The sequence below is a fragment of the Colius striatus genome, chromosome 2, assembly GCF_028858725.1.
Source record: "Colius striatus isolate bColStr4 chromosome 2, bColStr4.1.hap1, whole genome shotgun sequence".
In the NCBI taxonomy this organism is placed as follows: Eukaryota; Metazoa; Chordata; class Aves; order Coliiformes; family Coliidae; genus Colius; species Colius striatus.
In genome coordinates, this window is record NC_084760.1 from 54,813,695 (window position 1) to 54,957,873 (window position 144,179).

The 144,179-nt window shown below is 37.0% G+C and overlaps 1 protein-coding gene across 3 annotated transcripts; it reads right to left on the reverse strand.

Moving 5' to 3' along the window:
• Nucleotides 1-12,363: 12,363 nt before the first annotated feature.
• TBC1D32 (TBC1 domain family member 32) lies at nt 12,364-94,579 on the reverse strand. 3 transcript variants are annotated; one of them, XM_061989769.1, is made up of 34 exons: nt 94,520-94,579; nt 91,621-91,775; nt 87,967-88,128; nt 86,027-86,204; nt 85,302-85,373; nt 84,002-84,127; nt 82,763-82,841; nt 82,520-82,620; nt 82,371-82,432; nt 81,745-81,880; nt 81,049-81,108; nt 79,783-79,882; nt 79,362-79,499; nt 77,921-78,013; nt 77,557-77,699; nt 74,518-74,645; nt 73,208-73,409; nt 69,053-69,135; nt 67,280-67,418; nt 66,515-66,602; nt 64,952-65,070; nt 64,305-64,421; nt 60,946-61,034; nt 49,008-49,121; nt 47,693-47,801; nt 46,773-46,866; nt 37,967-38,092; nt 30,053-30,136; nt 22,005-22,074; nt 21,100-21,215; nt 19,675-19,829; nt 17,733-17,873; nt 15,750-15,938; nt 12,364-13,007 (listed from the first exon to the last, which is right to left on the reverse strand). In XM_061989769.1, the coding sequence occupies exons 2-34, from the start codon at nt 91,773-91,775 to the stop codon at nt 12,888-12,890; spliced, it is 3,888 nt and encodes a 1,295-aa protein (XP_061845753.1). In that variant the 5' UTR covers nt 94,520-94,579; the 3' UTR covers nt 12,364-12,887. The 3 variants fall into 3 exon arrangements, with proteins under 3 accessions (XP_061845753.1, XP_061845755.1, XP_061845754.1); XM_061989771.1 differs by lacking the exon at nt 84,002-84,127; XM_061989770.1 differs by lacking the exon at nt 37,967-38,092.
• Between the last annotated feature and the right edge of the window lie 49,600 nt (nt 94,580-144,179).

The window sequence follows — 144,179 nt, forward strand, 5'->3', positions numbered from 1 at the left end:
GACTTTTTCATATGCATAAACCATGAGACACTTACTGTAATTCAAGGAATTCTTCATACCTTCCTGCCCCGCATCCTGAATGTTTTGAAACTGCAATAGAAACTGCTAGTACAAATACTTAGGAGGAGACACTTTCTGAAGGTCTTGCAGGAGCTAAGGTGGAGAGAGACCAAGTATTATTCTCCATGCTGTACAATCATGGATCTGCAGCACAGAGAACCTGTGGTTTGCACACACTGCACACAAGGAGGGATGTGGAGACAGGAACAAAACCAAACTCTTTGTTTAGAGTGTTCACTGAAAAAAGATCTTTGAAGACTTTATATATGCGGCTTCCTATGTTGCTCATATTTTTAAGTAACTAACAGAGACTATATTTAGAGCATTCATTTTGGGACAAGCTTCCAGACAGATTTGTATCAGGAGCTGTAACAACTTTTAAGTGGTAGCAGGCCTAATGCAAGGATCCTGTGGCTGCAGTCAGGGAAGTTGATTAGGCTTTTAGTCTGGGTAAACCTGTCTGATCCACAACAAACTTTGGGAGATCTCCAAACCACTGTGGGTGGACTGTATTGGCATCAACTTGGAATTTGCAAGTAATGGTTCAGGTGTCCCTTTACAGTTACTGCCTCAAGTGCATCCTTTCTGCTTGAAGATTACAAACCCTTTAAAAAGAACTCCTCATCTGATAGTCATTGTGTAATTTTGCTATTGTTTTTTTTTTTTTAAAGTGTGAGTGGACCTTAGGGACAGACTGTTGGCAACTGTGATAGATTGTAGGGAAAAAGGACAATTTGCTCAGCAAGTTGATGTAAAAGCTGTATGCCAAAGGAAATCTACTGTGAGTCTCAGCCAGTATTTTCCCAAAAGGAAAGAATTGCTGTGCTGTAGGTGCCACGTTTCTTTTCTTGGTTAGAATAAGAGAATATCTTTGACTTTCTCTGGTTTATTACCTATTCATATCTTCCAAAAGGCTCATTTGGAAGATTAGATTCTGACTTTTACCTCCTCTGCTTTTTAAAGTCAAACTAGCTGCTTACCATCCAGACCATGCTATACCATGAAATATGTTAAGGTATTTCTTGAAATCTTTCAAACTTCTCCAGTAGCTGAAATTTATAGTAGGAATACATTAATGTGAGGAGAAAGCAAACTATTCTTACATTGGAATTTTGACAGTTTCATCTTTTCTACTATAACAAATTACAATTTAATTGTGCAGGACTACAGTGGTTTTGCCTGGGCCAGGTTTTTTGGTAGTGGGGGGGCTGTAGGAGTGGCTTGCTTAAACAAAGAGCTGCCAGAAGCTTCCCCTGTAGCTGATGGGGTTAATTCCAGTCAATTCTAAGATGGATCAGACTCCTGACCCAGGCCTGGCCAACTAGTGACTGAGGTAACACCTCTGTGATTAACGGATTTGAGAAGGAGAAGAAATTGCTGCACAGTTGCTAAACTGCAGCAGCAACAGGGAGTGAGAATGTAAAAACATCTCCACAGATGCCACGGTCAGTGGAGAAGGAGGGGGAGGAGATGCTTAGGCCCTGAAAGAAAGACTCTTCTGTGACCTGTGGTGCAGCCCATGGTGAGCCAGCTGTGCCACTTGCAGCCCATAGAGCCCACTGGGGAGCAGAGATCCACTTGCAGCCTGTGGTGGACCCCACACCGGAGCAGGTGGATGCCTGAAGGAGGCTGTGACTCTCTGGGAAGCCCACACTGGAGCAAGTTCCAGGCAAGACCTGGTAGCCCATGGGAAGAGAGAAGCTCACACCAAAGCAGGTTTGCTCTCAGGACTTATGATCCTGTGAGGGACTCAGGCTGGAGCAGTCGGTACCTGAAGGACCATTCTCCTGGTGGATGACCCACACTGGGGCAGGGTGTGAGGAGCTGCCCCCGTGGGAGGCCCCATGCTGGAGCAGTTCATGAGGGACTGTCTCCCAGACGAAAAGCAACCAGCACTAAGAATAGCCATAGTAGTAGTCTGCTGCAGTGTTGCAGAACTACAGAACAGTAGTTGTTAAGTGCTACGCTGACATTCTCCCACTCATGTAATTCAAGGTGTTGTGGATGCTTCAAGTCTACTACATGTTGAAGGTGCGGGTAATTATTCAGGATACAAAATTAGTTTCTGTAAGGGAGAAAGCTTGTGGGCTTCAACTTGGTTGGCTGAAAACTCACTATACTTAATTTTCATGTAGGTTAGGTTAGATATGTCTACAGGCCACGGTATCCCCTCACCTCCAGAATCTGTACAAAATGACTTTCCTATCAGTATGCCTGAATGACTCCAAAGTGATTTAGACAGATGATCTAAGTGGGTTTGTGAGTCTATAATTTTGTCAAGGAGTTCCTTGAAAAATTTGCATTTGTTTCAAACCTTGATTTCTTACTTTCTAGAAGAAGACTTTTCTTTGTTGATTCAGAGTTGGATAAAAATAACATTATAACTAAACACCACCTTGAATCAAAATGGGGAATATGTTCTTTTGGACTTGAAAGCTTTACCTAGAACATCCATGCCACAAATTGTGACAATATACAGCATTGTTCACAAAGTGGGTTTTACAAATCAAGAAAAGGATGATCTGAAAGAAAATACTTGTGATTTGTCTTCTAAGCGAATATTGTGCTGCAGGAAGTAGTCTTGATAACTCCAGAAAATGTACCTTATTTACATTATCGAGAATCTGGAGAGAAAAATTCACATAGAATGCAAATATGATGAAATGGGCATAATTTTTAGTACTTTGCTCAAAATTTCGTCTTCTGCTCTAGAGGATAGCTGACTAACGGATTTTATTTATTAGGCTAATTCCACTTTCAATTGATGTTCATTTTATTGACATAGTGAGATGCTAAACCTCATGGGTTTATTAGGAATATTGCTTGCTTTCAGCAGTGACCTTACCTGCAACCATGGTGCCAAGGAATGCTGCAGTGTAAAGGGATTGTTGTGTTGACTAATGAATGTTTGTATTGATTTAAATCGACATTTTGAAAGTTGAGTCCATTTTAAAAGCAGCTAATTCCCACATCATGGATGAATCTGATAGTATGACAGGCTTTGAGTAAGAGCAAAGGAAATATCAAGAGCAGATGAAATCTTTTGAGGGAGTAAACATTGATTTCTTTCAAATGGTTAATTTCCATTGGAGTTTTTATTTTTGTTGTGTTTGTTTCTTTAAAAACCTACCACAAAAGAAAAGCCTGTTTTCCCCATTCATCATTCCAAGTGAATTTCATGTATTGTCCTTGTCTCATTCTATTTCTGAGTAGGAAACTGACCTGATGAAATATTAGTCAAGTGTTAGCTCTCAATTTAACCCCATCTAAACTAATTTTTCAAACTATATTGATACCTACCTCCCTACATACCACTGCTTGTGTATGTTACGCTTCAAGACCTTTCTTTCCTCTTTATTGGTTTTGTGATAAAACAGAATCAAACAGCATTATGCTCTGGAGCTGTGGGGCTTTTTTTAATTTACTGATGGTTTGGTAGCAGAGAACAGGAAGGTGTTTTTTCCCTGATACTCTGCTGAGTATACAAAATATTTTTTATGCAAAATAGGTCCTTGCTAGGTGAGGTAATAAAACTGGTACCTCAGTCATGATCTGAAATTAAAAGGCTTGTTCTGCTTTAGCTTAGATTTTGAATAAAAGTAAAATATGAAAGGATATAGTCTATCTGGAAATAACATTTTAAATTTTCAGAAAGTAGGTTGAATAATCTAGCTTTGGAGAAGAGTCATCTGTCTGTCTGCTTGTGTGAGCGGTAAATAAAATACCAGAAGGGGTGTCATTAATATCCTCCACCAATTTGCAGAAACAATACAAACATTGCAGCTCTCCAAATTACTTCCTTACAGGCAATAAATGCTAGTTACTTCTGACACAAATATAATGCTATGTTTCAAACAAGTTTTGATTTTCTATCTCCTCAGACTACTTAAAATCTTCAGTTCTAATCCAATGAGGTATATAGGCATACATTTAAGTATATATATATAGGTATATATAGTCCAATGACGTATGTAAGTATACATAGGTATCTATTTGAAAGGGAAAATCTATGCTGTCATTACCATCTATTCTTAAAATCTTTATACACATTTTCTGCTGTTCTAGTGAAGATTTTTACAACTCTAACTCCATGCATTGGTTCTGTTTATTTGGTTTCCTTAGGTTATGATTCACCTAAGGTGCATCAAAGACAACTGGATGGTATCACATCTCATTAATACTAGCTATAATTCTATTTTCTGAAAATCATATTTTAGGGACAGAAAAGTCAGATATCACAGAGTTAACCCACTGTGTAACTTGGTCTGTGGAACTCGGAACAAATTATTTAGAACAGCATGTGTTCTAGAATAGCGTATCAGAAATAAACCCAGATCATGATTGATTATCTTAAAAGTAACTTTACTGTACTGGATACTTTCATGGTTCAAGCTGAGCTGGCAACAAAGCTCCACACAGCTATTCACTCACTCACCCTTCCCACATCTCTCATAGGATGGGGAGGGGAATTGGAAAAGAAAATCAAAAGTTGTGGGTTAATATAAGAAGAAGTATAATAACTAAACTAAAATATATTAACAATAGGAAGAATAAATTATAATAATAGTAATTAAGAGAAACAAAACCCAAGAAGATAAGTGTTACTCAATGCAGTTGCTCACCAGTTGCTGACCAATGCCTGAGAAGTGATCAGTGCCTCCTGGCCAACCCCTCCTCCCAGTTTCTATACTGGTCATGATGTTCTACGATATGGAATAGTGCCTTGGCTAGTTGAGGGTGAGCAGTTATGGCTGTATTCCCTCTCAGCTTCTTGTGCAAACATGAGCCACTCCCCAGACCACCCCTAGACCACTCACTGCTGGGGCAGGCTGAGAAACAGAAACAGGCTTGATGCTGTGCAAGCACTGCTCAGCAATTACAAAAACATCCTGGTGTTGTCAACATTCTCTTGAGTGTATACCCAAAATGTAGCCACATAGCTGGTAACAGGAAGAAAATTATCCCAGTTGAAACCAGGACAGATAGTTATCTTCATTGTAAAATGACAGTCTTTTCCAGTCTGTTTCTACAGCTGCTTCTTACTAGATCTCACACATTCCTGTTGCTGATGTGCTTTTCTTGTTTGTAGGGTGCAGAGTGAGAAGACATTTGGCTACATGAAAAAGATGTTATCAAAATTCTCCACAGAACCAATCACAGATAGTGAGCAAATCATATTCTAACAATCCATATTGTTATATTCTCTTGAAAGGACTGATTAGACAGTCCTTCACAGGTCCTTAACTCTACGAGTTATTTACTAAAATGCTTATTATATATTTTTATATTATATGTTTTTCCTCAGCCTTCTGATTTTTACACATGCTTCCTGGAAGTGTTGAGAATAGAACATTATTTCTTTAAAATCCCTAATGTTATAAACTGGAGAAAACAGTCTCTTTGTTTACAAGTTAGGATTTTTTTTCTTAGCCATAACTTATAAATTTTGCTATTGTAACAGTATGTGATTCTTTTGGACAGCAAATTGTTCTGCTAATAGATGGGCTCAGCACAAAAGACACTGGTACGAAGTCAAAAGGAAACAAGTGGATTTTTACTTATGTCTATAGCACTAAGATAACAAGCAAAATAATGCAGCAAATTTAGCAAAGCAGTAGGGAGAATAAGTAAGGCAATGCACTTAACTAGTACTACATAAAGCGATAGTAATTAAGAGGAATACATCACCAATTGCCTTAATTATCATCATCCAGACCCGCAGTCACTGGGGAGCTCTGGATGCAGTGAGAAGCTCTCCCAGCAATTGGGAAGTCCTAAGCCGTGCATCCACTCATTGGTGAGGTCTCCAAAGTCACTGCAAGAGTGTCCAGCTTTTTATATTATTGAATAAACAAGTTACATAACTTCTAGTTAGACCGTCTCATTTCTCACTCCATTGAAATACCACCAAGAGCTTGTCCAAGGCCCAGGGAGGAACCAAAGGGGTTCATGTGTTTGGCTTTGACCACGTATTTTCATACAAGGCCAGACACTTGGTTTCCTGGCCTTGACAGCCTGCCTCTGAACAAATCAAGGAATACATTCTCACAGCATCTACACTAAGAATTATATTCTATCTACGCTACATCTCTCACTAATAATTACACAGATTTCACTAATAATCAGACACTAACTTTTTCTAATGTTTGGTTGGGAGGTTCATTTAGAGGTCAACTTTAGTTTGAGGGCTGTTGCTTAGGCCTCAGCATTTCACAAACTTATTTGTCTTACTCACTGTCCTTTCGTAACCAAGTCCTTCATGTTGCAAACATGATGCTTGGTCCATTTTGAAAGACATGACCTGGCAGCTGGCTGTATTAACATGCACGAGTTCTAATTAGCCTGCTTCACCAACTTATCAGATCAATCTACATGACTTATTTACCTCAGTCTTTATTTACCTCTCCACTAGGTTTCGGGTCATCTGGAAACATTCTGAGACAGCGTGTTGTTGTTTTCCCCACACCATTGGTTTTGCAGTTTCTGCGAGTGCAATACCTGTTACCTGTCCTTGCCTTGGTGTGTGGATAAATCTGGTAAGCCTGCCCATTTCCTTGGGAAATGCAGTCTACAGTAATTACTTTCAGTGGTCGGTTTTCAGTAACATTTGCCAATAACATACCTGTTTTCTCAAATGTTGACAGACTCCCACTTTCTTTCCCTGGGAAGTTGCTGCTGTAACCCACTGATGGAGGGACCTGCTGAGAATTGAGCATTGCTCTTAATAGGGACAGAGAACATACATCCTGAAACTCTATTGCCAACTCCATTCATCTTTTCATCTTTGAAGCATCATCCCTGCATCAAACAACTGAATCAAATACATGTTCACTACTACTGCCTGGGACAATAACAAAAGATGATTGTCATGCCAGAGGTGATGAGTTGGAAAGGCTTTTGCAACAAAGCATTGTATCACTACTGTGTATTATATGACACCAAAGCTTTGCCTGTGGTTTGGCATATTGTAACTTCCTTCTGAATGTCAACTCAGTGCTTCCTCACTTTTTCTGTATTTTGACCTCTTGCCTTTGATGAGAACATTTTCTACTGAAATTCATCCCTTGGACCTTTTAATGTTGCACAAACTTTTGAAATCCATGGAATGTTGCTATGGATTACCTAGAAGTTAATTTAATACAACACAAAACAGTTTAGAGAAGCTGAGTATTTATCTGCTGACCTAGAGATTGTCTAGGTTGGACATCTTAACCAGTGGAAAACAGAGTTCCGAGTGTAATTAATTAGCTTTGATTTATCTTTTTTGCTACCAGATCTAATTATTTGAACCTTCTAGTTGCTTCCATCGCCAGTATTTCTCTTGAAGCATTAACACTATATACAGTAATGGAGAAACGGATTCCACCTGCAGAACAGTCATTTTTACAACTACTAAACGTGTTTTACACAGGTACTCAAAGTTTTCAGAAGTAAAATAATTTGGCAAAAGTTATTACTGTAGATTACCGGTTTTATCCGTAATGGCTCAGTCATGCTGCACAGGCTGCAGAAGGAGGTGGCCTAGAAGTGGCTTGTCTTTTAGGGATAACACAGATGTTTCTATCCAGCACAGTACCCAAGATGATGGTTAGGGGGATGTGGGAGACAGGCAGAGGCAGTAGTGTTCGGTTCCCTCCAGTAAGAGACTGGGTCAGGACTGCTGACAGGCTGTTTGGAGGGTCATGTCTTCCTACAACAGGCTCCTCAAGTTGAGGTTTTTTTTTCTGGGTATTTTTGTTTGTTTTTTCCCATTATGTAGTTTTAAATCATGTTTAGTTCCACATTTTAAGTACAAGAAAGGAAACACTTCTTATCCTTCAGTGCTCAGACAGTTACTGGGGATTGGCAAGGAGATCATTGAAAATAAAAGAGAGAAAACGCCTGAGAGAGGTATATAAAATAATGCAGAAACCAAGGAAGAAGAAGATGGAAGAGGCAACCAGAAAAATGTAGATGTTGAGACAGAAAATGTGTACATCTCAGTGGATGTTAGTTTCTTGAAAGAGAATAGCTAGCTGAGTAAAGAGAGAAATATAAATATTTCATTCAGCAAAACTGAATAGAGAAGTCTTCATATCAAAGGTAATACAGCACCTGAGCGAGTCTGTGGGTATCTGTTGCTACAGTAGTCATTTGGTTTTGGAATGTCGTCGGTCCAAGGAAGGTGTCATTCATTTTCCTGACTATCATCACTTTAAGCTCTACTTCAACCTACTTGTAACACGTGTCAACATCCTATTTCTGTCATAGCACACAATGGAATTTCATATTATTATAATGTATTAAGATTTAGCATTTACATATAATTTTTATGCACTATATGTTTTACAAAGAGTCTCTAATTAATCTTCTCAACACCTACATGGCCTCTATGAAATTGCAGTTGTTTTGCACGTGGGGAAACTGCAGCTGACTGAATTGCTGGAGACAATGAAAAAAGTGCTTTTGTAAGTAGCAGTACTAGCTACTCGGGCTATTTGCTTTGTATTTGTACTTGACTAATCTTCCCGATTATTGTGTACTGTATCTCTTTGCATTGATTTGATGCATTAGTGATGAAAGCCATTAAGGGTCATCTCTGTAGTGCCTCTCTTCTGTGTTGAGGGCTGAAGAATACAAAGTGTCAGCTATTTAGATGGCAACAGCCCCTGGGTTACTCAAATGATAATTTTCCTGCCAAATATCTGCTGCTGATAGAGAAACTGATGACTTAATAATTGGTGGCTTAATCAACGATGGGCTCCTTAAAAATGCATAGAATTTGCAGAAACAAATATGCGTTAATGTTCCAGTGTTATTCACCATCTGGATGTTTGTCACTTCATTGAGACATATGCCCAAAAAGCTATTTATATACATATATTAAAAAAAAGAGAGACTCCTATTAAGGTTAAAAGAACAGATTTTTATGGAAGTCTTTGCATTCTTTGACCCTGGTGTCAGGCAAATAAAATACTTGGTTCCATCAGACGTTGTTATAATTCTTTCCTCATACTTGCCAGCCCGTTTTATTTAAGTAGGTGAGCCAACACAGTTCACAAAAGTCCAAAGATATTTAAAACATTTTTTTTTATAGACAGGGAAAAAAGCTAAATCCATGAACTTATGAAATGCACAGTCATGAAAACAGAAATTAGAGGCAAAACCTTTGTCAGTGTTCCCTCTTAGCTTGCATATAATTACAGAAATTTCACTGCAGGTTCAAATGTATTTTATAATTTGAATATCTGTATGTGCTCACACATTCATTTTATCTACTGAAGTTGTTTTTCAAGAACTTCACATTAATGTTTGGTTTGTCTGACAGTAATGTGGCAATGATATTGGCTTCGTCTAAATTCAACATTTGTGGTTTCTGTTGGACTTATAAAACATTTGTTACATCACAAATCCTAATAAAAATATTTTTAGATTCCAGACATTCTGTTAAGAAATTTTATTGCAGGTGTTGATAAAACATGAAGTTTTCCTTACTTCTCTGATCAAATAAAGAACTACTTAGTGCTTAACTTTTACTATGTAACATCATCTAATAATGTTGGCTACACAACTAGAATGCATTTGGGGAGTTTATACTGCATAGTTACTAAACTAGCTACAGTGGGGATTTGACCAATTATGCTGGCTAATTACACTTCACAGTATAAAGATTTCTTCCTATAAGAATACAGATGATAAGTTAACTGTTTGCTAGAGAAGCTGAATCTTGTTTCACTTGATAAAGAAGCAATGTAATCGGAAACTGGTACTAAGGGTCTGATATTACAAGGTACTTCATCAACTTCCTATGCAAAATAATTACCAAGACCAAAACATCTCTTTAAAGGTAACTGCAGGAACAGGGCATTTCATTCCAAATTGAAGCAGTGTAATTATTACTTTGGTTGAAATGAAACTGAAATTCTAAGAAAGGACAGATCTAATAAAAAGATATATTCAGTATTTGCCTTTTAGAAACTCTGGCTCATTGAAGGCGGAAGCACACGTTTCAAGAAACTTCAGAATTACTGATCCAATTTTACTCAGGGGAATGTGTATCTCAGGGTGAGAACTGGCTTACCGACCAAGACTAAGCCAGAAATAATCTTGTTATCAAACAAGTGGTTAGGAACTTGACACTGATGACACTAGAGAATCTCTTACACCTTCGAACCATAACTGAGAATTTGTTGTCTTCTATGGGGCAGAACTTTTACTTCATCCAATTGCAAAACCTATTCAGAAGCTCTCAGTGAAGATGACTTTAGAGTGACACTACGGTTCCAACACAGGATGTTAAGACCTTAAATGAAAGTTAAGGCAGTTTCGTGGAAAGACTTTGTAAACCCCAGTGCTAAGTAAGTTTTGATGAAGGCTGAACTAGATGACAGCATGTCTGTGTTACCTGAATTTTTGAAAGTTTGGTTGTTTTTTTTTTTCAAATAACAGTTTGAAAAATGCATTAATGAACGGCACGTGTAGGGGAAAGAAGGGGAGGTGTCTTCTAAACAAAATCTCCCCTAAAGCCATTACTTCCTTTCTTTTGTTAAGTCAACTCTCACCCAAGATTTGCCTACTGACTGCAACACTTCTGAAAACAGACCACTTCCCATCTCTAAGACAGGAAGAGAAAATAAGTCATTGCCTAAGCAATGCTGGTAAGCCAACACTCAGTGCATGAGCAGGATTCCTTAGTGGGTTTCTTCACAGAGCCCTAAAGGAGCAAAGCACCAGCTTTAGAACCTCTCCAGGGGTTCCTTGAGCCATTCAATGTAAAACTATCATGCACCATAAAATTCTTAATAGATAATCTAGAAAAAGACAACGTCTGTGAAATAATTACAAAAAGGCAAACCCAGCCTTCAGACCAAAGCCTGAAATCATCAGTCAAAACTACCTGTATGGAAGAATAAGTATTGTAACATGTTAGTACTGTTACTCTGAGGGGAAAGCTGTGGGCCAGCAGGCAACAAATGCCAGTTCGGCACCTAGTGCAGTACAAATGAAAACAGGCAAGTGTGACTCACTTCATGGATGGGTGCTACTCCTCTGAAATGCTCCCAAAAGTTTTGCTCCAAGCTAGTCTTTAAGTAGGCTGAGCTAATCTCACTGTCTGAACTCTTTCAACATTCCCAATACTGAAAACAACTCATGAGACAGAGCTTCAAACCATTAAGTTCTACTGGTGAGGCAGCATGAACGAAACAGATGAAAGTCCACATTACTATTATGCCTCTTGTGGCGGAGAATGAAAAAAAGCAGAAGTTGTCAGAAATGGCAATAACTGGGAATTAAATTATCTTTAAGCACAGACGAAAAGCAGAGGAGGTCGTAAACCACAGAATTGAGGGGAAAAAACCCAAACTTCTTGAGAAAAGAACACGCAATCTACAAATACTATGGGGGGGGTACATGAGTGAGATAGGAAGGGAAGCTTGGTGATGGGTAGATCATACCCAACAGACCACACTTTTTCTCCTCTCTCAAGACATTAGTATAATAAATGTGAGAATAATTTTTAATAACTGCTCTAATTCTAGATTTTTTTTCCACGTGACTATGCATTTCTGCAGTTAGTAAGTTGTCACCTTAAACCTCTACTTTTAATTGAACCTCACGTGAGTGTCGTAAGGTTACATTTCTGCTTGGTACTTCTTTTTATAAATTTTGATGTACATCTGACTGACTGTATGAAAAATACTAAACAGCCAGAGGAACATCCTTTGATTACTTGCAAATAGTGAAGGAAGCCCTCTTGCTTGTCAATAACTGCAATTTTGAACAAAGACATTTATGAATTCTTGACAAACCAACTGTAGTATTCATTTTAGGAACACATCATCTGAGCATTTATAGACTCAACTATTAATTGGTGCACAAATATATACTGGTTTCTTAAATAATGTTCAATGATATATACAATGTGGAAAAGAAAACCACCAGAATGTTTCCTCAGCTGCCATTACCCAAAAGCTATCCTTACAGCAAATGGGATCCCATCTTTAGGATGGGAACCTCAAGAAAACCATGTTTCTTTTTAATGAAGTTGAACTGTTACCTACACTGCCCTGGTGGCAGGAAATATCTACCAATCTTAACTTTTGCTTTTCATTGATGATGAAAGGCAAGCACAAATGAAGCTTCTCATTAGTTTTTTGTTTCTGAACAAAACCGGAGTCTTTAGAAATGATCGTTTTCCAGAGACATGACAAGCAAGTCGCTCAAGTACTTCTCTTTCACTTACACAGACAGCCTACATTAAAAATAGATGACTTAAGACATTAAATGATTCTTTAAAAAAAAAAAAAAAACAAACCCCAAGAGTATCAGTCTTTTATTTATTGCACGTATTTGAACGCCTCATTTTCTCATCTTTATCCACAAAGCCGGAACAGCTGTGTACAGGAAATTTGTTTTCCATTTGTTGACTTTTCATGCATATGAATACACATTAGCAGTTGATTCAGAGAATCACTTTGTCAGACCCTAGCAAAATATAAAGGGTTTAGGACTGTGCCACAAGAAGGTGACAAAATGCAATGAGCTGGGAACAGGTTAAAGTTTTTATAAGGGAGTTCTAAGGAAGATACCTCAGCATCCTACAGGTGGGTTCTCAAGCTGCCTCCTGCTAAATGAAAATGAGGCTGCACATGCAGAAAAACGTGGTATTTTAGGTCATCAAACTTAGATTAAGTTCTTCTGTAAAAAATATATTTTGAAAACTCTCCTTATTTATTTTACAGTATGTATATTTACAGTCTGACTTCTTTTAGGTGAGATTAATAGATCAATAAATCATCCTTTTAAAGGATGCAACCAAAACTGAAAAAAGTGCTTGCTTGCTTCTTCTATGTGTTCTGCACTCTTATGCTCCTCATGTCTTTCAGCAGCATTGGTCTATAGATCGCCTCCAGGCTTTCCATGTATTCCAAATAATCACTCACTCGAAATCCATAGAGTGGTTCTTCCTGCACAAATACACAGAGAAAACATTTATTAGCTAGGAAAAAAAGATACGCAATTCAAATTTAATAAATTCCAGCCTTCTAAAGATAGCTCTTTTAGTTCTGTTTGTCACAGTCGGGGAGTTTAAAATACACACACTTTGTTACATTTCATGTAGAAATACAGAATTGGTAGTATCTGCTTCCTGACAGTTCTTTCTAATTAAGTCTTGGTAACAGTTTTCTTCAGTGGGTACTGTTCATCTCCTTTTTGAAGGACATCATATAATTATTTTTAAGGAAAACAAAGTAAGCTTTAAGAAGGCAAAGCCAGCTCCTAAAATATACTTTTAAAACATTTCTATACCAGCACATACCATGATATAAGTTTGTTAATGTGGCTTTTATATCTAACTAGATTTTCAATAAAAATATAGATACTTATTTTTAAAATAAATTATAAAGTAAGATGTTTATGAAGTGCTTAAATACAAAACAAATAGACACCTCTGCGTCACCACAAATGATTCATTCTTACTAATTCCAAAACACAGAACTTGTCCTCAGGAAAAACAAATGAGCAGGTCATGTTCCTTCTCATGGCTACTACATCAGAGGGAGGAAACGACACAGAATGTAGGACCCCAAAGAATAGTCTAGTTAAAATGGGTGAATTTGTTGCTACTTTGAACTGGAACAACCTGTGTGTCCACTGTCTACTATGCAGTATTATGGTTGTTGGTAGCATGTGCTGCAAAAATGGAGCCAGACAGTCCTTGGGGACACATGTTGTATCTGCTGGTGTATTGACTATGCATCTCTGCTAAGTAGAATTCTCCTGTGAGCATCTACTCAGGCTTGGAAGGCTGCACTTTGGCATCTGAATAAGAATTTTAGATGGCCTCTGTATTTCTTCTCTCCTACTCACAAGGGAAAGTAAAGGCATGATTTTTAACTTCTAAGCTGCTAGTCATACACTGTGTTGACTACAAGTGGAAAAGGATATTGACTCCAACAGAGAAATGCAGTAGATATCTCATTCTTTCTCTCTTTTACTGTTAAAATTGTCAGATTCTATATTGATTATTAAAGCATAGGCCAGCAACTTAGTTGTCAGTAACATGGCTCATGTTCATAGAAAATGAAGTGAAGAGTAGCAAAATTACTCCTAGAAGAGAAAGACATACTGGCCTGTGTGCAATTACAAGTCATAAACCATGAAGCCCCAGTTCCTCTACTTTATTCAAATTAAATCAATGAAACCAAGATACTCAAAGAGCTTTACTGAGTAAACACTATTATGTAAACAGTTACACTTCTCCATGCACGTGTAGATATAAAACTACACATCTTCAATCCACAAAAAGATTAATAAAAGTCCAAACAATAAATTTAATATTCAGTTAATCACTCATCTCAGCCACCAGAAAGAATCAGAAAAAGGGAAAAAATATTCACAGATGATTTGTTACTTTTAGTTTCTGGAAATGTAAATTGTGGAGTAACAGCAGATGATCCCTTTGATAAGTGGTCATCTAGATTTTATCACTACAAGGACACATTGAAAGGGTGATTGTTGTACTTGTTTTAAGTGCTAGGCATAATAAATGTCATCTGAATTGAAAGCAAAGTTGTCTCCAACTTCTTTTTTTCATGTGTAAATGAAAGTATATTTATAATTTAAGAAAATTTTTAATTTAATAGCTACTTGGAACTGCTTATTAGACAATAGCAACAAAAGCCTATTGCTGTCAAGTCATCAACTTTTCATTACAGATATAGAGCATGTTAAAAGCTTAAAACCAGAAAGTACTATTAGATCTTGGAAGGACAATAAGCAACAGGACTTGTTCGTAGAGCAAATGACCACTGCTAGTATAAACTTTAAGATGTGAAATTACATTAAAAAAAAGGTAAAATGAATTCTCAAAGGTAGCTGTGTTGAGTTTTTTCTTTAACTTGGATTATGTTCTCAGAACAATTTATACCTCCACTTTTAAGAGAATTGTTCCACTACAGTAATCCAAATTTCTGAATGTTGTGCTGAGAAATAGGCTAAAACTTGAAAATGAATTTAGTTATTTCAATAAAAAGGCATAAGACTAACACTTTTGTAAGTATTAAATCCAAGTAACATCACATCAAGCCCATAATGTAGCTGAAATTGAATGGATAATAAATACAATGACAAAATAATGTTTTGACAGAATAATTTTAACTGAGAGAAAAAAAAAAGACCAGAGAAAAAAGTAAAAATGGCTCTGTGAAGTAGAGTGAACCATTTATTATCTATTTATGACTGCATCCATAGCCAAGCAGTACCCTGTAAAAAGAATCCAATAAACAAATGTAATTTATAATACAGTAAATAATATGAAATTGTGAGGTTGGTTGGATAGTGACTGGCATCTGCTAAAAATAATAGCTCATTGAGCTTTATGTCATGTCTCTTTAAGCTTCGGTAGAAGACCACTGTGTAAACTCACCCTTTTGGAGAACATCTAGATTATTGAGACAGGAATCACACCGAGCGCACTGAATCAAATGCACTCATGACTTAATGTGGCTATTTGCTTAGGAAAGCTGTTCTCCAGAAAATACTATTCCACTATTTTCTGCTAGGAAGTAAATAAAATTAAATCATTTTTTCACTCACTTAAAATCAATAACTGAAATTCAGTAAGGGCTTCAGATTAACATACACATTCAGTATTGAGCACTTTGCTTCCCTTCAGCCACTGAACAATGAAAAAAAGAAACCCTTACTTTAAGGAAAACCTGGAGATCTTGGGCTTCAGTGTGCTTCAGGATATCTTGCTGAAGGTGTCTGAACACAGAAATACACAAATATATTTGATAATCGGGACCGAGGAAAATACACAGAGCAATGTAGTGACAGATCTCACTCCAGTCCATGTAATTCCAGAAACACTGAGTTATCCACAGCAGACAAATCTAGATGAGAATGAAATAATGTATAATTAATGTAGACATAACTGATCAGCTTTATATCATAACTTTTCTATATCACAGGTTCTTTTTCCTATAACATTATCTATGAAAATAAAAGAGAGAAAGTGCAAAAGAAGCCAAGAAACACCATTTCTTAAATCACTGCTTCTGAACAGGCTTCCAGTGAGTTCTGCTAAAAGCAACACCCTGCATCTGTGCACCTCACTTATCTGAGAATATTCTGTAAGCTCCTGAGGTTGAGACATAAATCTGAAAGTCCAATGAATGCAAAGATGATTATTTTAAAAGAATTTTTAAAAATATTTCACCTAAAGAGTGCGGAGGGTGATTAAGGTGCATTAAATGTGGACTTTTCTTTAAAGTCCTTTACTTTATAAATGAATGTTACGCTCTTCTCTAAGACATCTTTTTATTTAACGAAGTAGTTATGGAACACACATAGTGACTCCTTTTTGCAGTTCTAAATCACAATGTATTAAGATGTGTACAGCACATTTTGTTCAGTTCTAGATCACTAATCTTCTGCTAATCAGTCCTTAAAGTGTTTAAATACATGCAGCAGCAGAAGTACCAAGCTTCTAATTAGATGACAGCAGCCATACTCCGGCATTAAATCTGTTTCCAGGTATTTATTGATGCACACAAGCACTTAAATACATCACAATTGTTTTCACAGTTCAGGGTTTGTTTTTAATCCTGCAGGAGAACTGCAAAATCACACAGAAGATTCAGTGGCATTTCAGTAACACTGTAAATTTAAAAAAAATAAAATCCCCAAACAAAAACCCTTGTCAGCAGTTTAGAAGAATAACTAGTCTATTACAAATTGAGTGCAAACAATATAAAAACCATAGAGTATAACTTACACAAGAATAGTCAAGGAAGAAGTGATCATCTCTGTGTCGTTTTCCATCCCAAAATCGGAACCTTATTATAAGCGTCTCATTCCTATCCTGAGATAAAGTCCCTCATTCATCAACCTCCTCCCCTTAAAGACCAAATCCTGAACTATCTTAAGCAATATCTGCACCACACTGGCATCTTCCACCATTAAGAAATCTCTCAAGTGGCAAATCTTGTGGCAAAAAGGAATTCCAAAGGCATAAGATGAAAATGATTTGTCTGGCCTTGGAACAGCAGTAAGCTGGTGAGAGGGCCTTTGCACTGGCAATCTAATTCATTACTGCATGAAGCTCTTTACGCCTCATCATGACTGTAGTCTTCACAAGTAATGCTCCTTCTATAGCACCCCATAGTACCAAAGAATTGTACTAAGTCAAATGAAAGCTAATATTATGCATAAATATTCTTATATTCTTCTTCAGTAACATCTCTTTAATACAAAAGAACTGTGTGTTACCAGATGCAACAGTTATGGTAGCCCAGATGGAATTAATTTTGCTCTAATATTATCTGAAACGCTGTCCAAAATGACTCATTTCCCTGCTATGGAAAATGTAGGAAATTTCAAGTAATAAGACTTTTATTTTTAATTTTAAATCTGAAGGTTTAGGTTGTATTATCTTTATCAACTTTTCTGCATCAAGATGTAATGGAAGGTCATCAACACACTATCATTATTCTACCAAAGTCAGTTGCTTTTTTTCTTCAGATGCTCTAAGTCACTGTGCATTCAATATTACCTCCTATCACCAGTTTCGTAAGCACCATAAAATATGCTGTATAGGAAAACCACAGTAGTTCCTGAACATCCCTGATTCTGTAGATTTAAGTTAAAAAAAAATGATGATACTTTGATATGCTTTCCTCAGTTACCTGGGACGGAGTGAAACCAGACATGTGGAAGGCTGAAAAGACAAGTGGCAACTCAGCTTTCAGCAACATTTCAATGTGGTGAGCACTGCAAAAATAGATGGGATGGATGCCAGATTCCACTGTGGTAACAGGCAGTTGCATCTGATTAACAATAAAAACAACAACATTAACAACAGTAAAACAGAGGAAAAGGATTATAGACTACAAAAATGTGTTATTTTAAAATACCTCAGTGAATATAATGTATAAAGATATCCACATTTAGTTGTAAGACGTGTCATCCCAGTTATTTTAAAGACAGGAAACAGAATAAATAAAATGCTGTAATACCATCAGGATAAACATGTAGATAAATTAAGGAAAATTAAAAGTCAGAAACTAATAATAAATAATTCCTGGCTATTAATTAATGATAGTATTGATTTTTATAGCTACTAATTAATTAATTATTAATTAAATACATCCTGGCTATTCTATTGCATTAACAATCTAGTTCTTTATTGCATGTACAGTTTAATTGTCAAAGCAGAGATGGGAAAATTGGGCTTTTTTAAAACAAAAGAACAGGAGGAAAAAAGTCTACTTTCAATTCTTTTCTTCCTCATTTACTGGTGGATAGAGTGAACCTTCAATATTTGAAGTTGTTTTCTGAATGCATGTTTCTTTGCAGTATGTGTGGCTGCTATGAGTGAAATTCTTTTTTGTGCAGCAATTGGAACAGAGGTTTTATCAGTACTGGAAACTCTGAATGTCAGTGTCTGGTTTCCACGTAATGAATCTTTGGCTTCATGCTGAAAGGTCAAAGTACATTTTTTGGAATTTTCCTCTTTACTGAGGTAGGCAGCATCACAGTCCAATGGCTGGATAATTCCTCATTCATATTCTGACATTTTACTGTAGTTTACATTGAAGTAGTTATGCAAATAGGTCAATTACTGAATTTTCTCTTTGTGTTTTCAAGATATATTATCATACATCTTGAATAAATAAATCATTTAGGTATTGAGAATGAATGTTAGCCCTGAAGCAACCTGCCTGCAATGCTGCTGAATATGACACTGAAGTGTTCAGCACAGATGGTGTTCAGCACAACCATACTCACACAATGGAGCAAAATGTCACTGTACTGGAACAACCCCAGGGCTGGACTCAATGCTCTGAGTGACTAATATGGTCACTTCTGGTGACTGAGTTATATTAATACAGAAGCTTGTATGCAGAAAGAGGTACAGAATCTAAATCATGCTTCTTGTATCTCAGAGTTCTCTAGTAAAGGCTACAGTTGTTTTATGGTTTACGTTCAAAACATTAAAGGCAACGTGACAATGTGTAAAGTCAAACCTGAAGGATTTCACTTTTAAAATAGATGGAGTCACCCTAATGGACTAGATGATCTCTAAAGCTCCCTTCCAACCCCTACCATTCTATGATTTTATGATTCTATGGAAATGATGTTTCCTATACTACAAACTTGATCCAAAATACTAATAATTTAAAACAGTCAAGCATTCGGTATTTGGGCAGTAATAATGCTTAACATTTACTAAATATGTTTTAGTGTATTTGGTACATTTTCAAACTGAGAATTTCACTAAAAAAACTGAAACACTGTACTAATTGAAAAAATGTTATTCAATAATATCACAGCCTTCACACATAATTTAATGTAACTAATGAAGTTTATTTTACTGACAGCTCTAAAACTCAATAACATTGCCTTTGCTATCAGTCCAATTGCTATTTCACTACTTTTAAACAACCCTTTGAGCAAATGTCAAATCTATTTTTTCTAAAGGAATTTTTCAGGGTCATGTATTCAGTCAGAGGGCTTCAATGAAAACTTAATGTATTAAAAACCACTCAAACCTAAGGAAGTTGTTAAAATCTCCTTCAGAATCTCTCAAAGTCTCCTTTCAGAAAGAAAGAGCTTTTAAATTCTCACAGATAAATGCAGTCTTGGTAGCCAAAGGAACGCCGAAACCAGAAGACGTGAAAATCGCTGAAGAAATGTCAGTGTCCTCTCTCCTTCCCCTGACATTATGAGGAACATAGAAGAGGCAAACCAGTCATAGCCAGCACAGGGCTCCCGCAAGCAGCCTGTGTGAGAAGGTTAAGGAACTCAGCAGAACTCTCCTCCTCACTGCCCTGCAGGAACTGCAGCCCTCGTCCTCCCCAGGCCCATCCACACAGAGGTAAGAGCTGCTTTGTGAGAGATGGGATAAGGAAGATAGAGCTGCACAGAAGGCAGCTTCTCGGGGCATGGCTGCCTCTCAGATTGAATCAAGAGAAATCATTTAAGCTATTGTCCCTATACACCAAGTCAAGCCCAATCAACAAACGTATACAAAAAGTAAGTAAATGCAAAAGGCCCCATACAAAAATAAGTGTGCTTAATATGCAAGAAATGAGAATTGTGGAAAACAGGAGTCAAGAATATGGGGAAAAAAACTACAAAGTTAAAAAAAAAAAGCTTTAAAAAAAGATATTTAGCATATTTTGACTAAAATACCAGAAGTGTATTTTAATAGGGATAAGCAAGTCTAATATCTGAAGAATATAGCAAAGTACAGGCTGGAGATTGACCTGCTGGAGAGCAGCTCTGCAGAAACAGACCTGGAAGTCCTGGTTGACAATAAACTATGAGCCAGCAATGTGCCCTCATGGCCAAGAAGGCCAATGGCATCCTGGGATGCATCAAGAAGAGTGTAGCCAGCAGGTCAAGGGTGGTTCTGCTCCCCTCTACTCTGCCCTGGTGAGGTCTCATTTGGAGTCCTGTGTCCAGGGACAGAGATCTTCTGGGGAGAATCCAGTGCAGCTCCACCAAGATGATCAGGGGACTGGAGCATCTTCGTTATGAAGAAAGACTGCGGGAACTGGGACTGTTCAGCCTTGAGGAGACTGAGGGGGAATCTCATTAATTACTTACAAGTATTTAAAAGGTGTATGTAAAGAGGACGGGGTGGCACTTTTCTCTATTGTATCTAGTAACAGGACAAGGGGTAATGAGAAGAAGCTGGAAAATAAAAAGTTCCATTTCAACATAAGAAAAAAATATTTCACTGTGAGGGTGATGGGGCCCTGGCACAGGCTGCCCAGGGAGGGTGTGGAGTCTCCTTCCTTGGAGGTCTTCAAGACCTGCCTGGACGCGTTCCTGTGTAATCTGATCTAGGTGGGCCTGCTTCAGCAGAGGGGTTGGACTCTAAAGGTCCCTTCCAACCCCTACCATTCTATGATTCGATGATAGGGCTATTTGGTTTATTTTTTACAAAAAGTTTCACAGCAGATCTAAGAGTCAGAAGTCAAAACACTGAGTTCAAATTCCATAGGTATTTTATGCACTATAATTTATGCCTTCAAGAAAGGATACAAAGTGAGGATTCCACAGTCCTTTGCTGTTGTTTCAGAAATTTCTCACAACTCATTAGCACAACACGCAGCCCATTTTCAGCATCTTCTTTTAGCAAGTTTAGATATTTTCCGTATCTAGTACAAAAAGTTAAAATCTAAACTGTTTAAAGGTAAATAATTTTTTTAATTCCTATATAATAGGAGTGAGAAAGATAAGCTGTCATAGTGTTGTTCATCACAGACACTATATGTTGTAGACATAAACGACTTAATAAAATCTATTATGCTTTAGCTAGTAAGGACACACACCAAATATCGCTACTCACAGTTACAGCTCCTCACCTACATTCCTTTTCATTCAGTTTTAGAGACTGCAATAGGAAAGACCAAGAACTCTAATACACGTGACTTGTTTTCTTTACACACATTACCTAGAACTCCACCTTAGGATATTGCATGTGTAATTATTAACAGAATTCAAATATTAATGCTAAAGATAACAATTTGTGGAAGTACAAACACATTAGCTTTTCCTTCATCACAGCTCCACAAATTACCAGCCAAATAAAATGTTTAAATGGCATATAACTAAGCTTAGCTAAACTGAACTATTTAAAGAAGTAATGTGAAGGAAAAAAGGACACATAACTCAAGATAATGAAATTCTACAGTAAATCTTACTAACAAGTTATAATTGGCCTTTACAACAATAAAGGATAATAACCTATATAATCTGTAAAGATAATTTAATTATGCATTAACATCTTTTTCATTTTCAAAGATAGAATTCATTTTCTTAAATATGATCTTTAGATTTAAATAGCATAAAGCACTGAGATGATGGATTAAGTATTACTAAAGTCATTCCAGGAAAATCAAACAAATTCTAGAAATACACTAGGGAAATATTTTAACACCATATACCTGACTGTCATTTCAACGCCAAGCTGCTGCACGGATGAAAGGTTTTCATTTTTCACATCTGCATCTAAGGCTAAAACGAAAGAAAAAATATAATAATAAAATATCATGATAAATATTATTTTAACTGAATACTAATGTAAAGCTTTTATATACTAATACCAATTCTGGAGTACTCTTTCTTATTTGAAATGAGTTTAGTGGCGTTTGCAAAGGAAGGATCAAGAACCTGCATTCTTCAGATTTATTTTTAAATTAAAATAATCTTCTTTATAAGGAAATGTTCACTGTTAGCATGGTTATCAAGCAGCTTTACAGCACCATGTAAACAAAACCCATCTTTTTCAGAGCCATTTCTTAGAAGAGATTTATCCTTTCTGGAGAAGAAATCAGACAAAGCAGCATTTTCTGAACTACAGTGGCCTTTAAGTCTATTAGCTGTAAAATAAACTTTACTAATGAAAAATCTATTTTAATATGAATCACAGAAAACTTTATAACCAATAGATTTTTAAAATCATGTATTTCTATGCACTGTTCTTTCAACACAGTAATATATAGTCCTTTTTCTGCATTTGTTAATTTAAAAATCCAAGTTAGACAAACCAATAATTAATCTGTTGCAAGATTTTCTCAAAATTTGAAATTCTAAATTAGTCTAAAGATGAAGCATTGTTTCTCTCATGTCCATATACCATCTGAGACAACTACATTTCAGAAAAAAAAAATGACAATTTTGAGTTACAAAGCTGAGGGCTTAAAACCTTTAATATACTTCTTTCAAAATTGCTTTCTAAGTTTTAAAATCATAGAATGGTAGGGGTTGGAAGGGACCTTTAGAGATCATCTAGTCCAGCCTCCCTACAGAAGCAGGTCAACCTAGATCAGGTCGCATAGGAACGTGTCCAGGTGGGTCCTGAAGACCTCCAAGGAAGGAGACTCCACACCCTCCCTGGGCAGCCTGTGTCAGGGCTCCCTCACCCTCACAGTAAAATATTTTTTTCTTATGTTGAAATGGAACTTTTTATGTTCCAGCTTCTTCCCATTACTCCTTGTTCTGTTACTAGATACAATAGAAAAAAAGAGATGTCCTAACCTTCTAAAAACCCAAAGAGATGATTGAAACAGTTCCTATATTTTTGCATTTCCTATTCCAAGTCACCTCTTTACTCAGGCTGCAGTTACCACACTAAGATAATTCATCTTCAGGTTCCTGAGTGCAACTGTGAAGGCAAGAGGAATACTTCCAGAAAGCAGGGGGAATTTGAATGAGAAGGCTACGACTACTGGATAATTTAGACCTGCCATGACCATATTTCATGACAGGAGAGAGCCAAGCATTAGAACAACCTATAAACCACAATGAAGCCCTCTGTCTCCATTTTGCGGTGGATCCTCCTGTGGGTAGCAATGTAGGAACTGATAGCCCATTCCAGCAAGGATGTAAGAAGGAACAGCTGTATCTCAACCCACAATCTGAGCCCAGTTTCCTCTCTATAACAGCTTACAGCAAGTACTGAAAGCTTATTTCACAGGACACAAATTATTTCATTGATTCTCACTGCCTTTTCTTCTCTGCTGTAATAATTTCTTAGTTGCTGAGAAGGCTTTTCTCCTAATCAGTTTTCCTTTCAACACTTAATGTGAAATATCATAAAATTAATATACGAGTTTGGATGGAATAATAACACTATATTACACAATACCTCATCAAGCCAAAAGCTTGCTTTTGTGCACCACTGTGTTTGATATAATCAATGCTCCATACACTAAGCAGTCAACTTGCTGCCAATCCGTAATTCACAATGGGAACACCCAAACTCTGGTTCTTCGTCCTGGGTCAAAAGTTTTGATTTTCCATTCTGTTTACCAATTGTTAGACTGTGAAGATTAGGCTTTATAAAACTCTAAGGTCATTTAGAATACAGAAAGGACCATTTCCCACTGATTAAAAACTGGATCTAGAAACCTTAAATGCTTCATTACACATAGAAAATTCTTATTAACAATAAGCGGAATACTGAAATAGTGCATATTGCAAACCATGGATAAGCAGTTGACTAATAAGCTCACAGGAGTATGTTGTGATTGTACTATTGTAATGATGCTCATATCTCTCATTTAATACACTTGAGATGTATTTATCAATACATCTGATATAACTGTCTTGAAACACGAGGGTTTTCATAACAAAAGGCATCAACAGATCAGTTTTCTAAATAAGAATGCTGTTTATCCTCAAACAAAGGACAGAGCACCTCCCTGAACACTGAAGTAGGTAACATGATACAGCACTGTGGTTATTACTAAATGGAATGTACAACATGCTTTGGCAGCTTTGTTTTTATTTCGCTAATAAAGCAAAAAAATTCTAAGTCAAACAGGTATTTTATACTCCTTTCTTTAAAATGTAAAACACTGTAAAATAAAAATTAAGCCAAAATTAAACTAGTGACTTGAATGATACCAGAATCCTTTAGGAGTTGATTTCCAGTTTTTTAAGCGTATTGCAGTCTCATTCTAAAAATGCATTTTAAAACCCACAGCAGTATGAAAGATTTTTAAGTGTAAATGGCATATTTTTTAACCATTTTTAGCCGTGAAACTGCACTTTCTATTATCATCGTGTTATACAGACTTCAGATAAGCTAATCATAACACATATTTGTATGCCTGCTCTCAAATCTTTTTAACAATCCACTATTTAACACAATGTTCATTCAAAAGAGAAAACACATACTTAGAAACACTGGGGATTGTAAACTATTGTCAGTGATGTTTATACAAACAAACAAATCCTCATGAAGAATCGCAGAATATGATCTTTTCCTACAGTAAAGAACAAATTCTTTTTATGACTTGCTGATCTTCATCTTCTTTCTAATCTTTCTACCTCTAAATCAAATTTACTGTTCCACAGAGAACCAAAAAGAGAGAATTAGGACCTCTGCTACTTGGGTAGAGGGATCAGTAAGCATGAAGAGCAAGTTAAAAAAAAAAACAAAGAGGGTGACTTGTCTGACCTGGTTCAGTTAGCCTAAATCTGGTGTTCCTAGCTAAGGAATGTCTCACTGTCATTGCCTATCTCATCTTCATCTTCAAAGAGAAGCGATCTTGTGCATCCTGGATAGTTCCAGATGCCAAATATATGATCCTGGGGAGAAGTAGAGATTAACTACTGTTTACAAGCCCTTTCCTTATTTATTTATTTATTGAAGAACAAAATCCAGTGATGGAAAGTAATTTAAAAATTTTAATCTTCTATCAATAGGAAAAGATGGGCTGACTGTCTTCCACGGTTTTTATCTTCCAGGTCTTCCTTCAAAACTCTGAGCAATCATACATGTCAAAAGGAGTTAGGAGGAATGGGAAGAACAGGATGAAGGGCAGACAGGGAGTAACTCTTTAAGCAATCTTGGTGTTTCCTTTTTTCAGAGTCGTGACTGATCATTCGTACTAATTGATCATTCGTACTATCTCTGACCATGCCCATTTCAAGCACCTCAATGGGCAGCACTATTGTGTAGCATTCAGGAGCACAAAAACAGACATCCCACAAGGCAGGATTTGCAAAGGCAATTACATATTATTATTATTAAACTCAATCTATACCTACAAACACTTCAGAGTTAACTAGCACACACAGTCTAGTAGTATTCTTCCTGTTCAGACTAGATTTCAATCAGTTTTACAATTCATATGAAATATTGCTTTCTTATTCATTTTCCTGTCTTACCAATGAAGATGCTTTTATTTGTTTAAGTCAGAAAACAGGCTACATTGCATTCATAGCGAAATGACAGGATGCCAAGATGAAAGAGCTTTATGGCATATTTCACATAAAATGATCATCAGGTAAGAATTCATTTATTTTCCTGTTTATCTGCAGTTATCCCAAAGAAACTACTGGTTTCCCTCTCTTGTTAAGTGAAGGAAACAACTAAAGCAGTTGCTCACATAACAGAGTCAGTTTTTCACTTCCTGATGCCAAGGTCAAATGTTTTTACAGCTACCTTTACAAAATGTTGATGAATGTTGGATTTTAACTTCAGTGATGGTAAGAAAGATTCATTTTCTTTGTATGGATGGAAAATAGTTTTGATTCAAAGGAACCATGTAAGCAAAACCACTGCAAATAGTTCAAATTTCCACGAGGCCAGAGCTACCTGCGTTAATTCCTGCAGGTGCTTCAAAAATCTTCAAAGTATGTTGTTAGGTTTGCTATCAGATCTCTAGACCTTGGCTTTGTCCATATAAACTGAAATTGTGGAACTCTCAAAATATTTTTTTTCCTTTTTGTCCTAACAAACAAAAAGCATTATTTTTTTACTTACTGTTCAATAAGTACGTGAAAATTGACACTGTCAGTGGGCAGGTGTCTAAGCAGTCAGTACTGTAAAATCCTTTTTTGTCAGTAGCTCCCTTCACTCTTTCTGATGTCCTTAATGAAAATTTTATATTTTAAAATATTATTTGGAGTGGGAGCAGAGCTGATGTTGGATGTTTATCATTATATTATCTTCTGATGTTTTGCTTTCATTTTTTTGAAGGTGTCATCTCCTCCACCAGGCTCCTCATCTAGAGCAGTTCTGACAGTCTGAATCTTACATTCTGTGTTAGAATTATGTGTGAAGAGATCTCATTTCAAAGAAAAGTATTATTGTGGCTGGAGCTGAACCATGAAATGTAAATAAGATACAGGAATAATTGCTGGATTATGTTGTTGGCTTCTCATCAGAGCTGGATAATCTCATGTGAAATTGAAAGTATCTGTTATGTCATAAGTACGCTTATAACAATGTAAGATCCAATTATTAACATCTAGAACTTCTTCTTTATGTATTGATCACCACAAATACCTAAGCTATTTTTGAGAGCAACATCATTAAGAATGAGATAATTTTTCAGTTAAGTTACATATAAACTGGCAAATGGTAAAATGCTTTTTGCTAACAGCATTTTTAACATGAGCGCCCATCTTTAAAGAAGTGCAATCACCAAATGATGTAGGAAGATGGGAAGAATGCCCTTCTTATTCCTTCTCTTCCAGCCTAACTTGGAGTTGCTTCCTGTATTCTCATTTGCCACTCCTGATTTGCTCTATACTGATAGCATCCCATTGGTGTTATTAAAATTTCTCAGTTCATTACCCAATCCACCCAACCATTAGAAGATTAAGAGCTCATTAGGTTTTTTTCAGATGGAGAACTTAGCCTCATCTAGAGAATGACACCATGACATCCGAGTTTTATGGCTAAGACTTGAAATCCCTAAGCTGTTATCCTTTCGGCAGTAAACAGTGGAGGTGTTTCAAAGTCTGGTGGAAATAAAGAACTCAACTGCAATATGTTCTACTCAACCAGAGCTACTAAAAAAAACAGATGATCCTGAAAGTTCATAGCATTTCCAGATTTGGTCAGTCTGCAATCCACGGTGGAGATCAATTAAAAATCACAGAATCACGGACTAGTTTGTATTGGAAAGGACCTTAAAGATCATCTAGTCCCAGTGCCCTTGTCATGGACAGAGACACAGGGACACTGGACTAGGTTGTTCAAAGCCCTATTGAATCTGGCCCTGAACACTTCCAGAGATGGGGTATCCACAGCCTCCTCACCACATTCACAGGGAAGAACTTCCGCCTGATATCTATTTTAAATCTACACTCTTTCAGTTTAAAGCCATTATCCCCTGTCCTATAAATGTTGTTTTGGTTTTGAGGGGTTTTTGAAGAAGAGGAATAAAAATAGAGCAAACTAGAAAGTATCAGTTCTGGGAAAGTGACAGAGAGAGTTCATTAACATTTAACATACATATTGTGTGCTGTTTTACTCCTCTGAACCCATAACCCAGCAGAATCATGGCTGCTAGCAGAAAGTAAACTTCAAGTAAGATTTGTGTTACTGTTTATAATTAAACACTGCAACTTCATAGTGTTTTATCAGATATTTTTCCTTCTCTCTTATCTTAAAATGTCAACAACATAAACTAATTCCATTTTTCTGTATTTGCAAATTTTATAATAGACTGAAATCCTGAGGGATTTCACAGCAGATGGACGACTGTGTTATTTTAATTACAACTACCTACAGGTTTAGAAAGCTGTCATTTTTTAAGATAATCGATTTCTCATTTCAAGAAACATAATAAATACTGAATATCCATGCATTGTATTGAGCCTACTTTCACGAAAATTGGGGCTTCTCTTCATTAAAATTAAACAAGTATTAGAAACTGTTTTTCAGTTCCTCAGACCCAAATTTATTCAAGAGGCTGGTGGACACACACAATTGCCAAAATATATAAAAAATTATATATATATTGTTCTCCAAAGAAATGTGAGATAGACATTGCTCAAGACAGAAAAGAAAACTACACTTGGGCCTTTCATATCATTGGAGAATGAGTGATACTTTGAACTGTGACCTAAAAAGAGACATACACAGAGGAGCAAGAGAGGAAGCCTAGGTTTCATATAAATCATTTAAGTCATGTAGACATTTTGTGAGCTTTTAAAGGGAACCACTGAAAACATCATTTGAATTGGGAAGTACCAGAAATATGTAAATGACAAATCTTATGAGTCCACAGAAAGATTTTTGATCCTCATTATGCCTCTGGAGAAGTTGAAAATTAAATGACAAACTAATGCAGGACAACAAAAAACCCTCTAAGGATCTTTTAAGGAAAAGTAAAACAGTGACAGAAATAACCGTCACTTCAGCAGCTCTCTTCATTAAGAGAGACTCTCAAATAAAATTAAGAGTATTCTGTTAGCATGCTTTCAGAAGGCAAAGGCCACTAGATAAAAGAAAGCAAGCCTCTAAATTACTAAAGGGGTTTTATGCCTTGAAACTTCAAAGGCAAGTTTCAAGTCTCCAAGGACACTATATTTGCATCCTATGGATGTAGGATAAAATATCAGTATAAATAACACCATCTCCAAAGCAGGCTTGGTTCTCCAGAGTTAGTGGCAGAATAAGACTGAATTAAAATCTATGAGAAAAGTCCTGGACAGACAGTAAAGAATGAAAGTGCATTTTCCAGCAGATATTAACAATGCTTCTAAGTCTTCCCATTTTGCAAGTGTTTCAAAGCACTAAATGTATTATTTTACACTCAGGATAAATTAACTTTATCATTCATCTTTTATTCTTGGTTGTAAGCACAACATCTGTACAAAACAAACACTCAAATTTCTCTGCCAACAATATCAGTTCTTTAATCCATATTCTTTAATGCAATATAAATTGCATACCTTTGGCTTGATTATATATTATGGGGTTTTCAAAAGGTGAGTCAGATTGCTTACATCATGTTCAATGTTTATGCCATGAGCTTTATAAATCATTTAGTCATAGAATGGTAGGGGTTGGAAGAGACCTTTAGAGATCATCTAGTCCAACCCCTCTGCAGAAGCAGATCCATCTAGATCAGGTTGCATAGGAACACGCCCAGGCGGGTCTCGAAGACCTCCAAGGAAGGAGACTCCACACCCTCCCTGGGCAGCCTGTGCCAGGGCTCCCTCACCCTTACAGTAAAATAGTTTTTTCTTATGTTTAAATGGAACTTTTTGGGTTCCAGCTTCATTCCATTACTCCTTGTCCTGTTGCTAGATACCATTAAAAAAGGGATGCCCCAAACTCCTGACATCCACCACTTATATGCTTATAGATATGAGATCCCCCCTTAGTCTTCTCTAGACTAAATAGCCCCAGTTCCCAGTCTTTCCTCATAAGGAAGATGCTACAGGTGTAACAGGTAACAGGTGTCAAACAACTACTTTGAATCATGCCTTCATTTGTTCTGCACCTCCACCTCTCCATTACACATACTGAAAAGTGAAAGCCCATCCCTAATAATTATCTGTACTGTTTACTCAAGCACATCATCTTTTGCTCCAAAGTGAGCTATGTCCCACCAGCTAAGTAATGAATTTCTGTGTTGTTAAAGAACATTCTAAACGACCTCAAAAGTGCTACAGATACATTTAAAAGGAAATTAATTTAAATATCAAGAAGCTGCATGGTAGTAAATTTTTAGACACTGACCTTTAAAGTTTACTGCGCTGAAATAACAATCAGATCGGTTTTCAGAAAGATGTGACACGAACTTTTCAATTAATTCTGCCAAAACTGCAAAAAATAAAAGCCTATTAAAACATTAGAGGCAACAAACAAAATATGGAACTACATTACCTAACAAAATGATAGTGTGTGAGAAGCTAATGCTACTTGAATTCCTGTATGTTTATTCATGATTTTACAGGAGAACAATTCAAAGCATGTGTTGTGCTTTCACATTCCTATCACCATTTCTAACTTAAATTTTAAATAGCTTTACTGAGAATATATTCCATCTAAACGAAAAGAGAATCCCATATTATCTTTAGATCCTCCAAGGATTACTTTAGAATTTGTTAAACACTTTCAATATGAAATGAAAATTAACTATAATTAAACTACACACTCTTATCATCTTTGTGTTTGTAGACAGGAAAGGAAAAAAAAGGAAACAAACTAAACCAATTCACACAACATAAAAAAAAACACACCACCCCAAAATTATGCTAAGGAAAGTAAATTAAATTTTAAGCGCTGTTTCAAAAAAAAAAATCATGATATAAAATCATCTATGCCATCACCATACAAAAAATATTCCCTTTCAGTGAAGCAACAGAGCATTTCCTTTGAGAAATTCTGTACTTTATGATGATCATGATGGTCTTATTCAGTTCTTGCCATAGAACTTGAGGTCTGCAGATACTGCACAGTCAGATAGTGTTGACATCTCGCCACTATGAAGAAAATAGTACCTCTCATCTTAACAGGATGTTAGCCAGGAAGTTAGCGAGAACTCTCCATGACAATCATTAGTAAAATCTGTTCCCGATTCCCCAGTTCTGCAAGTTCAAGGCTACTGCAACTAAGCACACCTTATGGATTTAAACACAGGATACAAGGGAGCATTTACACATACGGCATGGAGGAAGCCCCTGCTGAGATGAACCATAACAAGAATTTAAGATTGCAACAACGATCATTTTTTATAAGCAAATACTATCCCATGCTGCTGCTGTCATGATAAACAGAACTTAAAGAAGAGAGAGATAACAGTCTTTTCAGGCTAATGTAAAACAAGGAGGTATATTTTGAGAGTAAAGAGTGCTGCTACCCATGAGGATTTCCAGTTTTAAGATGGCATATTACTGTTTCCTTGGCAGCACCTCAATGTAACAGCACTGAAGCTTCAGCACATAGTCACCTATTCCTGCCCACTGTTGGTGTTGCTGGTTTTAGACTGAATAATTCCGCTAAACCATTTTCATGGGTAGCTATACAAACAACAGTTGTAGCAGCAAAAGTAAGGCCAAACAACTTGTGGTGGAGGTGGCCATGAAGAAAGCAGAAAATACTTGAACTAGACTTGCTGACAGGAAAACTAACATAGGAGACTACAGCTTACACTATTTCAAATGTGAGGAGGAAGAGGAAGATGATGGAACCCACATCCACAGTCTGAGGCATGTTGTGTCAGAAAAATAATGAAAATATACCATAAAGACAATGAACTTGTCTTTCAACCATTTTAAGCTAACATACTGACATTAAATCACAAATATTTTTTTTCTTGCTTAATTGCCAAAAATATTTACAGAAATCAATATACCCTGAATGAGTACAGAAAAAGTTTTTAAAAGGTTGAGTTTTGCTAAGACTAGTTGATAGACAGAGCGAAGGGCAAAAGAAGTTTCACTACAATAGCTAAGCACAGATTTATGGTCAGAGTAGCCAATTCCAACAGTAACAAAATTAATTTTGCATTGCAAACGACTACTAAATCAAAACAAAAAAAATGTGTATTTTATAGTCTTATGCATTTTATGGAGAGAAGAAACTGCTACTTAAGCATAACAGAGTTATTTTTAATCATGGTAAATAAACCACATGGGGTTATCAAAAAACCAATTTCTTTTAAAGAAGAATAGCAGTTTATTTGTTTTGTGAGAATGAACATTCTCACTAATCTTCTCTAATATGCCTAGCGGAATTTGGTCCACAAACATTATAACAAATCTTTGTGTAAAATAAGAAAAGGTGCCTAGATCTAGGGCTGTAGATAGCAAAAACAAAACCAAAAAATTTTTTAAACAGCTAGATGTTTCCTGTTTGACTATTAGTATTGTCATTACTGAAATACACCATACTATAGTAACAAACACAAACTATGTTAAAAAGACAAAACTACTACATAATTCAGAAACTTTCAAATCAAGTCAGAACATAGTACATTTCTTCCCTTTTTGTTGGAAGGCATCCACATGCTTGACCTAGCAGATGAATATTCTGATGAAAGCTCAGTGCTTGAGCTAATGTGTGAAGTGACAGCTCAACTGCTAAGCAATTTTTTGAAACTCAAGCACTAAATTGATTTCCACCATTTGAAAGTATTTATCTAAGTGCCTGTCAGAATCTCTGAAACGCTTTTAATCAAGTTTGAGAGAGGAAGACACACAAGAATTTATCAAAACAAATGTGGTTAATACCTAAATAGAGGGTTTTCACAGGACATTGTCTGTTCAAAGAAAATATCCATGTGAGATGACAAGTAGTTATTTTAATTTTTGTCTTTTAACACTAAATCATTTAACTGACATGTGCTCACTCCCTGAAAATCATTATAAATGTGGAAACTAGCTCAATGATTTTTCATTTAACTCGAAAACTAGACAAAATAGATTGTACTATACAATGAACTTTCCTAAGTCAGTATTGTAAAAGCTGACTACATTCTGACTACATTCTACATTCTGATGCAGAAGCTATGTTCAGAGGCACAAATTAGTGTTGTGGCCTGCCATCTGATGGAAAATGTTGATTTCCTTAAATTATGGTAGCTTGTCTATGTTTACACTGAAGTTTTTTAAAAGATTGGCAATTACCTCATGCAAATTTAATCCACACATCCAAAACAGAGAATTTAAATTCGGAAGTATGTAATCATATACAAAATCAAGGGGTTTTTAATTCCCTAAATGACTGCAGTGTGGCATAAAACACCTGAATTCCAGCAGGATGGTTGTTTTATTTCACAGAATCACAGAATTTCCTTTAAATTTTCTTTAAATAATGCCAGTGTTGTCATCATGAGGGACAGACTAGAAACATTTAATATCATAGAATCACAGAATGGTAGAGCTTGGAAGGGACTTCTAGAGATAATCTAGTCCAATCCCTCTGCTAAAGCAGGTCCACCTAGATCAGGTCACATAGGAACGCATTGCAACATGTCCAGGTGGGTCTTGAGGACCTCCAAGGAAGGAGACTCCATAATCTCCCTTGGCTGCCTGTGCCAGTGCTCTGTCACCCTCACAGGAAAGAAGTTTTTCCTTAAGTGGAACTTTTCATGTTCCAGCTTTTGTCCATTACCCCTAGTCCTATCACTGGTTTGGAGGACAGAAGAAAGAAGTTTTGATCTGCAATTGTTCTTCCTGTGAAACATGAAAAACCCACTATTCCACTCTAACTCTGACACAAGCTTCCTTGAAAAATCATAAAACGGTAAACATCTTTTTTATATTATTCTAAAAACCTCTTTTGCAAATGCAATATTTTCAAATTGTCATATTAAGAAGGACAGCAGACCACAGGCAGAATCTAGATCTAATTGTGTGATCTTCGAGGCAGAAGAATTGATCCATATTTTGAAAGACCAAACTGAGCTTAGCAAATCAATGTTCTTACAAAGAACAGACTTCTCTGAGGATTAATTCAGAATGCAAATCTAATGCAGTTCCTCTGATTTGTCTACAGAGTTCTCTCTCACATTATCAAAAAAGCGAGCATGTGAAAGACCATTATGCAAGAATAAAGTTAGTAAAATCTTCTTTAACAGGAATTAATGAAGACTGAAGTTAAATAATTTTCTTTTTAAAAAAAAAATATGAACAATATGCTAGTATAACCATAGAATCAAAAAATCATAGAACAGTTTCGGTCAGAAGGGACCTTTAAAGGTAATCTATTTCATTCCCCCCTTCAATGAGTATGGTCATCTTCAACTAGATCAGGCTGCTCAGAGTCCTGCTGAACTTGACCTGAATGTTTCCAGGGATGAGGCATCTACCACCTCTCTGGTAAATCTGTTACAGTTTTTTACCACCCTCATTGTAAAAAATTTCTTTCTTACCTCTAGTATAAATCTACACACGCTTACTTTAAAACCATTACCCCTCATTCTAACACAATAGTCCCTGCAAAAACTTGCCCTCATCTTTACTATATGCCCCCTTTAAGTATTGAAAGGCTGCTATAAGGTGTCCCTGGAGCCTTTTCTTCAGGCTGAAAAACCCAACTCTCTCAGCCTGTCTTCATAAGAGAGGTGCTCCAGCCCTCTGATCACTTTTGTGTTCCTCCTCTGGACTCATTAGAACAGGTCCATGTCTTTCCTGGGCTGCTGGATGCAGCTGTATGCAGCACTGCAGGTGGGGCCTCAGGAGAGCAGAGTAGAGGAGCAGAATCATCTCCCTCAACCTGCTGGCCACTATGCTTTTGATGCAACCCAGATACTGTTGTCTTTCTGTCTGCAAGAGCACTTTTCTGGCCCATGTCCAGCTTTTCATCCATCAGTACCCTTAAGTCCTTCCTAGTAGGGCTGCTCTCAAACATTATCCCACAGCCTGTATTGACACCAGGGTTTAAAGTCTCCTAAGAGGGAACAGGGTTAATGCTGTTGAATCTGCCCAGACAAGAGGTCATCTACTGATACAATACTAACTGGGAACCAATCAAAACAGAGCTACTGGGGTTGAAACCAAGAAAATGCCTTCAGCCATACTTGAAGGACAAGAAGAGGAAGACAACTGAAAACAGCACAGATTAAGAGTCAAACCGAGACAATGGTTCACAAAAAATACATTCCAGTTGTGAACAATTTGAACGTGTAATATACTAAGCCTAGATTGGCTTAGATCCCAGTACACAAAAAGCTGTTACCTAGAAGTAATAAAGATGCTTGAGGGAGGCTGCAAGTACTGCAAAGAGTAGTCCAAAAAAAACCAAGACTTAACTTGATCAAGGGCTCTATCCATGGTTCTCACCTGATCTAAGTAACTCAGAGAAATATTCAAAGCCATTCAACAACAAGCAGCTATATCCAAATCTGCAGTATCTTTATAGAAGGAATGACTGGAAGAATGCTTTGGCTTAGTTTATCGTGCTTAGAAAAAACAGAATGTAAAAGCTAGTTGTCTACAGTATGATTTGCTTTTAGATGACCAAGAAAATTCCCACACTTTCAGTCCTGTCACATTAAAAAATAGGTTTTTAATCTCCTTTTAGTAATACAATAAAGCTGCTCAAAAGTTGACCTTGATGTCTGACCATAGAAATGACTTAAAATTGACAGAAACTAGTTCTGCTTTAGCAGAGAAAATGCCAGTCTAGGGATGGAGACAGACATTCCTTAACAATACTGTGGTACCACAGCATTTTGCACAAAACATTGACCGAGTTGATGTGACAGTAATCAATGTCAGAAAAGTGAATTAGAGATACTGACACTACATGGTCTGCTCAAGAATTTTTTAATGGAGTTCAGGCAGGTTCTGTAGATTCAGCATATGGTAATCCTGATACTAGATCACAAAATATTTTAAAAATATATATATGCTACACTACGGTAATTGAATCCAGTGTCATCTTTGCTGACTAATCTCTGGTTCAACTGCTCTTCATGTTAATGCCTCCCTTAGAAAGGGTCCAGTATAGGATGTTTAGGTATGCATCTTTATCCGGTAATTCATGGAGTTTGCTCCATCGCCTGAAATTTGGGAGAGCTTCACATGCTGCAAAAGATCCATAGCAGCACAAATGTCTCAAAGTTTCAATGAACATGGTGGTGTCTCAAACCACACACCTAGAAGATATTTTTCTGCTTCTCAAGTGTCTCCAAGCAGATACTCAACATTTAAACAGCTTCACATCCACTTTAAATTATTGGTACGTACTTTCAGTATATAACATTATTGTTCTTTTTTAGGGTGTTTTTACTCCTTTACTTAGTGAATCGTTATGCTATTCTATTTCCATTTTCATATCTTCCTTTTTTGTGTGGCTTGTATAAGCACTTGCAGAAGTCCCTGTGAGGCTTAAAAACAATCCCACAGATTGCTGACTTCTACTCCCAGTTTCATCTCAGATGGAAACTGTTATCCAGAAACAAGCATAATTTTTTGCTTTGGGTTAACAAATCCTAATGACTCTTTAATTCTTCAATCTAGCTTCTGATACCTGCAACAAAGTTATAGGAAACAACCTACACAGGTTTTGAGGCTGCTTATGGATAGCTACAAAGCACAAGAGGAACGACTTTCTGTTTTTTGTAAAAACACATTTTACAACAAATAGTTCCTTTTAGATGCAGGAAGGCAGGCTAACAATTTTCAACAATAACTTCATATAATCCAAGATTTAGGGCTAGGACAAAGGCTCAACTTGATCTTAAAGGTTTCTTCCAGCCAAAACAATTCTATGAATTCTAAGAAGAGATCAGTCTAGAAAATATGCTGCTTTCATATAAAATTGATTTAACAAAGATTAAATTATTTTTTCTCCACAATAAATAACATCAAAAAAACCTGCTCACTGAACTGCTAGACCAGTATCACACAAGAAAAGTAAACACATCATTTTTCTAGAAAAATCTAGGGGCTTTTTAACTGCTACTCTTTGATTTATTTTTCTTAATACTAGCAGAAGCTCATATAAAATACATGCAGTACTTTCTGAATGTTTATGAATCTCCGTTAACCTGTTTCACAAAGCTGACTGAATACATGCATTTGTGGACATCTACAATGTAATGTATATTTTAAGTGCATATATGCATTATATATACATATGTTCTTTCAAATGGAAGGTAAACACTCTGAATAATTCACAGACATTACTAGTTCTAAGATTATAGATTCAAGTTTTTTTTCAAACAAGCAAAAAGAACAAAAAGCTCAGAATTTAGAAACATTATTGTCTTTAAGCATATCATACAAATGAAAAATTTCTTATTAAATATTGTAATATTAAATCAGTTCCTGTATACATGACTTCCTCAAGGTTTCTGAAACTGCTGTTTAACTTTTAAACTTTTATGTAATTTACCATAAAACTCAGGTCTCATGCAAAACATAAATTTTGGGTTTGACGCTGTATAGAAGGTGCTTCATCTGTTTTCACTGTTAATTATATTAATTGCTTACCAAAAGAATTTAAAGGAAAACATTTGGCATCTGTAAAGAAAATGCTAGACTATGTACTGACCATCTGGTTATAATCAGAGTTGTTACAGAAGTGGAAGTCAGTAATTTCTGAAAGCACTTCGCTTCTTTATTGCTACAATAAAGTAAGTTTATATAATATTACAAGTTAATGTCTGATTTCTGATGATCTATGTCATATGAGTGATCATTAGTTTTGTTTTGGCTGGTTTGTGGTTTTAACTCATCTATACCAATGCTCCTGTATACTGCAGTCTTCATGAAAACTTTAAAAAAAAATAAAATTAATGAATGAGTGGGTTCTTTGATGTTTAGTATGGCTTAATTCTAAATTCTCATACTGAAATTGCTTATCAATTTAATTTCTCAACTGGTCTTAAAGTCATTCACTGATCTCTGGGAAATGCCTGTTTTCTCTCAGGCTCTCTTTTTCAGTTTCTCAATGTCTCAATAACAGATCCTTTGGACATCTGAACCAAAGACTTTTACTTGATCCCTTCTGGGTCAACTGAAAAAGCCAACATAGGAGGATGATGGCCATCAAATCCCACTGAAACAGTTTTCATAATCAATACAAAAATTATTGACTAATTGTATAGGTAACTTAACGTTCAATGAAATTTTAAAGAATGGTTGTTTACTAGTGGCCTTCTGTTTGCTTGATTTGTTAAACTCAGCAAGTCATACTCACTTTTTCCACTGATGAGATTTGGTCTGGCTTTCATGACTTTGCAGAACTGTTTTCTACAAATTTCTGACCACTCAGTTTGCTTCTCTGGGCTTTTTAAGACTAAGAAGAGTTTGTCAAGATCTTTATCTAGAAGAAATGAACAAAGAGTGTTATTCAGTAATGATAATGTTGTCTCTTATTCTTTCTGGCTTTTTTTCCTTCTTTTATAATTACTATGTGAGTAATATGAAGCTATTTGTTACAGAGTACCACAGAAGATGCAGTCAAAAAATAGAAACTAATTCAACAAACAGGAAAATCACATGCACCTAAGACCCCTATCATTGCCATGTGGTTTTGTTAGACCTTAGGAAGAAAACAATAAATAAATATCCCTTATCCTGTCATTTCCCGTCAAGGTGAGGGAGCAGTGGAACAGGCTGCCTAGGGAGGTTGTGGAGTCTCCTCCCTTGGAGGTCTTTAAGACCCACCTTGACACGTTCCTGTGCAATTTGATCTAGGTGGACCTGCTTCTGCAGGGGGGTTGGACTGGATGATCTCTAAAAGTCCCTTCCAACTCCTATCATTCTGTGATTCTGTGATATTAAATGATTCTGTGACAATTAAACTGGAGAAGCAGTCCTGACCCCAATGATATTCTGCTTTATACAGAACAGAAATATTCATTGTTTACTGCTGCGTTTTCAACATCCAAGACATTACTGAAGCATATTTTATAACGCACCTAAAGTTAATACTCCTCTGTCGTGAAATAACTCTACAAGAAGGACACTGAGGTGCTGGAGAGGACACAGTCCGGCTACCAAGCTAGTAAAAGGATTTGGAGCACGTCTCATATAAGGAACAGCCGTGGGATCTGGGCCTGTTTAAGCCTGGAGATAAAAAGGCTCAGTGGAGACCATATTGCTCTTTACAACTACTTGAAAGGATGACGTAGCGAGGAGGGGGTCAGTTTGTTCAAGCAATAGAACAAGAAGAAACGGCCTCAAGTTGCACCAGGGGACGTTCAGGCTGGATATTAGGAGGAATTTCTTTACTGAAAGGATTGTCAGGTATTGGAATGGGCTGCCCAGGGAAGTGGTGGAGTCCCTGTCCCTGGAGGTATTTAAGAGACCGTTGGATGTTGCATTTAGTGAAATGGTCTAGTGGTTGACAGGGCTGGGACAAAGGCTGGACTCGATGATCTTAAAGGTCTCTTCCAGCTGAAATTATTCTATGATAAGAATTGGAAAAACATTTTAAATAAAGTATTTCCATGTAATTTCACCACTCTTGAGAACAAAAATAGAAGACAGACACAGATCCTCCACCAAATATCATTGCTTTATATAATAAAATCATGAGGTTGCAGCGCTATTTTTTAGATCATGAAATGAAGCATGATAAGACAGCAACATAACTGTGTTCCATAGACAATTCCTTCTTCTTTCTGTGAGCAAGTTTTGCTTCAGATATTTGGAAAGATATTACGGCACGCCTGTTTATGCTTTCTGGTTGCTAGGCACACCTGTTGAGTAAATTTTGTGAAAACACATTAGACTATCCATGCTATGAGAATCCTTGGTAATCTCCAGAGTTTCCCAACTTTATAGCACAAGGAGTTAAAACTGGGTCAGAAGGTTAGATTAAAAGTATAGCTTTAGAGCCACTTGAAATACCACCTTGCAAGTTTTGTGTTAGTGTTTACAGAAACTTAGAATTTTAAATGGAGTTTTCTGAAGATTCTACGTGCACCCAATATGCTCCACTCAGGACACATACTCTTTATTGGTGCTCTCAGAGGCTGCAACAATATAATTCAGGCATTTTGCATGTTCTGAATGCTTGACTTTTTACCTGAGCACTATTAAAACACAGCCTTTTGGTACAGTTGTTATATATAAGGTGCAAATTATCAGATAACATTTTTCATGTTCAACTTGCTTATAAAATGAATCTTTACAAAAAGATCTTTATGAAAGATTCCTTTTAAATACAGAGAATGAATTTCAAAGATCGTTTCTTAATGTTACTCCTGCCTTGTTATTAAAGACACAGTCTTTCTTTATAATAAGGAGACATGCCTTCAAAATTAAAATTGCCACTGATGCAATGACAAAAGGACAATAAGTATGTTTTCTTCTCCCTTGCCTAAAAGTGATTCTTTTCCCTTCTATTTTCTACTAAGTTAGAGGAAATTACATGTATTTTACCATTTTTCTACAATAGAACACCACAGGCTGAGCCCATATATTTCACAACTGGTTGGGTCTTACAGAGGTTTAAGAACAGAAAAACCAAAATTAAAATGTTAAGCTGGCTTTCATCAATATCATGTCTGTACTAAAATTTTTTCTTTAAATCAAATGTCTTCTGCAACTAAAGTGTCTATCTTGGAATTCAAACTGAATAATGAATATTAGCAAGCTATCATGATGCATGATGACACAGCACACGGAACAGTATATGCAAGGTAGCAATTAAAATAATGGATACATATGCTTTGACAAACCAAAGAGTTAATAATTTCTTCCCATTTGTTAAAACATGCCAACACATTGTGAAGGCTTGACTATTCAAATTCTATTTTTCTGAAAGCAGAAAGAATTTCAAGTTCAAATGCCAAGTCATTTTATAAAGTAATTTTATGTAAGATAAAACTGATCAAACTGTTTCCTAACAGAAAATACTGATCCCTACAAAATGGAATCAGACTGCCTCTCCCTAGGCAACTTGGATCCCAGAGTACCTGCTGCTATGAATACTTTTCTCTTCAACTTAAGGGGAAAAGTAAAGGTGGCATCTGTAATAAGGTAAATGCACACACACTCACTCCAGCTGTGCACAATCCCTTTGTTGTGAGACCATGCAGTTCTCATCATTATGAAAGGTGATGAAGGTTCTTCATACATTGCAAGCTCTCCTTTGTTCTGTTTCTACATTTTGAACCCTATAGCAACGAATTCTGTCATGAAAAGTGACTTCTGATTAATGACTCAATTGCTTCAGCCAGTCAATGGCTATTTATAATATTTGCTGTTACTTTCACTTCTTTAGTGTTATTTAGTTTTTCAGTTTTCCAATAAAACTTATTTCCACAAACAAAATAATATTTTCAAATTATCTTATTCTTTTAAGATTACTAGAATGTTTTCAATAGAATTAGAATATTGCATATAATTAAGCTGGTGGTTAATAATTACTCTAATCAGTAAACTGTCTCCCTGACACTGGGGCTATTACACAATACATAGTACTTTGAAATACACTTATGACAGTAACTTAATTATTATCATTAATAATTATTCCAAATTAACTAATTTTAAATTCCTTTGTTATCATCAAACAACTTAAGTTCTCAGTATCTTTCCAAATAACATGCACTGATGCTTAGAACAGCTCACATAATATTGAAAATTTATTGCAAAGATGATTTTATTCTTATAGTATTATCAGATGGATTTTTAGCTCTTTCTCTGCCCTTTTCTGTTATTTCTACAACACTGTTATTTCTGAACCACTGTATTTGCCTTGAAGTTCTTCTAGGTGGTCCTGCTCTGGCAGGGGGGTTGGACTAGATGATCTTTCGAGGTCCCTTCCAACCCTTAAGACTCTGCAATTCTGGGATTCCTCTGGGAATGTAGTATTTAATAAAAAAGGACCTCAAGCAAGTTCAAATATGTACCAAACATAACTAATACAGATGTGTTCTGTCATCAGAACAATGACAAGCAAGCAACCTACTGAAAAGAAGAATTCGTTTTTATATCACCAGTGGATTTTAATCCCAGTCAAGAAGGATACAAGACTTATGATCCTCAGGCAGTGCACAGGAATGTTTAAACTCAAATGACTGAGAAACAAGCTCAAGATCCATGCAACCAAGATACTATGGCATAACCATGCATTATGTACTGTAACTACTATCATATTGTGGCAACTTACACCATCTTATTTTCCTTTAGCTAAACTACTTGCTTCTCTTAGTAGCTTGTCATTAATCACTGAATATCAGTTCTTCCAGAAGACCATCACAATTCAAAAAAAGAAACAAACTAAACCCCCAAAAACAACACTGGAACCTTTTGGGGGGACCGAATGAAAACTACCTCCAAACAAATGTCCCCTCACTTTCAGAAGTTAGTAGGCAACTATAATTTGTCCAAAAGTATTATTACATAGCTGGACTTGAACTACCATCAAGTCCTGGGCTATGCATATTGCTTGTTACTGAGAGTGGGCTTTAACACTATCGCTAGAGGTGCTCTAATGCCAATGTCAGAAAAGAGCAGTCCTGCTCTTTATTCTCTTTTCTGTTATGTCACTAAATTGGTTCATTAGTTTTCCTAAATTAATGACTTGAATTTTATTTTTTCTTTTGTGGAAGAAATTCCAGAAGTAGTGAATGAGTTGAAGGACAAAGTGTCTCAGAATAGAGGGGGAGGAAAAAAAATAAATAGAAAAGAAAATGAGGAAACCAGACCTAATAGTTTGACTGAAGAGAAACTTATGTCAATTTAATTCATCTGCTGCAGTCCTACTTTCTTCCTCGTATGTGGTTATGTTTTCCCATCCCATCACCTTCCTTTCCGCTACCAATAGTTGCTCTGTGTAGCCTTGTCAAAAAAAACCCCACAACCAAAAATTCCACATTTCCTAGTTTATGAAGCTATGCAACTGCACTACAAATAACCTACAGTTACATGTATGTATGAAATCTGAACCACTCCACCATAACTTTCTGCAAGTTTAAACTGAACTCATGCCTTAAAAGATGCTGCTTTATAATTCTTCAAATAACTCCTTGGCTAGCTTTTGTGTCTAAAGTGAGTAAGAACTAGGAAAATTCATAAATGTTTTAGAAAACATTTATAGAAAAACATTTATAGAAATGCCACAAGCCCTTCCTCATCTGATTGTGTTTTGTGATTGAAGTGGCGTTTTGTGACTAAGAAACTAAGGTCTGTAAATCCACGTGTATCTTATTCAAAATCTAAATACAGAGATAATTAATAATCTCACTACATTGTATTTCACTCCTACATGAAAACAAATCCATATAATGGTATATATTTTGTGAAAGACCATGTACATAGACTTGTCCACTTCTCTGTCATTAACTGAGGGGACTTCTTAAAGAGTGAATGACAACAGGTTTATACATGAATACTGAGACAGGTTTATTAAGAGGAGGACAAGTAAAGAAGTGTGGGTGATGAAGACATTTAAGTGAAATTTTAAGGGATACCAGGAAAGCTAATATAGCTTGTTCTCTGACCGAGAAAGACTTCTAAAAATCATACAAAAGAGAGACTGTTAATTTCAGGTAGATATAAAAAAAAAAACCCCAACATGGATGATTAAACACAAAGCCCAATAGAACAAAACAGAAACATGGCAGCATGTTCCCGTTTGAGTTAAAAGTATAAAGGAAAGAACTCAGAGAACAGTGTCTGAGATAAAGCATCAAAAGATTTTAAGAACATTACGACACAAAACTTTAGGTAGCAATTATAGACTATAAGAGTCAGGGAAAGAGTAAAACTAAATAATGATGGGATGTCTATGCATATGGAAATGCTAAGCAGTGAATGCATCATTACAGGACAGTTACTGACACAATTCTTCAGTCATACCACCAACTGTCACAGCTACAGAGCTATGAGAAGAAAAAGAAGACAGATCTCCCATGCAAACAGAAAAGTGAATATTACAGTTTGATACACTTCTAAAAAGTTTATCTTTTAATAACATAGTGTAGATAATATCAAAAGTAAAAAAATAATTAATAGTCTTATCCTAAATAACAAAGAACTGTAACACTCTTTGAAAAACACTTAATGGTTCTGCCTCAAATTATCTTACTGAAATAATAATTGAACAATTTAGACCAAAAAAACCCCATCAGGTTATCTTGCTGCAGGGTAAACAAACAGGTGGAAATGGCATAATTAATTTCCACACATAAATAACAATCGGCATAAATCATTTGAAGCTTCACTATAAATTATCTTTGACAGAAGTGAATCATTAATATACTGCTATCAAATAGTTTTCCAACTGTAAATACTGGCTGAAATAATGCATCTTACTACACAATCAAGGATGTTTAGTTTTCCATATATCCTTTTCTACAGATACATATATCATACAGCCAAATGCCTAACATCTGCAAATCAAGACAGATACTTGTAAAGAGTGAAAGATTTTACCCAAATACAAATATGTTTTTGGGTGAGTCTACCCATTCAAAGTGTCATCATGAAATGGAGGATTTACTCCTCTGCTCCATTATAGTTACTAATTTTACTAGCATAAATGATGAGAGCTTCATTTTCCATCCAGTGAGGCAACATATCCAGCTGCCAGTGTCTTTAAGCACTACATCAGCACAGAATAAAAGCAGAAGTGCTAAAAGAAAGTTCTCTAAGATGAAGTCTTCAGGCCTTGCTGCTGGGCAATACATGTTCCAGACTGCATATTTAGCCCTGCTCTGCTTTTTCCTACAACTAATTCCCCCCAAAACCGAACAACCAAAAAAGTAGCACTGCTGCATGCTTGCAGTGTCCTTCAACAGAATTTAAAGGGAAGAAAAAACCTATTTCTTGCATGTTCTGCATAGAAAACTCTGTGGGAATTAGTAATTTTCAGTGATCACCCTTCATATGCTACTTCTAAGATTTCTCTGTGGTTTCCATTACATTAGTTTCAGTCACAGGCTACATGAGATCTAGGGCTGTGGAAATGAAGCTTCCTGTTCCCTGACCTGAGTGGTACATAATCTTTTCACTGAGCAACAGCCACACTCATTCCAAAATATTCAATGAGTAATTTAAGCATGGACTCAGAAAGGCAACTTCCATTAGTTAACACACACCCCTGGGAAACAAAGGTTCTGTTATTGCATCTGTCCTTCAACTCCATCTGAAGGAAGGTCACATCCATAACTCTTTTTCCTCCTTCCCCCCAGTCAAGTTCAATATCTGTTCTACAGACTTAAAAAAAAATCATCTCATGTTGTGGTTTTACAGCTGACATCACAATTACACAATGGACAAGGGACCAATTTTTGAAGGAGAAAGAAAAGGCAAGCTTCTCTTCAGGTGTCCAGGTCACTTGGTTAATAAAAGAGCAGGTAAATTAGAGGTCAGGACAGACCAAATAAAATCTACAGTTCCAGTCTTTTCAGCCAAGTAAACTATATATTCTTTAACAGTACTAAGAATCTAGTAGTCTTTATCATTTACATAAAAGAAACACTCCAAAAAGAGGATGGGAATGATGCTGCACCACTTACACAATGGAACACTGCAGCATGAAATGTGAACATAGACAGCTTCAGACAATTGCAGCAACATTATGCATTTTCAAGTCATGCATTTCCACTCATACAAGTGTTTGCATGGCTGCAGAACTCTTGCCATTCAGTGGAAGTCTGTGTAAACCCTGTCCAGTTCCTTGCACTGAAGAAGAATTAAAATGTACCAAGTATTTGTCTAAACTGATCTTAAAACCTCTGAGTGAGTTGTGTAAATAACACGCAAATACGGTCCTAGTTTTAGCCGGGGCAGAAATAATTATTCTTCCTAGTAGCTGGTACAGGGATGTGTTTTGGATTTAGTGTAAAAATAATGTTGATAACACACTGATGTTTTAGTTGTTGCTAGCAGTGCTTATTCCAAGTCAAGAACTTTTCAGTTTCCCATGCTCTGCCAGCGAGGCTGTGCGTGAGAAGCTGGGAGGGAGTATGGCCAGGACAGTTGACCCCAACTAGCCAAAGGACATCATGCCCAGTACATATACTGAAGGAGCAACAGAATTGCTCGGAAAAGAGAACAGAGAGGTTTTGTGGGATATAATAAAATACACTTTTCCAATGCAAAAGCACTACTGCCTACCTCCTTGAAGACGTATTTGAAACATCTGAGCACACACTTTACAGTGACTTTATTGTCTTACAAAAATTGCCCTGGGATGCCAGGAACAGTATTAGCACAAAGATACACAAAAATCCCTTATTTTGAAACTGTGTGACCTTTCCTCTTGTCAGGGAAGGGAATAACCTTTTTTGAATTTTTTTTTACACATAGTTATAAACAGACAATTTGATATTCTGCAGCTAACACAGAATTTCTATCACTTTTGAAAATCTTTATGTGCTAAGGAAATTCACAATTTCTAATATGTACACCTCAAGGATACATTAAACATGAAAAAATACAAAGAATCATTTATTTACTAAAAGCCATTCATCAGATTGTTTTGCATTCTCTATGCAAATTAAAACCTTAAAACAGTCTCTCCGTATGAATTAGACTGCTTTGCCTAGATAATTCTTCAAAGGATTCTTCAGTCTGCCCACATTTCAAACTGATGTTCAGTGTGGAAACCAACTACCCTAAACGTTGTCTATTTCACACATCACCAAGCTTTGTAAACACAGGGATCTGAATCATGAAAACAGTGTACAAAAAATTTGTAGCTTAACCAGACTGTCTTGCTTCAGTTACTAGAGAGATGACATAAATTTGTCTCATGAGTCACCCACCTGAGATGAGCCAAAAGGTTAATCTTGAAGTTTGCATAAGAATTAGATTACTAAACAGAGCTTTGCAGATTGACAGTTGCACAAAGCCACACAAGCAAAACCCAGCCAACTTATTTAGCTACAAATGCAGCCAACAATAAAAAATCCTCAAGCATTTATGAGATTATAATCTGGAGGATGGAGGAGGAACAGGAAGGAAGGAAGAAAGGTCGGGAAAAAAAAATTAAAAACCAACTTAGATGCTTGTTTGACATGACTGCTTGCATGCTTCATATGTACCTTGTCTGAGTTCAGCTTTCCTGGGAACTTCTGCAAGATAGTACTTTGGCAAAGGGAATGATGAAAACATTGGCCAAGGATATGGATCACAGCCCTAGAAGCATGATCAGAAAGAAATTCATTTAGGAGAAGAATTAACAGCATTTGCTCAATTAACACACAGGTAAAGTTTCCACAATTATTTTCTAAGTACCAAATTCTGCTTGATACTATAATTTGCAATGAGATATTCCATTACTTCAAAAAAAAAAAAAAAAAAAGAGAAAGGACACAAGAACCAAAAAGCATTTGAGTCAGAATTTTTTCTGGTATATAGCACTGACAGTTTTCCTTTTGCAGTTGTTTTGTTCCCACTCAACATGAAACTGTATTTCCCATTTTACATGTTGATCTAACGGTTTTAGCAGTCCTGATAGTAATTTGCATTTCATCTTTATGAAACCGACATCCAGTGAGAAGTAGAAAATGTAAAGTTGCTGCTTGAGAAACACTGAATAGTTAGAACACCAATGAGAACTCCAGGTATTAGACACTGCAGATGAAAAACCAAGCACAAAAAAATATCAAACAGAAGGAAGACATAGGTAATGGAAAGCTAATAAAGAAAACATAGAAATATATTACCAAAAAAAAAAGAGACAATTTGCATTCACTTTTATAGTATGGAAAGTAACATTAAATGAAGCAACATAAGCATTTCATCTGAACATGGTATGAGCTAGGCACATGCCAATCTCCAGATAACGAGAGCAATGAATTTTCTCAGTCTGTTTTTTCTTAAAAATTTTAGTCTTTTATAAAGATAAAGATGGCCTGGTACTTCTTAATGTAAATAACTTTATACATGCTGATCCAAAAAAGAGTTCAGTCAATGAAAGCAGGAGTTATGGAAAAGACATTGTTAAACTTTAGGTTCTAACCTTATCTAGTACTCTCAATGGCAAAATCCTTTCCTGTGGCCCTCCAATCAGGTTTATCCTTACAAGAATATGGTTTCTCTCCACTGAAAGACCATCAATTATAAAATCTCTGGGGAAAAAAAGAGAAAAAACTAAAACCCAAAAAACCTCACAAATCAGAAACACTTTGATTTACTGACTCTAATTCAGAAGACTTTAATGATCATGAATCCCTTGAGAGACATACGACAATTAAAATAGAACCTGGAAAACATATAGGCATAAAGAAATAAACAGAAATGTGAAGTATTTTCATATGACTGTAGCCATTATCCTAACTTCATACTTCCCCACCTACTGCTGATTGGAAACATCTGAGCAATTACTCAAATACGAAAGAGTAAGACAACTTTGCAAGCTTTGTTATGCCCATATGCTCAGTAATTAGGGCAGAGACAGTTAATGGACCATCAAAATTTGCTCCTTGTTTGCCCTACCAGCAAATTTCCACTGTCACAAACAAGCAGTTATTCATAACTTAACACACAGTTAACTTGCTGCCTGAAGTCACTGTGGAGCCCAAGGCACAAAGTTTTACTAAAAAATAAAAACCAGATTTTACACATCAAGTTTCTTAAAACTTTTTCCTTGGTAAAAAAATAGTAGGTTTCATCCTCTAATCATAAATATCATCTGTATCTGCTGAGATTTCACACAAACTGCCTGATTTAAACTCTGTGCTGGTACAGTAGGAGGAAAGTTTTTAAAATTCAGCATGCTGAGAGAAAGGACAAAATGTCCTATGACTGAATGACTGTCCACTTCTGTCCCCAAAACACACTTTTCCTATTTAAAAGATGCATTGTGCAATTTTATTTTGAAGTCAGAAATAGAAAGTCACAGAAGTTATAAATAAAGAAAAAGAAAACCAAAACCCCAAAACCCAAAGTACAGATGATGCCGTTAATTCATAAACATTAAACCAATACTCTAATTTTATTTTATATATATAAAAGAATAATTAAAAATAAAAAGCATATTTACATCTACAAATTTTGCACTCTTTTAAGAATCAACATTAATACAAACAGCAATGAGACAAATATTTGCTTTTTATGTCTTACACTTTTGAGGTGGACATGGGAGAAAGAACAACATTTGTATCTTTTCATACTTTAAAACTGGTGACAAACCTACATATAAGTAAACTTATGCACATTATAGTCCAACTTCAGTGACAGCATTTGTATATTTAAAGCCACTAAGGTATTCACGCATTTGTTGTCAAGAGAAAAGTTTGATGGTTAAAACAACATTTACATTGTTCACTTCTTACCCTGAAGTTTCCATTACATTTTCCTCCTGAGCTTTTAGTAGAACTTGTGACACGTTGTACTGAGTCTCCAGGAGTAAAAGAGTATTCAGCTCACAGCATAGTACATTTAACAACCTGCAGGAGGATACATTGAAGTGATGGCACATCAGTCAGGAACCCAGTAATGCAGAGTAAGACAAAGGTGAACATGTTTATGGGATTTCAAAATGGAAAATAAAAAACCCACAAACCAAAAACCTCAAAGTATCTGAAAAATATCCAGACAGAACTAGGTCAGGAACACTCTTTTATATCCTTTTAGCCACTCAAGTGGCACAGCCTTGAGCAAACAGGGAATAGTTCCCAACAGATTTTTCATGTGCACTGAACAATCAGAGAAAACGTTTACTGGTCAACTCAGCCTGCTATTGTGTTTATATCACAGAATAATGAAAGTGACATAGACTTAATAAGACATTTCATGTGAAACGTGAAGAAATTATACAATAACGGGCTGACAACGCATCTCAGAATCTGTTTGTCCAAAGTGGTATGAAGGGAGAGAGATAAAAATAAGTCTTTCCTTCAGAAAAATGGCTTTTTAGCTCTTCTGTATAATGAAATTTAACACAGTTCAAAAGCAATAAAAGATTTAACATGTAACAAAACCAGCAGAACTGTTGTGTGTACGGTTTGGAGGATTTTTTTATTATTACTTCAGAGAAACAGAAAACAACAGCAGATGAAATTAATAATCATAAGAGCATACGACAGCACACTAAATTTCCTTTTAGATATTTCAGGTAAATTAAATGAAAGTATTCCAGTAAATGTCATGTAAATCTGAGGTAGGTCAATCCAAACTGTATCAGCTTTGGCATTCTTTTTAACTGTCTATTTACTTAACACAGCAAGAGAATAATTTCATTGAAGACTTTCTGTTCATGGAAAACCATATGAATAAACATTCTTGCTGCTATTTTTCTGTTTTATCACAGTCATAAAAACGCAAATCAAGTCTCATCAACATTATATTTTGCGTTCACATAGAACTTGATATGAACTAGAGAATGTATATTGTTTGAAATTTGTCTGTTAGTCAACGGTTATGTTCTTCCACGTAATTCCCAGTATGCTTCTACTGACAAAGGCAAAAATGTGCAAGCCGCTCTCTGGATAATTTAATACCTGCAAATACACACAACTGTGTCCAAGAATTAAGTAGTCAAGATGGCAATATATTCTTTTAATATGTTGCTTTTTTAACATAATGTCACCCATCCAGTTTCAGGTCTCTTCAAGTTTTATTTATGTCAACTATTTCCTGACATTGATTTGTTCTCAGTACTTCTCTATATCACAGAAGAAATGACAGTTCAACTGTATTTTATTTTATTATTATATGGAATGATGTAGTGAGTTTATGTGGCCAGATTTTGGTAGTGGGGGCCTAGTAGTATGCTGAGATGGACCTGCTGCTGTTCAAGGCAATTGAGGTAACACCTCTATGATTAACATGTTGAAGAAAAAGTTGCTGGACAGATGCAAATAAAAAACACCCCAACCTGCAGCAGCAGAAGGGAATGAGAATGTGAGAACATCTCCACAGACACCTCAGTCAGTGACGAAGGAGGGCAAGGAGGTGCCCTGGAATCAGAGCGAAGATTACACTGCAATCTGCCTCACTATGGTGAGGCAGGCCCTGCTTCTGCAGCCTGTGGAGGCCCCCACACTAGAGAGGGGGACTTGTGACCTCATGGATGAGATCCACACTAGAAGACCTAATTGCTGAAGGACTGTTTCCACATTGGAAAAGTCCATGGAAGACTGTCTCTTCTGAGAGGGACTCCACACTGTAGCAGTGGGAAGTGTGAAGAGTCCTCTCCTTGAGAGGAATCATTGGCAAAGACCATCTGTGATCAATTGACTATAACCTCCATTCCTCATCCCCCATGCTGCCTGGGGGGAAGGAAGGAGAAACTCAGGAAGAAGCAGTGGTGGGGGTAGGTGTTTTAAGAGTCAGTGTTTATTTCTCATTTACCTACTCTGTTTTGACTGATGGTTAATAAATCAAACCAGTTCTCTCTGAGTCTGTTTTGTCCAAGATGGTAACAGCTGTGTGATTTCCCTGTCCTTAACTCACAAGCCCTTTGTTATATTTTTCTCTCTCCTGTCCAGTTGAGGAGAGTGAGTGATAAAATGGCTTTGAAAGGCACCTGGCACCCAGTCAGGATAAACCAACACAAAGGAAAAATAACAAAAAGAGTACTGAAACCATTATGAAGATGGAGCATTTCTTCTGTTCAGTATCACTACTTTAAATTGAAAAAAACCTGTTTCTAGCACTTAGAAACCATTTGGGAGAAGACTGATGGGTTTAGACCTGGGAAGGAATAACCCAATGCAACAGTACAGGCTGGAGACTGACCAGTTAGAAACCAGCTTTTCAGCTAAGCACCTGGATGTCCTGGTGGACAACAGGTCAAACGTGAGACAGCAACATGCCCTTGAAGGCCAACGGTATCCTGGGCTGTGTAAAGAAGATCGCTGCCAGAAGGCCATGTGAGAGAGGTGACCTTTCCTCTCTATCAAGTACTGGCAAGGTCAGATCTGAAGCACTAGGTCTAGTTCTGGGCTCCCCAGTAAAAGAATGAAAGAGACACACTGCAGCAGGTCCTGAAAAAGGCCACGAAGATGACTAAGGCCATGCTCCATGAGACATAGGAAAAGAAGCTGAGAGAGCTCAGACTGCTCTCAGAAGAGAAGGCTCAAGATAAATCTTGCCAATGGGTAGAAATATCTGACAGGAGAGTCTGAAGAAGAAGACAGACTATTCTCAGTGGTATTCAGTTAGTGAAAAGATCAGAAGCAATGGGCATGAACTGAAAGGCAGGAAATTCCATTTTAACATACTGTGACGGTGAAACAGTGCAACAGGTTGCCCAGAGATCTTGCAGGACCACCAGCCTTACAGATATTCTAAATCAGATTGGCCATAGCCCTGAATAACACTCTCTGGTGAAACCCACTTTGAGCAGAACAGTTGCACTACACAATCTTTAATCTCCCTTTCAATCCCGATCCTGTAATTCTGTAAAAACGACTAAAATATGCAACATTCCAGGCAACGGACTGCAATATAGATAAAATAAAGGTTATCCAAAGGCAGGTCTTTATAAAATAGTAATTTGTCAGAAAAATAAAAAAATATATATCATAGCTGAGAAAATATGGTAGCAGTAATTCATTCTTTCTCTGAATTCTACATTTCCTGTCCTATGTCTTTCTTGGAATGTGCTCCCTGGATGTTCCTCTTTCGACTGTAATTTCACAATTGCAGAAATCTCTAATGTGAAAGAAGGCATGCTAACTAGTACTCCTGTAAACTGTCTCCTTGGTTTTGGAAGGTGGAATCATAATAACTTATTTAATTATGGTGGAACAGAAGGTCCTTCATGGGATATAAAGCAGACAGCAAACAATTCTGGCTGCTAAAAACATCTTGTTAATTTTTATCTTCCTCTCTAAATTTTTTTACTTGAAAATAATATAATGAAATCACCCATGAATTTCCTTGAGTTGTTAAAACAACCCATTATGAGGATAGCTTATTGCTGTATTTCTCAATAATTTTTTCTATGAGCTCCTTTTAAGAATACAAAATAATACAGTGTTCCCTGTACTCCCATTTTCTCACTTTTTCTTTTTTTTTCCCCAACTTCAAATTATACCTCTCTCAAACACCACCTTTATTATGGTAAATCCAATTGAAGTTTTTCTGCCATCCCCACTACACTCCCATAGACTATTCTTCCTTACTTTCATAATATATGTTCTTTCCAAAGCCAGTCTAATGCTCTGTCCTCACTTCAGGCACATCTGCAAACACTCAACTGGCAGCGAAAGATTGGGTTGGTTGACAACGGCCAGTAACTATGCACCTTTCCAGTTGCTCACTAGCTCCCACAAGCAGACCAATGCCTATCCAGTCTCTGAGGAATAGCTACCTGCAAGACAGTCCTCCAAACTCACAGTTTTTATTGCTGAGAGTAATGATATTTGTTATGGAACATGCCTCTGGTCAAACTGAGGGAGCTGTACCAGTAGTGGCCAGTGGCGACCTCTTTCTCACCCCTAGCTTACTTGATGGGGAGTTGGGAAAGGAAGCAAGCTCTGCTTCTGAGTAGTGCACAAAGAACACTGCGTTTGAGTCAGAAATCCAAAGGTCAGCACCATGTGGCTTGCTACGATGAAAATCAACTCTATCACAGTCAGTACATCTTTCCAGAAAAATAAGATAAAATTTCCTGCTGTACGCAGAAATCTATTCATCATAGCGAGAAATCAGCGTCTCCAATGTGAACTATACTGCAATCTCAGGAATATATGCCTTCAGGAAGCATGCAATTGCTAACCAAACCTGAAATGCTTGTGTCTATGCTGTCTATAAGGTTTAAGTGATGTAACCCAAAATGGTGAGATGAACTGGTCTTGAGTAAAAGGTGGTTTTTTTGGCTTGCAGTTACAGCCTTTTATAGATATAGGCAGGGCTAATTCATGCCAGTGCAAAATATACAGCATGACATCTGTAGAATTCAGCTATGAGGCAAGTCAAAGTCTCTCTCTCCCAGAAATCAATATCTAAAAAAATAAATATATAAAACTCCCACAAAATTGTAACCTGTTTGTCATAGCAGGATCTCCTTCTTGCTAAATGAATATTTATATCAACAAGGAAATCCAAAGCAAAATTTTAATTAAATAACTCCAGTGTTGTCATCCTCAGGGACACACTCAAAATATTGAATATCATAGAATGGTAGGGGTTGGAAGGGAATTCTAAAGATCATCTAGTCCAAGCACTCTGGTAAAGTAGGTCCACCTAGATCAGGTCACTGAGGAACACATCCAGGCAGGTTTTGAAAACCTCCAGAGAAAGAGGCTCCACATCCTCCCTGGGCAGCCTGTGCCAGAGCTCCCTCACTCTCACAGGAAAGAAGTTTTTTTTTAAGTGGAACTTTTTTGTATTCCAGCTTTTGTCCATTACCCTAAAGTCCTACCATTGGACACTACAAAAAAAACGTGTCACCCCATCTTCTTGACGTATATCATTTAAATACTTGTAAGTATTAAAGAGGTCATTCCCCAGTCTCCTCATCTTCTATGTGAACAGCCCCAGTTCCTGCAGCCTTTCCTCATAAGGAAGATGCTCCATTCCCCTGATCATCTTGGTGGCCCTTCACTGGACTCTCTCCAGCAATTCCCTGTCCCTCTTGAGCTGAGAAGCCCAGAACTGGACACAGGAGTCCAAATGAGGCCTCACCACGTCAGAGTAGAGGGGAAGCAGAACCTGTCTCTAAACCTCCTGGCAGGTTCAGGACTCTGCACTTGCCCTTGTTGAATCTCAGGAGGTTTCAATCCCCAGGGCCTACACTAACAATTTGATTTATTTTTTATTGTGCTTTGAGTAACGGCCTGAACTCCAATGAGAAAACTGATCTACACATCAAGTGTCAATTACTATTACCTAGTTAGTATTAGAACACAAACGACACTTGGAAGTTTCAGCCCTGCCTTCGCAGACCGAACAAAGGGTGCTAGTAATGAGCAGTGAGAACATGCCTCTGCATATGGTCTTACTAAAGAATCAAGGCTTTTAATTGTCCCACTAAAGGCAATGCTCATAGTGGTTTTGAAAAACATGAGATCTTCCTAATAGTATTTATCAATATTCTGAGTTACATTTCTGATGCCAGGAGCAACAGAAAGCTACTACCAGAAGCAGTTAAGTTTCTCCCAGCAGGAAAACTCAGGGACTGCTGTATTTCTTACAATGTTTTCCACATGAAAAGGTTTTCAAAAGAGCACCTGCAGCACTTTAGCTACCAAATGTACTTACAAATCACATGTAATGGCAAAAGAGCTTCCCTAGCTAAACAAAAACGGTTTTCATGAGCATCACTTGCCAGGCTAGAGAGGATTTGGAAGGGAAGCAGACTTTGAATCCCAGGAAGTGATGCATTTTCATTTCCCTCAGTTGAATAAAGTGAAGGGGAAAAAAAAATTCAACAAGTGACAATCCTCTCTCTGCTGTTCCTATTTTATTCATTATATGTTTTTTAAATGAATAAAGCTAACAAACTTTTATTAACATGTAAAATAACAAAAAACTGAATTATTGCATAACTACATGATAGGTAAGAATGCCAACATAACCCTGCTGCAAATCCCCATCACTACTAATGTAGACTTTGTCCTCTTTGATCTCTGGATTATTAAATGTGTTGAAGATTTACAGGACATGCGCACTCTTCACTGATCACTACTGGACAAGTTTTTTTTTCCTCTGGCACATTCAGCACACTTTGAAGGAAGAGGTCTGTTTCCAAAGAACTGTGGAGAATTTACTGAATAGAAAATCCACTTAACAGAAAACTGGACATTAACTCAACTGTACTTATTTGAAAAGAGTTTGGTAAACAATAATTGGAGCACTACGTAGTTTTTCGTGTTGCCTACATAAGATAATTCAAATCTGGCAGATTTGGAGGAATACTCTTAGGCTCAATTCCTCTCCTCTCTTACCACACTCTTTGAGAGAAGGAGCTCTATGAACACGGCTTCCTTCCATTCACAAAGACATAAGGATGTTGGATGTGACAGGATGTGGCATAAGACTTTCTTCAGTACATCCACCCAATAACACAGTCAATAGCACCATAAATCTTGTTGCAACAGGAAATGTCCCAGCCAGTCATTCAAACGTTAGTGATCGAAAAGACTGATCAGTGACATGAGACAAAAGTGTTATGGGCTATAAGAGTGTATTTAAAATAAAAGATATGTGAAAAGGAAGAGGTACAAACCTTGTTATTGGTTAGTAACTAACTAGTAAAAAATGCTGTGTTTCTATAAAGAAGAAAACTTAATTTATTTAAAACCATTTTTAAATAAAAAGCTTTGCTTTGATTTATAATAAAGTAGTCTTTAAATAATTATATGCAAACATTAACAAGAAGCTTGTTAATCATAATGCTTTTTACAAAAAAAGAGAAAAAGAGGTGATAAATCTAAACAGTGTGCTGACCTGAGAAAAAAAGAGTAATCAGAATTTGTGTCTTGTGCATTTAGAAAACAAGATAATTCATGCTTCTTCCATTGTGTTGCAAACATTAAAATCACATATTCTCTTAATTGGCAATACAGATAGGGTAAGTATAATTAAGAGGTCACGTTCTTCCACATGCTGAAGCTACCTCATTATTAAAATGCAGTTATATATATGAGGGTGTGTGTACAATGTAGATGAAAACACATTGGAAAAGAATGCTGAGGTGTGTATTATCTGTATTTCCTAAACCCACAAAATTATCACTTGCCTATCACATACTTATTCGACTCCCTGCACCTGTAAGATTTAATTCATTCACCCAGATTTCACTGCTGAAAGTTTGACTAACACATACTACTTTGAGGCAAATTTCAAGACCATGATTGATTTTGATGTCAGTATAGTATAAACCATTTAAATTCTTTTTCCTAGATCTGTTACTAGCTTTGTGTGCCAACAGAAATCAATACAATCCATTTTTATCATCTTCTGCACTCATTCAGCACACAAGAAAATTAGTATTGTAAGAAAAAAAAAAAATCACCATATGACAAGAAAAGGTGACTTAATGTCAGAATATTTATTACAAATCTGAAAACAAGCCAATATTCTAGCTGTGTCAGGCTCTGTAGTTCTACAATCCTGGGGATTACATGAATGAACATGTGACTTAGATTAATATTTCTAATTTTCTATAATTCCACATAAACATAAATGCATTTAGACAATTTACACAGAACACTGTAATAAATACTCCCTTTTCAGCCTTACTTTACACAGCCCTAAAATAAACCTATTTTTCATTGCAGTTCAAATTATGATTCTACAAAATAAGTTATCTTCAAATATCACTATTGTGAAGCAAGCACACTGTGTCTTTAATTTTAAAGTGTCAATTTGCATATTTGAAGGAAAGGGATTAACTTTCAGAGCTTTCCAGGTATTTTCCTGCAGGATAGGAAAACTCTTGAACAGAGTGCTTTCCTTGTTACTTGATAGACACCAGCCTGAGGCGTTTCAGTGAAAAACCCAGGGTGGGGGGGTAGCTAAAAAAGATTCTTCTGATTTGGAATATACATTAAAAAGTATACAAAAGGCTTTTTGACCTTACAAAATTTAGGTATTTTATTGACTTATGGCTAAAATAAGACATTGTGGTGAAAAACAAACAAATAAAATACAGTGGTATATGTATACAAGATAGCAAAGAAAGATTATTTTCTCTCTTTTAAACTTTTCAGATGCCTATTACCACCACGTATCCACATATACAGACACACACACAAAAAAAAAAAAGAAGATAAATTTTTTCCTGGAACAGTATATGTTACAAGCATACTATTAAATCATAGAATCATAGAATAAGGGAAATTCTTGCAAAGCTGTCTGTAGACCAACTCTGATCACCTCCCACTACTCACAGTCTAATCCTATTCCTAGTAATACTGTTTCTTCTGAGGTTTATGCACTTACAGTCTATCTTTGAATTTATTTTGGAGTACTGATACATTTTAGGGTTTAGTGGGTTTGTGTGGCTAGGTTCTGGTAGAGGAGGGTTATAGGGGTGGCTTCTTGTACAAAGCTTTTAGAACCTCCCCCTGTAGGTGACAGGATCAGTGCCAGTTGGCTCTAAGATGGAACCACAGCTGACCCAGGCCTGGCCAATTAATGATGGAGGTAACGCCTCTGTGATTAATGTAATTGAGAAGGGGAAGAAGTTGCTGTACAGCTGCTAAACTGCAGCAGCAAAAGAAGGGAGTGAGAATGTGAGAACAGCTCCTTAGACACCAAGGTCGGTGGAGAAGGAAGGCGAGGAGGTGCCCAGCTACTCTAAGACAGACCTCCTCTGTGGTCTCTGGGGAAGACCATGGTGAGGCAGCTGTGCCCCTGCAGTCCATGGAGGCCACTGGGGAGCAGAGATCCACTCGTAGCCCGTGTAGGACCCCATACCAGAGTGGATGGGTGCCTGAAGGAGGCTGTGACTCTGTGGGAAGCCCACCCTGGAGGGAGGTCCTGGCAGATGAGGTTTGATGTCGGGACTTTTGAACTCGTGGATGAGACCTACACTGAAGTAGCTCATGAAAAACTGCAGCCTGTGGGAAGGACCCATATTGGAAAAGTTTATGGAGGACAATCTCCTGTGGGAGGGACCCCACATTGTAACAGTAACAAAGATAATTTTAAGTCACTGAAGCACAATATACACACAAAGAAGAACATAGTTCTAACTTTCAGAAGTTGCTTAACATTCAATCTGTAACCTTTTTAAATGATAAAAGCAGGTTACAGGACCTCAGAGTATAACCTAGAAGTTAAAAAGATATGAAGTACAGCACTCAGCTCTGTTATTTGTACAGATGGCTCACCTAAAGTATATGCCTGTGTAGATCTCTGAATAATTGAAAGAATATGGGTTTGGTATTAAGTCTAGCAGAAAGAAGCATTTCTAGACAAACAGTTTACCAAAATTATTCGTCACAAAACTGTTTGTTTTTTCAAATGTTGCAGTTGTGATAAACATTTAAATATTTTACTTCTACATAGCAACAAAGAGAAGTACATATCTCTTGCTCTTTCTAATTAGCTTTCTAAATTTTCAGATCTGTTAAACATCTGATATTATTTGATCTAACTGCTGCTGAATTTGGTATTTTTGATGGAATTTGATCAAGGAGGAAAAATCAAGGCAAGTTTCATTTTGCAGAACACAGATGTCTGCAGTCAGCTGTGCTCATGGAAAAGGTAAGAGAACTTGGTTTCAAAAGGCATTTAAAATTAACTGTGTACCTCTCATATTCAGATAACGCAGCTTAGGGTTTCTTGCAAGTTTTAGTACTACAAACAATACAGTAAGCATGCAAAATTCCAGAATCATCCAGAATTCTGGTATCATTTTAATAGGGAACTCTAAATGAATGTAAGAAAAAAAAGTTTCTTTGTGTAGGCAGTTGGTCATAATTTGAAAAAAAAACCAAAACAAAACATTTTTACAGCAAGCCCCACAAGCTCTTGCAAAACCATTTAATCAATAAGAAAACATACCCTTACAATATCTGTGGTAAACACAGGCCAATATTAAAATCCCTAAAATATCTTCCTTTCTTGTATAGGAAAGGCAAAGACAAATGGGGGGGAAAGGAACAGGGCTTCCAAACAACAGACAATCTGTTAAAAATGAAGTTAAATATGAGGTCCTAGGTATCACTGATATTCCAAAATATGCAGGACATGAAGTCTCTACTGAAAATGATAATTAAGTGTTTTTAAAAATCTTCCCTTTATCTGATTACTCCTTAACTATTAAAATATCTACCACTTTCATGAGTAGGTTTCCACACTGAAAATCCTACCTGATCTTTTCTTGAAATCTGGCAGTTTGACTAGATTTTCACTTGAATTTTGACTTTGTCAGTGTCCAGCAGAAAATGTCATTATCTCAGTGAACTCTAAAGCTCATTTTATCTGTATAACAAAACAGCTTATTTTCCATGACTACAGATGAGCTTGTTACATTGCTGAAATGTGTACCTCTGGCAGTTCTGTTGCTTTACAGAAGCTACTCTAAGCCTTCAACACAAGTTCAAAAACATGATCCATGTATTTGTGTGACAGTCTCTGTCCTACAGCACAGATGGAAGTTAACAACTTACATAATCAGATTTATTAATTCATTTTTCCATATAACTTACAAAGATTTCTAATATCACTGTAGGAGAAATCTGTTCTTTCACTTTTAAAAAGTAGAAAACAATATAAAAGTAAAGTATTATTTTAATCTGTACTTTATCTCACTTTCCCTTACCCCTAATTAAACCAATGGAAGGTCTGTCAAGCATTTTGTGGAGACACCATAATCCTAAACGAAGAATAATATCTTAGCTTTCAAATTTCATCTTAGGAATTCTCACTCCTATCCAACTAACGATTTTCTCTAAAGCAGCATTTCTAACTTCCGATTTATATGACAAAATTGTATATCTCTTAACTCCAAAGCCTGCCAGTTTTCATCTCCTTCATGCTCATCCTTATCAGCGAATTCTACTGTATCTTATGGTTATTCATACACAGTAGGAAATCATTTTACTGTAATATCAAAGTAAAAATATCACTGCAGAAAGCTAATGTTGCAGTTCTTAACTGGACACTATCTTGCACAAGTAAGATTATTAAAGTTTTCCATACTATGAAGTACATTCCAGGAGAGATCTTTTATTGCACAAAATACATTAATAACAAAAATGTGAAATTCAGGATTTATATATTAAACTTTGGAAAACAGGAAAAATACAGACACTAATTTCTATGTTAATACATTATCAAGCACTTAATAGTACAAAACACTAGCATGACAGTATGAACATATTTTAAGTGCTCATTTGGGTTCTAGAAATACTTGGGATCAAATAGTAATCTTCTCCTCAAAATAAGTTTTGGTGAAATTGATGATAATTAAGTCAATACTTCATAATTAAGGAAATTAGATGAGTGAAACTCTGGTATAAACATGGTAAAAAATTATTTATTATTTTCGTGTGATTCTTGTTTTATGCACCACAATGGATGTACCACGTGCTCTCTACAATCAACTAGGCAAAATAACAGCATCCAATTTCTGTTACTGCTTATCATATTACACTATATCCATTTACAGGTAATACGATTAGATTCATTGGTATTCTCATTTTGTAGGCCATTTTTCCATTTAATCTTCTTACATTAAAAAAGAGGGAATTTCACCTTCATGCATAATAAAAACCAGACAATGTTATCTTATCAGAAGCAACACATCCAAGCATGTTATATCCTACTTCGTTAATGTGACCAGAGAATAAAAAACGAGCATCTTACCTCAGACCAAAGATATGTGATTGTTCATAACTGAATAATGAACACATTTTAGCTTCTGAATTCAAAATTATAAGTCTGTCAATGATATCCTGCCAAAAGAAGTCAAATGTATGATTTTAAATTTTATGTACATTGTAGTTTCATATGGATGCTCACTATAAAATGAAACCTATTATTAAAACACACACAGAAATTATTTCTGTACAAGAGGTGTTTTCTACCATAAAATTCAATGACTATAGGAAACCATACAGAAGGCTAGGGGGAATAAAAAAAAAATCAGTTAAAAAACACCATATCATTAAACATGCAAAAAGATCGTAGCATATTAAGGTATCAAATATCTTGGTTCTTATTTAGTATTAAATAACAACTGATTTTTGTATATTCAAAATGCATTTTAACAAAAAAACAGCAAATTCTTCAGTGTAATATCCTTTCTAACACTGGTTAGTACTACATGCTTCAAAACACATTCGTTTATTCTCAGCGTAGCGAGGCTTGGCTTGGATGTTAAGGCTTACATTATTCATCCTACAGCATCTCATGTAATAAGACAATGACCTGTGGCTGTTTCCCACTTCTTCCACAAATCCAACCTAATTAGCTTCCCTTCTGGTTCACTGCATATCCAAACTGCTTCTAAAGAAATAACTTCATTAAAAGACTAAGAAATTAATAAAAAAAACACATTCAATGATGTTATCGTCTTGAAGACAGATTGCTGTGCTTCAGTCAGAACAAACAAACTATCAAGTCTTTAAAGGCTTTATTTAATCTGGATTAAATCCAGATTTTTGTTTTCTCCACTTCTAAGAAATATAGTTTCTGAGACACCAGAGGCAGTTATTATTCAACTGGTTAGAACAATTTCAGTATGCGAGAAAAGTTAAGACCCACACTTTCATGAAATCAATCAAAGTTCAGGTTTTCAATAGAGAAAAGTAAACACAACAGTAAAACTGTCAGTAGTAGAAAAGAAATCTAAAACTTCTTGTAGTAAACTGTTTTCATAAAATACATGCTTATTTAGAATACAGTGAAACTGTATCTTCCCTATTACATTTTTTTTAATGGTAGGAGAAATAGCTGTGAAGAATGCACTTTTTTCACATAATATGTTTACAATAAATTTCACAAGAAAACAATTGAACTCACACCTTGAGACTTGTTCATAAAATCAATAATACAAGCTACTGATTTTTTAGGAGTTTAAGGTTTTTTACATATCTACATGTGCAAAGAGTTAAATGCCAATGGATATTTCTCTGGCAACAACCTCTCCCTCTCATATTTATATCAAAGCTTGGAGCCTGCAAAACAGTAGAAAGAGTAGGCAAAGAGAGAGGACTATTGAGAAACCAGACCGAGCTCTGATTTGGGATGTTATGAAGCAAGATAAAGAACATGATCCAACATAAGGTCTCATCAGAAAAATACGCACATAGATCTGCACTGCTCAACTACACAGCATACCTTAAATATTACAGGTTGGATGTCATCTACTTTGAATACTTTGTAAAGACACACCATCTAAATATAAGAATCCCACTGGGGAAAAAAACAACCAAATAACAACAAAAAAACCCCCTACATTTAAACATCTTTCAAAACTACAGATCTGGAGGGCCCTTTCCAAACTCGATTCCCTTACATATGAGTTCTGTAGAACCTCTCAAAGGAAGAGTGAAGGCAGAGTGAGGGATCCTGGTTAATCTGATCCATTTTCTATATTTTTTATGTGGGAAACAAAACCAAATTTGGTATGTGTTTAGAAAAATTTCCCTAAGGGCACAAAATAAAAACCTTATTAGCCAAAAGTTAAAAATAGTAAAATCCAATTGATCTGTCCAGTCAACAATGCAACTAGTTAGCAAAAAATACAGAGGAGGAAAAAAAAAGTTTAAAACCTGTGTATTTAAGAAATAAAGGGCATGCAAATATTATTAATCTCTGTACTTTAGCAAATCTACTTCAGCATTCAGAAATAGAAAAAAACAAGTACACAAAGCAATTACATCCTCTAATAGCAGTGAAATTGTTTGCTTTCTAACCAGTTACATCTGTTTAAATCTTTTATCTTTAGCTTTCTGCAATCACTGCCCAAAACTATGGTTATAACAAAACTATATTTCTGCTTAACCTGAGTTTTCTGAGTACTTGCACTTTGGCATTACATGTTAAATTGACATTAGATGAACTATTTCCCGTCTGTTATCTACATATTCTTGAATGTCTGTTTTAGGCTTTTTTGAGACAAATCCCATCTAAAACATCTGCAACTGTTCAGAGAACTTTGAACAATTTTATCACTATTGCTGTTTCTGGAAACCTACAGAATTCCACCAAATACTGAAATGCCTCAAAAGCCAATACAACACGGGCTTTCAAAAGTCACAAGAATCATTACTTAAGATCTACTCCAATTTGAAAACTGTCAAATATGTATCACCTTCAAAAAACATCTATCTCCCATGTTCCTCATGCCTCAGAAAACTTGATGACTGAACAGAACTATCCATCAGTGGACACACCAGCATTGAGCAGACTGACAAAATGAAACTTATCATCGCAAATCCTCCTGAAATCATCAAAACAGTTTACAAAAAAGAATCACAAACATCACCCCCAAAAATAACATACACGATTATGATATACACTGTCTAAACAACTTAAACTATTATCAAACAGAGCTTCTGCTAAACAGACATTTAAACGCAACAGCAAGTCAAAGTGCTAGCTCAACAGAAAAAAAACCTAATGTACCTGCCATTGAAGGTCACAGACTATATTTACCTGTGCTTTGCAGATGAGAAAAAAGCCCCACAGGATTGGTTGATCAAATATAAGCCAACGCTATCTACAGAAATGGCGATAGTATTTTTCTTAGTACTAAAATATATCTTAATCAGTAAACTTTCCAATTCATGCTTTCTTCTGTGTGTGAATCACCTGTGGGTTTTATTTTACTCTAAATCTACAAATAGTGTGACAGAACACCATTATATAAAACACAAGTATAGATGTTTTCTATCACTTTCCAGTATGTAACTGAATATATATGCAGAAGCGTTTATTTCTCTCTTTTTTTTTCCATGAAAAACACAATTCTAGCACAAGCCACAAAAGATGATCCTTAAATTAGGCATCAAATTTTATATTATTTTTAGGATTTAAAAATTAAAATTTAGGTTAACATGAAGTGATATGTGCATATACTGCCCTCATGCTGTATATAATATAAAATGCAGAAAAACTTCAGCAAGATGAAAAAATTTATAGTATTATTAAAGTAACATTTTTATCAGGGAAAATGTCTTCACAGAAGTATTTGTCTTTCAAAGTAAAATTACACTTACAATAATATCTGTAGGTACTTCACGGAGTGAATATACTGGTTTATTTGGCATATCTTGTTTACTCAGGAGCTCAAAAACTGCAGGGTAAGTGAGCAAGTTTATCAGAGACAGGAAAGACTAGAGAAAGAAAAAAAAGGGAAATAATAGGGAATATTAAACAATTAAGCATAACCAAGTAAACATTTAACAATTATTTCATTTTGTTCTTATGCTTCTTTGTAGGCTGGCAGATGTCTATGTAACCTAAAAAAACAGTAGTGTCTGTATTATCTATTACACTCTACAAGTAATTTTGACAACTGTAATACTTTTGTTATCACAATTATAAAATCTAGAGACACAGCACACTAAAACACATCACTCTCCCTGATCTTACTATAGTAATCACAGATACGAACTGATGGCCAGTATCTTATGACTTTCAGTTTTGTCACAATTGTTATTTATTGCTTTATATGGACTTTAGTGAATCCTTGGCATTGTGACCTACCACCCAACACAAGAATCCTTTCAATTACTCATCATTTGACTAGCGTATAATACTAATTCTGCCCCACATGTGAAGAAGCAGCTATCATTGCAATATAGCAATTGGTATATAGCACTGTTTTTAACATGTCAATACAGAAGATTAAGTAATTTCTCACCTTCTGACAGCTTTGGTCAATAGGGTCAATTGTAGTAGATTTGGGTTGGGTTATCCTCAAATCATCTTTTCCACACTCCAAAAGAGCCCATAACTCTGTTACAAGTGCCTTTATAAAGCCTAAAATGAATTTTTGCTGTAATCATGAGAATGGCAAGAATACCAGAAAAACAATTTTCATATTAAAAAATCATGTTAAACCACAATTCTACTTCAGATTCTCAAAATTCTCTAAATTTCACAAGTAGTGAACTAAAATATCACAAGGCAGACTGTCTCAGGGCAACTCTCCCTGCTATTCTCAATCTTTTAGTCAAATGACCTTTCTAAAGTCTATCTAAAGTCTACAGCAACAGTTTGCAAAGATTATTATACTAAAGTAGGATGATATTTATGTATCTTCCATATAAATGTGCTGCTTATCTTCTTTAAGAAATTAACTGCTAAGAATCAAGGTTTAGCCAGTTTTGACTCTGTAGTTTAAAAATACAGATTTATCTAAATCATTAATAAATGAAACCATACCACAATGAAATCATACCACTATTTCTAACACAAGCACTACTAGCTGAATTGAAAATGTTTAATATTAAAAGGGAAGAGGAAGGATAGCCATCTAACTGTGAAATCTCCAAATGTAAGTTACAGGCTTAATAAAAAACTTATAGTACATTACATAACATCCCCTCATTTTTGAAAATCAGTGGTGATTATTTTTGGTCTACCATTTGTCTTTGACACCAAGGCCATAAGAAACAGCTTGCCCACGGACCTCAAACAGGACATACACGCTAATCCTCATGTAGATCTGGTCCCTGTTTTCTGTAAGGTCCCAGACGCATAAATGATAAGAAATAAACAATCCGTTTCCTTGACTGGCAGAAATTTGCCTGCCATTTTGGCAGTCCTCAAATTAAGTAATTTTAATTACACACCACCCACTTACAAATACTCTTGAGAGAATATTTGCAAATTTTGCATCTTGACGACTTAGTGATCAATGGTGCCGAGTCAAGTTGGAGGCCTGTGGCCACTGGAGTTCCACAGGGATCAGTTCTAAGGCCAGTCTTATTCAACACCTTCATCAACAACCTGGATGAGGGGACAGAGTGTACCCTCAGCAAGTTGGCTGATGACACCAAACTGGGAGTTCTGTGTGATTCACCAGAAGGCTGTGCTGCCATTCAGTGGGATCTCGACCGGCTTGAGAGCTGCGCAGAGAGGAACCTCATGAGGTTCAACAAGGGCAAGTGCAGAGTCCTGAACCTGGGGAGGAACAACTCCTTGCACCAGTACAGGCTGGGAGTTGAAGCAAAGATTTTGCATAATTTAAGAAAAAGCAAACAAACCAACCAACCAATCCTTGCATCAAGATATGTGAACGACTTAGATGTTGGAAATCACAGATTTCCATTAAGAAATCAATAGACCTTTAAACAGTGTTTGCTAACACTGTGTAATTATTCCACTAAGATGATATTTTTAATACCTTTCTCACTATCTTTTTCCAGTATGCAAGCCTGCAGCATGTAAGTATTCATAACAACATCATTCTTCAATTTACCTGAATTTTGTAGAGCTATTGCTCCAGTTGGTGTTGATGCCATTTGTGTAACAATCACTCTATTACCAAACTCTTCGTATTCATTTATCTGTTAGTAATAAATATAAAAGCACAATGCTCACTCTTCACAGTGCATGAAATTCACAATTTATCTCTTAAATATTGATCTTTCATACATTTGATTACAGAATTTAATCCACTGTATGGTTAGACTTGAGTAGTTCATAGATATTATCCTCTACAGACTTAACAGGGTCAGATTCTAAACAACTTTATCAAGTATCTTATCAAAATTTAAATGGAAAATACTATGATTGAGACATGCAACATCAGAAAAGAATAAAAACATTAGTATTATGTTATTTCTGCACATATTGGATAGGATGTCTGTAATGTTATGTTACATATGCATATTATCTGGTTTTTGGTTACACATGAAGTATTGCCTAGGAATATCTAGATTTTAACACCACCTACCAATATGGTCTAGAAAATATCCACTTAGAAGGAAAAAAAATATTCCAAGCATTTCAAACTTTTTATAGTAAAGTCAGAAAAACTAAATATATGCTTAACATTCTGAAGGAGTAATATCCAACAAACTTAAATCAGTGAGGCATCAATACCAAAGATGTGAACTACATTTAAAATTCATTTTTGCAAAAATTCAGTGACAAAATGGTTTCTGTATTTATTTTTTTATTATTCCTTATTTTAGTACAATCACTAGAAGAAAGAAAAACTGTACAGATTTCTAATGCCTACCTGGAGTTTTTTTGATAAATTGCTGAACATAAAGTTCACAGCATCATTCACAGCACCTATGCCATGAAGCAGAAATAGTCCTTTGGGTGTGGCAGAAAAATTTAGCAAGGCATCTAATAAAGTCTCTTCCCATAACAAACTGCAAGAGTAGCAAAATAATAATTAAAAAAGATATGGAAAAAAGCAAAGCTACAATTTCTTACTTCAAAAAACAGCATCACATAATTCACTGTTTACTCTATATGTTTATTCTGTTTAAAAAGAAAAAGCATTTGACAAAGTTACAATACATATTGGACTGTATTCTGTACAAACATTTAAATTCATCCTGGCAAAACTAAGGTAGGAGCACAGAACAAAAAGATGATATAACAAGGAAGTCAAAAGACCTGACTATCCTTACCTTTACTTATGACTTACTATCTGACTCTAGACAAGCCTTAAGGTATTAAGGTGGAAGTTACAAATTGGCAAAGTGGGCATAGAATTTCTCACCAATGTAAAAACACAATAAGGAGCTAAAGGCAACTCATGTTTGAGAAGATAGAGACTCCTGATAGAACTTAGTACAGATTAATGAAAATAAGGTGCTAGAAATACACAATAGTTTCACATATTAACAGCACTAAAGGGAAAATACTTCCTACAGACAGGGCAGGAAGAACAGCCAAAAATAAAGTCCAATGATGCCCTCTGACCTCCAAAATATTCTATACCATAAACAGAAAAATGAAGTAATTACATCATCATTATCTAGGTACCATTCCTGTTGGCATCACTAAACTCTTGTGATTATGCTTCTCTAATAACATTTGCGTACTGGATTTTCATCTCTAGTTCTTATTTCCTTTTTTTGATGCCTGCCACCAGAAAACAACATGCAGCTTTTTCTCATAGCAGTCAATCATTACCCTGAATTTTAATCACTCCTGTAGAAGCTCTGCCATGTCACGTTCAGAGCAAAAATTTCACTCAGAAATACGTCACCATGTCATGTTTCATAGTTAAATGAAAAATTCAGATGGTAGGAGGAAACTGCGGATTATATCACTGGTCATGATTAGTAAGTCTCCTCAGTCTGATTTTTTTTTTTTGCCACTAGATTTGAACTGCTATAACCTGTTCACATGCCACCATCACAGACTAGAGTATTAACTGTTGTGGCCTCTTTACTGGTTATACATGAAGTCTATGGTAACATGCAAACCAGAATCTATTCAATGAATTAGATTCTGAACCAACATCATGATCACTCTGGATTTTCCAGCTTACAAATATTTGTGTACAGACTTCTGTAAAGGGATGTTGACTTTTAGTACAAAAGCAAGGATGGCTTTCACTTAGTATGTGTCAGGCTTTCAACTAGAATGCTGCCAATCTTGCTACATAATATTTTGAAGGTGTAGATACCATTCAGTAGAATAGCATTTTAAATTAACACAACATCAAAGCCATACAATACATTCTGATAGAACAGGGTGTGTTACGCTTTCTAATTCCCATTTTCCTCAAACCAATATCTGAAGTCAGCAAGAATCAACTTTAAGTCAATGTTACATAGATTAGACACAACTCTGTAAAGCAAGAAAGTCCTAAAAGGTCAAGAACAAATTCTGTAAAACTACAGAGACCTAGGCTAGGATGATTTCACTCCCTTTTCCTACCATTATGCATTTGACAAAAAGACACAGGATCGTAACACACCTGAACTGGGGATAAAGTAGCAGTGTGTGCTCATACCTGAGCATGTGCAGAAATTAAGCATCAACTTACATGTTTTTTGACTCTAGACCTATAGATGAAGTCGAGTCTGCACCAGTTACAGGAGTGGGAACTCTTTCTGAAAGCAAGCTTATCTGTGAAATAAAAAAAAAAAAATTAATATCTCCTTACTGACACCATTTTTAAACTCCAGATCTTGCTTGTGATCAGGTCTTGTCTTTGGCAAAGAATACACTATTTCACTACATTCTTTGTTCCATAAAAGTTTGGGGTTTTTTTCCTTTGGAATAAACCATTTTATAGCTATTATATTTTTTACACTTTGATTACAATTCTTAACATAAAAACCTCTTAATTTTTACTTTTTACAGGAGACTCACAAAGCAAAAACCAGAATGTAAAAATAATATAAAAAGATGTCAGAAAGCAACTCTTTACTCCACTTCTGTCCCAGGTAATAGAACTACAACTTCTGGAGTCAGTCAACAACTCAATATTAAATTTATTAAGCAAGTCTATAAAAAATAAGTTTGCTTATTTATTAACATTAATCTATTTTTATTGATATAGTTACATATATAAATATACTAGATATTACACTATATTATGTAATATATATACTGTCTATGAAGTTATATAAATATATAGTAATACTTCTATATTTCATGGAATATCTACTTTAAATTGCATTTGAAAGTAGTTGGTGTGAAAAACACTGTATATTTTACAGATTCACAGAACAGTTGCGGTTGGAAGGAACCTGTGCAGATCATCTAGTCCAACATCCCTGCTAAAGCAGGTTCATTTTGATTAGGTTGCACAGGAACACACCCAGGCAAGTTCTGAAAAGTTCCAGAGAAAGAGGCTCCCCAACCTCCCTAGGCAGTCTATGCCAGGGTTTCCTCACTCTCACAGTAAACTTCCTGTGTTTCAGCTTGTGTCCATTATCCCTTGGGCAATATGGAAAAAAAAACTTGACTCATCTACTCAACAACTACCCTTTGAGTATTTATAAGTGCTGATAAAGGCCTTTCACAGCCTTCTCCAGGCTAAACAGTCCCAGTTCCCACAGCCTTTCCTCATATGAATGATGTTCCAGTCCTCTGATCATCTTGGTGGCCCTGTGCTGGATTCTCTCCAGAGGTTCCCTGTCCATCTTGAGCTGAGTAGCCCAGAACTGGACACAGGACTCCAGATGAGGCCTCACCAGGGCAGATTAGGAGAGAAGAACCTCCCTCAGCCGGCTGGCTACACTCTTCTTGATGCATCCCAGGATGCTATTGGCCTTCTTGGCCACAAGGGCACATTGTTGGCTCATGGTTAGTTTATTATCAGCCAGGACTCCCAGGTCTCTCTCTGCAGAGCTGCTCTCCAGCAGGTCAATCCCCAGCCTGTACTGGTGCATGGGGTTGTTCCTCCCCAGGTGCAGGACTCTGCACTTGCCTTTGTTGAACCTCACACAGTCCCTTCTCTGTCAAAGTGTCAACCCACTCTAGATCATTCAAGATGAATGAATGACTTAAGTTGTTTTACATTTCTAGGGATAAAAGCAAACTGAATCATTCTAATAAAAGTGAGCAATCATTAATTCACTCTCACATAAATTATAACTAATAATTCACAAAAAATTCCTCTATTAAACTAGTTAGTTGCTGAGGATTTGTTAAGTTCCCCTTTTATTATCATCTGTACAATTTCTCACAGGATTCCAGTAGAATCTGCCAAGAAATAGATTGTTTCTCCATCAGTCTTAAAACTCCATGGGGTGTATAAAATAATATTAGAATCATTTAACCTAGAAAAGACCTTTAACATCGAGTCCAACCACTAACCTCACAATGCCAAGACCACCCTGAGACCATGTCCCTCAGCACCTCCTCTACACGGCTTTTAAGTACCTCCAGGGATGGAGACTCCACTACCTCCTTGGGCAGCCTGTGTCAGTGTTTAAAAACCCTCTCAGTGCACAGTTTCTTCTTAATATCCAATCTCAATCTCCCCTGGTGCAACTTGAGGTCATTTTCTGTTATTCTGTAACTTGTTACTTGGCAGAAGAGACTGAACTCCTCACCTCAATACAACCTCCTTTCAGGTGGTTGTAGACAGTTATCATGTCACTCAGCCTCCTCTTCCCCAGGCTAAAAAGATATAGCTTTACAGATAAGAGAGGAGAAAACAAATTACTAATCTATCCATTAAAAAATTGTCACTACTGCTTGGACAGAGTCCACCAATTTGGAAGGGACCTCTAAAGGTCATTTAGTCCAACCACCTTGCTGAAGCAGGTCCACCTAGATCAAGTCAAACAGGAATGTGTCCAGGAGGGTTTTGAAAACCTCCAGAGAAAGAGACTCCACACTCTCCCTGGGCAGCCTGTGCCAGGGCTCCACCATCCTCACAGTACAGAAGGTTTTCCTTAAGTTTAAGTGGAACTTTTCGTGTTCCATCTTATGTCCATTATCCCTAGTCCTACTACAATTGTTTTAAAACTGAACAATGACAGAAAATAATTTCAAAAGTAATCAAAATGGCAGAGCTGAAAATGTGACTTTCATATACTAACTTCCTAATTCCTGAAGTCATGAATACTTAGATTCAATTTCAATCTCAATTTGACCTCCAAGGGATATGAAGAAATGACCTTTTTTCAGGTAGATGTTTATTTTTTTTTTAATTCAACATATTCAGCCTATTTATCTTCTATGTGTGAAAACAATCTGTCTAGATGATGCTCTGTACCACAATAAAGGATTTATGTGCACTTTCATGCATCTGTAAATGCTGTGGTACTTTAGAGCAAATGACTGGAAATGCCCATCAAAAACATGTAACAGTCTGCCTGTGATAAACATTAGAGTAACAGGTTAGTTCAAATAAGTGACACAACAGGGAAGCACAAAATGACAGAGATTGTTGCGTTATGTAAATTACAGCATGATTCAAATGAACTGAACATCTTAATTCAGTAAAATCCCAAAGTTCTCAATGCAAGGAAGAACGTAAGTTTCAAAACCAGCCTTCTTTGATGAGAAACAGAGTTTACTGTGATAAATTATAAGTAATGATATATCTTTATTTTCAATCAAAACATATCCTCTCATTATAATTCTCATACATAAAAGTAGTGAGAAATACCCAGAAGCTGATGATTTAAGTCTGTCTTCTATTCATGCTTTATCCTTCTGATCTTTTCTGCTTCACTTTACATTGTGACTGTACTTTTTGAATTTCAATCATAATAAAAGCATACAGCGTTTGACAGGAAAAATAGCTGTTCCATTATTTTTCCTTTGCATGCAATCTCTCTCCCACTTACTTCCTTCCAAAATAAGTCTTAGATTTTCAGACTTTTTTTTTTTTTCTTTCAGCTTGGTCTGATCCTTTTCTAAAAAAGTATTTTACAGTCACTGTTCTCTTCACCATGAACTTTCTGATGACTGCTCTTGCAGCATTTGCTGTCATTTTTCTACCTTAGATTTTTATAATAAGTAAGAATTTTGACATTGCATATGGCTATCAAAACAATGACAACAGAAAAGTTTAGTGAATAAAGCACAGAGATTCATATACCTTGCTCAGTAAATTTGTAACAGAAAGCAAAATAAACAGAACTGTTAGAACCAAGCTCTTTCATGGAGAAAGAGTTATTAGACTAGCAATCAAACAAAGAGCATTAGAATAGCAATCAAATTGAACTACAGAGTCTACACTTCATAATATACCCAGGTACACAGATAAGACAAGAATTCCTGCTTAGTACTTGTCATTACACTCAAGTACATGCCATTGAAATATTCTTCAGTCAAATATCTGGAATCTTCTTTTTTCACTTTGTATATCCCACTGAAATGAACTAGCTAAAAATTACCAAGACTACATCTCAGTAGTTTTCCTTTCAAAATATCCCAAATGAAGAGTGAACACAAGATCTGTGGTGGACACTGGCTATCGTGACCTCAAGCCTCAAGGAAAATGAATGATCAGTCTACTGAATTTGAGAGTTCCTGGTTTAATCTTAAGACACAGAAGTCTCAAACTAGGCTTCTGCTAGGTTTACATACAGAAGCAGAATTTGAAAAGTAGACTTCATTTTTACAACAACTGCACTTAAATACAAGAAACATGAAGTAAAGAACTACTACATAAGCTGAACTTCTTATAGTAAGATTTTTTTTTCCAGTCTTCCCACTCCAAAACAAGATTTACCTTTTTCCAGGCCTCTCCAACAGTTTCATGCAAACCATAAGGAATTACCATCTGCAGGCCTTCACAAGTTCTGTACATCTGACGACATACAAAAATGAAAGCTCCTTTAACAAGTAGCAAAAGCTCAGATCCAGATAAAGGAGAAATGTCGTCTTGAAGAAGTTTCTTTGTAAACCGAACAATAACATGAACAGCTGTACGACTAGAAATAAAATAACATTTTCAAAATGTTGTTTCAGTCATCAGTAAGCCTTGAAACAAATACTCTGACTGAACTTATTTAAATTTTTCTAGGACAAATGAAACTATGGAAAGAAATTATGACCCAATATGGAGACACCAAATATATATTAACATCAGTCAGAATAAAAGAAATCTACAGGAAGTGATTTCACTTTGGGTACAGAAAATATAAACATGCATCAATTGTATTCCATCCAGCCCACATGGCCATGAACTAGACAGACTGTGTGTTCTACTGGAGTACAACTGGGATGAAGAGCAAAATAATTTTCGCTTCTGTGTAATCAGTGTTAAGGATATTGCCATAGGGCAAAATTTGTCCTTGTTCTTCCTTTTACCTGAGACATCCTTCTGAAATCTTTTAGGTTTGTAATGCAAAGGATAACTCTTTCTTCAAAATACCATCTCTTACTTCCAACTCCCTTAAAAACATATGCACCTTCTGAGATTCCTCCACTTTAAAGACATACATTCCAAACATTTTTATGACCTGCAGCTTAGATATTTTTAAAAGCTAGTCTCAGTTTTACTGCCTTGTTTCAAGTTTTAGCATCAGCTAACAACCCACAGGATCACATAGATCCTAAGTTAGGTACAGTGTTATGAATGTCTTTACTAGATATATTTAAAAGTGAATGGTACATAAGTCCATTTTTTTAATTAATTAGGTTGATTTTAAGTATTTACTCTAAAAACAATCAAAAAACAATCAAAAAACAGTTGAGAGGCCTTTGGCCTGAACAGTAGGCACTACCAATGTAATGGAACTACATTCAGAGAAAGAAAAGCTCTCACATGAATAAGAAAAATAAGTAAGCCATGGAAACTTCCTTTAATAAAAAGTATTTCTTTAAACCTGGTTAAACCTGGTCATTTCATCTGGTTAAAGACAGGAATGTCTAACAGACTCTCTAAAACACTTAACTACTTTACTTGCTAATCAGATATTTTACTCCAAATGTAAACAAAATATATATATTAAAAAAAAAAAGAAGGAAAAATAGGCTTTTAAGCCTAATGTAATTCATTAAAGTATTCACTAATGTCATTCATTAATGCACTCTTACCTATCTTCTTTGGCAGTTTTTTCACTTTCTCCATAAAGAAGAAGAGACAGACCATCTTCTACAGCAGCAATTCTTGCCAAAAGATCAGCTACATCAATTAAAGTGGTTTCAAGACAATTTATATTCACCTATTTAGAAGGGAAAAAAAAAAAAGACAAAAAAACCTTGCCAAGTTTTTAATTCAATGCTATTCTGAAACCTGTTTATTTAAGCCTGGTCTACGTATGCAGAAACAGAGGTCACCTTTCCAATGACTACTTAATGGCTTAAACAAAATAAGTAAATGGCCTATGTTCAAATGCCATCACATAGAAATCTTCATAAAAAATGGCAATAATGGTCATATCTAATGATTACGGCAGAAGTCCAGTGACTGCACAGATATAAAACCAGACATTTCTCAACTACTTTTTCTTTTTTCCCACCATGACCATAGAAAGGCTTTTGATAAGGCCATCTAGGGGTATAAGAACAATATCTGAAACAAAGTGAGATACAAGCTAATTTACTTATCACTGCATATGTATTAACAACTCTTTTCCTAGAAGTGGAATTTCTGTTCCCAAGAACATACTCTGCATCCACCTCCCTAAGCTGCATTAGGCCCAAATTCATTTTCTCTGGAATCATGAGGAAAGTCTTCCCCACTGGAGCAAAGCAAAAGTCTTCTACCAATTTCTTAATCACTTCAGAATGGCCACAACTAGGCTGTAATCAAGCAAATTTGAACATTTATCACTGGGACTGAGACCATTCAGTATAGTACTGCAACTAATGAAAGTACTACCTGAATTAATGTTAAATTGGTTACTGCTTATTAAGTGAAATCCATATTCCAATGGTAAAGCACAATATAGGTGCTCCATGATGAACCTGTTGTGGATTAGCAAGAGCAGGATGGTCTGCAAGGGATGAGAAGCTGGGAGCTGATTATGATAACAAGGCAGGCCAGAGGCAACAGCTTGCAATCAGGTGGGTGAACGGTCCCAAAATACCCATGTAAAGGGTAGGTGGGTGAGCAGACGAGGTCTAGTGATAGTAACAGGTTCACCCAACCGTCCAGATCCCTTCCACAGTGATGAAGGCGGTCCAAAGTTAAGTCAGGAAGCCCAGACAGTGAGTTGAGATCAGCTCCAGACACAGGATCACACGTAGCTCAGTGATCACCATGCAACTGGATTTACACTGACAAGACAGGTCTCAGGTGAAGTGAATCAAGAAATTATATTTGTGGTTCAGATCAATGGGGCTGTAGACTCCAATGAGGATATAACATAGTACAGGCAGGAAAAGGTCCTCATCTTACAAAACACTCCTGAGTGGAAAGGGAAGTGAGTCCATACTAAGGCTTATTAGCAGAGTCATCACTGCAGGAATCTCTGCTGAGGTGTCCTACCAGAGCTCTCTCAAATGTCTCTCTTCAAGGCTGGATGCCCACATCATTACCTATGCTAGTCCTGAAACCAAGTTGCCAAACTCAGGGGAGAAGTAGAGGAAAGATGTACTGAAGGCCTGACAGTAGACAGTGGCTGCAATTCTGCAGGACTTTAAACATTTTCTTAAAGGTGCTCACCAGAACTCTGTTCCTGTCCATATATCTCCATAATATGGTCATGAGATATCCAGAGCATAATCTCTCACCCAAGGATTGAGAAACACTCCAAATTCCTAGGATTTCTGCATAAATGTACATACAGAGACGGAGGATATTTTTCAAAATGAGAAGTCCCCTTTGGTAGCTTTCCCCTATCCACATCCAATAGAGTGGAGTCAACAGCGAGACGAATTTTAGGCAACAATGAGCTACAGGGGAATTACTGTTTCCAGTAATACTTATTAAATATCTAGTATGTCAGAATGAGGAATAAAGCACTGCTGTCCTGAAACTGAATTCCATGGCTTAAATCTTTTCCACTCTTCTGTTATCCATCAAGGACAGCTGGACTCACAAGAAGAATTAGTTTTAAAATGCTATGCAATCTGACTCCTGCAACTTCTCTTATAGGTAGTTCTACATTTTATACAGTGCATAGAGGAAAAATAAATAGTTTTCCTGCTTTGAAATGGAAGGAATTAGCTATTAATGTCAGTAGTCAAAGTAATCTAAGAGAAAAATCCAATTTTGATTTTGTTCTCTTAGTTAAAACTTCCAATTAAAAATCTCCCTTTTTATTTTCAGGTTACCAAAAATAGCCACTGAGTTTCTCCTCCTCTCTCTACTACAGTTGCACTGTACTATCCTGTTTAAAAGGCCAGCAAGGCTTGTACTTAACAGAGCTATTTCAAAGCTCAAATGTAAAATAAAAGTTTTGTGTTTCTCATTAGTCCCTCCAAGGAGTTCCATATGCAGCCATTAATTTATCTCAAAGTCTCTTTAGGTGGCTCAGGCTCCTGCATAGGCATTTCAGATCCACAGCCTCTCTGTCTTGAGACTTACAGACACCTAGATCAATTAAATCATCTGTTAAAACAAAAATCACAGGACAGTCTGAAAGGATAACTAGACTTTCAAGTACCTAGACAATGTTTCCTAATATTCTTATAATTTTTATAGAACTGTTTAAAAAATAGGAAAACCAAACTCTTCCTTTTACCATTTCATAAAATAATAGTTTGCCATGAAGAATTAGAGATATTACCCATATTAATTTCTGAGAACACTTAACTTCAAATTGCCAGTTGAACTGTAAAACTAATAAAAGTAGTCTTCCTTTTAAGTAGTGGGGAGACTAAATAAGCATCCAAGAAATAGCAAAAAGACATACAAAAACATTGCAAAAAATACAGTGAAGAGATGTGATTTTCCCAAGGGAACAGTCGCACTACAGCACAATTTTTGCTACTATTTACAAGATTTCAAAAATGTAAGTTTGTTAGACCAATCAAAATAACAGTCTGTGCTTATTTAAGGCATATCGTAAGAGCTAATGCAGAAAATACTATAAAAGTTCCCATGCAAATAAATACATCTTCTACATAGAAAGCACAGAAAAACATTAATATTCTATATTTTTGAATTATTTGGAAGATACTACAAACCTCTGTGCCATTCAGTAAACTTTGACAAGGATGAAGTAGAGAATCTATCACTGCATCCACATATAAACATTCAGCAGCACATCCTGTTTGTTCACAAAAAACTTGCAGAATCTCCATAACAAGACTTGCTGGAGAATAATGGTCTGGTGAACACAAGAAGTATTTATTCATGTTTTAACCTACACAAACATATCTATTTGGCAGCTTCTCAATTATAATTTTGTTACATTTAACAAGGTTGAGTAAAGAAGGGAGAAAGGGAAGAGAAAAATCTGCATAAATAACAGATCCAAATTAAAAATTGCAAAAGAAGTTACCACATGTTTAATTATAATCTTAGTCTATATTAAAACCAACCATTTACCTGTATGCGCTACCAAAGCTGTCTTTGGGCAACTTGGAGAGTAATATAGAAGCTGAGTAAATAATACCAACAGATCAGTTATGGATACAGTATCTATTAAAAAAAAAAAAAAAAAAAAAGGGGAAATTGTAAGTTAAAGTGTAACTTTCATTTTACAATAAAATGGATTTTGTAAATACGTGCAAATAATCTTTTATTGAGGAAATGAACATATGTACAACTGATAAAGCAAAAGATAGGTATGTCCCTGAGACTCTACCAAAGTATTTCACGACCAACTTATGAGCCTTGATCTGGTCCCACATGAGTCAATTGCAGTTTTAACATGTCTTCCACATAAACAAATGGGAAGAGCCTGAGAATGCTGAATATACGTGGCTGTAGGAAAAAGCATTACCTGGCTACTAGATTAAGTGAAACAACCTGAAAAAAGACTAGCTGTCAGACAACTCTTCCTCAGGTCCGAAACAAAACCAACAAACATGAAGCAAATTGCAAGTTGGGAACTGTTGGTCCAAGTTTAATGTAATGACATTAATAAATCAGGCAATTTGTGAGGGAAGAATCGCTTATCTATGAAACTTCGAAGGATGCTATTATGATGACAGAAGGTGAGATTATTACTTTTGTAGGGGAGAGAAAAAAAGCAACCATCACCAATGGATCACTGCTTGAACGGTGTTACACGGATAATCCATAAATGACAAAAGCACTCTATTAGTAGATATTTATTCCTCACAGCTGCTCTACATTGGATCTACTCAGAGGGATAACACACCTTCACAGGACAGGTCTCAAAATTAGTATCCAGTAATGTTTTGAATTCTACACTGAATTAATAGCGATACTAATGTAATGGAACATTACAATTATCCTCACACATTTGCATTTGCCAACTCTGCAGAATATATCACGACGCAGACTTCTCTGGATGTTCAAGGGCTTTTCTGTCTCATTTATGCTTTTGTTCTACAGGTACCGACCTTTTCTTCTATGGTTGTTTTACCTTAATTATATTAATAGGTTAAGCTCAGAGTAATTGTTTTCAATTTGCAAATAGCTTGCAATACTGATTTTGTTTCACACTTGAACAGTTTTGGTTCTTGGACATGTCTCTCTTTCTAACAATTATATAATTTTGTTTGACAAAAGATATTACTCATACATAGAAAGACTGAATCACGTACACACTGATCCAATGCTCCTTCAACATGAAATTAATATATTAAACATAAGGACAAAAGTGATCTAATTCAATCACATCCATCAAAGATTTAAAAACTGTGTTGATACTCAAAATTACCCATACCATCAGTAAGAAAGTTTCTCAGGCACGGAATTCCTGAACAGAATAATATCCTATAATGTCCACAATATCACAGTGGAAACACGTATCAAGTATGGATAAAGTGTTGCTTAGGAGATTCCATTTTCCTCTTACCTTTTTTATTTTTCAGTTGTACTGGAAAGAGATTTCGGCTTTGCTTATAGATCAATAATGTTCCTAAAAGGCACAGTGAATGAACAAAGCAGACGTACTGCAATTCTGGTCCAGTGTAAGAAAAGTTCTGCTTATCACCTTTCACAATAAAATCAAAAAATTAGAACTTGATTCTTAGTTTACTTTACAGTACCTCGTTACTTTACAGTACATAGCTACTACCTGCAACATATGTGGATCATACTGTATCTAAAGACAGACAGCTCAAGTAACTATCTACTGCTACTAGTGTTCTCTCAAAAGACAGACAGACAATATTTTGCAAAGAAAAAGAACAGATGTCTTCCTCTTGAGGTAGCATGCTCAAAGAGAGAGAATGTTGATGTATGTGCATATAATTCAGTGATGCAAAGATACTCACTACAACGCCGCTGGGAGAAGTCATTGACTCTGGAATTTTTATTAACTGCTGCCTTGCAAAATTCAAAATAATCAAGACATTGTTGGACAGCTGCATTAATCTGTGTAAAAAAAAGGATAAAATAATAAAATATCCAGTGTTTTACAATAAAGTAATTCTCTCTTGTATCCAAGTACTGTGCTTTAACACAAGCACCTAAATATCCACTTCACTGCAACTGAGATTATTAAAATACATTGCCATTACTAATACTACACTATCAAAATTCAGAAATCCTCAGCATGGATTTAGAAAATAATAGCAAATACTACATATGAACAAAGAAATACATTGAGATTTATTACAGTTTGAAGCTGCTAAGATTTATTCAGAAGTATAAGTAGAATATACAGGCATTCATAATAAATTAAAAACCACTTAATTGGATGTTTACTCTATGCTTATAAATTAGACTACAGACTGCTCTGCTCATGGCCTTCCTATTACAAATTTTTTGTTGCATGGAACACACTTTATTCTATGCTCTGTTCTATACATACAGATAAACAAAAGTCTTTTATAGTTATCTGTATCCTTGTCTCCCATCTTAAGGTTTTATCAGTCATGTACATTTTACATTATATTTCATTTCTATTAGAAGATTTTACAAAACATAGCCAAAGTCCTGTCTACATGAATGGAACTCACATTTATATTTGTCTTGGTGAAAATAATGAAACTTCCATACCAGTGATCTGCCCATACAGAATATGTGATAGGATTAACATCTACATTCCTAAACATGTTTTCCCAGTTTGACTTATCTTGCTGACACTTTGAATCCTTAATGCTTCATATCACAACTTAAAGAACGCAATGGTGGCTTTTTAATCTCTTTTCATCAAAAATCCAAATTCAGCATAGAGCTTTTACCATATTTTTCATGCATCGTTTTGTATTTCTATACAGTCAGAAATAATTCTAAATATGAGTGCAACATAAAGAATTAATAAATAGTACTCTTAATTATACATCTCCAATGAACCATCCAAATTTCCCCTCGCTCAGAGCTGGTCTCATACTCTTCTTTGATTTTAACAATGACTCATTTAAGCAAAGCAAAATTTAAAAAAAAATAAAGAATAAATAAAATCCAAAAGGCTCATCTAGCTAAAGAACACAGAACAGCTCTGACAAAAGGAGAAAAAAAAAAAGGCAAAAAATTTCAAATCACCATGTGCAAAGTAAGATCAAGTTTCAAGTAAATTTGCCTTGGGAAATACTTACCATAGATTTATATTTCTTTTCCAAAAGCCTGAGTACCACTGTTCTGCTGTAATATGCATGCTAAAATGACAAAGGAGACCTAATGTCAGCTTCAAACATATTAAGTTTTATTTTTTAATTAAAAAGAAGAAATTGCCTCTGATTGTGCTCTATTAGAGATCCTGGGCGCAGCACTTGTTCAATGTACTGAACTCCAGCTTGTGTAAACCAGTATTATACTCAGCAGAGCCTTTTGTCTACAGTACATTAAAGATAACAAAAAAATTCTGTCATTTCAAAAATGTCTAGCAGAATATGCAGTAAACCAAAAAAATATTAACTACACTGAAATGTTAAGACGACACATTTTATCTAACTGTACTTTCATGCCCATCACTATTCTCCAGAAAAATGTTTGCTTCTTTTGACGGCTGTCAGTCAATTAATGACATGGGACTGAAGTCACAAAGCACAGTAAGTCCTCAGAAATTCTATGAAAACTAGTAACTGAATAGAAATGGAGGAGAGAGTAGAATTAAAGGATAGAGGACACAAATGTCTAAAAAAAACCCCCGACTTCCTTAATTATGGTGCTTATTATAGGTTGCTATCAGGACATTATATGTCTGAGATAAAAAGTCATAAATCAAGCTTTTCAAAATAAATATAAGATACGAACAAGTTACAAGTTGTTGGGTTGAGGGTTTTTTTGCTTACCATCCACTTTTTAAACCATATTGCTTTGATATCTAGCAGAGCCAAGAAATAGATTGGACTCAAAAAATCTGGATTACTAGGTTCGTGTTTTACTGACAAAAGTGACAAGGTACTCTCCACTACTTCTTCCATGTACCTTTTGACACAAACAGGAAAAATGAACACAAAACAAAAATCACTTAAATCTTTCCATTAGTAATATTCAGGAAAAATTTTCTTGTAAAACCTTGTTCAGATAAATCGTAAATATCAAGAGCATTATCTCCAACTTAATCTTGTAGGAATACTAATTCTTTATACCACCATGAATAAAACTAATACTAACATACATGAATTATCATGTTTTGTATGTGCTATCATACTTGCTACTTTGTAAAATATCCAAATTATTTTTGTTAAAAAACATTTAAAACACTTCAAAAGCTAAGTAAACAGTTTACTATGACCCGTGACTACTCCTATGCAATTTCTCTATTCCACTTTTTCCATTCTCTATTTTTATTTCCCTCCTTATCAATGACCAGTCAACTGTGCATCCTGTAACCAATTCTTTGCTAAAACTATATGTACCATTAAGGAGGGGAACATCATTAAGACACAGTGACAGGTTTTTGAGAGTGACATACTTTTCTGGATGACGAATCCAGGAAGATGGAGCTTCCTTTTGATACTCATTTAAAAGGCGGACCTGAAAATATAATTATTAACATGTAAAAATAAATACTACATATCATTTCAGTAATGACAAAAAAGATACAGAAAAAATATTTTATACCTTTTTAAGTAAACGAATTATTTCTGTGTTAGATACATCCAGACCAGCTGAAATACGTAGAGAATATTCTCCAGAAAGAAAGTACAACTCCAAGTGTTTTGCTAAAAACAGAGGGAAAAAAAATACCCTCACCTCCATGACAATACTGACAAAACAGACATTATACAGCTTCATTATAACAGCTAACTGATTTTCAGGAAGTATATGACTCATGAAATCTTAAATGTAATTAAATGTACATACCTAAACTTGTATAGACTTCTCTTGTCATATTAAATGGAGAAGAAGAAAAGGTTTTTGCATAGAACCTAAGAATCTTATCCTAAGGGAGAAAAGGCAAGCAACGTATTAAACAGTCATGTATCTGTGTATTATTATTGCACAACAATCAACATGTAGTGGCAGGAGATGGGACAAAATGAATGCACCTCGAGTTGTACCAGAGGAAGTTTAGATTAGATATCAGGAAAAATTTCTTCACTGAACATGCTGCCCAGGGAAGAGGTGGAGTCACCATCCCTGGAGGTATTTTTAAAAGACATGTAGATGTGATACTTAGGGACATGGTTTGGCAATGGACGTGGCAGTGCTGTGTTAACAACTGGACTTGATCTTAAAGGTCTTTTCCAACCTAAATGATTTGATAATTCTTCTTAGTATTATGTATTGCTCAGGTGTTTCTATACAGATGTTAAGTGTATTTTACAAAAATATATAGTTTGGGACCACAGAAACCTACAGTCCAAAGGAAATTCCACTAAAATACATTCACTGACAGTAGTAAAGCCTCACTGAGATACAAAGAGGTAGACTAGGGAATATTATTGTACTTTTCCATTAATGTTGAAGTTTTTATGTTATTAAACATACCACTGACTTGTAACTAGCACTGTTTGTTTTAAAAGAAACCGTAGACCTTTTAAGTTGGAGAAGAAACATATGACAGTAGCTGGGGCAACTTTCTTATTCATTTGGTAATCACTTTAAAATTCAAAGAAAAAGAAAAAAATCCTCAAGTGGTATAATAAATAATCAAAAAGCAACTTAAGCAGTTGCCATTTTTTCCATATCAGTGTCTGTGTAATATCGCTATGTATCATTCTCTCACCATCATCGAGCTCATACTTGACTTAAATAGGAAATGTTAACATGACAGGTTTTGCAGAAGAGTTCTGTCAATTTGTTCTTTACATTATCTGTTTGCAAAAAGCCATTAAATCCTTTTCATTCCCATTAAAAGACACACAAATGACTACTCCAGTCTCTAAAAATCCCACTGAAATCCTGTTGCAATCCTTTAACTCAGGACCTACTGGAACCAGTTCCTTTACTTCAAAAAGAGTTTACGCAACACACAAAAATTGTAAAGTGTCTTGGGACTCTGTTGGACTTCTCAGAATATATATTGTCACTTCCTCCTCCTCTTCATTACTCTTTACTATGGTTACACATATGATAACTAAATATAGAAAATTAGCTTACACTGAATGTTGCATCAGGATCTGAAAGAGCCATCGTTAGATGCTTACGCAGACTTGGCCAACTCTCAGAGTTCAGTATATCAGAGGGAGGGGAAAAGGACAGTGTCTGCAATGCTTCTTGGCGAACCTGAAGCAGTCAAAACAATAACACCACAAATCCATTCACAGCAACCTCTCAAATATGTAACTTACAATACCATTTAGGGGAAGGAAGGAACAGGATTGCTGTAGAACAGATAACAAATCCCAGAATACTTACCTTCTGCTATATTCCTATGGCAATTTAGAGAAAACTCTATATCACTGAGGAATAAAACCCATAAAGCAACAAAAACATCTTACGTAGGTCTTCAATACTGGATATAAGGACTATGTTCTACTTTCTGTTTGCAATCAAATATTTTGTTGCCAGGAAATATAGGTAACTATCACCAAATAATATAACTGTGCCTAGAAGCTCTCTAAAACGTCAAAAGTGGAAACAGGTTTACCAGACATTATGTTTCACTGCTGAATTTTTATCAGTATCATAATCTGAATAATTTCAAATAACTTGGGTTTTGTTCTATTTGTAGACAGCTGTATCTTTTAGCAATTTATGCCATATTATTAAACCAAACTGTAGGAAATTCAACAATATTGAATAGCACCCACTTTTTACCAGGTTTTCTAATAAAATTAAACTGCAATGTTTACACCAGTTTCAGCCTACTATGCCTTTTTCAACTGCCAGAGAATCCCAAACAAGTTCTACTGAGATAGCACTCTCAAAATGTTTCTCTGAGCTTCAAAAATATCAGCAGCTGTTGCTGATTGGTGGTTAGAGACCCAAATTACTACTGCCACTGGCAGAAAGAAAAACCTAACTTGCAGTTTATATATCCCATCTGGCAACAGTTTGATGGCAAATCAGCAGACATTTCTCTCTTCTGATAGGAGTAACACAAAGGACAACATGGAAGTTACCAGGAAGAGCAAACAGCACACACACAGGAAAATAAGCTTCAATAACTATTTCTGACAGAAAACTTCTCCCAAACTAAAAATGCCCATCTGTAGCACATGAAGTACTAACAACAACAACAAAGTTACTAGCTGAAACACTAGCTTTTGAGCCAGATGGTTATGAACAATGAAACAGCACTGCACAGGAGTTGCTGCACTGAAGCCAAGACATATGAATCGACAAAAGACAAGACTCCATTTAGGTACATATGAACTCTTACGTACACACAGTCTGCATTCCAATATGACATAAACATTCTTTTCTATTAACATTTTATTTCTTCTTTAAAACTTACTTCCTTAGGCTGAATAGGGTCAAGCCTTTCCAGAAGCAGTTGCAATTGTTCCTGACTCATGAATGTATAACTCTGTAATACATAGCATAAAATTATCATTAGTAAATTTTATTGAACTTAACAGCATAAGATTAAAATTGTAACTCCTTATGATATTTAATTTTCTTTTAATAATTAGGACTTATACATTTATACCACTTTAACATTAAAGGCAACATTGTAAATGGTTTCTGCTGTTTGCCCAAAGTTGAATTTACAGCAATAAAATTGCCATTACGTATTTTTATTTGCTTTAATTAAACATTTCCTGTATCTTCATAAAATCTCTTATCATAATTCATTAAGTAATACAGCATAGTGCAACAGTCTGGAAATGAACTGCATGTTACTTGGCTGCCAAAGTTTAAACAAACAAACAAAAACAAATCTCAAAAACTTGTATGATGTATTGCCCTTAATGTTATTTTATCTTTTTTTATGCAGTATTTGCATGAGTACTTTAGAGCATATGGGCATCACATTAATCTCATCTAGCATACGCTGTCTAAAAGTTATACAGTTAGTATTAGCTTAGTATTTCAGTGAAATAAAGGTGATTAATTTAAAATACATCAATATAAGAAGGATGAATCCTTTTCTAGGGCTGCTCTCAATCTCCATTGACAGAAACAACAATTTTGCAGTACCATGTTTATTTCATAACAGAGAGAGAAAACAAATTGTACTTGGTTGAATGAGGAGTCACTGTCAGAACAGTTGTCTGTACAATAGCTGCTTTGACGTTCGTTCTTTGTTTTACTATCCAGCTCCTTATTATGCATCCGATCTTCTTCAAATTTATTAATCAAAGACTCTACCACAACCATCATGACATTCTTCAAGGCATGCATCATTTCTCTGTATCTTAAAAGTAAAGATCATTTTAATATTAAAGAGCATAAAAATCATCAAATCGCTAGATCACGAATAACTGAACACAGCATAAAGCTACTTAGACCAAAACTCATAAAATTTACAGAAATTAATGTAAAACAGATGCAAATCCAAAATGAGCAACAAAACATGTATGTACCTTAAACGTTTCAGGTAACTATATTTCAGAATTACAGTAAGAATCCTTTTTGCCCTTCTAAAATCATTCAATGAAATGCTACTAACATAATCCTGTTCTGAGAGGTTCTTAGAGAACAAGGTGAATCAATCAAAAGGGGGTATCTGTCCCTGAGAAAACGGGCCAGTTCTCATCTTTCTAACTGTTTATATTTCTTCAAGTACAATATACAATTTTTCTTCCGCTATAAGCCTCGAGCAGAACCAACAGAAGAGAATACATCATTCTGATTCAAGATCTTGCGTGCAAGCCATGCACATAAAACGATTTTCTTTCAACAAACCCAAGGTTTTTCAAAGTTACATAAATTGGACAGTAATATCCACAAGCAAGCAATTTAAGACAAGAGATGTTTCAGAAAAGCTTCCTACTGTAAAATGTTTATATGTTGATATTTTATTTCAAAATATTTTCCACTTTAAGGGTACTATGACTTATTTTGCAATCACAAAATATTTCAATACCATATTCTGCTTTAATACCCCCCTACATCTCAAATTAAAATGTAAGATATAGACATATTTAGTTCATTGGAGCTTCTTCTACTAACTTTAAAGAGTGCAAGAACCCTAAGGTCTTGATCATCAAAACAAAAAGATAGAAACAGCATAATTTGAAAAACGGTCATCCACATCTGTTTTCTAGGTGAAGATAAAAGCCAAGCATAGTCAATTAAGAATTGCTTTCTAACATAACTGACTGTACTATGAAAATACAGAATGTACTGCTAAGGAGTTAAATATCTTAATACACTTTTCTCCAGAAATACTTGTAAGCATACTACCTACAACAGGAAATGAGTTCCACACAACTGGAACTTGGAGTTATCCTGAAGTGATATCAAGACCATCACTGTGAGAGCCAATAATGCTGGATCAGCAGACAACTTCCTGCTGATGGTTCATAATCTTAATTCCAGAGGGAGACAAAGTAGAGAAATTACAATGTAAGGTGGGGATACTTGAACTGCTTAGCATGGATTTTTGAAAGCAAAAATTTACTTTTGTAACCCTTTGGTTCAGAATTTATTTTTTTCAAAATGTCCTAGTTTGGGCTGGGATAGGGTTAACTTTTTATAAGAAGCTGGGTTTTGCCAGGATACAGTTAACTTTTATGCTAAAATTAGGAAGGGGCACAGTCTAAGCAGCTGAGTCCGGCTGGCCAACTGGTATCTGATATCATGCCCAGTATATAGGTCGGGAGCTGCAGGGAGTGACACTTGGGAACCACCGGTTCCCCTGTTGGTCTAGGTTCCAGGTGGTGAGCAACTGAGTCACATACCATTCCTTTTGTACACACTTTCATTTGTTGTTACAACTGTTTCTTCTTAACTTGTTATGTTCTATTAAACTGTTCTTACTTCAACCTAGGTGGGTTTCTTCCTTTTCTCTAACTCCCCTCCCCATTTCACCAGAAGCTGGGGGAGAAAGGGAGCAACCCTACAGCTCTTTGTTCCCAGCTTGGCATAACCAGGACACAAAACAAGTTCTGGAAGGGGAAAGGAAGGTAAAGACCAAGAAGACAGAAAAATGTGAAATAAATGTATATACTCACTCTTTTGATTCACGGGTCTTCTTAGTAACATGTTGGACAAGCGTGTCATAGCCAGATACTTCACCTTGATTTTGAGCAGACGTACATTTTTCTGTTTCTTCTTCAATCACAGATCCCACAGTATTATTTATATATTGTCTAAGGTATTTCACAAACTCGTAGCTGCAAGAATTATATAAAATTAAAATGAATAGTTTTCCCTGAGCTGTCATTTTCAACACTATATTGACACTGGCCACCTTCTCTTCCAGACGATCTATTAGTTTAAGTTAAGTGTTTATGACTTGTAGAGAAATAAACTTCAATGGTGTAAAAACAACAACAACAAAAAAATACCACCACAATCAAGTCTGACTTTCTTCAATATGGTCATTATCAGCATTTCCAAGAAGAAATAATACCAAATAGTTCTAATTTCTAAATGTAAAAATCTCCTCAGATAATAGGGTAAGGTTTTGTAGATAAAAATCATAGAATATCAAGAAATCTCAAAATTCCAAAAGAAGCATTACTTGGAGCATTATTGGAACATGGCACTGCTTTACAGTCAACTGGTATTAGTATTAATGCAATATACCTACAAAAAGAGAAGAAACACAGAAAACACAGTAAGTTCTAACATATGAGCATATCTAAGGCTTATGAAAGTCTCTGTGTCGTGACAGTATGCAGAAGATCTCAAACCGATAAACTAGTTTCTGTGATTCCATACATGTTAGGTGCAAGGAAATCATATCCTTTGCACTCTTATTATGAGATACTCACAGAAACTTGTTTAAACAAAACAATCAAGGGGAGACTTCAAATGGAAGACTTTTATTGGGTCCTCAGACTCTGTATTAGCTATGAACATTGTTAAAAAGTAGTGCTCAGAATATAGAAGCATTTTTGTTAGTCTCTTGATTTATAAAAAGGACCAGGCAAATAGAAACACATAAAAATTCATCATACATAAACTGCAGATGCATCATCATATTTTCATTTTATCAAATAAAGATTTGTGACTACTTTGTGTTCATTTGGATCAATACAGTGAGAGAATTTCAATTAAAAAGATAGTTCACCATGTAGATACAGAGTCCAAAGCTATAAAATACAAATGTAAAATAAAGCAACTGTTACAACAAGTAGCAGCATTTGCTTGGATATTAAAAAAAAAGAAAATACAAAAAAAAAAAAAAAAATCAGACTACAATCAAGATACATTAAAAAACTAAGCACAGAAAATTGTGTCTCATATCATGATATACGTAATTCCTCACTGGAGTCCCTACCTCAGGTTCCATCAGCTACAGCAGTCCTCTTCCCGTCCCCTCCCTTATTTCCACTCCTACTTTAATTGACAATGAAAGTAATGTAACAGAAATACATCTGAAGAAAGATGCAAACAAGTTTATTTGCAGTTTCATTTGTCTTCAAGGCTAGCTTTTTTCTTCTTTAATAATGAAACTGCACATGACTCTCCACTAAATGAAGGCTTTCATAAAACTTTTTCCCATTTGTTTTATGACAGTAACATTTCCAGGATACACACTTTTTGCAGTGACTGCTTTGCTCTGAAACACACAGCAATCACATCGTTATTCATGTCACTAAGTTTATATCTGCTTGATGCCCTAGCCTTGATCCTCTGCATCATTCTTCCACCTTAAAAATGTTTTGTAACGAATAATATGTTTCAGTAATGACAAAACTACTTCTTCACATGCAGAATCAAGTCAGACTGATTTGGCTGGGCTTACAAAGGAAGCACTAGGTGAAAAAAAAAAAAAAGGTACTAAACTGTAGGACTTCAACTTAAGGAAAAAAATAGAACAAAAAACAAGTTACCTTTATAAGTAAAAAAACTGATTTCTACTTCTGCACATAAATTCTGAACTCCATTCAGTTTTCCTTTTTATTCTCTTTCTGATGATTCTGTGTTTTTGTCTCTTCTACATCAAAGCGGAAACAACGAATAAAGTAAGGCCTCAAAATCTGATAAAATTACTGAGGCAAAAGAACCATGAGGCAGAAAGAGTGCTGATCAAAATGCTGAGCTGCATTAGCATATTGGACCATCTAAGAGTACACACTACTACTAAAGCAGCTTCCAGTCTAGGTGAATTGGATAAGGATCAAGGAGAAAGTTTATTAATGGTCTCTCTACTGAATTGCTATATGACCACTCTGAACTTCCATGAAAATCAACCTATAATGCTGTGGGTCATGAACAAGACTAGAAAATCTCCAGAAATATTCCAGCACCAGAGAGTAATGCTCATATTCTGCATTTAAAGCATCACTTGATTTTATATTAAATATAAGTTAAAACTTTTCTCATGAAAAGAAAGTATTTTTAGAACCATCAGTTTTTTAGCTTAGCAGAAAAGAGACACGGATCCCAAGGTTTCACTGTTCTAAAGGCAAAAGCTATGTATGCATTGCTTCCAGCAGTCTTAGACTTTACTCCCTGATCCTGGGTATTCTCCTCAAAAAGAAATATCATAGAATCACAGAATACCGACAGAATCAATTTCATAGGGTTTTTTTGTTGCTTGCATTTTATTACTGTATATATCTTATTTTAAATAAAAATTACTTCCTTTCAAAATGACATTCAATTTTTAATTCCGATGTTTATAATCAACTTTTTTACTTTCATGTTTATCACCTGGTAATATGGTGCTCAAAATTCACAAGACTGCCAACAAAAGTGTTATCTGATACAAAAGTAGGAAAGTTTTAAAATGGTAAGTCAAATTTTAGGTAAACCCTAGTTCTATTTCACTTACCTACTTTTACCTAGCTTCTACTGCTGACTAAGTAATGCTAAAAGCTACACAAATATGAAAGAATATAGATAATACTACTTCTGAAAAAAAGTGGCAAGGCATCAGCTTTTTCAGAAGTCAGGCCATAGAACTCTAGTCCGTATTAAAATGTCTTCAGGGTTATTTCAGCTTGCTATTTTCCTGACTTTTCATAAATGTATACTAAAAATCTCACATGTAGTTAAAAAAAAAGTTAGAACACCATGGAAAGAGGAATGTGTGCTCCAGAAATCTCAAATGCACCTAAGTGCAGTCATACTGTTCAACAGAAGTGTGATGAGGCCACATTTCTGCTTTGTTCAAAACATAAATTAAAAACTACCTTATTGGATATGTAAGAGCTCAGTAATATATCAGACAGAATGATCAAAAGGGGAAGCCAAGTAGGCTTTGGAAAATTTACCTTACTTTGAAAAAGAAAATTATATTGCGTAGCAAGTGTCAAAAACAGTGTCTCACAGCCTTCAGTGAGGACTTCTTCTAGCTCCTATTTGAGTATACATTTAGTACAGTACATGTACACAAGCATCAGAGTTGGCTAAGTTGGTAGTTTTATAAGTTCCTCTCTCAAACAGCTCATCAATTACTATTACAGTAAAAATCTCTTCCCATCTTGGGAGAGGGTGGACATGATGACATGACCCAAGCCACAAACCAAAAAAAAAATTAAGTTTTATTCTCTAAAATAGCATATTTTGAGAGTTGATTAGTGATAGGAGTATCTATATATAAATACATACACACTCACACAGCAATTTGAATGATAAACATTTCCCAGTAATAATACAGCAACACATTTCACCCTGGTCAAAATATTAAAAATATAAAAAAATATTTTTACTTGTGAAAATTCTCATCTGTTTCCTCCAAGTGCAAGAGAACCTCTTCTGCACATTCTACTGATGGGGCTTCAGTGATTTTTTCCTTCACACTCTGCAGCAACTGTCTGAGCATAGACTGTAACAGAGCTTCATCTTCACTTGTAAAGTGAGACATCTGTATAAAGAAAATATTAGAACAATAAGTTCTCATTGTTTGGGCTTCTTTCCTCCTCTCAAGATGCCAAGAAAAGCATAAAAAAAAATTGGCACTTTTTTTCCTGTTATCAACTACAAGACATTTTCAGTAAAAAGACATGATCACAGAGAGTAAACATTTGCTAGAGCTTATCTTCAGACAAGCTGGGAACAAAATCATCAAACCAGTTTCAGTAAACCTCCTGTTACCATAGTACAATATTCTTTAAAAATATATTGCACTAAGAAAATCCTGAATATTCCTGTTCAAAGTTGCTCAAGGATTTGCCCAAATAGGCACAAGACCACAACATTTTTTTTAAAAAGAGGTTTTACAGATGTAGTGGCTGAGTCTTCGTGAGAAGCCTCTATGAGTCTCTCAGCTGCTTCTCATCGACTATTACCACCCAGTTCTGATTTTTGGATCCCGTCGAGAGCTGTTGCCATGACCACAATTGAAGGTGCTGTCTAACAACTTTTGCAACAGCCAGGTGGAATTATCAGAACTGTTGATTTCCCTGCAGTAATCAACTGCAGTGACCTGACAAAATCCTGTTAATTTAACCCTACGGCTACTCAGGAATTAAAAAAAAAAAAAAAGGAAGGAGTAGCAGTAAAAAAAAAAAACAGAATTATCTGTCAAGTCCAGAAGACATCATCTTATCAGTCGATTTTTCAGGAGTTTCAAAAAAACCCAAAATATCTGTTTCTATCCTGATAACCTAAATTCAAAGCTCTTTATATGCCAAGGAATAATTCCAGCGCCCCGTGGCAGTTATAGTTCATATATTTCTAGTCTATTTGAGGAAGAATGATTTAGAGATCTTTTAATTTAAAAAGTCAATCAAAACTCTAAGCATCTGTGAGTAAATAATATGCACAGTTGGAAGAAAAATATAATAAATAACTTTTTCCGACTTAAAACTCTATTAACTAACAAAAAAAATCAAAGCCATATAGCATCAGCTGGGTAAGTTATCCCTTACGAAAGGTAATGGTTCCTTGAGTTAGCAGTTCTCTGTGAACTTTGTAAAATGCTGAACATTTTACTTTAATCAAACATAATTAAATATTAATTCTATCGCCTTACCAGAAATATCATTAAAATATTAAAGAAAAAAAACCATGCACCACAAATAATCTTAACTCCTTAATTTACAGTATTTTCAGAGTCTCAAGATATTTAATCAAAGTCAATACATTTTTATGTCGGGGGGTTGGACTAGATAATCTCTAAAGGTCCCTTCCAACCCTACCATTCTATGATTCTATGACCTTAACATTGGATAATGCCTTGCAAAAAACACCAAACTTCATGTAGTATTTCATTGTAACTACAAATTTTTTAAAAGTGCAAGTAGTGGGATACTGGTTGGCAATTAGTGTAAGGCCCCACTGAAATTATTCATAAAGACAAACCATAGGAATAATGCAGTTTCATCTCCAGTTTACTTTGAAAAGTCTTTTTTGACTAGGGTAATCACTAAGATACTTATCTTAAAACTAATTTGCAAAGGTTTGTGGTTTGCTGTGTTTACTTTTTTGGTGGTTTTACTTTTCCAGTAGGCGTATTCCCCAATTCAGATAAAATTTAAAAAACAGGCAAAATTTAAATGATTGTTTTCTCCTTAAAAAAAAAAACTCCTCACCCTAAGTAATTTCTAGTCATTTCAAGTTCAAATTCATTTACTGGCACTGCTCCACAACTGGCAATTCTGCGCTAAAACCCAAGAGTTGATCCAGAAGTGGCCTGCTACAGCCACAGCATAGAATCACAGAATGGCAGGGGTTGGAAGAGACCTCTAGAGATTAGGTAGTCCAACTTCCCTGATAAAGCAGGTTCACCCTGATCAGGTCACAACCAAGCAGGTTTTGAAAACCTTCAGAGAAGGAGATTTCACACCCTTCCTGTTTTTTCTTTGTTTAATTGGAATTTCCAGTGTTCCAGTTATGTCCACTAGTCCTGTCACTGGACACTACAGAAATAAGTGTTGCACCCATCCTCCTGACATCAACCCTTTAGGTACTTTTAAGTGTTCACAAGGTGCGGCCCTTAGATTTCTCCACTCTAAACAGCTCCAGGTCCCACAGCCTCTCCTCATAAGATGCTCCAGTGCCCTGATCATCTTGGTAGCTTTCTGCTGGACTCTTTCCAGCAGTTTCCTGTCTCTCTTGAGCTGGGGAGCCCAGAACCAAACACAATACTTCCGATGTATCACCATGTAGCCTTAAAACATCAAAAAAAAAGTGCTAATTTTAGCAAGAAACCAACGACAGTGGTTAAGAGAAGCAAAAGTAGTGGGAGAATTCCTATCTCCTCTCAATTTTTATCATCAGTTACACAATACCATAGCAGTTTTTTCACAAATCAGTAAACAAATTTCTAATAACTCACGTGAGAGCTGCTTATCTGTTTTAAAAGAGTCAGCAGAAGACGCTAAACCTGATCAGGTCCTCCTGTATCACTAAAAACACTGAGGGGTTTTGCCAAGGCACCTTAGACACGCTCACCCCCTAGTACCTCCGGTCTCCTCATCCCTCAGTGAAGTCTCTAAGGCTGCCCGCACCGGGGGCCCCGTACTGGCAGTTCGGCCCAGCCCCAGGGTCCGAAGCCCGCCCAGGCTCCGCCAGGCCCCGCGAGTTGTGAAGGACGTCGCGGTGGGCGGCCCTCGCCGGCTCTCTACCCCTGCCCCACCCTGCGCCCCCCGGGACGGCGCGAATCACCTTGAGGCGGCGGCGGCTACGGCTCTCACCGTCGCGGCAGCCGTCCGTCTCCTCAGGCGGCGGCCCTTAGCAACCGGCGGCGCCCGCTGCCGAGTCTCGCAGGGCTCTTAGCAACATCGCGAGAGGCCGGCGGGACGCGGGAGCGCCGGGCAGTCTCCGGCAGCCTCGGCACGCCATGGGGTGGCGAGTGCCGTATCCGTCCCTCTCGGCTTTGGCTGGCTCCTGGCCTCAAACCCACGCCAGCGCCCTCCACTGCCGCAGGTTTCGCCGGCCTCGGGGGCGGCCAGCGCAGAGGGAGAGAGGGCCGCAGGCTGGCAGCCCCAAAGATCCTCTGGCAGAGATTTAAAGCTTGAAACGGCCTCCTTTGCCGCACGGAGGCCGTTTGGCTCTCGCCGTTTGTCTTATAGGACGTTTTGGTCGCCTGTGTGTTATCGGTCAAATTACGTAAAACGAAAGTGCTGAGAAAGGTGACCTAGGAAAAGATTGATCTGCCCTTCCCCCTCTTTTACAGCGCTGTGATGAAGTACTGTGCACTCATGCAACAGCGAGGGAAAACCTATGGTGTGGGTAACTGGGACGCGTTTATCAATAAAGCTCTCCCCCAGCTAAACTCATTAAACATTCAGCTACAGAAAACTTGGCTCTCCCTGTCTTCTGGCTGGTATGTCAAAGCTCACCTCTGTCCAGCCCATGGTGGCTCCCAGCCTTCTACGTGGCATGTGTTACTCCACCGAAATCAAAGGAATACATAGCTGGATGCTGTTATTTGCAATTTACATCGCTTGGGGAGCAGTAGGTAAAAAAAACAGAAATGGCATGGTGTTTTCCAGTGCTCTTTAAATTTCCATCACTTCCTGGGATGGCACAAATACTACAAAAAGAGCAAATAGAATCTTTTTCTAACCAACAAATAAGTGCATAACATTATGCAAATACACCAAAAACACAGCAAAAGCATTTTTATTTAAAATTATTTTCCATTACTGCAGGTATAACAAGACAGAAATTAGTTATAATGGTGTTTGACAGTGCTTGCATGTAAGGCAACACATTGTACTTTTTTTATCCTTTACTCACTTTTTTTTTCCCTAATGATTTTTATAACATCACTAATACTAATCTGATGCTGTGAGGAAGCCAGTCAGGACTCAATAGCCAATGTGACTATTAAGCAGGTATTCTTTATTGCAGCACTGGGGAACATGGGGGATTTCTCCACCAAACGTGCCCACCTCAGCCTTTGGATTTTCAGTTTATATTTACAGCAAACATGAATATTCATTACATTTCCAGGAAAAGGCCTGCCCATAGTCCTGTCTTGGTCTACTCAAGTTACACTTGCGTCATGCCTCTTTTGGTGTCTTCTCGCCTTCTTCAATGATCACTGGGGGTCATGCTGAATTAAGATCTGAGTCTTCCTTGCAGTATACTTTTCACCTCTGGGTCCTTGACTTTTGTCCAAATTGCAGAACAGAACAAAATGGCCTAATGGTTTATTATCCTAGGTAAAAGCTCTGTCATCATCAGATATTAATTCCATTTAGGACTAAGCTGGCCTTGTAGCTATTAGTGTTAAGCAATGTCCAAACTGTAGAACTGACCTAATGATCTATCATCCTAAGCAATAGCAACTTCTTTTAGGAACACACCAGCCTTGAAACTATCAGCACTAAGCAATAGTTGTGTTACAAGAAATAGCCGTGTCGTTCTAATAGCTCTGTGGGCTTATGAGACTAGTAATTTCATAAAACTATATGTATGATTTTCTAATATTGTAAGTTTTAATAAGCAAGTTTCCATAACCTAAACTTACCTATCCACCTATGAATCAAATCTTCCATGATGACATGTTCCTGTAAGTGGGTAAGTAGGCCCTTCAATTAACAGAGTTCTCCCTAAGTGTGGAGTTCTGCACTCTCACAGTAGAACACTGAGGCCAAGCATGTAAAATGCAGTATTTCTAGTGGAAAGTGATTATTCAGGAATTGAGACATAAACCTATCTTGCAGCTAGTTTCTCAGAATCAAGATTTTTGTCAGTTGCAATGGATGTGGTACCTTTAATGTTGTTCTCTTCAGGGCTTTGAAGTGGCCAGTGCCCTCAGGTATCCACAATACAAAAACTGGAACAATCACCTGCTGACTGCTGCTTGCAAAAGACCTTGAGTAAACTCACCAGACTCCTGTTAGCCTGTCCATAGACTCTCCATGCCTTTTAAGTGCACTGTTTGGAATCGGCTACAAGTGACAGCAGCTTATTCTTCATCTATGCTAAGCTCTTCTTTCATAATCAACAGAGTGATTTGCTTCTTTGCCATCCTCATACCAACTGAGTAGTGCTGTGGTCTACAACACTTCTAATTCCTCTGTCACAAGCACTGATTTGAGAAACAGCACCTCAGTTTCATGGGTGGTGTAGAATAGAGAATATCAATACACATAACATTCAGCATTCCTACTCGTTACTGAAAGAGCCTCCATTATAGCATGCCTACCTTACAAAACTCCTTGTAAGACAAATTACAGTTGTAGTGGTGTGACAGAAACATGTTCCCGTGGTACCTGTGGTGTTTTTGACATCCTTCCATTCCTTTCCACTCTCTTAAACTTTCTGTATTTCATCAAGCTGCTTTTGCCATATGTTCTGCAGCAACTGGAACCTGGAGCCCTTTCTCCTGGGCTGAGCTGACAGATCTCAGGTGCCATTTGGCATGATCATTGGGATGCCTCTGGGCAGACACCTTCTGAGAGTGATACTCCAGAGTGAGCAACAGTATTCTGAACTGCATTATGTTTATACAGATGGATATCAGTCGCGTGAGAGAAGTTGCACTTGCTGTGAAATTACTCATGTGGGTTTCACATCAGTGAAATTTCACTGTCTCCTAGACCAAAGCATCCTTCTTATTGGCAAAAAAGTTTCAGATATTCTATCCCAGTTGTACAAACAGGAAAAACCCTGGCTTGTAACCCTACCTCAGTAAGACATGAGATACAAACATGTCTTGAACCTGCTTCTGCAGGGGGATTGGACTAGATGATCTCTAAAGGTCCCTTCCAACCCCTACCATTCTATGATTTTTAGGATTTTAATGTTTGTGGAAAGTCACAGTGCTGACTCTTATAATTTTAGAAACTTGGACGACAGAGCAAATCCACCAGTTCTTAGAGTGTGTAGCATATAAGGTGAACAAAGTTTCAAACTGTGAAATATTATAGGGGTGTCAGTCATTTAAAAATTACAAAAAAGTTTGATTTCCACACCTGATGATTAATAATAAGATTCTCTCCCCATACCTTGAATATGTCCCAAAATTCGAATTACCAGTTTATGCCAAATTTCTGTAAATTTAAAATGTTCTTGTAGTGTCTCCAGCATGGCAGTTCAGAAAGGAAGAATCTGTAGACTGCAAAGGAATCTTCTTCACAGCTCATGGTAGCAGTGGAAACAGGTGGTCTTAAGGCAAATGTCATTATACCAGGGATATAATTTATTTCCTTTTATCTCTTTCTGCTCTATTTTGCCCTGTCTTTTTCTCTTTTGCTTCATTGTGACAGTCCACAAGACCACCCTTGGATGACACACAAAAGTCTGGAGAAATTTTGAGTTTATGAAGTTGATGCATAGCCATTATGGTCTTCAATAACCAGTATGTATCAAAATCCTACTTCATGCATTTCCTTGACTGATAATGTTTTTCAGTGGAGCATGTATCAAAGAAGAACTAAACATTAGAACAAACTACACTTGACAAAAAACAAAACCAGACCATCTTTCCATACTCCATTCTAGAGCTAAATCAAGGCCAGGAGGAGCCAGGGTATTGCCACTTTAGAGTTTCCCAAACTAGGGCTAAGACAGATGTCACAAAAAGAAGTGTGAGATCTGACTCTGCAGGTAACACAAGAGGCCTGCCTGACCTTTCTGAATGCTCTGGCGTCTCTTCAGCACATCTTGAGCCCTCCAAATAAAATGTGAAGACATTTCATTGCCCCTTTATGACCACTGGGGCATTTCTTGCTCTCTCTCATCACTATTCATGGGAGTTTCCCAAATTTGGAGGAACAATGAGCATGATTTGAAGCTTCATTAGATCATAATGTAATCATAAGTATCAAAAAGGAAACTGCTTAAAATATTACTGCTGATGGGAAAGTCTTTTTAAATAATCTCCAAAGGAAATTTTCTATTTTAGAGACCGTCTGTCCTTTCCTCCCTATGCACTCTGGGGAAATACTAATCTATTACTAGACATTTCCGTTACAACAAACAGTAAGGAGTCGGTGGGTAAATGGGCATGAGTGTTGCAGGCTTAATCATTCATACTATCAGCTGCACTTGGAAGGCCTGTGTTAAAACATATCTGTACAGAATTTACATCAGTATCATTACAAAAGAAAAAAGTAAAGTTCGTCTAAAGTTACATCAGATGAGTTTGTACCTTACTCCTGAGAGCTAAGCCAATGTGAGATGCACGTAAGCTCTTACAGGAATAAAAAAAATAAAATTGGGTCACTTAATTGGTAATTAAACTTCAGTTATGCTGACATTTCGTGAAGTCTGAAGATCTGATCTTGCTATTCCAGGTTTCTTTTGTCCGAGAAAAAGAAGTGAGAAACCGGCAGGAAATCAGTAGGTCTCTCATGTAACATTTTGAAGCATCAACTCAGAACCATTCTGCCTAATAACAATCAGGAATGTTATTGATTAAAAGTATAACTTAGTGACTATATAGACACTGATTTTTCCATCTGTATTTTATGATAGAGTTTTCAATAGATAGTCTGCGTGTGGTTGTAAAAGTAACTGCTGGAACTGAGGTTTAGTGCAGGAGATAAAATCTACACTGCAATGCTAAGTAACTGCCTCGATGAATCAAAGGCAAAGTATGCTGCAATGACAATGTAAATATCCAAATGCCAATAAAATAATTTTCTGATCCACAAATCTTTCTTGGTGAAACTTCAAGGAGCTAAGGACATATATGTTATGATTAGCATTAGGCAAATCTCCCAACATTGGACGTAATTGTAAATTGAGGATAGGATAATAAAATTATCATTATGTTTCATTATGGAAATTAATGTCAGAGAAGTACAATATAATGACAAAGTCTCATAATAAATCTCTGATTTGTTTGCAATTTCTTTTCCAATTAATATTTTGGTCTTTTTATATCATGTGTTTCCTGAAGGTGGCAGCAATATTCAAGAGTTGCATGGATGTTTGACTTGAATCTGTTGACCTGTAATACAGTATTTCTTTAAATGTGTGTTTGTATCTATGGCTATTTATAATATGCTAAAATCAAACTTTGATGGCATAGATATTGTAGTTACAGGCATATGATGTACAGTATCACCACAGAATCTGAAGAAACTATGTTCACCTGAGGTGATGGGATTACTTATTCTTTTGTCTGGTAAAAATTCAGAAGCTAAAGAAATATTCCTAAAGTATTAAATATTTTTAATTAACATTTTACTGTTGATTGCAGTTAAAGTTACTCATTTTGTCGGTTTCGGTGAAATCTGGATCATGTACATTATCTGAAGTGAACTGTTAGCTCATTTGTGGGCACTACATTAGCACTTCAAAAGACTACAAATATTATCTGTGATCAGTGAAAGAAGATTATAGCCTGTCTATAGGGTTCCTTTCAGTTCCATTCCTCCATTTGATCTTAATCATTTATAATCACTGCTAGAGTCACTCAGGCTGACTGTATCTCACACCAGCATCGCAGGGTTTTATTTCAAACAGAATCTTTAACACTTTTGCCTTAGACTCAATACATTTTGTGTTTTTGTGAAATATTTTTGCTATGAGGCAAGGCAATTACATCAATATTAGAAACAGGAAACAATTTAGAAAACTCTCTTCTTCTTTCATTTTGCTTGCAGGGACTTGCATGTCCCAGCTGCAGTCTAATGGAGAATCATGGAAGCCAGTAAAGATATCTCTGTGGCAGGACTCTCCTCTTCTTCGTCTTTTACCCCAGGACTTCATAATGTTAGGTGACTCTCGTGCCTGCATGTCTTCTGTCAGCTCCAGGTCTGCTCTCATATTGCGTCCAGTACAAGGGCCCAAATTCTGGTACTGCTGTCCCAGAAAGGCCACTTTTGATGGAGGAAATTGTATATCTGCCAATGGCCATGCTGTAAGAGGAAGTGCAAAACAGAAGCAGAGGCTTCCCTGTCAGTCTTCACTAGTTTAAATGGACTTCCCAAATTTCTCATGCTTTCAGAACTGAATGTCTCATCCTGAGAGAAAAGGAGGAAACTGCATTTATTGTAAATGTAATCTCCTCACCTAAATGTGTGTGGAACACAAAAGCTACAATCTGAAGTTATGCCAACAGAATCTATTACACCATGCTTCCTAAGAAATCTGCTCAGCAAGCCTGGTGGTCTTTTTTGTACTTGTACGTGAATGTTGCTGTAACTTAGAATTGTCTTTCTTCTTGTCCTCCCCAATTATTGTCTGTACTACCTTGCAAACCAGTACTATGATATCCTTAAGTTGAATATTTCTGTGTTTGTTTGATTTTATGCTTAACTTTCATACAGCGTCACTGAAGTAACTTCTTTCAGATTTCATGCACCCATCGTGCTGACATTTCAGAATTCAATCATCTTCTGAGATACCAATGTGGTATTCTGTTGCAGATACTGACTTCTATTCCTTTTTTTATTTCTGTGTTCTATTTTAATCTCATTAGATTTCCCTAGTGTGTGTTATTGCTAGCACTTCCTTTACTATTTATACTACAAAGCCTGCAAAAGTGGTTTTCTGTTGAGCCACCACACCTCTGTCCTCTGTTTCCCACCCATGTTCTGAAAATTGTATCCATCCAGATAAACTACAGCTCTCCTTACCCAATGTCTTATCCTGGTGTAGTTCTGAATCCCAGTGTCAAACACAATACAGTTTCCCTCCTGAATCATCATACCAAGTGCTTTCTGTAATCTTAATATTTGTAGGGAGTCAAATAATTGAGACATTTACTATGCAAGCTGTCATTTTATATTCTTTATTAAGATGAGTTATAGTTCTTCTAGAAGTACACATTAATCTAGCCAGATGTGACACACAGAAAACTTTGTTCTCTTTATTTTTGGAATGATGTAAAATGCTTGAAAAGTAAGCAAAATGTGCTTTTTGTTGCTCACTTGAAGCTATATTCTTTTGTAAGATTTACCCAGGAGGACAGAATTTGGCCTGTACTTTGCCATGCTTTATTCCTTCTGTGTACTTTCAGCAACACAAGCTGTGCGTTTTGTTTTTCAAATATGTGTCCTAGCAAAAACTGTGACCTTGTCAAACATCAAAGTAATGTTTTAAAGAAATAGTAAAATCATTGCCTAGTAACAACACTGTTTATTTAAATTCCAGAAAGCACTTTTTAAACTTTTTTTTTTTAATTTCACTTAGATAATGTCTGGGATCTTGACATAATTTTACATTTGAGAAAAGTTTTTGGAGCTTCTCTGAACAAATACCATGTCTACAGTAAAGAAAGATAGATGAAAGAATAACACCAGTCCTGAATTCCTTAATGAAAAAATCTGTCATGAGTGGAATCTCACTGGTAACAGACAGACATCCTTTGAGATAATATAGCTCATTTCTTTGGAGAATTTTTTTTTACAAGTGCTATAGTTTTCACAGAATCACAGAATCTTAAGAGTTGGAAGGGACCTCAAAAGATGATCTAGTTGAACACCCCTGCCAGTGCAGGACCACCTAGAGTAGGTCATACAGGAACTCATCCAGGTGGGTTTGGAATGTCACAGGGAAGAAATTCTTCCTTGATGTTTCTTTGGAACCTCTTGTGTTCTAGTTATATCCATTGCCCCTTGTCCTATCATTGGCCGTCGTTGAGAAGAGCCTGGCTCGATCCTCCTGACACCCTTTACATATTTGTAAACGTTAATGAGGTCACCCCTCAGTCTCCTCCAAGCTAAAGAGCCACAGCTCCCTCAACCTTTCATCATAAGGGAGATGCTACACTCCCTGAATCATCTCTGTGGCCCTGTACTGGACTCTCTCCAACAGTTCCCTGTCCTTGAACTGAGGGGCCCAGAACTGGACACAATATACCAAATACAGTCTCATGAGGGCAGAGTAAAAGTAAAAGCTTCTTGAAGTCAATAAGCCACTCTCATCTTTGTTTTAATTCCAGTGAATGTTAGTGTTAATGAATTTAATTCAAGAAGTCTGCAGATACATTTCTCTGGCATGAATAACAATCTCTAAGTAACTTAAGTCTATTAAGTATATTAAGTATTCCGTTCTTAATATTTTCATTGACATTTATTTTAGTGCTCTTGTGGCGTGAGTAAATTTCCAATAGAGACAGAGTTTTATCAGTCAAACTCATTTCATCAAGCAGTAAAACAAATAATTCTCTGCTTGATACACCTCCGCAGTAACTGTGACAAATTTTGTAATGCATGTGCTATCCTTGACTATATAATTGTCTCCTCCAAAGATACTGGCACATAAATAACATATTAGCCATATATTATTTTATTTGAGTATTTTAGAAGAAAAAAAAAGTAGTTTTCATGAAAATGGTATGAATTGCAGCAAAAATAAGAAATGTATCCACAGACCAAGCATAACAGAAGTTATTATGGCTCTCTGCCAGTGAGAGAGTTTGCAGAAGTGCAAAGCTACATTCTATTTGACAGGTCTTGCCTCCCACTGATTAGGACATTTAATGTTACAGCAAGTTTCATATGAAATGTCCTGAGTTTTTTAATCTATATCTGTAAACTCTGAAAAAAAAAAAAACACAACAAAAAAGAACTACCTGCAAAAAACCAAAACAAACCCTCTTCTTCAGTTCAGAATACTCATCTCTTTGATTCTTTTTTAAGGGAACCACCTCCTCCATCCAGGCAATTGTACTTATGCATACCTGTTTGAGGCAACTCTGGAAAGAACATACACCGAGTGCCTCTTCTCCCAAGTTAGAATTTTATTTAAATCCACAAGGTGGGACTTGGATCCTTTGATTCAGGAGATGCTTTTTTTCCAGACTTGTGAGTAGTCTTGTTTAGTGCACCAGACATGCAGATTACCAGTTAGTGCTGCTGAGGATGGAAAGAACTGTGATTTGGGCGTTGGAGAATTTGGCTTTATGGTCAAAGAAAATGTGAGCATATCTTGTTTTGATAAGGCTGAAGGTAATCATCAGTCCTTTCATGCAGTGAATTTCATGAACTTGTAATGACTTGATTGAACACTGATTATTCTGCTTAGAATACTTGGAGCCCTCCCATAGCAATGCAAAGTATGTTAATAATGTGATAATTACCGTTTTTAAGTCTGTTTCCCTATTGGCCACTCTTTCTCCTTAACTGGGGTCCTGGGCTTGCAGTGGAGAATAATTCTATGGCTGAAAGGAACAATCCAAGTGGAGGTAGACTCTAAGTTGGTGTGTGTTGATTAACTTGATTTATGCTGATGGATCCCTTTCAACCCCTAACATTCTACAATCTATCTTAAATTACACCAGTGGAAGATTCAACTGTAGTTTTAAGGAGTATATACTCTCAGCTGAGTAGTTCTTGTCAAAACTCTCTAAAAACTTTAAAAGTACTTTCCTACTTAGTTTTCAGCATAATTTTGCTAGGCACTCTGATGCTTTATGGTGTTTATAGTACTAAATAATTGTAATGCCATTGTTTTTTATAGTCTTTTACTGCTTATGCACCATATGGTATTGATGTGTATTATATTACATATAACTCAATACAATAAACATAGCATTACAAAACAGAGTTGCTACTTTTTTTTTTAATTACACATAGGTTACCTACTGTGATAGAAATAATATAAAAATACAGGGAAATTATTATTCCCTTTCTTCCTAATTTTTATTCAAAAAATGGCCCATGGTAAATTAGGTGCAATTTTCGTGAAATTTTATACAACATAGATCTTGCTATAAAACAATAAATAAGGTCTTCTAGAATTTTATGGTTTTTAATCTAATTTTTAAACTTTGCTTATGTTTGTAACGCTTTGCCTCAGAGGTTACACAAAGGTCATTCCCAAGGGTTATTGTGCATTCTGTTGTTTCTCAAGATGAGGCATCTAGCAACGTGGTTTAGTGGTGGACGTGGCAGTGCCAGGTTCATAGTTGGACTTGATAATCTTAAAGGTCTTTTCCAACCTAAACAGTTCTATGATTCTATGAAGGCAATGTTTGCCAAGAAACTCACTTTGCAGAAATGAGAAATTTCTTCATTCTTTTATTTATCCATATGTTTCTTGCATTTTAACCAGGACACTCCAATTTCTATAAGGATAGGATGTAGATGATGTGTCATATCTTTATATAAGCTTAGTGGGTTTTTTTTTTCCAAACTGTCACTCATTCATAAGAATGAAAGGTTTTGTATCAGAGAAATGTTATAGCAAATTACAAACTGCTTGAGGTACAGAGGGGACTAAAAGACAATCTGGATCAAACATACAAAGAGCTTCTTATATATGCTGTATTTTAGAAGATTGATCTGAAGAAGAGACAGTATGCAAGGAAGCTTCAGCCAGCCTTTCATATAACGTTTGTCAAAGATGATTTGTGTGTTATTTAATGTTAGGGCAACTTGCAATCTCTCAACACTAAGTATTGCTTGTATCAGAGCACCAAAGCCTTGATCCGTGATACCATGATACATAATGCAAATTAAGTAGCCCTGGATATTTTTTTACAATATCCCCAGCTTTGTCATAACACCCATGATTTTATAGCAATGCAAAACCAATGGAGCTACTTCACCCAAATCCTCTTTGTCTTCAGCTTAATGCTAGTGTACCTCAACTAACAGGAAAGGATCACATCTGTCTACCATAGTGCTCTACTGACCTAGTCATGTTTGGTCTGTAACAGCTTGTGGTGCAAGGCTAAGGCTCAGGCTCCCTGCAGTCATTACCATTCAGCCTACTGCAATTGTGACCCCCTTGGAATGTTAAACAGAGACACTGCAGAAGCTCATTGGGAACAAGTGAAGCTGTTGAAATACTGATTATTCCAGCAGAGCCTGAGCAAATTAATTAATAATTAGGTGTGAAATTAATGCACACTGGCTGTTTTCACTAGTACTTTTCCCATGTCGCTAATTTGTTTTCACACCACCAAGGGAGAAAGTAGATTTAAAGAACATACGTAAAAATGAGCTAAAAGTCTCTCCAGGTAAACCTTGTTACATTTGCTGGGGGTTTTTTAGTATCATATAGAGTTTAAACTTAACTCTTTAAAATGCTAAATATTTTTAGTGTGTGTTTAAACAAGACTTAATTTGTTGATGAGAAAGATAAAACAGTGCTTTGTCTTTACTGTTGTATTATGCTGTAAGGATGTATAGTATGTTACTTTGTCTTATCTTCTATGTTTGCATTTCAAGTGTGGTGTTTGAGGGTGCTTATATAGGATGAACTAGCTGAAAATGGTGTGAGTTGATGTTAGGGCTGCAGTACTGTATACAATATAGTAATGTGTTCTTGGAGGAATTTTACACATTTCTATATGTTGAGTAAAAGGTTTTACTTAGAGTGTTTTGCAAATCTTTACAGTGAGAAATACATAAATGAAGTTTAGGGGACCTCATGGCATGAGTATTTAATTATAGACTGCACTAAAACGCAGTATGAATATGACAGACATTTTGGTAAAATTATTAGTTTGATTGTCATCTGCAATGCAGAATGTGTGAAGATCTCATGAAAATCTGAGGTGACATGAGATGGAGTTTGACTCCTTCTTCTTCTTAAAAGGTGAGATCAGGGACTTTTTGCTCAACTAGCTGTCTCTGGGTCCTCTACTAAGAGTAAGGCTATAGCTCTATAATCTTTGTCTTAGAGGTTATTCTGTTAACTTAGATTGTGGCTTCTGTTTTCTGTAGTCTTACTTTTTTTGACTACTCAAAGTTTATTGGACAGGGATGAAGACACCTGTAGCATAAGGGAAATTGTGTAAGTGTGGATGTACGTGAAAGTAGGTAGAAATCCAAGAAGCATCCACTATTGTAGGAACGATACACAGCATGTAAAAAGATGAAAAGTTCTTTATATTTTCATAGAACAGAAGAGAATAGGAAATCCTTCTTTCTTAAGCAGAAGGATGTCCACAGACTCCTTCCCAGTCTTATCTCTTCCTGAATGTACTTGACCTAATAGGGAAGCTTAGCAGGTCTTTATAAGATTGCTTTGTTGCTTGTTTTGAATTTATGCTATTCAGGTGTCTCCTATTCAAATCAAGAGTACCATTTTGGCCAACTGGAGACATCAAAAGATGAAATTACTTTTGGTATGCTGTAGCAATCTTTTTGAAGTAGCTTATTTATAATACAGATAATTTTCCAAACTGTTCTTACTGCATATGCTAAGCAAATAATCTGAACAAAATCAAACTAACCTATCTTGTTCAGATTAGCCTTCTTTCCAGTATGTTAGCACAGGGACTTTTGTGATCCCCAAGCCTGTTTACTTAAAGTGATATACTAAAGAGTAACACATTGCTGTTTCTGGATGCCATTTACCATCAAAAGATCTAGGAATAATCGGAAAGGAAAATAGTTAGGCTACTTGTAAATTGTGGTAGGAATATATGCCAACATTTAGGTTTACAAATCGTAATACTTGCATATAAATCCAAAGAACAGTTTATGTAAAGATTTTTAAAAGGCTGATTCATCAAATATCAGTTACAAAAATACATTAGGATTAAATAGAATCTAAATGTTATGGCTGGACTTAAGTGGCTTGATTATACTTTAGAATGTCTGGCACTGTGTTTCCACAGTCCTAATAAACTGAATTTCTATTTCTTGAAAAAAATGTTTCTGCTGTTTATCCCACTTGAATAAATATTTGTGCTTGGGCTGGCTGGCAGTGGGAGGGAGGCAAAACCCTTCTACTGAAGTCACTGCTGGTGAAAGCTCTGAGAAGCACCTATCGTGTGGAACATGGCATGTGTCCGGGTGAGAGGCTGATCCCTCAACAGTAGTTACGGTTTATCTGTGCTTACCAAAGCTTGCCACTTCTCAGGAATACAAATTTTAAGCTACCCTCTGTGCAGTCTTAGGTTAAAGCATTGATAGAACCTTAGAATTTTTTCAGTTAGAAAAGACCTTTAAGATTATCAAGTCCAACCACTAATGTAACACTGCCAATCCATCCCTAGACCATGTCCCTAAGCACCTCATCTATGCATCTTTTAAATATCTCCAGAGATGGGGACTTTAATACCTCTCTGGACAGCCTTTGCCAGTATCTAACAACCTTCTTGGTGAAAAAGTTCTTCCTAATCTCCAATCTCATCCTCCCCTGAATCAACTTGAGGCCATTTACTCCTTTCACGTGGTTGTAGAGAGTGCTCATGTCTCCTCTCAGCCTCCTCTTCTCTAGGCTAAATATCCCCAGCTCCCTCAGCCACTCCTCATAAGATTTGTTCTCCAGACCATTCACCAGCTTTGTTGCCCATCTCTGGACACACTCCAGCACCTCAGTATCTTTCTTATACTGAGAGGCCTCCTTGGACACCTGGGCACACTGCTGGCTCATATTCAGCTGGCTGTCAACACATTTTCTGATGGACAGCTTTCCAGACATGCACCCCCAAGCTTGTAGTGTTCCCTGGGTTCTTGTGGCCCAAGTGCAGGACTCTGCACTTGGCCTTGTTAAACCTCATACAATTGGCCTTGGCCCATTGCTCCAACCTGTCCAGATCCCTCTGAAGAGCCTTCCTGACCTCAAGCAGATCTACGTTCCTGACCAACTTCATAAATGTTAGTGCAAGCTTGTTATGAATGTCACCAGTTTTCTGATGTGGATGTTCTGTTTCTTCCTATCTCTTCTTATAATCTCTTTCTAAGACCACCCATTCTGCTTCATCCATGCAGATAAAGTAAAGCAGGACATCTCCTGAGTAAAATAGATACAATTATTCCATGCTCACATTTAATCATCGTTTCTGGTTATGGATTCTTCACTTTAACCAGAAAGTTTTCTGTAAGCAAAAGCATTCTCTTCAGCGTTAAGTTATCAATATATACAGGTATAGCTACAATTGTGTAGAATAGTTGTTCATAGTTATAGTAATATTTCCTAATTTCATCAAATTAACAGAATTGTTCTTAATTAATAATTCACATCACTTTTTGCTTCTCTCGTTCATTTATTTGCTTGGTTTAGAAATGGAAACTGTCCCTCTGTTTAGCTTTCTCTTTCATGTAATATAATAGATACATAAGTAGGTAGATAGATATCTCTGGGAAAAAGAAATTTGGCTTAAGTCTCTTTGTCCTACTGAAGAGGCAAAAAAAAATTACTGAACTGTTGTTTCTCTGTTCCTTCATTAGAATATTATGTTTGGAAGGCCTGTGGAATGTCATATGTGATTTTTTTTCAGTGGCAGAATCAGTTGCAGGCCTGTATCTCCACCTCTTTGTGGCACAAGCCCAATGACAGGGAATGACATTAAAATCCCTAAAACTGAATAGATAAGTCATAATGGGTGATGTGCTTCAAATTTTCTTTTCCACCAGTTCAAGTCAGTGGCTGGTCTGATGTGAGACCCTCCTGGGTGATTGGTTATGCACCACTGTGTGTCACCCTAGGTATCAACAAAGGGAGGTAGGTGACTGTCCTCCTTTTGATTACTCCATGGGCACACACCACTTGCCACCACACCATTTCTCATTCCCCATGTTCTGATTCAATATTGCATCTGTTTAAATCAGACTCAGGAATTCAACTCTCTTTGACACCTTTGTCTCTCTTTGTCAGTTACTGCTTGCAGTGTACATGACAAAAAGAACCAAATGTAATTTCTTACTGAAAAATGTCAAACATGAGAATGTATCTTTCTTCTCCCTCATTTATTATGCCATATACATTTCCCTCTTTCCAGTCTCGATGTAGTTCACAAAGGCATTGGGTTCCTAACAGCCTTGAAGTTCACAGTTATTATCACAGAGTCACGGAACAGTAGGGGTTGGAAGGGACTTCTAAAGATCCTCTAGTCCAACCTCTCTGCTCAAGCAGGTCCACCTCGATCAGGTCACTCAGAAATGCATCCAGGCAGGTTTTGAAAACCTCTAGAGAAGGAGACTCCACACCCTCCCTGGGCAGTCTGTGCCAGGGCTCCCTCACTCTCACAGTAAAGAAGTTTTTTCTTAAGCTTGAGAGGAACTTTTTGTGTTCCAGCTTTTGTCCATTACCTTTAGTCCTGTCACTGGACACTACAGAAAATATGGCTGCCCCATCTCCTTGACATATGACTTTTAAATGCTTGTAAGTATTAATGAGGTCCCACCTCAGTCTCATCCAAGCTGAAAGTAGTATATGCCACTGTAGCAAAATACAAGACTGCATTTTATGCCTGTGATTTGCATATTTTTGTCCTTATAATTGGCCTACCTCCTTCCTCTTGCAACCAAAGCAAAGACTTTCCTCTTTGTTTCCTCTGCATTTTTATGCTTTCAATATTGCTTGAATTTGTAATGGAAAAGAAAAAATTGGAGAGATTCATAAGGTACTTGGAAGGTCTTCAATCCCTACAGCTCTTGTCAGAGCTCTGTGGAAGGGCTGCCACCTGCATTCTTCAATCTCCTCTGCTGAGCCAGGCTTTTCCACCTTCTTCCTAGATGCAGCTTCCTTCGATCACTCTTCCCTTCTTTATCCTTCAGAGCAGGGCCCTGGCATGTATCATTCTCCTTCCTTGGAGGTCTTCAAGACCTGCCTGGACACGTTCCTATGCGACTTGATCTAGGTGGAGCTGCTTCTGCAGGGGAGTTGGACTAGATGAACTCTAAAGATCCCTTCCAATCCCTACCATTCTGTGATTCTACGATTAGACATGCCTAAGAGGAAAAAGACCCAAGGTTGCTTATTTACAAGGCCTGCCTGTTCTTTTATCTTACTATTCTTTTTTTCTCTTGTTAGGAGCATGTCCTCTGAGCTTTTCTGAACTTTGTGTGCAAGCTGTAAGGTCATTTCACTATGACAGAATGTCAGAGCCTATTTAAGACAGTGGAAGGACTTCTAGTGGTTTTGGAGAGATATGTATAACAGCCATGAGACCACTTAGAATGGGTTGTGTTGGTCAGAATTTCTTTCTGGAACAAGAAAACCTATTCAGCAAGTCAGAGGAACACCATGGCTCACCCTGATTTCCCAGAACACTTGCTGTTACAATCAGTGGTAACTAGAGCAACCATGAGGAGCTCTTTCGTGACTCGTGTCTTGAGATCTTTGAAATGTAATTTGGTTTTCGGTAATGGTAGCATTAAGAATTTTTGTTCGTTTTTCACAAGAAAAAAAGTTGTTGACTATTTTGGTTTTTAACAAAGGCAATGACCAACCGATTCATACAAGTCATCTGCATTTTTACATTGATGATAGATTATGTACCAAATATTCCCAGGCCATGCAACTTCCTTTATTTTTCATCAAGAAAACCAGAAAACACACATCCTCACTTTTTACTAATATTTAGCCATTTTTTCTAGCATTACTTTATCCATATTCATATTTTAAAAAATCTGTATCTGTGACTCACTTCATTACACCCTTCACTAAGTCTGATGTATTTAGTACTTTTAAATGTAGCTTGTGATTAGTATCAGCCTCCTGACTATTTCTGTTATTCTTCACTGAACCTTTTCTTCATTTAGTGATGTTTTCATGCTTATTGAAATTAATTTTAAAACTCTCAGCGTGTTAGCCAAGATTTCCCATTAAAATTTTAGCATTTGAGTGCTAAATTGGTGGACATTTTCCACTAATGTTTTAGTGAACTATTGAAGATATTAGTTTGTAGAGTTTGGGGCTCCTCATTTTCTTTACATTTATTTCCTGTGTACACCCAAGTATTCCCGTGTTCTTGGCTTAACTTTCACAACAAGATTTTTCCTCTGTAAATGTTTTTTTTTGGCAGTTACTTCTGACCTCAAGATGCATTTTGCAGTTTTTCCAGCCTTAAAGACTAAATCAGAATATCCTCTGGGATCTTTTGTTCCTGAAAACTAGAATCTCATATGATTTTAAATCCTTGTGTGTTACATGCTGCATCTGTGCTTTAAAGTTATACCAAATGAAAATAATACAAAATCTATGCAATTTATGCACATATTAAGTTTTGTTCATTGATATTTATAATCTTTTTGTCCTATTTTATTATGGTTTCTCAACTGTAGAATTTTGCTGCTTCTGTATCTCTGCCAACATATATATTCAAAGTAATTTAGTTTAGAAAAAGGAAATTATCATGATCTTTCATCAAGGAGAAAAGAGGTGGCTGCAACAATTCTAACTTTGCTATTTTAAGCAGCCAGAAATCACACAGTTAAAGAATGGTAATATGAGGCAGATAAGCCATTTGTTCAGCGCCAACTATGAATTGGAGCCAGGAAGAAGACACAATCATTCATGTCAAAACCAAGTCCTCAAATAATTTATCAAATCTGTTTTACAGTCCAAGAGAATTGACAAAAGAAACAAACATTTTGGAGAGATCTCTGATGTTATCTCATTTAGGCAAGCAAATGGTGAATTGCCCCATCTGCTTCACAATTTCAGACTTGGATAGAATTCCTGCAGGTCTTACAAATTAAAAGGGAAAAAAAAAAAACAAATCAAAACAACAAAAAACCCCAAACCAAACAAAGGAAAAAAAAAAACCCAACAAACCCCTTTCTTTCTTATTTAAGACGTACTCAGACCTTTTTTTTTGACCTTTGCTCGGAAATTGAGAAATGACATCAAACAACCTCTGCCATAGTTGCTTTACTGAGAAAGTGACATTGGTACCTAATAGGAGAACGCTTGGCCTACCATTTCCATCTAAGTTTGTCTGGGAATAGGTCTCTTCTCTTATGAGGAGAAGCTGCTAATAGGATGCTCTCTGGAGGATGATGTATGTTAATAACAAGATTGTGTGGACATTTTCTTAATGAAAAATACACGTCAAAGTGTTGGGAAAAACTTAGTGTAGCTTGGATCATAGAAGAATAGAGCAACCTAAGTTAGAAAGTTTGTTGGTCCAAACTTTCATAGGAAAAGATAGATGAGATTGCCTAGCACCTTGCCCAGACACATCTTGAAAACCTCTAGGGTTAGAAACTCCACCACATCTCTGGGGAGATTGTTCCAGCGACTGATTGTTCTCATTGTAAAAATTCCTTCTTATATCAAAATGAAACATCTCCTGGTGCAACTTGTAACCATTGCCATTTGTCCTCTCCATGTGACTCTAAGAGACCCTCCATCTTCTTTGTAACTGTTCTTTAAGTACTGGAAAACTGCTTGGAGGTCCCTTGAGTCTTTTTTTCTCCAGAGAGAAAGACCTAACTTGTTCAGTCTTTCCTCACAGGGCAGATTCTCTAGTCCTTGGATCTTCGTGGCTCTCCTTTGGACCCTCTCTAGTCTGTCCATGTCTATTTTGAATTGTAGAGAACAAAACTAGACACTATTCCAGATGTGACCTGGCAAGTGCTGAGTAGATTGGAATGATCTCATCTCTGTCTCTGCTAGTAATGCAGCTGCAAGCCAAGTTCTGATTTGTCTTTGGTATTGCATCAATGCACTACTGATTCATGTCCAGCTTGTTGTCCACTGGGACCCTCAGATCTCTTTCAGCAAGACTGCTCCCTAGCCACACAGCTCCTGGCCTGTACTGGGCTCTTTAGTTATTTTGTCTTGGGTGCAGGACATCATGTTTGTCTTTGTTAAACTTTGTATGGTTCTTGCTTGTCCTGTAAATGCCCATGTTTCCTTCTTTCACACATCCACGAGAGAAAACTATGATAACAAGCTGAAATGTGCACAATCTATGAAGTTCTGTGGCTGGGCTGATTCAGGAGCCAAAGCAGAAAACAGTTTTTATTTCTAAGGCAAGCCATGTGCATTGACAAAATACTCTTACAACAGTGGAATGAGTTCTATCTCCAAATCTGCTACAGGACTTCCTAAAATCCATGTATTTATCTGCAGGACGATGTAGAGAGGGAGGAGGGAAGAAGAAAAGCTGAGTTCTTGTTAACTGTCTCCCATGCAGTCGAGATAATCACAATCTCCATTTCATCATATGAAACTATATGAGTAAGGAGAAAGAGAGGAAAAAATGAAAGTTATAGGAAAATCATTTTGGGTAGTAACACATAATCTAGGAGTGTCTCAATGCTTACAGCTACGTGTATCTGTTACATATCCTTCACTTCCACTTTTGCCAGGAGCTTCAGTCATTCAGCAGGGCTGCAGTGCCCCTGGTGCTGTCCAAACACTGAATAGAAAGTCTCAGTCACAGTTTACAATCACAGCATGAAAATAATAGGAGCAAGCAAGAAGCCATATGCTAAAAAAAATTAAATATTTTCTGAGTTGAAATTTGAAGATACCAAGTGATTTTTTCCTGTAAAACCAGCTTTCAGGCATCTTAGTAGGCGCCCATGTACACTTTCATGGGCATTTATCCCAAACACAGGTTTAATACAAAAAAACAAAGGTAGTATTTCCTAACTCTGTCATGTTTAACATTTCAAACCATAACTAGGTGTCATGGTTTAGCAAGAAGCAGCTTTTGCCTGGTAACAGGAGGAGGGGGTTGTAGTGAAAACCCGGTAAAGAGTTTTTGGACTCTCCCGTGGCTCCTGGGTTCACACCCACCTCCAGCCCAGCTGGGCCAATCTGATTCCTCTATGATCACTATTTAGGGACGGGAATTTGAAGTGCTGGCAAGAGGTGTAAGAGCGATACAAGATGGAGGTGGTCACGTGGACCCCATAGTCAGAGAAGGAGGAGCAGCAGACCAGAGACCCCTCTGCAAGCCATGGTGAGAATGCAGGCTGTACCCCTGCAACCTATGGAGGGCCATGGCAAGACTGAGAGTCCCTAGCAGCTCCATGTGAGTGCATTCGGACTGGCAAGAGACTGTGTGAGGAGGTGGCCATGACACAGGCTGTGCTGTGCTGGAGAGCCTGTGCACTGCAGAGCAGCCCCACAAAAGAGGCAGAGAGGAGCTGCAGCCTTTGGGATAAATACACATCGGAGCAACCCGTGCAGGGCTGCCATGTGTGAGGTACCCCACGGACTTCCAAGGGGGACTGGTGTGGAGCCCACCTGCCCTGAGGAGAGACAAATGGCAGCAGCCATTAGGAATAGACTGGCACAGGAGTCGGGACTCTGAGCCCGGGAAGAGGGGAGGGGTGGGGAGAAGGTGGTATTCTTCATCATTGTACCACTCTGTGTTATGTTTGTTATGTTTTGGGGTTTCATGGTTATGCTTTAGTTGATGTTGCATTAAATTATTTTCTGTTTTCTTCCACAAGTGGAGTGGCCTGGTCTGTTTTGTCCTGAACCTTAAGCAGCAATTAAGCTCTCCCTGCCCTTTGGCAATTCTCAGCCTCTTCGGTACTTGAGGCTAGTTGTGGTCTTTTGTCCCCTGATGGGCTTAAACCAAGACACTAGGGTTTCTTTAACATAGACAGTTAAAAGTAGTATATAAATGTATACATACATTTCTAATAATAAATGAAACTAAAGGCACTATTTTGATAATGAATTAAAGTGAATTAATTATGGTCACTCCTCATCTTCTGGAAAAAAAGCTTCCCTCAGCTGTATTCACAGATTTCATCAGCTTCGGTGGGATTTTATAGCCCAAGCCTTCAATTCCATTGTCAAACAATAGACAAAAGATGCCATGAAAGATGTGGAATTTTAATGAATGGGATTCATCAAGATAACAACTTAAAATGAAGTTGAGAGAGTAACCAAATGTATCCACTCTGAAGATTTCAAATCCATCTAGTAGCACAGAAGGAAGTGCAATACAATTTACTTTACATTGAAGTTGGAACAATTTCTACCAACAGAGCAGAACACAGGTCCCTGGGAAAATGCTGGAGAAGTCAGCTTGGAAGACTTTTATGGATGTGTGAAGAAGAAGGAAGTGACTGACAACAGCAAGCATGGATTTTTCAGGGAATAATCATACCTGACTCATCTGATTGACTTTTACATTAAAATTAATAATTTTGTGAACCAGGGAGAACAGTGGATGCCATTGCCATTTTCCTTGAATTTAGCAAGGCTTGCATCACTATCTCCTACAATATTCTTGTAACTAAGTTGGGACAGTACAGTGTGGATGGATGGACAACTAGTTGCTTGAAAACCAGTTGGATGGTTGGGCTCAAAGGACAGCAATTAATGGATCATGTTTACCCGGGGGCTGGTGTCAGTAGAGTACTACAGGGATTCTCCTTTGGAACTGTTCTGTTTAACATCACTGGAGCAGCTCAGTCTCACATTGATGTTGAGCTTGCTACGGCAGAGCTGGACCAGGGACCTCCCGAACATTTTTATCTTATATCCTTTGTACAGCTCTCAATGTCTGCATCTTGGAGAGGATGTCTTTTGAAATTATTCTAGGTTTTGCTTTTAAAAGCCTGTTCCTACTGTGTAAGTAACTTTTAAACTTCTTGCAGGAGACATTAGGTTTCATTGAGGTTATTAAGGCTGAATAATATATTACTTACACCTGAAAATTGAATGTAGTGTGTACTCTAAACAGCTCTTAGAGGCTTGATTTTTTTTTTTTTTAAATTTAAGAAAAAAGAAAACAAAATCAAAGTGAAGCAGGAATAGATCCACTTACTAATAAAAAACCTGCTAAGGGGCAACTCTACTTACTAAAAATCAAATTTATTTGCCAGAATTAGCACTGAGTCAGAAAAAGTAGTTGTGAAATGAGCTGAACACAAAAAGCAAAATTCAGTACTCAAATGTATTCACACAGATATCGTTGACTGGGAATAGGATTGGCTCATAGCATGGAAATGAGTAAGGCTTTGCCAATCAAATTAAAACTGAGCCAAATTTCAGAAACCACGTCACAGGAACATTTCCCCACTCTGCTTCTGGTTGTGGTCTGGTGGTCTGATGAAGTGAGGAAGAAGACAGAAGTGGGAAATCAGCCAAATAGATGTGTCTCCAGGCACCAAGCAGCAAGAGGGTTGCAGCATAGTAGTAAGGTGCCTCACTGACTGCAAATGTTTCTCAAAAAGCTGAAATTGCACTGAAAATAAAGTATTTAGTAATTCTTGGATTTAGTAATTGGATGCCAGGGCTTTGTAAAAGTGATACTCTGCTTGTTGAATCCTAGATCTACTCCTCCTGAACAGGCATTTTGCTTCACTACATTTTTTTTTTCCTTCTCCACATATGTGACAATCGATAACTTGTGTTATAGGAAGAATCATTCTATAGACCTGTTTTCACTTTGTTACTGAAGAGTGCTTTAAACATCTTTATTAACAGTACAGAAAATTAAACATGAAAATACAACTTACTGGTGTGGTGACTTAACAGCTGTTTAATATGGTTGGCAGATAGGGTTGATGGTATTATTATCCCCACATGAACTGAATCAGGCTGTACAAAGTTGAGGAGAGGGGAAAAAAACAACAAAAAAACCCCTCAAAGCTTAAATTTGCCTAGATCTTCAAGGCAAAACAGTATATCTAAGCCAGCTATTTAGCTAAGGAATGTCTAATTAACATTTTGTGCGGATGGTGGAGGAGAATCCTGAGAGAAATTCTGATTCTAAAAAATTACTAGATGATTACTAACCAAGATAGAGTTGATTTCACTCATATTCCTACATTATTTTTTAGGCTGCAAAATCTTTTTCAGTTATCTTCAGTGGGATCAGATAGTAATAAAAGCCTCTGGTCACAGTGCTACTGAGCATAGCTGCAGATGGCACTTAGCAAGTCTAATGGGCCTGGTGAGATGGTGCTGCAGTGGTAGCTGAGCTGCATTTCAGTACAGTCTACATCTCTGAGTGCAGCGGCTTCCTTTACTTGTTATTCCTTTTTTTCTGAAGGGAAAAACCCATAGAGTCAGCAATGTGAGTCTTTCTTGAGATGCTAAACGCTATTAATGCAAAGAATAAAGTTATTCACAGAAATTAAGCCATTCACAATCTAATTCTGGATTATGTTCTCTAGATGCAAGTTGTCTGCAATGCAAAGGTGGTCCCAGGAGCCTGCCTACCTGGCAGGGCTGGAAGATTTCTCTCTTGGTAACGATGAGCTCTGCTGAATGATATGTGCAATACAGCAAACGTGATACAGTCATCTATACTGATGCTAATGCCTGTGGCGGCTCATCTGCATGCAAACAGTAGTCAGACCCGTGCTAACTATGCATGTACTGAGTAGATTACTAGCAAGAACACTAGCATCTGCTCTGTCTAGTGGTATAATGATATGATGGTGGCAGAAATACTTAGGAAGAAACAGGTGTCTCCATTGCTTTAGGCTTTTCCACCAGCTTGGCACCATACTTCCCCATATTACTAGTCACACACTATGCAAGTGTGCTGCAAACATTTTAATTTGCCATTATGTGTATCACGTTTACACCATTAATCTATAATAGTATAACCTTCCCTGTTATGAAACATTTAACTTGCACCTGAGAGGAAGAGAAAACAATGGCCAGTTGAACAAAAGAGACAGCTATATAGGATGCAGTGAGCTATGTGAAACTCTGCCAGATTCAAGCAAGCTAGCCATAAAGCTCCCATTTTTCCCACCAAGTAGGACAATGCTTGGCCAGTATTGTATACTGGTATGTGTTAAATGCTGGCTGTACAACTTGCTATGTGTTCTGTCTCTGCAAAGTCCAATTAGTAAAAAGTCACAGCATACTCTCCTCTGTCTGCTGAAGATGTTTTTCTCTCTCATAGTACAACTTTCATTGTAATGGTATAAAAAAATGGGCAGCATGAAAAATTGATGAGGCTGTGTGTTCACTTTTAAAAACCACTAGTGTTTTATAGATACATTATGTATAATAAAATAAAATGCAAATTCGAAAAAGCTAGACAGATGGTACAGTTACAGGTTGGTTTTCTCTAACAGTTTCTTGGTGGTCTTTTCTACACACTGTGTTTCTGCATGTTGCTTCTATCAGATTTCCTCTTAATTCTGAGGTTTTGGCATTGTTTAGTGAAATTGTACTCCTTAGGGAACAGCCAGCCTTCATGTGCCCTGAGAATGTGTTTGGAGAAACAAAAAATGAATTATGGCTACACAGTGCTTTCTCAATACATTTTAATGGCAAGACTGGATACAAAGAAAGCACAATCTACAGTCTGATGGATGGGACAGGAGTGATTACATAGAGGACAGAGGAGAGGCAGGCAGACTGGACTTGGACTTGGATAGCAAGGTTATTTCTGCCATATGGATTTTATAGTGGTTGCTGTAGGAAACCCAGGGCTTAGAATGGGGAAAAAAAAAAAAAATCGACCTGAAATTGATTGTTCAAAACATTAATGGTGTCTTCTTTGATGCAACAGTTCTCATCTTCAGTTTGATCACTTTTGACTAACTTTAGTAAGGCTGTACCTCAGAGAAGGTTCCACTAAGTAGGAGAAAGGGGATAGTCCTTGAGAGCTCTCTCCAAGTGCTTCTTTAGAGTGACAAAATGTGAGGACAATAACATGCAAAGATCAGGATTTTCCAAAAAGATAGTTAATTTTGTAGTGCCTGAGTATTTTTCAGGAAGCTTCAGTGGGGCTTGCTTTTTAGGAAGTGCTGGGTATCCATGGCCTGCAGCTCACTGTGCATCTCCTTTACACACATCGCTGACACCCACTGCAGAAAATCTTAGACTACCTACTTGCATCAAGTCTAGGTGATGAGAGAAGCCTCCTAAAACTAACTAATTAAAAGAGCCATCGCAGTATCACAAGAAAAAACCCAAAACCTATGCATAAACCTCTCCGACTTCTGTTTGTTCACCCTTCCAGTCCAGCTAGTGGCATCTGTTCTAGTGAGCCAGTATATCCCGTGCTTCTTGTCCAATAACAGCAAGAAAGTGGAAGTTGAAATTTCTATTTAAGGAAGCTTAATAAGTGTTTGCATTCTTACAGTTTAACTATTTTTGAAAATAAAGCTACGAGTTAAGGATGCCAGAAAGTACAACAAAACCTGCAGACTCTTGCACACTCAGAACAGATGCTTTTGCCTGGAGCAGGAGGATAGAAAGAGAAAGACCGACGTGAAAGATTGGGAGAAGAAGAAAAGGTTTGGGGAACCTATGAAGAAAGAGGTAAGTTGAAGGAAAGGCCACAATGAAATTAAAGTTGGCATTATAAATAAATAATGCCATAATTTTCATGTTAGTGCAAAGCTGTGATTGCTGTTTTGTGCTGTTTGCTCTTGCTGATGGAACCCTGTCTTGCTGGATAAAGAGCATGTAACATTCCTGAATATGTTAATGCTATAAACTGTTCATAGATTAGCATATGCTGTCACAGAAACACCTGAATTAGAGAAGGAAATGACCTGTCCTACCAACTTTACAAAAGTCCTTAACGGCCTCCTGCAGATCTACTGAAAGAAAGTAAGTGACTGACCCAGCTGTGATCTGAGGACATCACAAAATCTTATCTGCAAGCCTAGATCCTGTTTGTGCCTGCAGGCAGCACACTCAATTTACAACAAAAGCTGAAAGACCTTTGAAAACTGGCCCTTAGGGTCATATCCTCTGTCCTCATGTCTGTCAAGCATTTTTCCCCTCCAAGATATTCCTGGAGGCTTTTCTACTGCATGCTTGTCTTGTTTCTTTTCTTTTTTCGTGTGACAGAAACAACAACCTTTGGGAGAGTTCATATAATGAGATTACATTTCCTTTAGCCAGTCTCACTGCTACTGTTTTGAAAGTAACTCCCAATATAGTTTTATACTCCAATTCATTATTATAGAATCTGTTCATCTCTCATGCTAAACAATAACAACAAAGAAGTTCCTAAAGGAGTTCCCAGTACCTGGCATTTTCTTTTCTTTCCTTTGGCAATTTTCCTTTTCTGTCTTTGCTTAGGATGTGTGATTCTAATAATTTGAGATTCTAATAATTTGGTTTACTAATTTTTTTCTTTAGATTCCTGCAATTCAGGCTGAGGATGAGGGGGATTAATGTTTCTTTGAACAAAGCAGTAGGGTTCTGTTTAAGGTTGCTACGTTTCCTAAAGAAAGACAGCTTATAATAGCTTCTGATTTTGGTTTTTTTCTTTTACCATAACTGGATCCCTTCTGTGAGTAATGCTTTGTCCCCGTACTCTCACAGGCATTGTCGTGTGCTTTTCAGCTTGGCACTGCTATAAACCAGCTTTCTCCATAGGGGATATTTTACCCTTTAAATGTTTACATACTTGCACCTCTCTTCAAAAGTGTCACACCACCCGTATATAGCATTTTCAGTTAAATATTTTGCTGTGCCTTTCTCAGCCTTCAAAGTTATTTAATTTATCTGTTATAACTCTGTAAAACTCACTTATTTTCATCCTTCTTGTATTACTATTAAATATCCTACTGAGTAAATCTGAAAGCATTTAGAACTGTAAATCTCAAACCTGATAAAGGGAGAACACTTAATTTGTTTGAAGCATTTACATTAATGGAAACTGCTCAGTTGAAGCATAGTATAAACCAGGTAGTTTATAAAATACTGAAGTCAGTTTTTCTAGATGATTCTAGAGGTCTAAGAATAAGAAGCAAGGCAAAATTACATTTTGTAATTGAGAGGCTGCTAACTAGAAAAATAAAAAAACAGATTCAGAAGGGAATTGGTAGGCAGTCTAAAAATATTTTATTTCTTTCCTTGTGTTTGCTTTTTTTACACTAGTAAGTTAGTCCATTGGAAGTCATACTTCATTATAACTGATGGGAGAACTTGGCTGAAATCAACTTTCAAAATCTCTGTAAGCATGAATCACATAACCGGGAGGCAAAAGAAAACACAAGCTAAATTACCAAGGGTGCGGTCCGTGACAAGACATGGCTTCATAGACTTCATGTTAAATAGCTTTTCCACTAGATCTCTTTTGGTATGTAACTGCTTAGCCCTTTCCCCAGATACACTGTCTGTGGCAGAACTGTGCAAGCACTCAAAGAGTCTTGCAGCAATCACTAGCCTTTGCTTCAGCTCTGCATCTGGGTCATTGAATTCCACATCATCTCTACTCAGAATGAGAGTACAGTTAACAATTAATGAAAACATTCTGTTTAGTGAACTCACAGGAATCTAATAAAATTGTTTCCAACCCTACCTGGACTCTTAGTGGTGGTGTATGAGCAAGTATTAATATGTGGGCTGTGCCAAGCTGGGCAAGACCATCCTGCTTGGTGTTTGTCAGTTTTCATTGGAAATGAGAACTGTAAAGTACCCTGCAGATGTACCAAACATTCTCTGGAACAATGTTCAGATAACAATGGGAAAATAATTCATTAACAGATCCAGTTTTTCTTTTTTATTTTAGCTGCTCAATAAGCAGCAAGTTCATTTGTCTAAAAATGGCATTTAGTGTCATTTGAGATGTCCTCAGGTACAGTGTGTGGTATCCAGCTGCTCCAGACTAGTGTAGGCATCCTTTGACCTGTGCCACTTCTGCCAGACAAGTGTACATGTCTCAAATGCCTTAGAGCAATAGAGGCCTGATTTAGTCCATTGATTCAAGCCTTCTGTGTTTATATTAGGCAAGCAAGAGATTAGAGCCACCAAGATGACCAGGGGACTAGAACAGATTCCTTATGAGGAAAGATTGGCTGTTTAGTCTAGAGGAGACTGAGGGCGAACCTCCTTAATATTTACAAATATATAAATGGTGGGTGTCAGGAGGATGGGGCAGCATTTTTTTCTATGGTATCTAGCCTTTTCTAGGACAAGGAGTAATGGCATGAATCTGGAACACAAAAAGTTCCATTTAAACATAAGAAAAAACTGTTTCACTGTGAGGGTGACGGAGCAGTGGCACAGGCTGCCCAGGGAGGGTGTGGAGTCTCCTTCCTTGGAGGTCTTCAAGACCTACCTGGACATGTTCCTATGTGACCTGATCTAGGTGGAGCTGCTTCTGCAGGAGGGTTGGACTAGATGATCTCTAAAGGTCCCTTCCAACTCCTATCATTCTATGATTCTATAATTCTATGACCCTGAATTAAAAGTGGGTTTCAGAGGAACTAACTTAAGGTGAAGTTAAAGGCAAGTCTTGCAAGAAAGCTAAGCATCTCCTATATTTCTATGATTTTCTCCTAGTTCCATGTATATCTTAAATGCACCAAAATGGTCCTAGCCACCTGTAAATATAGGAAGTTTTACTACATGAAATTCATGCACCTACTTAATTCCTGCTTAGATGCCAACATCTTGTGTATAAAATAGTACCTGTCATTTAGTTCATTCTATTTGCTTTTCACTAGTATGCCCATTCCTCTTAACTTAGAGGCACTTCATGTGAAAATCAATTACAGTGTAGGGTCAGACCTGTGAACACAGAAGTTAAAGAAGTTGATTTTCTTTAATTTTCATTTTGTTATGTTTGAAATAAATTCCAAGGGCTTATGATTTCTGATGGGAGGATCAATTTAGCCTTAGCAATGTCTTATTTAACATGCTTTCTAGCACAGAAAAAAACCCCCTGCTTTCATAGAAGTTTTTCCTTCAAGTTATATGTCTATTGGAGTCTGTTCTTCATAGCAATTTTGAATTTTCCCAGGTAAAGTGACAATTCATCATTTTAAAGTGATGTTATCACTCGGATTAGAACTCATATTTTTTTTGTTTTCCAGGGAAGCAAAAATAAAATTAAAATAGACAGCTAATTTCTGTGTCAAGAAAATATTCCTTCATAGATGACAGGAAAAAGAGGCATAGGTGTTTGGCATATTAGAATCTGACTGTAGTTATATTTCAAAGAATGAATGCACAAGGTTGAAATGTAATACTTGTCAGGTTCCCAATGCAAAAACATATTTCAAAGCCTCACAATTCAACTCACCTTGAAGAACTCTTTACCCAGCTCTAGGAAGAGCTCTGGTTCAATGCACATCAAAATGGTGGGAGTTTCATAGTAGAAAAACAGAACTTAGTTCAATCTTCTCAAGGACAAACCAGGGCAAGAGCTGTAGGACATGTCAGTGGAAACGATTTTATAATATTCTAGCAACAAAGGAGGAACTAGTTTTCTTCCATGTTGTACTTAGGTAAATTTCAATGTTACTATGAGCCAAAGGGCAACTACTACTTGAAAACTTGGCACCATACTGCTTCCACTGAGGTCCCTGAGCTGTATCAAGAATGGCTTACAAGAGATATTCCATAAGAATAAACCCATGCCTTGCAGTTGGCACCCCAGAAGAGGTAGGGTCAACAGGGAGAGTTAGCATTGGCTAGATGGATCAGACAAGGAGAGAGGTATCTCCAATATGAAATCATAGGGCTCGGGTGGCAAATGGCTTCAATACAGGTCTTCCTTACTAAAAGTCTTAGTGCCCAGATAGAATTTCTAACTCCTGATGATGACTAGTTATCAAAAAGACAAATAAACTATTATTTGTCAGGAAAAAGTTATCTTGTCTTTCAGCTTTTCTCACCTTTTTGCTCCTGATTCATCCTCTATACCAAAGTCTGCCAACATTGCTTAGCAGTCTCCTGTTCTGGAAGTCATCTCACTGAAACTCTGCTGGAGTTCCTGGGCAGAAAAATGCTATTCATTTAATTAAAATCATCTAGAAGATGAAGGGTATGTGTGCAGTAGGCTATGTCTTCACAACTATCATTGAGACAGCAGCATATGCAGCAATTTGACTGAGACATTAAAACCATGCACCCTGTGCACTCAGGCAGGTGACATTGTTAGACTGATATTGCCCAGCTTCTGACAATTTTCCAGCTTGTACAGCTGTTGTGAACATATGGGTCTTAATGTCTATGTAGTTAGCAATTCTTCCTCTTGCTTTTTCTTACGTAAACACACACATCCGACAGCCTACTGAGCACACTGAACATTAAAATAACAGACTTGCTTTCACAACAAGATAGTAATGGATTCAACTCACCTTAATTATTGAATAGCTTCATTGCCTCAGAAAAAATCTGAGTGTATTGCCAGGTCTGTGATCTGCTGATTTGATATTGGTAGATATTTGCGAGAGCATTCAGCTAGGTATGTAGGGGAATCCAAAAACTCTGAGCTAAGGCACGATTTGCTTCTTACCGATAATCTATAAGATTTTAGAGGTATAGAAGCATACTGCATTTTACCTGGCTACAGTAGCTTAGGTGGAAAGGTAGGTGCTGCAAGTTTTAGTGCTAATTTTATAGAATTTTGACAGCAGGAGAAAGTGCCCTGTTCTTCCAAACATGGGTTCAGTCCAAATGATAAATGGGAAGACCATGAACAACTGCATTACCCTGCAGCATTATTTATTAATTCAGCAAATTCAAATATATAGCAATCTTGAGAATTTCAGTAATTAAAGTCCAAAGTGAACCGCATGTGTAAGCCAGCTATTTTCTCATCGATATTCAATGTGGAAAGAAAATTCAACAGTCTCACCTTTTGGCAAATTATGCTTTGGAGGGAAGAACACTAAGGAACAGAAATTGAACGCTAATCCTTCAATAGCCAAGTTAGAGGAAAAGTTGGGAGTAAGGTAACCAGCTCCTTAAATCACATAAAGAGTCACTACTATGAAAATCCTTATCTCCACAAAAATGGAGTTTTACTTATGGTTGCTCTCAGAAAGTGAAAAAAAAAAATCATTTTAAACTATTGGTACTAAGATATAGGAATAAGATCACATTAGTGCATTCACCTATGCAGAAGTACAGCCTTAGAAGCAATTATTGGGTAAAAATCTGGAGCATGGGAAGGGCTTATGAGATCAGGAGATAACTGGAAGACTAGTGGAGCTTCAGCTTTCAGTGAAGGCATCGAGACTGATTAGGTCCCTACAGACTTGACTGTCCTTCCTTGTTGCCATGGTTTTGGCCCAATAGGGAACAAGGGACTGTGATCAGCCATAAGTGGCAAGGGCCTTTGGAATAGTATAAGGAGAGGGAGGGCTCAATTGCCACTTATAGTCCCAGGTAAGACAGACAGGACTAATCAACTTAGGGAAGAAAACAAAAACCAATTTAACCCACCACTAACCCAAAACATAAAACCCCTAGACAAAACAAACACAACACAGAGTGGTAGAACCACAAAGAGCACAACCAACCCTTTAAGACCACCTTCTCTCCACCTCTCCCCTCTTCCCCAGGCTCAGAGCCTTCATCCCAGTGTCTATACCTCTTCCTCATCGAACAGCTCAGGGGTCAGTGAATGGGGGTTTAAGTCCTGCCACTTGTCTCTCCTCAAGGCAGATGGACTCCTCACCAGTCCTCCCTGCTCCAGCGTGGGGTCACTCACAGGCCGGGCAACTCTGCATGGGCCTCACCAACGTGCATTCATCCCGAGGGCTGCAGCTCCTCTCTGCCTCTCATGTGGGTCTCTGCAGTGTGCAAGCTCTCCAGCATGGCCTGCGCCATGGCCACCTCCTCACACAGTCTCCTGCCCATCAGGTGCACTCACCTGGAGCTGTTGATGGCTCTCAGTCTTGCCATTGAGCTCCGTGGGCTGCAGGCATTTTCACCATGGGTTGCAGAAGGGTCCCCAGTCCAACGCTCCTCCTTCCTCCTTCTCTGCAGAGTCCACATGGTCACCTCTATCTTGTACTACTCCTCCACCTCCTGCTTCAGATTTCCCTTCTTAAATAGTGATGGCAGAGGTGCCAGATTGTTCTGGCCAGCTGGAGGTGAGTTCACCTCAGAGCTGGGGGATATTTTGAGAACTGGGACCAGCACTGCAGCTCTCTCCCCCTGTTACCAATCAAAAAACATCTCCACACAAACCCATGACACTTATTTAGCTATTCCAATCCCCAAATGATTTTCTTGTTCTCCTTTTACCTCCAGGTAACAATTTGCACTGGCTTACCACATACTGATTATTCTGATTTTTTTAGTTATGAGTTTTAAGGGAACCTATCTGTCCCAGATACAGTAGATACAATCAGTGTCATAGAAATTCTATGTTGAAAAAGGTTGAATCTGTCATTTAATCCAACCCCTTTCATAGCTATATCTTCCTTCCATTTGTTGTCAGAGGTGATCCATGAAGAATATAACTCTACTTGCCAAAAAGATAATAATTTCCAAAGCTTGGGAAAAAAAGGCAACTAAAAAGGAGCAAGAGTGAGATCTACCCAAACCATTAATGTTATGGCACTGCACATGAACACTTGTGACTTTGCGTAAAATTTGTACTGGACCTGCACTTCTTACTGATCATATACAGCCACTAAATCTTGCATTAATGAGCTACTTTTAGGAAGTGTCATTCAAAGTAAGTCCTTACAAATGAGATAATTTCTGTTTCCTACCTTTATCCATGATTTGCTCCACCCTGTGCCATGATTCAAAGTCCAAGTTGTTTGGATACTCAGTCTTATTTTGAGAACTACATTCATCCAGCAAAATTCTTAATATAATGCACAGAGCACTGCTCACTATGAAACCAAATAGACAAGAAAGTAAAAATTAAGCAATGAAAAAAAAAATCCAAACTGAGAAGGCAAACTGAAAACCTAAGTGACTGTGATGATCACAATGGAACAAATACCTCAAGTTGATTGTTTCAAAACCAAATCAGATTACATTTACAGGAGTATAATCCATATTGAAGCATTAATCATGTCACTGTCTGGTTTGTATCATTAGTATTTCAAAAAGACTTATATGCATTTTTCTTCCATAGAAATCTCTCACACTCCTGTAGGACACACCATTATTACTGCACTTCTGTGTTGATGGGTCTTTCCAGCAGCTGGAAATTCTAAACTATCACAGCATCTTTTCCAAAGAGGTAATAGTTTACCAGAAACTGCCATGGCAAATTGTCCTTTGAATAAGCTTGTACACATCCATCATGCAGTGCATAGCTTTCAATAGGAGTTTTTCATCTTTATGTGATACATTTCTTTTTCAGATTTTTTCATCTTCTTTGATTTGATGTTTAAAAATCACCCATGACTTTGGAAATATCTCCTTATACTGTTCACTTTATGGAGATTAATCTCCGCAGCCTTCAAAGTGAGCAGAAGATGTAGACGTTTCTTATTTTCCCATGACTATATTTCAGCTCACTCTGCTACAATGAAGAAGTAGACCTCAACTGCGAAAATACAAAATCAGGTTTAGACCTGGAAATAGCTTTCATTAGGTTCTCCCATCTATGGTTTTGCCATTTTGGAATTGCTGTATTTCAAGGGCTTTTGTCAAAGCTAGTTATAAAGAACTCAGGCCATACAAAGACTGAGAGCAAAACCAATGAATTTGCAGTTTCACTTCCCTAATAGTTGGAAAATATTTTCCTTCACTTGAGAGGATCGTTAATAGTCTGCTTTTTATTTCCAGTTTTTGTATTTTCTCACCTTCCTTTCAGAAAACCAATTAGTTAGGCAAACTGAGCAGTGGCACAGGCTGCCCAGAGGAGCCGTGGAGGCTCCTTTCTTGGAGATTTTCAAGACCCACCTGGACATGTTCCTATGCCACCTGATCTAGGTGACCCTACTTCTGCAGGGGGGTTGGCCTAGATGATCTCCAAAGGTCCCTTCCAACCCTACCATTCTATGATTCTATGAAACAGGAAAATATAAAACTTTGCCTATCTTCTTCATTTCAATTTCTGTTACTGGCTTGGAGTGTAAATTATACTGTTCTGTGCCTACTGCCTTGATTTGTCTGTATGTAATTCTAATGCAGATAGCAACGGAAGATTTATTGTAGACAAAAGAACCTTCTGCAGGACAAATTCTGTGAAAGTGTGTTTTTTAATTAAAATTCATATCTGCTTCATTATAATCAATAGAGTAATAAAGCTTATGTCCAAGAGAAGAGATTAAATTCTTTTGACCTTGTAAAGTACTATACCTCTTATGCTTTTTTCTTTACATATCCTTATAGCTTTGTACTAAGCGAAGTAGCTGAAGATCTGTGGTAGTTTGACCCTGGCTGGATGCCAGGTGCACACTACACCGCTCAATCCCCCACCTCCTCAGCAGGTCAGGGAAGGGGAGAAAATAAGATGGGAGTCTCGTGGGTTGAGATAAAGCAGTTTAATAGAGAAACAGCAAAGCCGCACGCGTGGGAAGCAAAGCGAAAGCAGATAAAGCTGTTACTCTCTACTTCCCATCAGCAGCGATATCTGGCCACCTCCTGAGAAGCAGGGCTTTGGTATGCATAGCAGTTGCTTTTGGAAGGCCAGAAATGAATCTTGCCTCCCCTTCCTACTCCTTTCCCCCAGTTTATATTACTGAGCTATGTAGTATGGAATACTACATGTAGTATGGAATATCTCCTTGGTCAGCCTGGGTCAGCTGTTCTGGCCGTGGTCCCTCCCAAGATTGTGCTCACCCACAGCTATTGGTGAAGGTGGGGGAAGGAATGCTGGAGGGACAGCCCTGATGCTGTGCGAGCAATAGTCATAATATTGATATCAACAGTAAGTACAGCACTGCAAGAGCTACTGTGGAAAATCACTACCATCCCAGACTCACTACAAGATTTTACTGTATTTCCACAATATATTCTATATTTTCTTAAGGATAGTCACAGGATAAGCCTCATTATTAAGAATTTTTGCTGAAAAATAAATAGTAGAATTGATGTGATTTTGTACGAGATATTTTATTAGGCGTGACCTAGAGTACCTATGTTCTTCTGGAAAGTCCCTTGCAGGTTTAAGATGGAATCAATCAAGCAGCAGGAAAAACAGCAACACAAACTGCAGCCTGCATATAACTCACATTGGAAAAAAGGATTGGAATGATGCGTGCCAGAAACATTCCTAAGACATTCCTGAAATACATTAATGTAAACATTAAAATGGATAATTTTGAACAATGAGTACCTTTGTAATTATCAAACTGTACCTTGAAATATAATGTAAAGATGAAAAATATATGAATTCATGTCGTGGTTTGGCCCAGCTACCACAGCAGCACCATGAGAGTCTCTAACTCGACAGTCTCTCACTCGGTGCCCCCATTCACCCCCCACCTTGTTAGAATGGCGGAGGCCCCAGCGAAATGAGAGTAAAAAGATAAGCAAGATTGTTGTGGATTGAGACAAGGGCAGGGAGGGCTCGCTGCCAATTATGGTTCTGGGCAAAACAGACTCCAGTACTCGACTTAGAGAGGAAAGTAGGAAAATTTATTCCACAAGAAACAGAACGGAATAAAAGTAAAAAGGGAATAGGATGATGAGAAAATTACAACCAGCACTTTAAGATCTCTCTCCCCCATCCCTCCTTTCTTCCTGAGCCCAGCTCACTGCTCCCGATATCTCTACCTCCTCCCCCACTCAACGGCTCAGGGGGGCAGGGAATGGGGGATGTGGTCAGTCTCTCACAGATGGGCTCTGCCGCTCCTGTCTTCTCAGATGAGGACGACTCCTGGCATTCTTCCCCTGCTCCAACACGGGGTTCCTCCCCCCGGGACACAGTCCTTAATGAACTTCTCTGGTGTGGGTTGTTCCCAACAGCTGCAGCTTCTGCTGATACAGGCAGGGTCCCTCACACGGGACGCAGTCCTTGGTGAATACCTCTGGCGTGGATTCTTTGCCACAGTTGCAGTTTCTGCAGCTGCAGGGTCCCTCTCTCGGGACAAGGCCTCTTCTGGGCATAAGTTTAATGAGGTGCTTTGTCGTGGGTTCCTCCCCACAGTTACAGCTGTGGATATTGGGTCCCTTCCACGGGACACGGCCTCCTTGGGCCATAATTTTAAAGAAGAAAATCACTGCCCCTGGCTTGGGATCTGCAGTGAAGTGAATCGCTGCCCCTGGTCCAGGGCCAGCTTTAACAAGATGAGTCTCTACTGCCCATGCGGGGTCTTTAAAGAAATGAAAATAAATCTCAGCTTCACCAGTTCTCTCCGTAGAATGCAGGGGAGTCTCTGCTCCAGCACACCTCCTCCTCTCTTTCATCACTGACCTTGGAGTCCTCATGGTTGTTTCTCTCACTGTTCCTACTCCTTGCACCACCACCAGCCAGAAGAAAAAGAAGGGGCAGAAGATGGAGGAAGATGGAGGAAGACACCTCCTCTTCTGGCTTCTTCTTAAAAAGTGATCGTGGAGGCGTCTAATTGGCTCAGCCCCAGAAGTGAGTCTGGCTCTGAGCTGGGGAGAGTTGCGAGCAACTTCTTGCAGGAGCCATCTTTATAGCCCCTTCCCCCTTACCAGAAAAGGCTGTCATGTCAAACCATGACAATTCATTAGATATACTATTTATTATGGCTATTGCAGTCAACACTACATGATTTACAACAACTTAAGACTGATAGAAGTGGTAATATTCTTGACTTTTTGCTAATTTGTTTCACTTAACATGAGTTTGTATCTAGAGTACAAGTGAAGAGATGCCTATGATTTGATTATACTATAAATAGTAATAAGAAAAGATTTAAATTCCTGATGCTTGCATCTGCAAGTGACTCCACAAGTAGTCACTTACCATTCACATTTGGGGTTTTCTATGTCTTAAACACATATTAATGCCTTTTATGGAAGTGGCATCAACTGGCAGCATGTCCCTAGGTAGTGTTATTAATTGATACTTGTTCTATTAACTTCTAGAGATAATTAGATCTCAAGTGATCTACGTACCTGGTTTTACTGCTGGTGATCATCATCTCCAAATGAAAACATGAAGGTTTGACATACATTCTCTGAAATTGAAATTGTTGTTAAAACAATTGTTCTATCATATTGCCCAGGAGGAATTGACCAACTCAATTATAAGTAATCACTCACTTCATATACAAAACTGACTGACATCTTTAATGAAAAATTTCTGTGTGTAGGTTTATTGACAAATGGATATAGCATATTGCTCTCAGAAGAGACAGAACACTTTAATAGAGTAATATGAATGGTAATGAAGACCCTGGAAGACAATTAATAACAATTAATTAGTTGTACTGAGAGATCTTGAAAACCCCAGGCTACTAGCCAAATCAGTACTCTGTGTACACTTTGTGTTTTCATAGGTAATGCAGAAATCCCAGTATACGAAAAAAAATAAGGACTAACCTTGTGAGATGCCTTTGTTGAAATCTAATTGATTTTTCAGATATTCCAAGCTGATAGATAGTGAAGCAAGCATTCATAGGTTAATAGATTAGCTTGATATTTAAGGTTTGGAGGGGACCTTAAAGCTCATCTAGTTCCAACTCCCTGCCATGGGCAGGGACACCTTCCACTAAATCAGGTTGCTCAAAGCCCCATCCAGCCTGGCCTTGAACACTTCCAGGGATGGGGCATCCACAGCCTCCCTGAGCAACTTATTCCTGTGCCTCACTCATCCCCACAGTGAAGAACTTCTTCATAATATGTAATCTAAAACTATCTTCTCTCAGTTTGAAGCCATTACTCCCTTGTCTTATCACTACATGTCCTTGTAAAAAATCCCTCTCTGGCTTTCTCGTAGACTCTTTCAGGTATTGAAAGGCTGCTATCAGGTCTACCCAGTGCCTTCTCAGAAACTCCACCTCTTTTAGCCTGTATTCACAGGACAGGTGCACGAGCCCTCTGACCATCTTCCCGCAACTTATCTTGGCTTTCACTAGAAAACTAAAACAAAACCAAAATTTCTGGTCAGTTTGTCAAAGTCTGAAAATGTTATGGCAAGTAGATAGTATGGACCACAATCTAAAAGACCTTGAAATATATTTCAAGAATCGTGATTATTTCAGGTGAAAACCCTTCAAAACTCACTAATTCCAAATTCTCACATATTGACTTCTCAAATAAGAGAAGAATGGACATAATAAACCAAAACTCTTGATGTCGGAGTGACACTTTTTAACATTTATAGTTAATTCTTGCATTCATTTCCTTTTTTTTTTGGGGGGGGGGGGCAGAGTAGATCCACAAAAAAGTATATTGCTTTTAATAGCTGCGTTTGCTTGAATTTGAGTGCTTGTGTTTGAGTTTGCATATTTGAGGATATGTATAGGCTGATGGTGGCATAAGAAACCCACGAATCTCAAAGGCTGCGCAGCGCCTGTCTGATAGGAAGCGTGTTGGAATACAGAGATCCGTGACTGCAGCCACCGATCTGCACCTTCCTTCCTCTCGCAGGTTTCCTTCGACCCCGTGGCATTTGCTCTATTTTCACGCAGCCTTTACCAAGGCTCCTTGGAGCAGCACTGCCGTGACCGAAGGTCTTCTTGGTCTCACATCTCCCCCTAGTGGAACCTAGCCGCAGCGTGGACCTCCTGCCTGCCCCCGGGTACCCACCGTCCCCAAGATCTGACAAAACTTTTCCAGTTAAATCTTAGTCTCGAATCAATTCATCACTAATGTTGATAATATTTAAATTTCTTAGAATAATAACACAGCCATCAATTACACTTTTTAAAAAAAATAAAAGATCTTCTTTTTTGTGTATTTTAATGTGCACTTATGTTTGGTGGGTTTTTTTCCTGAATAAAGAGCTGCTTCTGTATTTAGATGTGGCTCATATCTGAACAAGGACAATACAGAAATTTGTGTGTGCTGTCTTTCAGCATCTTCCAGGTTAATTTGCTGTGTTTGCAGATGGCACCTTTTCCTGGCCTCCAAAACTTCAAACACTGTTTAGGATTGGGATGTTAAAAAACCCACTAGACACTTTGCCCAGTAGCAGTTACTCTTCTTGGCACAATCTGAAAATTGTGTCTCAAATCTATCTGTAACTTTGGCTTCAAGAGCTGCATAGCAATGTGAGCTTGTAGTAAAACTGGTAATTAACAGTGACAAGAGGATAGACTACATCTTGGCATAACTTTTAGAATTGAGAGAAAGATCTTTGCTTTAAAGGCACACAACGTTTATGTTGCTGAATTATGTTTCAGGTCTTCCTGTACTGCTGTACAGAGCTCAGAAGCTCCAAGTCAGCAACTGACATGCCTGGAGGCATCTAATTTTCTGAGAAGTCCCGTAAATTGCTTCCTGTTGTGATTGCATAGGAGCATGATGCTTTTGATATCATGAGGCTGGTTTGTGCCTCAATCTGAGAAGTCTGTGTAAGGAAAGCATCTTTCTAAGCTAGAATAAGAATTTGAATAGGTTCTTTTTGTGGTGGTCATCAGTGTGATGTGATCACACTTGATTAGCATTGCAGTCTTAGGATCCTTATGGATTTGATCTGCAAAGCTCATTGTTATCCTGCTTTCCTGAATATTTTTTAGTATCTTAAAAAAATAAGTCTGGCAATGATGCTCTATATTTTTTTTAATTCTTTCACTGCTTTTGTATTCACTCCCAAGTTGAAAACTACCAACCATATATGGCTGTATGAAAATAAACCTTCCTCAGGACAATTTGTAGAATAAAAAGAAGCAATATTACCAGCCCTGCACTGGGAAGTATGCAAATGAGACAAAAGAAGTTTTACACATTTTAAAGTGTGTAGTATTGCCTTAAATGTATTTCCCTAGATTTCAGGAATGTTCAGGATACTTGTATGTAATATATTTTTATGTCCGACTTTGAATCTACGCATATTCACCGTAAGAGCAAACCACTTTTTATAAAACTCATGGAAAGTTGTTATAGCAAAGACCGGTGGTAAAAGTGGGCTGTTTTATGATGGTATATAACACCAGGGCTTCCAACCCATAGGCCAGCACTTTTCAGACAGTCTGCAGGTCAAAGCTGATTGCATATCAAGGACTTTAACAATTTCACACTGAGACTTCCACATTTCCATTTCAAAGGCTGGTAGAGACCCTATTTGTCCTTGATGTAGAAATTCTACTTGCAATCAAGTGGTATTGAGGGCAGGGAACAACAGTTGAATAAGTAACGAAGATCTATTTATGTGCCATAGAAAAAAAAAAATCAACCCAAAAACGTGCAGGTGCATCGGTATCACTTGACTCTACATGAATTTATAAAATGATCTGTGCTTTATGCAGTGGTTTCATGAAGTAATTCAAAGAATTTTACTTTGGTTTTAGCGTTTTACTTGCAGCTTATAGTGTATATTTCCCTTTCCTGTGCCTAAGATTAGCCCTCATTTTCTGCCTCATTTGGCTAATCAGCATGATCTTCCTTTATAAATAAACATTTTTTGTGGTTTCTTCTACACTTTTAGCTTAGCTGGCTTCATATCCATGACTACTTTCTGAGTTTTAAAAAGGAATTTACCCAGAGAAGTGTAAACAGTGATTAAAGAAGTTAATCTGGAATGTAGTAATCACTCACAATTTCCATAAACTAGCATGCAATGGGTGGCAAATGCAGTTGTGAGGCTCATGTAGAACTTGTGCTGTGCCATTTGAAATTGTCAGAAGTAAACATACTTTCTTCAACACATTGGTATGTATACTTATTCTATCTTTAAGAGTATTTTATGAAAATCAAGTCACCAGCATACTGTATTCTAAGTTTCCTAAAAAGTAAAAGCAGCTTTCTTGCATAGTGTGTTGTAAAGTCTTTGAATTTCTACCTTGTATCTTACATTTAGGGAAACCTTTTTTTTTTTTTTTAAAAAAAAAAAAGCACAAAACGAAACATGATGTAAATTTCCTCAAATTTCATTTTTGAAGTATGATTATTTTTTTCTGTTTTTCATTGAGTGGAGATAATGAACTGAGGATAATTCAGTACATGAAGAAAGGCAGTTATTGCTTACTACTTGGAAAATATACAAGTTCTTCTGTGTGAAGAGTGGGGTAGGCATTCAGCTTTTCCCTTCCGAGCCTCTTGTGAGATAGACAAGACAGGAAACCTACAGTTTCACATATCTTTTTTATCATTTTATATGTTCCAAAAATATAAAACTAAGAAAGAATAATAGTTCCACAAGATTGTAAAACTACATTGGCAAATAGTTACTATGTGAACTTTGTACCAACCACAAAATAAATTCCTGAAATAGAATTGAAAACGTATATAAGAAAGATATTTAAATATGTATCAATTTTTTTAATGTATATATGAAATCCTGAATAATGTTTCTGAAACTGTGAGCTTCTGCACTGAAATGTAGACTTAATGAAAACAGTGGGGAAAAAAGGACACTTGCAGGGTGAAAACCTCATTTTCTGCCTTACTGGTCTGAGTGCTTGGCAGGGTGAAGAAAGGCCAGAATCTTGTTTCTCTGTATGACGTTAAACTACTAGTAGAGGTAATACAATACCATCTCTCAGACATTAAACAGTTTCTTTGGATTTCTCTGCATTAAGAAGGAGCTCAGGTTCCCTAGGGAGAGATGTCATTCCACTCCTGGAGTTTCTGGGCATGCTCAAAGAAAATTGGAATAAAATCAGGAGCTTTAGCTACACAGTTGAGGGCTCAAGTTCTGGTTCAAACAGAAGCATGTTAGTCTTCTGTAAATATTGTCACTTTTTTTTTTCTTTTTTTTCCCCCTGAAGTATCTTTCAGGTTAATTAACTTTTCAATTATTTTTCATAGAATCATAGAATCATTTAGATCAGAAAGGACTCTAAGATGAGCAAGTCCAGCCATAATCCTAGCACTGCCAAATCCACCACTAAACCAGGTCCCTAAGCAAGTGCCACATTTTTTAAAAATAATACAACTTACCCTACAGGAATAAAAGACACATCCATTTTCCTTCAGTTGTCCTCTGTCTTGCCAAATAAAGCAATGTCTCGGAAAGCTGAAGGTACTGTTTTAAACTTTACACTCAGCAAGGCTTGTAAGCAAATTTACTACATTGCAGGCAAGTCTTCTGATCACTAAATAATTATCAAAAGCCTCAGTAGCAGCAGCAGTAGAATCACAGGTGACCTCAACTTGTAAGATGTGCATGATTATAGAATCCCCATATGACGTGAGAAGCCCCATGTGGCAGCCTATCCCAGGTAGAAATATGGGGCCTCTATAGGGACGACTATGAGGGTACATCTGCTTTCTCGGGGTTTCTGACTAGAGTAAGGATGGGAAGAGGACTCTACACAGCACAATGTGGGGTGGTTATAAGATGCTGAGTGCTGCGAGTGCTGCCAGAGCTTTTCAGAATTTCATGCTTTTCCAGAGCTTAGTAATCACTGTGGGAAGAATTGTGTACCTTGCTTTCTCCTTGTTTGTAGTAGAACCTAAATTCTGTATTAATTCTCATTCTGAATGCTTACATTAAATCATCCTTAAAAAGAACTCAAATAAGGACACTTTACAGGAAATAACACCTTACTGGTTTGGCCTCCCAGATTTTACTTAGATTTTAGGCAGAATAATATCCAATATATAACCTTGATTGACTGTGAGAGCACTGAATTAATTCTTACAGTCCTATCTTTTGAAAATATTCTGTAAATAAGCAGTAGTGTGTGATTATTAGTATCCATTTTGATTCTCACTGTGATTAAGTTTAGAAAAACTATGCCTATGGATAATTCACCAGTGTTAATTTTGAGAGCAGGTAATGGAAGTTGTCTCTTTTTAATGCAGCCTCATAATTTCAGTAGCCGAAAAATACTGCTATCTCTTATGTTTTCCCTTATGCATCATTCATGTTTGCTGAACAGTGCCAGTTCCCAGCCTGAGTTGTGCAGTCAGGGATTTTCATGTTCCTTATGCCTTGTTTGTACTTGTCATTAAATTACTCATACACTGTGTAACTGGACTACTTTTTTTTTTTTTTTAAGATCAGTTAATTTAAAAATTTCAGAGAAATTAAGTAAATAATGTACATACGTTTAAATTCAAAGCAAGCTGCTAGACTTCATGTTCTTTACTGCCTGGGAAAAGGACTCATAGGTTATACTGAAAGACCCTGTTCTGGGAGAGTCTTATAACAGAAACTGCTAATTCCAGTAGATTAATTTTTCCATTTGTTTTCCCAAAGCTGTTCTTATGGGAACTCCTTAATTAGCAGTATATTTTTAATCAATTTGTGTTTTACCGGCAGTCAACCCTATTAATAATTTTCACTTGCTTTTATGTAAAATTTCTTGATGTTCACTTCTTTGCAGACCCTTTATTGTCTACAACACAGTTAATCCTGCAGATTGTGAAAAGAAAGAAGCAATTATGCTCCTCAAATGATTCAGGTCAACATATATGCAGCTGCACAGCAAATGGCAACAGAATGACGTGGAGAAAATGAGAGGTGAGGAAACTCTTGAAACGTTCATGTCCTCAAACACCCCTGTGATTCTATTAAGAAGCCGACTGAGCATGTCTCTGTCTTTCAGCAAGGAACTTCTCATGTACCCTGCTTCTGTTTTTCAGAAATCTTTTGAAAGAATGTATTTGAGACCCATTCTCCTAACTGACATTAAATTTCTCTTGTCTGCAATGTTAAAAATCTTAAACCGAGTGGAAAGCTGATCCTCTTTGTTTCTGTATCAGTCGTGTAGGGAGAAGACTTTAAAATTACTGGCATAGGCTGTCTGCAGGTGAGTGAATATAGTCACTCAGATAAAAGTAAATGAACTCACATATCCACCTAAAAATTATTGCATCTACAGGGAAACACTGCCCATAAGCATTCTCTGATCCTGTGATGAATTAAAAAAATAAATTAAATGAATAATGTGGGTAACAAATCTTATTAAAATGTGTCAAACAGTTAATGAGAGCTTATAAATAATTTTTTCTAGTTCTATTTCTGTGTAGAAAGTGGTAGGAAAAAAGGGACTTATTTCCAAATATTAAATAATTTGTAGACTGACTAAAAAGTTCATTTTGATCTTCTGGATAAAAAGTACTTTTGATTAGATTTCAATGTTTATGTAAGTACTCAAGCAGCTCAATTTCATTCACTGTAACCAATAATATTTTCTAACTAAATATAAAAATGTTCCTCTGTGACAAAAATACAGTGTCATCTTCAAATGCAAAGTGAAACTCTGGAATCATTTAGATGAGAAGATCAAAAAAACAAAATGAAATAAAACTTGATGATATTCTGAGGACAGGGTGGAAAAGTCAAGATTTCTTGAGAGAAAGGGAGTTCACCCATTTCCCCTTGGCTTTTCTGACATGGCCAAAGTAACCAAACTTTGTGTCTCTCCGTTTAGCCACGTGTGAAACTCACCAATTTCTGCAAGTTTTCAAAGACTAACACAGAATTGCAGCTGCAGTTTTTAAAGCCTGGATAAAAAGTATCAGAAATATGTAAAAATGAATAACTTTTTCTAAATAGCCAAAGCACAATGATTATTGCACACATTATTTTCTGTTTGGTAATAAAGAAAATATTTTTGCTCAACGAAAGTGCAAAAAATATCTTCAAATGGTTCAGAATTTGGACAAGGTGGCCACTGTTTTTCTTTTATTTGTACAGATTTCTATTATGAAGTTTGACTGTATAGTCTTTACTTACATTGTCAGGTAGTACTTAATGTATGCAGATGGATTTGTTTCAGTGAAGTTACCCGTCAGAGTAAACAGCAGACGGTGTCAATATAGCTTCAGAAATATTTATTTATTTCATTGCTAATGGATCAGTCATTGCAAATTCCTCTAAAGAAAATCAGAGATTGTTTTGTGAAAAGCTACATTACTTTCACACTATATTCCTCTGTAGTTTGAAAACCTAAAATGCCCATATTTGTTCTGAAACACTTTCATCCTTTGGAACCAAATGACTGGAAAAACCTCACCACCAATATAGAGAACTAAAAGGTCACAAAAGTCCGTGAGATCATCTCAGTGCAAGATTTTTGAAAGTGAAATGGAAAATAAACAAAAAGCTTAACTGACATTCAAGATCCAGTATAATTCATGTTTATTTTCACTGTGTACAGAAGGTGGAGCCAAATTCATAAGTATCTACAAACTCATACTTCATTCCTTGAATGGTCTTTTAGTGTCTTTCTAGAGGGGCAACTAGCTAAGAGGAGATATTTATTGGAATTTGTTACAATGTTGCAACAAATTGTTTGGAGACCAACTTTTCTGGTGTTTAAGCTATCTGTAAGGAGATTTAGAAGTTTCTTGGCAGAGCTGAAGAGCATCTTTGTCTCCATGTATTGCTCTTCTTTTCTGTCCATCAGCAAGCCAGGAGCAAATTTGTATTTCTAAAAGCAGCAGAAAGTAAGCAAGCTAAGAATCATCATGAAGAAGCTGTGGTGAGATCTTTGTGGTATAAAGTGGCAAGCACAGAGTAGCACAAAGAAGAGAAAGGAAACAATCACTCTAAACTTTGAACACTGTATTTTCCTTCTCTGCAATCTTCATAAATTTTAAAAAGAAACATCCATTTAGCTTTTTTCACTGACAGATGATATTTCAAAAAGCAAATAGAGAACAGGATAGAACAATTTTGGGCTTGAAGGATGGGTCTTGGCATTAAGAAGTTTCTCTTCTAATCCTTGTTGTACCATGAGCTATGATTCAGAAGAGCTGCTGATATTCTCCATGACAAACTCCTGATCTCCGTGAAAGAGGTCAATATAACATAACTTTTTCTATGTAAATATTTAGAAAACACTATGAGCTTCTAGACAGATGACTGTACAACAGTACAAAATATTTCTGGAGAACAGTGACCATTTGCTTAGGCCAGGCTCTGATCTGATGGCATCTGTCACTTAGAACTTCTGCAAACTTTCATGTGAGCTGCTTCAGTTTTGATGTATTTCCAGCAGGGTCTCATTTAAAATAGCATTTTTTTTCTTTTGCAGGCAGATCAGTAAGAGCAGAATCTAAATTACACTGACCAAGCCTCCTTTTCCCCTGGGGAAATAGCCTCATAGGAAATGAGACCAGCTTCAATAAGGATTGACAAATGTGCTCACTAAGAAAAGTCTTATCCTTATCCTACTTTTTATTATTACTGTCCTTAACGATTATCAGAAAATACTCTCTTATGTGTTATGTGCTATGCCACCCAAGTGGGAATAGCTACCATCTTGAGGGATGGCAATTGCCTTTAACTGCCTTTGCTTTGAACATCCTATAACCTTTTGAAACTCACAAGAGACTGAAGCTGTGTTTTGCAGAACTCCGGGTTCCAGTGGGCTCTGGCCTAATCACCCCACCTGAGAGAATGTGCAAGCACTGTGACCAGCAGCTTCAAAGCTGCATTACATTTCTACGTGATGTAAATTCCTTAAACAAGTGAAAAACACTGGCTGCTTACAAAAAAATCATTAGTCTGCACATTTATGTGCTTAGGTAATCAAGAAATACCGCATTACTGTTCCTTGGACGTTCTGAGCTTTACCTGAGTAGGGCATGTAACAGGGTCACGCATTATTCACAAGTCTGTTTTTAATGCCAAATGAGTGAGAAGGGATACTGGTGAAAATGTGCTGAAGCTTACATGCCATACAGGGACATGGGTGACTGCACAGCTGCCTTGAAAGGCACACAAGAAAATCTGTATTATATGTGTATATTAATCTCACTTTACTGTACATTCATCTTAGTTTACTTGGTCCATGGACTCCTCTCCTAAAATGCACAGGATGAGGACAGTGCTGTGCATGGCAGTACTGGGAAATGAATTTTGCAAACAAATTAAAAACAAGCGGAGACATGCTATTCATCTTAAAAGCTCTATAAATCACAGACATGTTTAACTGGGAGTAGACCATGAACCCCCTCTGGTATCAAGGGAAAATTTTGTAATGGTCAAAGGACTCGAGAGCTTTCCAAATGAAACATTCACTAGGGCTTTTCTGGCAAATCATGTTACTAAAATATTTTGAGGGAGTACTTGGTGGTGATATGAGAAATAAGTTTCTGTATAGAATTCAAAATTCTATACTTGTGTTCAGGTAATAAACAGAAAACAGTGGAGTGAGTTCTGAATTAACCATGGATCTGTGTCAAAGGCTGGAAATACTAAATAATCCAATTTATGGTTCCCTTTGTTAAGTTTGTGTAGCAGTACTACAGGCTCTGAACTATTTCACTGATTCAGCTGAGGATTCAGCAGAGAGTGGATAGAAGTCCTGTGGAAGTCACCCCAAGATTCAATTCCAGAAATGCACTTGGCAGAGCCTGGACTCCAGCACTACATTTGGGTTGCAGTTCAAACATGCCTTTACAGATTGTGCTTAAAACCAAAGACAAACAGGTTCCGGAATCCTAGCATTGCTGTGATGAAAGATTGCTTTATAAGATGGTGCTGTTTGCTACAAAAGGCAAAATGTCCATGGATAGCAATATAGGTCTCAGAATTCTCTGGGCTTCAAAATCTATAGCGTAAAAAGGGTCTATGTTCCACCATACAAGGCTTCAAATCTAACTGGGATCTTCATTCTCATCTCTTTGTAACTAAGAACAGACTTGCAAATATCTGAGCTCTGACACCTCTCTGCTTTCCTGTTGAACACAGCTTCAGCTGAAGAGGGATTGTATTTGAAGACATTTATTCAATCTGAAAATCTTATTTCCATTGCAATGCAAATAAGTGTGAGACTTTCTGGTAATCTTGTTAAATGGTAAATCATTGCATCATCTGAAGCTGAACATGTTTTGGTGATAGACTATGAAACATGATCCTGGACACCTATTTCCAAAGTCTAAAAGATATTTCCAAGGTATTTTTGTTAGGACTAAGAAAAATTCATCTTAATTCTACACAGTATCAAGGTGAAGACCTGAAATACTTTCCCTTTTAGTGTGGATAAAGCCATAGCAAAGCTTATTATTGCTGAAAAATTGTTCTTCCCTTGTTGCTAACAACATTTTAGTTTTCCAAAATGGATTTAAGAGTGTTGGGCTTCTCACAAATATTGTTTATTTCAATGAAGAAAGAGATTTTGGTCTTTCTTTTAAAAACAGAATGCTTGAAAAATAGCAAAGCCTATACAGGAAGATATATAGAAAAATGCAAGATCAGGCAAGCCAGACCTGTGATCCTGCCAGCTTTGACAGGGAACGACAGTATTGCATTCTAGCATGCTAGAGTTCAAGGCTTTTCCTGGCATAATTCTGCTTTCCTACAGGGCAGCTTTTAAAGCATCAACATACACAACATCCCATATCTCCTTACTGTCTCAGCATCAGCACACATGTAGCCATGTTGGTGACATTTTGTACTTTGCTCTAGAATAACCAGTGTTTTATGGGGCAGCAGCAGGAGTATTATGTGTACCCTGCTCAGTGTCTATACCACAGTCATGAAATGCTATGGTTTGTGTATTACATTTTTTTCATTCTCAAGAAGGACCCACAGCCTGTTAAGCACAAAACTCTGTTTCTCCCTTGCTGTAAAGGCAAAAGGCAACCTTAAAACAACACTCTGAGAACATTAAGAAAAGATTTCTTTCTGTCATATGTCTTGGGCAACTGTAAAAAACTAAAAAAGCTATCAAAACTAACACTCAGCATCAAAGGAAAGAGGGCAAGCTAGGGAAAGAAGCTCCATCTACAGCCAGAAGACTGGAGAATGGAAGGTGGTATAGCTGTGGTGTACTAGCTCTTTTTGTCAAACAGGAGGCAGTGTGGTCTGCTACAAACAGCTCCGGAGAAAAAAATCGGTATCGCGTGTTTGTTTCCCAGCTTCAAAGCTCCCTGCTGAGATTCTTTCTATAAAGACTACGTCTTAATTCTCTTCTCTGGAGAGTTCTGGGTGAAAACCTGTAGGTAAGGGCCGTGAAACATAAGCAGTAATATCTAGGTTGTACTGTAAAATGTAATATTCATTATTTTGAGCAAAATCTGTAAAGAAGACCTTTATTTAGGAATGTCTCAATGGCTATTACTAGACTTCTACTTTATAGCCTTTGAAGAGCAAAAAATGACCATTCATGATTACTGACCCCAGAAATAGTCCACGAGAATAACATGAATTGTAACCCAAATAAGTCTGGTACAACCCAAAATGTGAAACTTCATTGAGAACTACCAAACCACAAACACTTCTAGAGAAGCTCTTCAGCACTCCCACAGAGCAGCCAATACCCCATGACACGAACAAGTACAAGACCATTTCCTAATGCAATTTGGGCTCCATGTGAGAGGACCTTAACGCAGGCAGATAAATAAATTGATCTCTGTTCTACCAAGGAGGCATTTTTTAAGGAGCATTAACCGTCAACTGGTCAGGAGCAAAGCCAAACTAGTTTCATTCTAATTACATAGATCACTTTTGAGGCATGCTTTTATTCTGTAAAATGAACTCAGAAATTATCAGGAGGACTCCTCACTGTTGAAGACTGATTCTCTGTGCTATGCTTCATTTTCTGAAGTTTCCTGGAAAGAGTTTCCTGGAATGTGAGATCATTTCTTCATTTCTCCCATGGAATGGACGTACATGCATACACACACATACACACACACACACATACACAAATAATGATTAAAAAAAAAAAAAAAAAAGTGTGATGAGTATCTCCTTTAGTAGAGAGGGCTTGAGAGGGCTTTATGTCCTACACTGTGGCAGAGGGAATGATGGCAGCAGCTATGTGGTCCAGTCCCAGCATCCAGGAGGATCACGCTGGTTACACATTAATCTCTTCCACACATTTTAGCCTTTCCCTGTAATGAAACTCCTGGTGCACACTAGAGAGCTACAATTGTTTCATCTGTCCCAGGCAAGCCCCGCTGCCCTGAGTGATCGCGAGGGGTGGGGAGTGAGGAGTGGATGCTGACTGCCCTCAATTTGTTTTGTTAAATCAGCAAGAGCGGACTTTCATGCCTCCGCTCCCCTCTTTTCCTCGGGCTGGGTTTTGCTGTGCCTTCAACTTCTTTCCCTCCTCCCCCACCTTCCTCCTTTCCATTTGCAGCGCGCCCCTCCTCCTGGGCTGCCACCCCTTTTTCCCCTCCTCTTTCGCAGCCA

Coding starts and splice junctions, on each gene's coding strand:
- TBC1D32 (XM_061989769.1), bottom strand. CDS start 91,775: ATGTCTCACTTTACAAGTGAAGATGAAGCTCTGTTACAGTCTATGCTC. Junction 77,700..77,920: donor AGCTTTGGTAGCGCATACAG/GTAAATGGTTGG, acceptor TGTGTTCACCAG/ACCATTATTCTCCAGCAAGT. Junction 73,410..74,517: donor AAAACTGCCAAAGAAGATAG/GTAAGAGTGCAT, acceptor TTTTATTTCTAG/TCGTACAGCTGTTCATGTTA.